Source organism: Electrona antarctica (assembly GCF_951216825.1).
Source record: "Electrona antarctica genome assembly, chromosome: 18".
NCBI classification, from domain to species: Eukaryota; Metazoa; Chordata; class Actinopteri; order Myctophiformes; family Myctophidae; genus Electrona; species Electrona antarctica.
In genome coordinates, this window is record NC_136799.1 from 15,307,179 (window position 1) to 15,413,172 (window position 105,994).

The 105,994-nt window shown below is 43.1% G+C and overlaps 3 protein-coding genes across 4 annotated transcripts; 1 reads left to right on the top strand and 2 right to left on the bottom strand.

Moving 5' to 3' along the window:
* Positions 1–6,968: 6,968 nt before the first annotated feature.
* ehd4 (EH-domain containing 4) lies at positions 6,969–42,215 on the bottom strand. Its single transcript, XM_079527158.1, has 8 exons — positions 41,503–42,215; positions 33,207–33,383; positions 30,646–30,743; positions 20,291–20,457; positions 19,642–19,775; positions 18,577–18,688; positions 12,403–12,567; positions 6,969–11,309 (listed from the first exon to the last, which is right to left on the bottom strand). Exons 1-8 carry the CDS (start codon positions 41,730–41,732, stop codon positions 10,752–10,754), a joined length of 1,641 nt encoding a protein of 546 aa, XP_079383284.1. The 5' UTR covers positions 41,733–42,215; the 3' UTR covers positions 6,969–10,751.
* Positions 42,216–45,359: 3,144 nt separating this feature from the next.
* On the bottom strand, positions 45,360–72,231 carry traf3 (TNF receptor-associated factor 3). Of its 2 annotated transcripts, none has more exons than XM_079528512.1 (14): positions 72,175–72,231; positions 58,462–58,618; positions 57,494–57,671; positions 56,700–56,751; positions 56,099–56,203; positions 55,607–55,771; positions 53,472–53,552; positions 53,280–53,354; positions 52,294–52,386; positions 52,017–52,157; positions 51,110–51,284; positions 50,140–50,483; positions 49,535–49,726; positions 45,360–49,304 (listed from the first exon to the last, which is right to left on the bottom strand). In XM_079528512.1, the coding sequence occupies exons 2-14, from the start codon at positions 58,613–58,615 to the stop codon at positions 49,269–49,271; spliced, it is 1,791 nt and encodes a 596-aa protein (XP_079384638.1). In that variant the 5' UTR covers positions 58,616–58,618; positions 72,175–72,231; the 3' UTR covers positions 45,360–49,268. The 2 variants fall into 2 exon arrangements, with proteins under 2 accessions (XP_079384638.1, XP_079384637.1); XM_079528511.1 differs by lacking the exon at positions 72,175–72,231 and adding an exon at positions 70,046–70,335.
* On the top strand, positions 71,593–82,652 carry LOC306942538 (uncharacterized protein). The gene is made up of 19 exons (XM_079528510.1): positions 71,593–71,761; positions 72,989–73,115; positions 73,484–73,620; positions 73,896–74,071; positions 74,398–74,593; positions 74,822–75,060; positions 75,373–75,458; positions 75,621–75,682; positions 75,963–76,201; positions 76,714–76,903; positions 77,627–77,689; positions 77,825–77,945; positions 78,222–78,363; positions 78,733–78,885; positions 79,102–79,237; positions 79,379–80,322; positions 81,103–81,235; positions 81,350–81,419; positions 81,620–82,652. Exons 2-19 carry the CDS (start codon positions 72,989–72,991, stop codon positions 81,952–81,954), a joined length of 3,549 nt encoding a protein of 1,182 aa, XP_079384636.1. The 5' UTR covers positions 71,593–71,761; the 3' UTR covers positions 81,955–82,652.
* Positions 82,653–105,994: the final 23,342 nt, after the last annotated feature.

Below are 105,994 nucleotides of genomic sequence, written 5' to 3' on the forward strand. Positions count from 1 at the left end.
AAAACCAATAAAAGGCGTAAGCCGCAAAAAAATATCTTAAAAAAAAAAAAAATAGCTCTAATATTCTGATAGTACTCATTGCTCTACAATATTTGTTCAGTAATGAGTCTCCATATGTCTCTCCAGCTCTTTATTAGATATATTTGTTTATCAAGCATTAGTGTGGGACCCAACAGTGGCTCACAAGATGTTGTCACAGGTTCTGAAAGGATGTTCTGTCAGCTTTGAGTCAGTGCGGGGAACACCGATAGTTACCCATGGTTCCTCTTTCACGTGAAATAATCCCCCCATTTGATTTCACAAGAAATGGCCTGGCTAAGTTTGGTTTCTCAGGAAATGTTGAGTCAACTCCATTATTCACAGACAAAGGGAAAATACATTTTAATGGGCGAAACCACATCAAGCCATTATGTCATGTGTTCAACTCTACTATAAACTCTGTCTATAAATCCAGACAATAAACTACTCCTCCCACTCCCCTATTGCTGCTATATCTTTATTATCTCTATCTTTATTTGATTAATACATGTTTTATTATGATTATGATTATTATTCTATGATTAATATTATTATTATTATTATTATTTTGCTGAGAGAGAGTGTGTGTGTGTGTGTGTGTGTGTGTGTGTGTGTGTGTGTGTGTGTGTGTGTGTGTGTGTGTGTGTGTGTGTGTGTGTGTGTGTGTGTGTGTGTGTGTGTGCGTGCGTGCGTGCGTGCGTGCGTGCGTGCGTGCGTGCGGATTGTCAGGTTTCATTGTAATTTTAAGACTTTCTGCCGACTGGGCAGTTTGCTTCACAAGTTACTGAACACAGCTGTAAAAATTCCTGTAATATGCTTTATATTACCCATTGTCAGTGCATATAATCACTGGCGTGTGTGTGACTGTGTGTGTGTGTGTGTGTGTGTGTGTGTGTGTGCGTGTGTGTGTGCGAGAGAGAGATTAGGAGCGGGAAAGTGTGAGATACAGTAGTAGGAGAATGTTTGATAGAGGGATAGAGAGATAAGAAGTTAGAAACATAAAAAATATGTCTGTGTGTGTGATTATGACTATCAGCAGATTCGCTGATCTTCGTGTCCTTGGAGTGATGCCAACACACACGGACCCTCAGTTCTCATCTGGCACTGGCACAGTGTTAGCGTTACAATCAACAGATAACTATTGTACAACTGTTATATCTGAAGATGTGACACTGTACAACATGACTGGCCTTCAACCCATGAAGCCCAGTCATGGCCAAAACGTCGTCACAATATGTCCGTGTTTAAATAAATAAAACACTGTGGAGCAGAGCTGTTGTGCGGACTTCCTTTTCTTTTGAACTGTATCTATGTCCAGCACCAGCGAGGGACTGGATGTGCGCAACCCTCTTGTTTTGTAAACTGTACAACATGAGCTGAGGAGTGGACCATGCAGTACTGTAAGATTGTCAACCCTTGGGTTGGAAACCAAAATGATTGTTTGGTCTGTTTCTGCTGGATCACCACATTTCCTGTTAAGCACACTGAGTTTCCCTAGTAAGTAAGCCTTGCCGAGCCATGAGGCCCATATAGGGCAGGAGCCTATCTCCTGTTTCTGTAGCGTGAGGCAGCTTTATGTACAAGTACACCCCCTGGACATGACGCTATGCTGCAGGGACTTACCCCAATTCAACCCTTGATGTTGAGTGCCAAGCAGGGAGGCACTGGGTCCCATATTTTGTTGGGTTGAGTCTTTGGTATGACCAGGGTATGACCCAACCGAGGATCGAACACCGACCTCCCAGTCTCAGGGCGGATACTCTAACCACAAGGCCACTGAGTTTCCCTACTTGCCGTGAACTCTTGTGAAAACAGCAGTTTCTCATCTGAAGTCAAGGTGTAATGTTTTCATGACCCAACTGTGGGCCATGACCCATGACTCATGACCCTGGCACTGACAGTGAAAGCCAACACTGGATAGTCTTACAGGCTTTCCATCAGTACATGAGAAACAAGCTATAGCTATTTGACACGCAACACTGTTTTATCAATTTGACTGTTTCAGTTGGCGATCCTTCTGTCCTTTCTTTTCTCAACCTACCACCATGCATCAGCCCTCAATAATGCTCACTATAAGACGATACACCTAGACTGGATCTGGAACAGCCTGCCATTGGAGCTCAGGCTTGCAGCTCCATAATTCTTTTTTTATCTAAACGCTTGTTTCATGCGTAACTTAGCGCGGAGAGGATAGTGTGTGTGTGTGTGTGTGTATGTGTGTGTGTGTGTGTGTGTCTGTCATGGAAAATAAACGACACACATCAAACGACGTGCGCCATTATTACGGTATGATGTACACTTCTCTAGTAATTCAAATCCAATCTTTACAAAAAAGCTGTTTTAACCCCTGAATGGCAGCAGTTTGGTGCATCTAACCTTCCTGATGCTTGTTTAATTGTTTTGTTGCTCTCTTGTTAATCATTTTATTACAGCCTTTATCTTACTGTTAGGTCACCATATAAAAAATATTAGTCACGGATGCACAGTAGCGATACAAACAAATAAATCATAATGTTTGAAATCTGTCCACAACAGTCGGAGATATATAGTGAGAATAGACTCACTATATATAGAACTGGCACATAGTGAGGCCTGAATTAATGCAAGGTTGAGAAAAGGTGAAGCTTTCCTTAGACGTCTAAAGTTTGTCGTGCGAAGATACAGATTATCCTTTTTTTTTTGTCTGAATACTTTCATGTAATCATTCTAAAATTAATTTTGACAGGAGGACATATAGCCTACTGTGCTGCTAGCGTAGGCCAACAGGAGGGACAAAGACAATCCCAGGAGACAAGAAATAAATTACAGATGAGGAAAAGTTGTATAAACAGAAGTAGTATTTCTAAGAACAGGAATATACACCTTTGTATATAGATCCAAATCACTGTCAATTACTCACAGACACGGAGTCACGGACACGGACACACGCACACGCGCACACACGCGCACACACACACACACACACACACACACACACAGGAACAAACAATAAGCACTCAAGGAAACACTCACATAAAGACAACAGTCTCCTATACAAACACATGTAGAAGAGAGGGTCTTTAGGGAAGGAATGTTCTGCGTGTGTGCATACGTACGCGTGCACACCCACACCCACCCACTCACACACACACACACACACACACACACACACAGGAAACAGGGTTATTCAACGTACCTTCCTGTTAAAGCCCAGCTAGGGTCCCGTTCTTCTATTCTGATCCACAAACTCAGACAGACTGACAGCACTGACGAGGTTCTCACACACACACACACACACACACACACACGCACACACACACACACACACACACACACACACACACACACACACACACACCACCTCTGTCTGCTGTAAAACAATTTGTGCGTGATTTTACAGTTCTGTTGAGTCCAAATGTCCTAGCTCTTTGTGTGTGTGTGTGTGTGTGTGTGTGTGTGTGTTGCCGTGCGCAAGCGTGTGCGTGTGACAGCCTCTGACTGTGTGTTGGTAATACTTGGTATGTGTGCACACGTGTGAATCTGCATGACTGTGTGTACGTTCATCTCTGTGTGTGTGTGTGTGTGTGTGTGTGCGTGCGTGCGTGCGTGCGTGCGTGCGTGCGTGCGTGTGTGCGTGCGTGCGTGTGTGTGCGTGCGTGTGTGTGTGCGTGTGTGAACTTTGAAGCCATTGGCTTAACTGCATGAGCAGGCCTTACCACCTGACTGACACACAACACAGGGTTTAAAGGTCAACATATGTGCAGTTATTACCGCTATTATAATGGTGGTTGACACTATATGCCAGCAATCAACCTGTGGGCCAGGCCCGCTCCAGACGTCACAACCTGTGATTTCAGTGATTATGCAAAAGATCGCTCTTCGCCAACGTATGAATGAATGAACTGAGCGGTGCAAGCGGTGTGTGTGTGTGTGTGTTACTGTGTGTGTGTGTGTGTGTGTGTGTGTGTGTGTGTGTGTGTGTGGGTGTGGGTGTGTGTGACCCGAATGCAACCCCAATCAGCAGTAGCACGACCATGTATATATTTATATTTATTTATATTTATATGTATGTAAAGTGTCTTGAGACAACTAGTTGTGATTTGACACTTTCAACTGAAATTGAATTCTAGGTTGCTAAGGAAACTGAACCGGAAGTGAAAGGTCAGTCTCTGTCCGCCTCAATGTAAATAGATTTTCAAAAGCATTCACATTTCAAGTGGGCCCTGAAGAGGTTGTGAACTCCTGATATAGAGCTATTTAACACAGTATGCTGTCCATGTACACACATTATATAATAATTTACAACAATTAACAGCAGGCTTTGAGAGCTTATCGCGACACATTGTGAGCTTGATTTAGACGTTATGATTTAAAAGATAAACACGTTGCATGCTTCTCACAGAAATGTCATGGATAAAAACATAGCCAGAATATAAAGTCAGCGAATCTAGCATGCAGGGAGTGGAGATGGAGAGATATTACAGTAGGGAAGGTGAAGGAAGTACCAGACAGGGTGATGGGACAGTAGGAAGAGGGATGGTAGAATGACCCTGGTCAGGGACAGAGGCCAGGAGCTAGGCTGGAGCCTGAAGAGGTGGGATTTGGGACTGCGGTGGATGGAAGATCCAGGGGAGCAACTCTGCAGTGCTTACTGAAGGAGGAAGGTCAGAGGTCATTACCCAGCTTGAGAGCCAGCGCCTGGATGTAGGGAAAGCTGTGACAGACACACACACACACACGCACGCTTGCAGCCACACACGCACGCACGCACGCGTACATGCACACGCACACACACTATAAAAATATATATCATTATTACGTGTTATACACTATTATATAAGAAAGAAGGCATGGTCCAAAAGACACTAACAGCTGAAAGTGAGTTAGTGCTGAGCTTGTACATTCGTTTGAAAATTCACAAACATCATCTCACATTATAACACTCAGAACTTTGCAGGTATGTAGCTGACAAATCTTCCACTTGTCTTGACCTGGTTCCTCACTCATAGAATTCATATTTAAAACGCATTATAAACATTATAATGCCTTGACATGTGGGTTGTTCCGGATGCCTTCTAAACTGCTGATGTGAAACCTTTACTGAAGAAGCCTAATTTAGATTGTGGAGTATAGTTCTAACAATAATAGAATAATAGATAATGTTTTACAAGGGTGAATTGCCTACGCCTATTTTTACCACACCTTTCCAACAATGACAGTAGCCTTCAGTAAAGTCTAGCTGAGATCTACTACTATACAGTATACATTGTATATTCGCAACACCTATTAGACACTTCAAATTTGTTAAGAATGGAAGAGGAACAATTCGGTAATGACGAGAAGTAAGAATTATAAAAATTAAAAGGGTAAAAGGCATACAGTGAAAGGGAAACACTCAAATCTCTTCAAATCACTCCAAAAAATACATACAAACAACCTTCAAAAACACACTTTGGATATCATTTAATTCTAATATATACATTTCCTGCTGATTCAGACACATGAAACTGTATAATATTCGGCTATTATTCACAAAAGTGTAATGTGCAATGTCCCAGATGCTTAACCTTTGTTTACAATGGAACCAAGAAAATGGACAGAATGTGGAGAAAGGCAGAGAGAGAGAGACAGAGACAGACAGTCCGACAGAGAGAGAGGGAGACAGAGAGTAGAGGAACATAGTGGAGGAACTTTTGAACCCACTCCATCCTTAAGACTGATGATGCATCATGACACTCCACCCTGGATGAAATGGGCACGTGCGTGCGCATGCACACACAACACACACACACACACACACACACACACACACACACACACACACACACACACACACACACACACACACACACACACACACACACACACCAGAGGAAGAAAGGAAATTACGCAACAATAACAGTTGTCTGCTGTTTGTCTTAAAGGGAAGGATGTGAATAAAAATAAATTAGAGTTGTCTCCTCGAGGTCTTCTAACTGCTGTGTTTTAAAGGGGAGGTAGAGCCTGATATAAATTACAATGCCCAACTACAGGTCTAACGATGCCTAATATGAGCTCATAAACAACCTTGCTACTGAGCCTGAAACAAATCTTAAAAGGGAGGATAGTAAGTAGTAGTAGTCTTAAATGAAAGGATATGAGATTGAATAAATTAATGTGCAATATACACACAGAAAAATAAAGGTACTAACTGGAACTTAAATTAGTTATTCTGTGATGCCATAGACATAAAGATGTTTGGTTCAGCCAAAGTACCGATCAGACCAAGGTTCTCATACTTTGAATGGTATTCTATATACTTAAATTGACCAGTGTCTAGCTGGGATGTATACATGGTTCGCTGCTTTTTTCCCTCTACACCAAATCTCTTCGAAAATAGTCGATCTACAAGCTCACAACCTGTCGTGTTGCAGCTGTGCCTTTTGGTGAATGTTCACCCATTAAGCCAGAAATTGGGATGCTAGGTTCCCTAGAACCATTTGAGGACATAAATATATATAATTAGGAAATAAAATGGTTCTTCTCAGGTGGAACCCTAGTCTTTTAAAGAACCATTTAAGAACAATTAGTATTCGTCTGTGTGTGTGTGTGTGTGACGAGGGTCTTTTATTCATTAGTATGTTTGCCTCAGTCTTGATATTTCTCTGCTTATCTGCAGGATCCAGGCTGGATAAACATTTGTTAAAAATTTGAACAAATGTTTATTTAAGTTGCATCAGTATAAAACGTTGAATTCTGGCCAACAACCTCAAGTTAATATTGTTCATCAAAACCGTTATTAAACTCACAGCAGAATCACCATAGACTGCACAGCATTAAGCTGTGGACAAAGGACTCCTGGTTATAGTGATCAATATTGAATGTGATGAAGGATGGTGAAAGCATGAGGGAATAATGTCGCATCATCAGCATAAAAGACATTGACAGAGTATCGCTAATACGTTCAAATGACAATACAAAATAGATCAAAATCAAAATATATCCATATAAATTTATTTGTTTACATTAAAATAGTTGATTAAGTCTCATTCAAGCCGGAACCAAAACAAAAAGAACATCCTACTGTACAGCGTCAGTAAGCGACCTTTACATTGAGCACATTGGTGGAAACTGATCTGAATAAAGCTGACTGTTCTGCCCAGGTTTCGTACACAGGACAACATGCTTTGGAAATGTCCCATTCACTAATGCCAAGAACACAGGTGTTTAATCACTGATCATAACCCCAGTTTGCACCATGATGATTGATATTCAAGATCTGCCTTGGAGTGTACAAATTAGGGCAGGTCACCATGGACAGGTACATGTATGTAGCCTGTGTGTGTGGGGTTTAGGTTTCAAGCCTCGAAACAGTCACGATTATGTCAAACAATTTATTTTTACAACCAGAATATGGCCATATCTGAATGTGATCCTGTGGTTTGTGATGCCTAATCATTGCTGAGTGTTCTTGTCAATGACTAATCTGTGAAGATCAGTCATTAAGTGCAATGTCAAGGCTTTTCACAGGATTACAATGATTCTACTGTTTTCAAGGATTAAGGGAGAAAATGAAGGGCATAGTCTATAGACTGCGTCTATAGAAATTCCATTAACTACAAACACAGCAACTTTCATTTAAGGCCACTGGGCACTACAACTATACTCCCACAATCCTGCTATATGGCTTTTACCAAAGTAGATCTGTATAAAGTCGGGCATCTGTCTGTGTGCACCAGGAACCGAGCAGAAGAGTTTTCGCACTCCACCACAAGCACTATAAAATATTTCAAACTTTAGGCTTTTCATTTTCTCGTTAACAGCAATGGAAAGCATGACCATCCATTCCCAAAAGGATACACTAGGAACCATACTTTAGTTAAGTTATGGAGACCACTGTTACATAATAAGGCCCACAAATATAACTTCTGTAAAAATAATAATACAGCCTGAGCTAACTCTATTGATAGCTCGGGATTGATCACATATATCACTCTCTTCCAGACAAAAGGCACTGAATTTAAACTGTCCATGTGACCAACTGCAGGATCCTCAAGGAAAGTAACATTCCCATCATAAGACCACCAGGAAGCCTGTCATTTAAAATGATAACTCTGAATCAAACATACTGAAATGACCACGATTGTGATGTTTCTATTATGATTTGATGATTTTACAGCTCCTATGAATTTGTGCATATATAAGGAAAGATGTTTTGTAGATTTGCACGGTTTCTCCAGTTGTAAAGAAAGAAGGTTATAAAAGTTTGTAGTTAAAGTGCCGTTTCATTTTGGCTTGGGTTTGCAGGAACTTGGGACTATGCTGCGTAACACTGTGCGTATACGTAATGTTGCAACGACGGCCTCTACAGGTTGAAACTTTCAACTAGGTTTCACAGATTGCCTCACTTAGCTTCACCCTGATTGTGATGTAATAGTAGCCTACTGTTTTACCTCAGGTGTCAGTGGTTAAACAGGTACTATTACCTCACGATTGGGGTGTGGGCAGGCCTCTGGCCTGCATTGCAAACGTATAACCCAGTTTACTGCCATGGAGTGTAGTTCCTATTTGAAGGGTACATGTCATGACCAGGATTTGGATTTAATCTAAACAGAAATGAAACTTAGAAATGCTATGATGATACACTGTCTATGTCTGTACCAACAATAATATACTGTTGGTGCAGCCAGAAAGCTGTATTGGTCAGGAGTTAGGACAGCAGAACATACATACATACACATTTCAATCTTTTTTTTCTTTTCTCAGTTTTACTACTCTGGTAGTTTGTTACATAGTTTTGGCTTTATATAGCAGAACACACAGGTAAATCCTGAGTGTTCATTTTTAAATGTTTGTACACTAAGTTATGAGTTACAAATGGATAAATGAGCAAATGAATTTACCGTGTATACAGGGAGGATGCTATGGCATCATGTAAGGTCTGAGGCCAAGTGGAAACTGCAGCACACACACAAAAACAAAACAAAGCAGTGATGACTAGGACATCATTTCAGAAAGTTTCTCCCCAAGGGATCATTAGAACAGCCTGAGACAGGAGGAGCACTATCATTACCATTGTCATCTCCTCCTGTTCATCTGCTATGCTAACAGGACAGGGAATGACCTCTGACCTCACTGTATTAAGTCCATGAACCCTTTTTCCTGGTTCATGACTAAGAAGGTGAGGAGGGTTTCTTTCAGATGACCAGAGAACATTATCATGGCATAAAAACTATTAATTGTTTTAGTTTATATACTGTATTATGGATAGATATTACAATTACAATGTGGAGAGACAGGGAAGGTAAAGTAGGGTGTGTGTGTGTGTGTGTGTGTGACACAGGTCACAAATCAACTATAATGTCAAAACTTGCTCCGTCCATGTGGTATGTGCACCAACCGCATGCCACATGGCATCAACAACATGCCGTCACACTAGACTTCTACACTTTCCTGTCCTTCACAGAAAGACAGAGGAAGGCAATGACAGGATTTGACTGAAGGACATGCGGCAACTTGCAGGCGCGTGTGTGTGTGTGTGTGTATTTTTGGGTGTGTGTGCGCAGGCCATGGGCACACAGACAATATAAAAAAATCAGATTGTCCTCAGCAAAGATGGGCACAGGCAACTGGATTTAGAGATAATCCATGATGGGCTCACTGGTGCCGAATATGATTCAACGTACCCTGTAAGCACAGAGCTCACATGTGCTGTGATGTCAATAAATGGTTGATTATTGTTAAGAAAAGATGACCCTCCTACATCACTACCAATTTTTGCCCTGGCATCCTGACATTGAGACAAATACAAATCTTAAGGCAATATTCAGCTTCAGAAGTCAGAAAATATAGTTTGTCATATTTCAGAGATCTGTCAAAATAAACAAAATGCATCAAAATACCTCACTAAACAAAAAAAGAAATAATTAAAATATACACATTTATTCCACATTGATAAGGAATTGGTTAATAGATTCATTCCCATATTCAATGTATTCATGATTTGAAACTAATATACGTAGAGTGAAATTTCTCCTTTACTAATCTAGGGTTGTGCATAACCGAGCCATTTCAGCAACCTCAGGTTGAGAAATTTGCAGAGTGACATACATACATAGTTCATATACACACATAAAAACAAACAGACAACCTCATTACTATAAGTTTGTGTTGCTTTGTAATAAAGACTTCTGACCGGTAAGTAGTCCAAAATATTGTGAAAATATAGCTAGCTGGTTAAATGTGACTTGGTGAATAGTTCATCGTGGTATTCTGGTAAATGTCCCACAACAACTTTTGTTGATGAGTTATGTTTGCTGGCTAGGTATCTAGCTGGCTAGTTAAGTTTTTTTAAATGATGAGTTTGCTGGCAAATTAAAGCATGTAAGATAGAATTGCTTGCTGGGCAGTAGACTAGAATATTAGTGGTGGGGTTCTTGATACATGATAGATGTATCATGTATCAATAAAATAACTGTAACAAAAACACGTTGTGGCTGCTGTTGTGTTTGTTGGACCTTTGTTTCTTTGGTTTAATTAATTGATTGATTTGCTGGCTAGCTAGGCATGCTAACAGGCAAATTAGTTAGCTGTCTGGTTGTCATGGTTGTCATGGTTGTAGAAAACAATAATCGTGAGATTCTTGTTGTGTAACATCAGAATTTTAAACTTTTCTTTATGGATGAGGCATTTTCTTCGCTGGCTGGCTAGGCATGTTAACAAGCACATTAGCATCAGTTAGCTGGGGCCTCCAACCGGCTAGGTAGGTGTCTTGCCTAGTCCTCGTCATGGTTGTAAAGGATGTCGGCAGTGGGGTTCTTGCGGTGCGAAGGGGGAATCAGGTGCATGGGCAGCTCGCTGGGAATCTCATAGCCCTCCAGTTTTACTTTGATGAGGTGCTGAGCGAGAGCAAACTCCTCGTCGTCGAGCATGCCGTCGTGGTCACAGTCCGCCAGCTTCCAGATCTTGCCCAGCACCGTGTTGGGCAGGCGCGAGTTCATCATCTCCTTCTTGGCGTTGACGCCGGTGATCTTTCCGTTGACGGGCATCAGCGTGTAGAAGATCTCGTCGTAGCGATGCTTGTCCCGGCTCACAATCCAGTCCTCCGCGTCTTTCCCGGCACTGATCCCCTCGCCGTAGCCCTGACCGAATGGACCGTCCTGAGAACCCTCAAACGCCCCGCCGGACACCATGGGTGGAGGAGCATTTGACTCTTCCTCTCTGATCATGGCCATGAGGCCAGCAATCTTATTGGCCAACATCTTGTCCACAGACTCTATCAACTTCATCTTCAGAGATGGAAACTTGCTGAAGTCGTAGTGCTGAAGCTGGTCCTAGAGGAGGGAGGGAGAGATTGTTGAATGTACACATCTATGTCACATAATCAGATCATCATTGTTAGTGCGGACGAACCCCACAGGAAGGAAGAACGCACACACACACACACACACACACACACACACACACACACACACACACACACACACACACACACACACACACACACACACACACACACACACACACACACACACACACACACACACACACACACACACACACACACACACACACACACACACACACACACACACACACACACACACACACACACACACACACACACACACACACACACACACAAAGAGCGCTGAACTTTGAAAACAGTAGCTGGATCCACCAGACCCAGTTCAAGAACAGAATTGTGGTCCAAACGGACACTGTGTCCTGCAAGATAATCCCTCTGTGACTTTTGAAACCTCCACAGAGCAGGAGATACGTCTGTGTGTGTGAGAGCGTGATCAAGCAAGTGAATGAATGAGACAGTTTCTTTAAAGGTCATAGGACTAAATGGCTCACCAGGGACCAAACATTCTGTAACATGCAGTCCAATAAGTACACACACACACCCAAACACATGAAGTCATCCTCCCCTTACAGGCCCGAATCTCTAGACACAGTTCAACTAGCACCTGCATGGTGTGTGTGTAGTATCTACTGATGTATCATCTCACACACACACACACACACACACACACACACACACACACACACACACACACACACACACACACACACACACACACACACACACACACACACACACACACACACACACACACACACACACACACACACACACACACACACACACACACACACACACACACACACACACACACACACACACACACACACACACACACACACACACACACACACACACACACCTTCCCCTTACAGGCCTGAATCTCTAGACACAGTTCAACTAGCACCTGCATGGTGTGCGTGTGTGTGTGTGTGTGTGTGACGTGTGTGTCTAGTATCTACTGATGTATCTTCTTATCACAACATGTTGTGAGCTTGTAGATAAGATATTTTGCTGTGTGACACCCACGTGTAATTAGACTCTTGGCTACTCTGTACCTGCATCTTGGCGACACTGGGGAAGTCTCCAGGTGAGATGTGATGTTCTCTCTGGAGGATGGTGTAGATTTCTGGGAGGCGCATGATCAACTCCTCTTTCTTCTTCTCTCTCCCAAATAAAGATGGCATCTCCTTCTTCAGATAGCTGATGATGTATGCATGCACCTGGAAAAGATCATGACAAACGTGATTGGTTGTACAGCTGGGCAACATATATTGATAGTATCGTGATATGAGGCTAGATATCATCTCGGATTATCGTAATATCATAATAATGGCAAGTGTTCCTGGTTTCCAAGGCAGCATTACAGTAAAGTTATGTAATGTCATACCAGACTGTTCCTAGAGCTCTATTCTATTATTTGCCAATAACTAGTTATTATATAGGTCAGGGGTCTTGAACATGTTTCAGGCCAAAGAAGGACCCTTTATCTGATAAAGATACAGAAAGAAACCTCTTATCTCTTATAACTTTAAGACCATCAGCAAAAGCTCAAAATGCGCTGTGAAGCGACACATTTACTACACATCAACACTGAAATAGGTGTGGTTACTCCAACAAGCATGACAACACGTGAATTTGTGAAAGCCATTGAACCTCAGAATGGTCCATAACATCTAACAATTCAGCATATCTTTTGCAACAAATGATTCCCTGAGTAGCAATGCATAGTCAGTGTGTCCACATCCCGTGTGGAGCCACATCCTTTACAAGTACTTAGTCCACTTTTTAAGCCAGCCAAGATTCTTGCACCATCAGTAGACACTACACAACACATTTTTCCAGAGTTCATATCAGATGCGGTAAGCAATGTCCAACAACACAATCGTTTTCAGTTTTTGACGTACTCATAATTCCTAAACATTGTTTTACACATATCACTTGCCGCAAGCAATATTAACCACATGAACTCCAGTTCCCTGTTCAGGGCATGTCGTATTAGGTGAACATTTAGAGACTTTAAGAGAGGTTTAAGTCAAGCACTTTGATGTTGTCTGTTTAAAGCCACGGTAGTTATGGCTCCAGGTGCCACATTTTGAATGTAGTAATGTTCAGCAACTACAGATTAAAGACAATAAATATTTTCATGGAAAACATGAGAATCGTGATCTCAATTCTTGTGGAGGAAAATCGAGATTCACATTTGAGCAAGAATCGTGCAGCACTAGAGGGAAAAGGGAGGGGATAGAGCCCCAGTCCACACAGTACATGGGGTTTAAGTGGTTAAATCCTATGCAATTCTTTATGGCTTTTCTGAATCCGCTTTCCGCTTTCCCCCAAATCAAAGGTTAATTAATGTGTCACCATACGGGGGTATGGCCCCCACCCAAGTAAAAGGAGGGTTAGGAATAAGTAAAATAAGTGAGAGGAAGAGAGAGGAAGGAAACAGAGGGAGGGAAGGAAGAAAGAGGAGGAGAGAGAGACGAGGTGTTACAATGTGCAGTCAGGTCAAAGTACCGCAGTACACATTCCATAGTACATAATCTACAATATATAACACCGACAAGGAAAGGGAGGTTAGACATGGGATGAAACATGGAAAGAACAGAAGAGAGATGGAGGTGGGGGTAGAACAGAGTAGAGTAGTTCAATGGATTGTGAGGAATGTCTCACATGTGGTCAGTAAAGTTTAGCTCCTACTAAGCTACACAGGCAGAGTGAGTGTGTGTGTGTGTGTGTGTGTGTGTGCGTGTGCGTGAGAGAGAGAGCGAGAGAGCGAGAGAGCGAGAGAGAGTGAGTGAGTGAGTGAGTGAATGTCTGTGTGATGGATATATTGCTGTGAATTGATTGATATGTGCATAGTTACAGTGTGTGTGTGTGTATCATACATTCCATTATGAAGCAGGGAGGGTGAGGACTGAGGAGAGAGAAGCTGAGGAAAGTTCAGTCAGGTCAGTCTGGAGAACGCTGGATAAGCTCACATGGTCTCACCGGTGTGTGTGTGTGTGTGTGTGTGTGTTGCCAGATTCCTGTTTGTCTGCCCAGCGAGGGAAACACTGCGGAAGAGATAAGGTCCACTCTCCACAAAGTGTGTGTGTGTGTGTGTGTGTGTGTGTGTGTGTGTGTGTGTGTGTGTGTGTGTGTGTGTGTGTGTGTGTGTGTGTGTGTGTGTGTGCAGTGCCCAGTACAGCCTGTACTTCTAAGAGTTCCCATTGAAACAGCCTATTTTCTATGTTTCTGAATGTAATATTTCTTTGACATTTAGTTGTCTGCTGAACATCTGCCATGCGATCACAATACGTGTCCAATTTCTTATTGGTTCTAGTCCCAGGGATTTGTTCTCCCCTCTGTTCCGGGAGTTCAATTAAAAAAAACAAAAACAATAACAAGCTCTAGCCTCTAAGACAGCTGCAGTCGTTCAAACTTCTCCAGGGAGCTTCACTTCTTTATCTGCCGAAAGACACAGAATCGAAAACAGGATCCAGGCAAGCCGGTTCAGCGAGACATATGTGACTAAATTTGACTGAGGGACTGCCATTGGATTTTTTTGAATTTTCGTTTTTTTCATGCCATATGAAAGCAGGGAATCATAGCTTCAAATTGACATATTGGTTCAGTTTGACCCACCAGTTTTGGAGATATGGCTTATAGAGTAATGTCTTGCAGAAAACAGCGAGTTGAGAAAACAGACTTGTGCTATTAACTCATTTTAAAAAAAAGTTTTCTCCTCTGGTGAAAAGCTGGAATTTGCGCGATGGCAGTCTCTCAGTCAAATCTGGTCACATATGCTGAACCCGACTCAGTACCGAACCCAAACAATAAGAGCTTTTCTGGACCACTTTAAAATCTGGAAAGCGTTCGCGGTCCACCCACCTGACCTAGATTTATATGCCTGGCTTACTACACTAAACACCTTAAATATTTTTCATATCTTAGAAATTGTTCATCTTTCACTCAATAGGGAAAACTCCTGTCGCAGGTTGATGATGTCATTTGCACATGTGTGGTCCAGCCCTATGGATATTGCTAATAAAAAGGTATTTAAAATATTGCAAACATATGAAGTATTAAGTTGTTTTTTATTAGCACATGCATACCATAAATTCCATAGGCTGGTCCACACATGGACATATGACATCCTCAACTTGCGACCGCAGCGGCTCCTATTCCGTGAAAAACATACTATTTCTAGGATAAATAAAATATTTAAGGTGTTTTTCATTTCGTGATTTTAGCTATAAATAGGGCAAGTATAATGTTTTAAGGCATACAAGTCTTTATTAGCCAGGGATCCTTTTAACAATCAATCAAAAACAGATTTTGATAAACACACACACAGTGATGACACATTTTCAAGAATACGTAAAACCAGCACGTCCCCTTAGAATTAGAAGTGCAATATCAAGGACACATGGGACGGAAGCAGCATTACACAATGGAAGGTGGCCACTGCCGTTTGTTGTTGCATAGGGAACTAATGAGGGAATGGAAGTTTCCTGTAGGAAGTACTTCTCTGAAGGAAAAAAACAGCTTCGGAAACAGCACTGGGTGACAGAAAAGAGGCGAGAGTAAATAAGAGCTACCTTCAAAGACTGAGATTTAAAGGAGCATTCAGTGATTTGGAAAAAAAACCCGGTCCACCCGGTAACAAGATGTGCACATGCACACGCTCTACAGTGGGGGAAGTACAACAGACCAATAGCACGTGCACCAATGCCCGCCCCACTCGATCATGATTGGAGGAAGGCCCCTCTCATCCTGATTGGATGAAGGCTTTGCCACCCAAAGCCCAAACCGAAACTAGGGTTTTTTGACCCCAGGGGCTCACTGGGGACAGGGAGGAACTCCTTATATGGTCAGCACACTTTATAGTAGGGAGGATTATCCAAAAAATAAGAAAAATAAGTGATATTTGAATTAAGTGAAATCACTGAATATACCTTTAACTCATTTAGAATACTGAATACTGTAGATACTGAGATGCATCTACTGTACTACCAAAACATTTCCTGGGATTGAACTTTTAAGTACTGAACTGATCACAGACAGACGAGCAGAAATACATTGAAGCCCACGTGGTGTACAGTGTTGTTTTCGTCGACTAAAACCAAGACGAAAAATGTTCGTCGACTACCTTTTTCCACTGAAGAAAACTAAATGGAAACTAAATGAAAACTGTGCTATGATGACTAAAACTAAGACTAAATATACTGACAATTTCGTCAACAAAAATAAAAACTAGACTAAAATGTTAGGAAGGGACTAGTGGACAAGAGATCCAGTACAAGTCATTTTACACTTGGTTGCATGCTGAAAATAGCAGATCTACAAGCTCACAACGCGTCGCGCTGCGACGCGTTGTGAGCTTGTAGATCGGCTATTTTCAGCAAGTGTAAAAACAGTCCTCACGACGGCATCAATGCCCACCAAAATACATTTTAGTCGACTAAATCAACTGTAGATTTAGTCGACTAAAATCTCATGACATTTAGTCGACTAAAACGAGACTAACACTAACACATTCCAGGTGACTAAAATGTGACTAAAACTAAGTAAAAACTATTCAAAAGACTATGACTAAAACTAAAATCCACTGGTGGTGTAGCCATTCAGCCTTATGCTGCGTGACCGTTCAGCCTTGATGGCACAAGCGTAGCAATGTAATGGTGATTTGTGCTGGCAGGTTGCTGTTTGTCCATGAGTGTCCCGAATTTGGCATTGTGTGGCCATGGTTTGATGGCCGGCTCTTGAAATATTTTAAGAGTTTACTTTTTTTCTTTGATACTTATAATGAAGTAACACTGAAAAAAAACTAGTCAACATAAAATAATTGCTGCCGAAATGGTAGATTTTTTTAAAGTAATTTCCAGAGGTACATGTATCTTGGTTCTGTATATTTCTGTACTGATCTGAGACCAGCATGTGGTCTTCCTGAACAGCCAGGCTCAAAACACAGAAATGGGTTTCTGCCACCCGAACTGTGAAATCTGCAGCAGGCCAAAACAAACACAGGAAGACAAACACATCACTCAACTGTTTAACACCACAGGGAGAAGAAGCTAGCACCACGTCTCAACGCCTCTGCTCTGGTTCTGTCGCTTCCTCCACCCAGCATCTTTCTTTCTTTTTTTATACTTTTGGAGGCATTTTTTGTCAATCAAAGAGATTCAGGAAACTGGGAGAGAAAAGAACAGTGACTTGCGGCAAATGATCCGCCGGCCAAGGATTCATTGGGCACTGGAGCCAATGTGATTGTTGCCCTATTGGCTATCAGGTTACCCTGTGCCATTATCTTTCTAGGCTCCCAGTTACTGCCCACGCAGAGTACAAAATACTGATGTTGTCTTACAAGGCAACCAAAGGTATGACAGATATTTTCAAAGCCTGATCCAACCCTACAACCCCTCCGGCTCTCTCAGTTTTGCTAACACAGGGAAGCTGTCAGAACCTTCCCTAAAACATCCGGGACGTGCCAAACTGTAGAACGACCTCCCCATTGCTGTTAGAACTCACTCCCAATCTTCTGCTGTATTCCGAAGACTCATCTCTTCAGACTCAACCTTAGCCCACAGCACGTGCCGTAGCACTTGCCCTAACCTTGACGACCTTGCAGGCTTATGTACTGTAGAGTCTAAATTACATGTTAACCATTATAGTAGACTAATGGCAGGTTCATTTGTTGACCTGGCATCCTATAGTTTCTATAGTTTCAATGATTTTTTTAAATGTATATTATACTGTTTACTTTAGACTGATTAGGTTATTGGTTTACCTACAGTATGATGAGATTACCATCTCTATGCATGTCATGTATTACCTTGTTTTTACCTTGCGTACTGTAAGTCGCTCTGGACTAAATGCCTGCTACTGTCTGCTTTCACTGATCTGCTCCTTGGACTCGTTACTTTTGAATATAGCCGACAACCCATTCTTGCACCAGTTGCGTCAAACAGGTGATGTGTTGAGGCCAAGTCTGTCCATGCGACAGAGGAGACTCCCCCATGTCATCTCTCCTGTCGTATCGCATGTTGACATGGATTTCTAAGCCTACTGGTCGTATGCAACTCAAACCAGCTGTGTCAGCTGAAGGTGCCTCGTTAAATATAGCAAAAACACCTGATGTACTTGTAGATCTGCTATTTTTACTTACAATTACACAATGTCCCCCTATAATAACACGCATAAAACAGGGATGCCAGGTTGTTAAGTGGCCTTCTCTCTCTCTCTCTCACCTTGGCCAGACGGGCTCTCTTGATGAGGTCGTTGAGTTTTCGGAGCGCTGCATTGCGAGGAAGGCCCTGGATGTCTTTGAACAGGTCCTGGGTTTCTGCTTCAAAAAGACGCCTGAGGAGGAAGAAGATAAGGAAGGGGAGGAGGCTTAGCAGGGTTAACATACAGATTCATTCTTGAAAGAATGAGCAGGCAGTCTGTTTTCAGAGAAGCTGTCATGCTGCGTTCACGCTAGCAGCGACAACAGGCTAAAAGTCATTTTCAATGGAATTCAGCAACATGAAGCTACAAACGATGTTGCTACATGGTGGGCGTGATGTGCTACAAATAAAAAGTTGAGATGGCTTGATCTCTTTTAGCACTCCAATGATGCAGTGAAGTGTCAATCAATCATATGTTTTGTTCCATGTCCACGCCTCTCTTCTCTCCCCAAGATTCCTGCTTTGTCCCGTAAATGGAATAAAAAACACATTATTGCTAGTAATCAGATCCCTGTGCTATTTAGTTACTTCAACAGCGACTGAACTGTGAACGCACATAGCATCAGAGGTATCTCTGGGGGCGTAGCCTCAGAAAGAATGAATAAATGAAGTTAGCTTTGTTTTCTACTACTCTGGTAGACATTGGTGCTTTATCAATGAATGAGGATGGTTATTATACCGTAGGTTTATTATAAGGTAGGTTAGTAGGTAAGAGGTGCGTAGTTTAATAGACATATTAGATTATGAAGTAGGTTAGTAGGAAGGTAGGTTGATGGGTAGGTTAGTAGGTACATCAGTTATAACAGGTAAGTTGTAGGTTAACCCATTTTGACCTGGGAATGATTCTACAAATGTCTTCTAAATCCTAACAGTTTTCTGAAAAAGCTATGTTTCTGTGTCAGTCGTTCTTCGATTTTTCAAAAATAGCAGACCTACAAGCTTGTAGCGCGCCACTCGGTGGAGCGCTATGAGCTTGTAGATCTGCTATTTTTCAATAGCTAAAGCATAACATAATGCTAACACCAAAAGGGGTTCCCGCCCAAAATGGGTTAATGAATAGGTAAATAGATAGGTCGGATAGCCTACCTGTTTTCCTGTACCTGTAGGGGTTTGCCCCAGAAGGAACCCAGGTAAACTCTGCACACCTCAGGTGTGTTAATCACTTTCCCCAAAGACCACATGAGGGCGCCGTACACACGCATCAGCTGCTGGGTATCCACCTGACACAGGTGTGGAAGAGGAGGGGAGTCATATCAGGTTCATAGTACCATAGAGGTTCATACTGGTCCTGGCAGTTATGTGTGACAGGGACACGTCATGTACTGGTCCTCTAACCGTCATGAACTTTGTTTTTGTATGAAGTCACAAACCAATATAATAAATAGCATGATCATAATAATCACAATTAGGGATGTCCCGATCACATTTTTTTAATTCTGATTATTTTATTTTGAGTATCTGGTGAATGGCGATACCGATACAATATACAAAATTACAGACAATATCCAGTCTAATATTAGGGATGTCCCAATCACGTTTTTTTGCTTCCGATCAGATCATTTGAAAATGACGTGATCCGCCCCGATTTCCGATCACGTGATTGGATTGGGACAACCCTAATCATAATCATCATAATATGTTGTTGTGGTCTTTTCTATTACAGTGTGTAGTAGTAGTCCACAACACTTGAACTTTAAACAAAATACATTCTAATTTCTACTGTATGCTATCCTACCTGGTCAGCCTTGTTGAGGACAACACGGATCTTATCGTCTTGTCCTCTGAAGGCCTTGATGGCATCAGAGAACTCATCAGAGATGTCCAGTTTATGAGCATCAAACAGCAGAATGATCCGGTCCACCCGCTCCCCGAACCAACGCAACACCTCGCAGAAATCATAACCTGGAATGGTGAGAGAGAGAGAGAGGGGCTGTTAGCTTTATCGTTTTTTTGTAAAAAATATTTAGTTTATTCACACAAGTCTACAGATAAGTTAGTCTATTAGGCTGTGTCCACCATTTTTTCCCAGTTGAAAAGACAAGGTGCTCCCCTAAAAACACTACTAAACGCCCACGAGTAGAAACTAGTTCAACAGTCAGCATCCAGAAAAAGAAACTGTGTGTGGCAGTTCAAAAACGACTCAGAGTACCACTTCACGCTGCTGGTGTTTCCAGCTCTACCACTGAAAACAATTCAAAACATGCGCTGTGCTCAACAACAAAAAAAAGCCTTGGCGGGCATAACCACTAATTCTAATAATACTTGGCTGTGATTCAGGGCGGAAGAGAGAGGTTTCCTGTGCTTTCCTCAAGAGTTCTGGTGGAAGACACTGACTGAATGGGTGAAATGTAATGCGCTTTGGATAAAGAAAGACACTATCAGATCAGATCATTTCAATATAATATTAGAAATACCCCTTCCAAATTGTTTAGGTTTAGAACTGAATGAAATACATCTGTCCGTAATGTTACCCAATAACAATGTGACAGGAAGCAGAACAACTGTACCTGCTCTCACTTCTCCTTCTAGTTACACAACTCAAAGCAAGCAGAGAGAGATCACACCACACAGTATACACTACAACCTTGAGTTACTTACACCTGTATATGGCTGCTCCTTCCCTCTTTTTTTAAAGATTTGTTTTTGGCTTTTTGCCTTTATTGATAGTTATTAGTGAAGACAGACAGGAAAGTGGGAGGGAGAGAAGGGGGGAGACATGCAGCAAAGGTCCTCATGAACGGGACTCGAACATGTGACGCGCTGTCTGTCATATGTGGCATGCGCCTGGACCACTTGGCCAGTGGGCACCCCCACCCCTCCCCTCATTTTAACACACAAGTAAAGCTAGCTAAACCCCACTGTCAGTGTCTGGCCATAAGAACAGAAATATTTGCAGTGCAGACCGCCTGTATAAACAGGCTCTGTATAGAAAAAAAACACCCAGACAGAGGGTGATTGGTTCCCAAGGGCGTGGTGCTGTTTCTGTCAGACTTTCACTGAAAGTCTGTGCTTAGCCCACATCAATGTGATGACATCACACACACCACCTATATATGGAACACACCATGCAAGCCACAATAAGAACACACAACCACAACAAAATAACACACCCCCATAGGCACAAACTATCATGCTATAATTAAAGACATAAAACATACACTCACGCAAGCAACGATGCACACACGCACAAACAAAAGATTTCTCTGCATACTAGCAGTTCAGAGAACAGAATAAACAGTGAGTGGAAATGAAGCCAACAGGATGGTATGGAGGATACAAGACAGCCACTCAGTTCTATCAAACTGACTGACTGATTTCAGCAGCAGTGTATGACTGTATGTGCATCTACAGTATCACACACATACAGGCCCCTTTTCCACCAGAAGAACTTTGATCTAGAACTGGTTCCGTTCTTTATTTTTTATGATGGTTTATATCACATCTGCATCTTCCAACCTGAATATGGTGAAAGTTAAACTTTGGTTCCCACTTTAGGGCAAGAAAAAAAAAAATTGGTTCCACTTCCGAACCAACTGTTAGGAACCAATTAATTGGTTAAAAATTCAACCCCGGGGGAAAAGGGGCCACAGTACATGCATACATGCAGGCCCAGGTGAGCACCATTTCAACCTGCTATGGAAAGATGACTACTCTATAGTCGTGGCATTGTAGACTCCCTTCGTGAATTATTCATGAAGGACTCAAGGGAGTCTAACGCAAGAAGGACTGATGGGCGGGACCTCGGATCGGGTTACAGCATAGGTGTTGAGTGTCGCCAGTTCACAGCTCTGTTCTCCCTGGGGAAGGCGGGGCGTGGCCTATGAACAGTAAGTACAGTCTGTCACATTGAGCCAAGAAATTTAACCTTGCTAAAGTTCCGACTGAATGACTGGATTACAATCTCTGTTCTAAGGACTCGTCCCCCTAATCATATGTTCTAACATCTTAGGAACATTTTCACACTGTCCTATCTAATATACATTTGAAAACATGTACGCAATCCAGGAAAAGGGAACCAAAGTCAACAGCTACTACGTCACTGACACGCGGGGTGCCGAAGCCGAAGCAGGCGCAACACACACTGCAACAACACACTACGACGTCACAGACTTACCCTCCGCGTCGATCCATGCCTATCTCCTCATGTCGCGCCGCACGCCCACACTCAACACCACCCGCGTAAAAATTGTCATTGCACTGCCACTAAAGCCGCCTCCCGTCCACACTCGCAAACAATATCAATATCAATAATAAACACAAACACGCCACAAGCACCGACACCCCCGCCTAATTTGTTGCCACGTCTATGAAAACAAGCACAGAAAAAATGCCATTGAACACGCTACTTACACACACTACCACTCGCTTACAATACGCGGACCTGGCAACACTACATTCCCTCTCCCATTTGCTCAAAGCCCACCACGTGACCCACACACACACATACCAAAAGTAGAAGAACTACACACCGCACACACTGACTCTAACTTGGACAGTTACAATAATGCTAACACGACCGCGTCGACACCTGGCGTGGTACAAGCGGGACAAACCGAGGCGCATATATGGATACGAACAACAACACCAACACTACACGCACACGCGCGCGCTGCAACAACAAACAGCTACGTACAGTGTGTGTGTGCGTGCGTGCGTGCGTGCGTGCGCGCGCAGGGGGGATTTTGGATCGCCTCGCGATGCAGCGCAAATGGCACTACACTACACAGGGCTCGACAGTGCGACTAGGTACTCGCATTTGCGACTTAAAATATCACCGTGCGAGTTGTAACATTCACTTTGTAGCACCGCTGCGACTACACAATCCGATCTTTAAAGCTAAAAGTTGCGCAGTTTACATCCAAAAGAATGTGTCACTCTCTCGGTTCTGCACCGCTGCTGGAGAAGTATAGCACTGTCGAAGGCAGCGCAACTAATCCCCCCCCCCCACACACACCCCAGAGAGGGAGGAGAGAGAAGAGAGCGAGAGAGAGAGAGAGCACACACGTCTTCACCCCAGCGAGGGAGGGAGACAGAGAGAAAGGGAGAGAGATAGAGAAAGACAGAGCTTTCCAGTCCTTACATTTTTTCTCAAATTGTTTTCTTAGCTTTGTGACTGACCAATGAGAAGCAGATTGTATTGTCTGCAAAGGAACTATGTGTCTGTCACAAATAAAAGTTCTGTCCTGCAAGCCCATGTCATGTCAACACAGACAAGGCAGCTGTGCGCGCGGTGAGTCCTGCAAATTATATTGCGTCCGAAACGGTTGAGAAATGACAGAGTTACCGTGTGGGGGTCCCTCTACTGTACCCTCTACTGTACTGTACTGTCACTGTACTATACTGGCATACCCAAAATCACCATATATACAATTAATATGTGCGTGTGTGTGGTAGGTTGCGCACAGGTGGTGAAAAACAACCATGCTGTTTTCGTGCTCAGACGCACCCAGCCAGCCAGCCACCCAGCCAGCCAGCCAGCCAGCCAGCCACCCACCCACACAGTCACTTAAGGAAGTGGTTGCACCACTTAAAAATATAATATCACGATTATTTTTCAAGCAGTATCAGTAAGCAGTAAGCACGATCCACGATATTATCACAATTCTTTTTCATGTTGGTTTTTATTGTTATTTTTAGTGCTGCACAATAACTAGATTCAGAGTCAGACGATCTCATTTCTAAATTTGAGCAAGAATCGTGCAGCACTGGTTGGCTGGCCAATTCATTTTAGTTACTCATATGTTTTACAAGAGAGAGAATTTAAGAGGTTTAAGTTCAGCACTTTCAATTCCATTTAAAGCCACTCCCGGCTCCAGGTGCCACATTTTGAATGTAGTAATGTTCTTTCTTGTGGAGGAAAATCGTGATTCACATTTTGAGCAAGAATTATGCAGCACTAATTAATTTTCAAGTTACTTAACAGTACAACCACCTACATAACAAAAACGGAGTAACAGACCATTTAGACCAAGATATGGTGATGAATATCGTCAAGACAATCACGATACAATCTCCAGGTTCAAGATATGATTTGCAGTTCTAAGATATATAACTGCAAATCATAGAATGTGCATTCACACAAGCATATCATGGAGACATTGTATCGTCTCAACTATATTTATCGCAATATCGCCCACCCATAGCTGGGTAAAGCAGTGGTTCAAAAATTGACATAAATTAGCCTGTGGACCCCCATTTGAAGAGATATGCCAGGGACCCCCATAAGAGAAGATGTTTATGGCTCTAGCAGTGATTCTCAACCCATTTAATTTCAAGGACCCCCAGTTTGACATGCATTAGTCTACGGACCCCCATTTAATGGCATTTCTATCTCTGGGACCCCCCCCCCCCCCCCCCAATTTATTTTGTAAAATCAATAATGATTAACTCCGAGAGTGTACAAATGGAACCATTTGATGCCATTTGTACACTCTCTGAGTTACAGACCCATAAGGGTCCATTTGGTTCCTAACTATCATTTAGCCGAGGACCCCCTGGAACTCCCTCAAGGATCCCTGGGGGTCCCCAGACCCCACTTTGGGAACCACAGGGTTAAAGAATAGAACAATTCCAGGTAGAAACACACCAAGGAGGGTGTTGTTCTGTAACCACTAACCACAAGGTCACACATTCAACAACAGTCATATCATATATTCTGTCACTGAACCCTACCTGCTCACTCATTGTGTATCTGTCAGAAATGTCAAATGAAATGGTCCCCTTAAGTACAGCAGCTACAATCCTGCAGGCTCATATTAAAGAAATAACTCACGTTTCCATTCTGTGGAGTAAAATCACTATCGGCTATTCCATCTCCAGTCTTCCTGACTCAGGATCAGCTCATTATTCCGAGACCGCTGATTATTTCATAGCCATTTCCTTCTTACAAAAGGAAACGCCACGGTTCAAACAATAATACTTCCTGTTGCCATGACCTCAGCTACTACAGTAGGACTCTGGACTGGAACAAAAACACACAGTACACATAGCCTCTAGTTCCCATACACCCTGCCCATGTCCACTTTTCTCCGAGTTCCATGTATAGGTGCTAAATAAAGACTTAGTTATTGTGAGCTTAAACCATCGCTGTGGATGTAGCATTGTTGATGATGTCCATCTATCTTCAACCTATCCGGAGCCGGTTCGTGGGAGCAACAGTTCCAGCAGAGAGCACCAGACTTCCCTTTCCCGGGCATGCTGGGGGATCCCAGGGCGTTCCAAAGCCAGCGTGGAGATGTAGTCCACCCATCTGGTCCTTGGCCTGCCCCGGGGCCTCCTCCCCAGCGGCACTTGGCCTGCCCCGGGGCCTCCTCCCCAGCGGGACGTGCACAGATGACCTCCCTAGGGAGACACTCAGGGAGCATCCATACTAGATGCCTGAACCACCTTAACTGGCTCCTTTCCATTATAGCTCTACTCCGAGTCTCTGCCAGGTGACTGAACTTCTCAACCAATGCCTAAGGGATACACCAAACACCTTCCCGTGAAATCCCATTTCAGCTGCTTGCATCACGATCTTATTCTTTTGGTTATAACTCATTACCCACATTCATGACCATAGATAAGAGTAAGAATGAAGATTGACCGCTATATTGAGAGCTTTGACTTCTTTCTCAGTTCTCTTTTTGTCACAACAGTGCAGTACATCAACTGCAATATACCGCTCCTGCTGATTGAAGTCAAATATGCAATATTCCGTTGACAATGTGCAGAAGTTTGCAGAACTTCACATTAGAATCCATGAATGTTGTAATCCATGAAAGAGTTATCGACTATGCCTTCTCTGTACCACAATGCAGTGCACATAAGGTTCTCGTTGGCGAGACATACCGTAGATTTACAGTCAATTACAAAGTTGCAGACTGCAGAACAAATACAATGGAAGTGGAACATCCAAATATGTTCCGTCATGATTGGTTGGGTTACTCCACGATTGCGCCGTGGTCCACAGGCACATTGATGAGTTGAAACTCTGCCTGGAGTTCTTTGGCCAGCCAGTGACAGAATACATCACTGGGTGGTGGTAGGGCTGCTACAGCGATACAGAGAACAGTGGCAGCCAAGTATTGCAGACATTGCCAACCCTATGACTAATAAGTGGAAATCAGTTGAAAGGAAACAAATGTACTGTATGTGTACTGGACAGTGGACAGAAAATGGCTTTACATCAGGGATATCACACAAAATGTTGTAATTTCTGCACAGTAAAGTGAGAGAAAGAAAGAAACACAATGACATCGTTTGCAGTGATGTCATACTTTAGAGAGGTCATTGGGTCCATCTGCAGACCAGAGACTGGGAACACACGCGCGCACACACACACACACACACACACACACACACACACACACACACACACACACACACACACACACACACACACACACACACACACACACACACACACACACACACACACACACACACACACACACACACACACACACACACACACACACACACACACACACACACACACACACACACACACACACACACACACACACACACACACACACGTTGCTACATGTATTCACCCTCGAGGACCCCCTCGAAAACGAGATGATGCATCTCAGGGGGATTATCCTCTAAATACAAAGCAGGAAAAACCTCAAGACTTTAGCCAATCTTTCAGTCAGCCAACCAATCAGAAACTACATCAGTCACTCACTCACTCAGCCATCCAACCAGTCAGTCAGCCAATCAGTAAGTCAGTCAGTCATCAAGCCAGTCAGTCAGTAAATTAGATGGCAAGTCAGTCGATGTGACTTGGTTGGACTGCTGAGTGTTTTCAGGAGGAATTCATCCTCAGCTGAACTAAACACTTCCAGATGGAGGAACGCCCTCCACACCTCCCTCTATCCGCCAATCCCTCCATCATCAACCCTCCTCAGCTTCAGGCTTCTAGTGTTCCTTCAGAATCTAGCCTCCATTGTTCCCTATCCATCCTTTTTCTGTGCTTCCATCACTCAAGTATCCTTAAAGATGGAGTGTTTCTTTTCCACCATAAAACATGATCATCAGGTCTTATTGTTATATAAGGAGGAATAATTTTTTCAAAAAAAGTGTACAGTATTTGTTCAAATGTTGTTTTTATGTGGGCACCCCCACCAGTTCATTAAGTATGCCTGGTTTGCCTGGTGGGTGGTGATGGGTGGTGATCCACCTGAACTGAAGCCGCACCCACAGCTGTAGTTGTATGATAAAGGGGGAGGGGTTAGGGGAGGGGCTGATAGTGTGGCGTCACTATATTACTGTTTATTTCATTGGCCCGTTTGACTGTCAAGGGTTCAGCCTCCAGGAAGAAACCCTAAATACAAAGTTAATACACCATTGCACATAAAAACGACTCCAGGGTGTCTAATGAAGTACTGTCACCTCATAGACACATGAAAAACTGTTGTGGCACTCCATCTTTAATCCACCCCAACATCATTTGTTGTAAGCTTCATTCCTCCCTCCAATCCATCCCTGTAATGTCAGCTGCTATAGCCTCTCCATTTAATCTCGTCTTTTATCTGATGTTCTTATCCAGGGATTCACTGAGTGAACAAATGGTTGGTTGTTGAGTGCCTTTTTCAATGGCACTTAGGCAGGATTATTGGCTGTTAATAAGACTGTTAATAAGAGTTGACTCTCATCAGGCTTGAAGCTATTAACCTAAGACCTTCATGCTTAAAGGACCACACAGACGAGCTCGCATTTTGCAAGTCATGGAGTAATCCAGTTCAAAGTGGTACTGAAATAGACTGGACTGGTTTCACTGGTTTAAATGTGCTCAAATCAATCCACATTAAGACAACCTCCCTGGCCTCGGAAACCTAGACGTTTTTATTTCCAGGGAGGAAACAAAAATCACACCTGTGTGAAGTGAGTGGTGCAACTCTGTGTTGGGAGTTCCAGACCTACAGGAACGCACCCAGGGTGCCGGGCCGGTTCCGGCGTGCCGCCCCGCGTCCGAAACGGTTGAGGAATTACAGAGTTACCGTGTGGGGGTCCCTGTACTGTACTGTCACTGTACTGTACTGGCACACCCGAAATCATCATATATACAGTTAATATTATACGACTAAATTGGGGAGAAAAAGGGGGTAAAGAATTGAATGCCACAGACAAAAAAACAGTCTTAAGTCCACACTATTGATCCATAATGTATAAATGATAGATAAGGGTTCAGGACAACGAGGCCTTTTCGTGGAGGGGTCAGAATGAAATTTGGACTTAGACTGTTTTTCGTCTGTGGTACTCAATTATTGTACATGCAATATCTAAAAAATAAAGCCATTAACGGAACAATGGTCTGTTTATGTATGATATACTGTATATAGCCAGAGCTATGAATAGACCATGACATGTATTGAATTGGTATGGTCCTTTAAACTAAGCAAAGGCCACACACACAGTCTCACAGTCTCACAGTCAGTACAGAAGCACTGTGTTCCTCAGAATTACTTTGTCTTACAGGTTTATTTTCAGCTGCTCGTTTCATCTGTCTGACTCTGTTCACACTGGGACATACCCAGGTGTGGGTCACACTACTGTAATGACTGGACCTGCCTGGACACATTTGACACAGATTCATTATTAATTAGCAACCATGTTGTAGTAAACCTGTGTCATGTACACAACACTCTCCAGATGCACTTCCATCAAGTGCAACATTGTAATAATCTTCCATTTCAAGATTGATGTCCTTACAGTGAGTCAACCAATAAGACTTAATAAATTGCACAATGACATCCTAGATCAGCAACGTTACAATTAACCAGCAGTAAGGAGCAAAATCATCAATCATACCTGTAGCAACATTACATTACAATACAAAACATTACAAAACAGAAACAGAAAGGATTACACAGAGATGCTTTCACATCCCCTTTAAACACAGAGGAGAGGACAGAGAGCAGAGGAGGGAGGGCGAGATGAACAAACATGCGCGTGCCGTGTGTACACACGGGACCTCTCAGCTTTTCTGCTGACTGACCGTCTCTCCAACACCGTCTCCCTCTCAGCTTCCCCACTGTCTGTATCTCCTACACCGTCTCCCTCTCAGCTTCCCCACTGTCTGTATCTCCTACACCGTCTCCCTCTCAGCTTCCCCACTGTCTGTATCTCCTACACCGTCTCCCTCTCAGCTTCCCCACTGTCTGTATCTCCTACACCGTCTCCCTCTCAGCTTCCCCACTGTCTGTATCTCCAACACCGTCTCCCTCTTAGCTCTCCTACTGTCTGTATCTCCAACACCGTCTCCCTCTTAGCTCTCCTACTGTCTGTATCTCCTACACCGTCTCCCTCTTAGCTCTCCTACTGTCTGTATCTCCTACACCGTCTCCCTCTCAGCTTCCCCACTGTCTGTATCTCCTACACCGTCTCCCTTTCAGCTTCCCCACTGTCTGTATCTCCAACACCGTCTCCCTTTCAGCTTCCCCACTGTCTGTATCTCCTACACCATCTCCCTCTCAGCTTCCCCACTGTCTGTATCTCCTACACCGTCTCCCTCTCAGCTTCCCCACTGTCTGTATCTCCTACACCGTCTCCCTCTCAGCTTCCCCACTGTCTGTATCTCCTACACCATCTCCCTCTCAGCTTCCCCACTGTCTGTATCTCCTACACCGTCTCCCTCTCAGCTTCCCCACTGTCTGTATCTCCTACACCGTCTCCCTCTCAGCTTCCCCACTGTCTTATCTCCTACACCGTCTCCCTCTCAGCTTCCCCACTGTCTGTATCTCCTACACCGTCTCCCTCTCAGCTTCCCCACTGTCTGTATCTCCTACACCATCTCCCTCTCAGCTTCCCCACTGTCTGTATCTCCTACACCGTCTCCCTCTCAGCTTCCCCACTGTCTGTATCTCCTACACAGTCTCCCTCTCAGCTTCCCCACTGTCTGTATCTCCTACACCGTCTCCCTCTTAGCTCTCCTACTGTCTGTATCTCTAACACCGTCTCCCTCTCAGCTTCCCCACCGTCTGTATCTCCTACACCGTCTCCCTCTCAGCTTCCCCACTGTCTGTATCTCCTACACCGTCTCCCTCTTAGCTCTCCTACTGTCTGTCACTTCTACAACGGACGGGCACAATAATTCATACAAACCTCTACTGATGCGTTGCTTCTCTCCAGACAGGATACCAGGTGTGTCAATGATGCTGATACTCTGAAGAACCTGATTGGGCATCTGGGAACAGATGAACCTACACACATACACATGCACACACGCACGCACAATGAATACACAATGCACAATGCAGTCAATGCAAAGGCATGATGAAATGTATTTGATAGATAACAGATTATCTCTGAGATATAAACAATACTCATAAATCAAATTGTGAAACATCTATCGTCTGACGAAATTCTTCTGTAATCATGCAACATTAACAGCTGTCATCACAGAGAGAGAGCTAACTTGAAGATAGCTTTGGGCGGAGGAGGTGTAATTGTCTTTTTTATCAGCACTTAAACCCCAGCATCCATATTAGGGGGAAATCTTTCACAGAAAATAGCAGATCGACAAGCTCACAACGCGTTGTGAGCTTGTGGTTAAAGATGTGGGGAATGAGGGGTCCATTATGTAATTTAATTCTAGAGAATGTGTCCTCCAATCCAGTGTTAGAAAGCATAATTCAGCAATACACCTCCACAACATACAAACATTTACAATAGTGACAGAGGTGGAGTGAGACAGAAAGGTTCCTTCCATTCAAACGTAGAAGAAACAAACATACATGATGAAATGATCTAGTTACGGTAAAGCACTATTCTCTCCAGCACTGGTCTAAATAAAGAACATATTTCTACTTTGAAGACAAACAGAGCTCCACCTTAAATGTGTACATCACTTAGTGCCACTGTAGCTGCTATAAATGTAACTTGACCTCTGGAGCAAAGCAGGGCCTGGTAAATTGGCAAATGGGAACAAACACACTCCAAACTGACATGTGGTGTGACGCACAAACACTTCCCCCCCGGAAACAATAACTTATTGTAGAAGCAGGTTCCTCCTTTGTACAGGACAAACCTGGATTCCTGGGTAAGGAATGTCTGTGGTCTGCACACGCACACGTGTTTGTGCGTGTCACACACACACACACACACACACACACACACACACACACACACACACACACACACACACACACACACACACACACACACACACACACACACACACACACACACACACACACACACACACACACACACACACACACACACACACACACACACACACACACACACACACACACACACACACTTTGCGTAACAAGTAGCTGAGCTCTATATATTTCAGGACAGAGGAAATACATTTTAGTCTGCGTGTTTTCCTGCTAACTTTAACCCCATAGTTTGTAAACTGCGCCGGTTGACAGGCCAGCATGTGTAGGAGGTTGAGCTTCCACAATGGCAGTCTCAGTGAAGTGCTAAATCCGAAATGAAAAAGATAGCACATCTCAAATTTCAGGTCACAACACGATAGACAAATGATTATAAATTATGTTTCGGCACAGATCCTTCTTTAGTGTGCTTACGTGTGTGTCTTTGTATGTCTGTGTGGTTTTGTAATTCTATTCTTCTACAGACAAAAATGTCAGAGGATGAGATTAGAAAGATTAGAGTTAGGTTTTAGGGTCAAGAAAGATCAGGACGATCAGTAATTGTTAGTGAATGAACAAAGTCAATAGACATCAATGGAATGTTCTCATTAATATAATATTGTACAATTATTGTATGTATTGTATTATAGAGCTGCAACTATCAATTATTGTCTTAGAGATGATTAGATTGATTGCTTTTTTATGTCAAATTGACATCCAAAATATATATTTTTATATTGATCTGTCCCTGGCCGTTTGGTTGAAATTTTAGTCCCTTCATTTTTATTCTCTAGTCACTGGAAATACCTTACCTTACCTTTATTTGCCTATAATGTGCAATTATTGCTGACGAGACTAAATATAATACTTTGTCACTGACTGACAGCTGCAGTTACACATATGGTAATGTATGCATAATTGCATATATGAATTTCAGTTCCCTTTTTTCTTTTTCGGTGCTCAGAAAATTTGTGGTTTATCAGAATGTGTATTTTCAAGTTCCCTTTCTTCAACATTACTGCATAGTTGTTGTTGTTGCTAATGAGAAATACATTTCCCATTCGACAACAAAACGTCTTGTCTCTTTAGCTATGGTTGAAAAGTAGTAGTACAAATAATTCTAAGCCAGTCTCAGGCCCAGAGGCCCATGTACTACATAGGCCATATAGTTGACTGTCATACGGAACAAGAAGTAATCAATCAGTAACCTCAACTCAAAACTGAAGCCTCATGTTATAGTGTACTGTACACACACTGACTGACTGGATGTTTGATTGAGGTGTTTGGTTTGTGTGTTAGGATTTAAATGCAGCGACAACCTCACAATCTGCCTGCCCTTATCAGTTCAACCACATGTTTAGAATATTAACAATGTTGGTTTTTAATAAAAAACGAATTTATCGTCTGATCTCAGAGCTGTGGGCTTCTCTGCTCCACTGTGAGGTCATGGAAAATTCCAGATGCCAGGCCTCACACACACACACACACACACTTGGAAATTGACAATGACGAATGGTCAGTCTTGGTTGTATTGGCGTGTGCGCTTATGTGTGCATGTACCGGTTAAGGAAAGAGTTTCCGAAGGCATTCAGTTTCCTGAAAGGTTTCTTAGGGTCGACGACCAGGGCGTTGCCAGGGATCACACCCTCGTTCTCGCCGTACATCACTGCTATGAATCCATCCGTCGTTGGTTCTGGACCAATCCGCATCCCTGGAAAATCCTGCTCCAACAGATACCTGAGAGAGAGAGAGAGAGTGAATAAGTATCATCAGGATGTCATTATTGTGATGCCTTATTACTGAACCATGTTACTCGTAACATAATGACTGTTCATAGCGTTTGAAGTTTAGGCGGTGGTCGGTGGATATTTTATTCAGCCTCATTCTCGTATCGATTCTTTGTTCCCATTTTGACAGATGCTAGTCATATAATCCAGATTTATTCACATGTGTATGTTATTTGATTTTGCTTGACCACAAATACTAAAGGCTATATCTTGCGCCACCCTTTAAGCCTTATCCCTAAACTAATTTGCCATTTTTTACTATTTTAAAAAACCTTTTTAAAATTGTTCAAATAGCCGATCTACAAGCTCACAATGTCTCGATGTAGATCGGCTAGTTGAACTATTTTAAAATATTTTTCGAAATAGTAAAAAATGGCAAATACATTCAGGAATAAGGGATAAGGGTGGCGCAAGATGGAGCCCTAAGGGTGTTATTTAGAGGGCATTTTGTTTAGACAGATGCTAGGTTTGATGTTAACCCGCTGGTATCCTAGTTACTTTGTAGCACTTTACAGATTTCTTCGCACCTTTATCCCAGTCATTGACTAGGGTTAATGCCATTCACACCGATCTTGCACTTCCTCTGGACAAGAGCGTCTGTTAAATGACTAAATTGTAACATAGATATGCCTGTCTAATGCACCCAGACCCGTCTCTCTGCACAACATACTGTGTGTGCAGATAGACCAACTGTCTATCTGCACTCTGTATAACTTATATACACAGACCGGAGAATTATCTCAATATTGGATCAGACAGACAGACAGACAGACAGACAGACAGCTTCAATCATTGGGCAGAAAGACAGAGACACAGTGGGTCAGACGGACAGACAGATATGCAGAGTTGCAGATCAACAGAAAGCCTGGCAGACTGACAGGGAGAGAATTCAGACAGAACAATGAATTCTCCCTTTCCTTCTGTATTGTTTGGATCCTGGTACTGAGTCAACACTGTGCAAACACACGCACGCACGCACGCACGCACGCACGCACGCACGCACGCACGCACGCACGCACCATAGTTTGTTTAGCTTGCACAGTAGACAAAACTAAAGGTCAGAGACAGAAAGGCGTAGTTAGTTTCCATAGAAACCAGTTGTAAATATGCCATTACTGAAATCCAGAACTGTTGCCAGATCAGGCTGTTGCTGACACCTTGTAGGATGTTTGACTGGACACTGGAGTGGACAGTATACCTTAGATATACTAGAGACCTCCTGTTCCAGGATCAGTTAATGTACTCTAATGTACTTTGTGTGTACATAGTGGGTGGACGGTCCAACAACCAAACACATTCACCTCTCTGCACAGCAAAATGTAACTCTGAAAGTGTAAACAAGGACCCATACAGAGTAAACTCCTGGGTGTTCATTTAAAGCTACCATAATAGCAAATCAAATTACTATTATATATTAATATGTAAATATTCCATTCACTACAAGCCCATACTATTGCCCATACATTGCCCTGAAAGCTTGTCTGTAATCTAAAGTAGCCTGAAGGTAAGGTTGTTACTCCTTTTGTTAGGGATATAAAGGCAAGGGTCTCAAACATCTGTATGAAGAAGCCGGTATGCCCATGTCAGAGGGGGTAGTTCTGTCATGGAGCTTACTGTATTTGAGTGTGTGGTTTGAAAAGGTTAAATACTACTTAAAAGAGGAGTTTGGGCTCCTTTGGGAGGGAGCAGGGAGGTGACAGAGAGGAGAGCAGAGAGAAAGAGGACAGGGAGGCGAAGGCAGAGGCCTTGTTAGGATGCAGGTTAATGATCTGCTAAGAAACGTAAAAACTAAACCTTTCTGCACGGTTAGATTACCTTTTTTTTACCCCTACAACACTACTATATATCAATTTATATCATACACGTTAACCAAACAGAACCAAACTGACATCCATCTTCAACCGCTTATCCTTATTCCGTAGTCGGGTCGCGGGGGCAACAGCTCCACCAGAGAGCTCCAGACTTCCCTCTCCAGAGCAACATTAGTGGCTTCCTCCTGGGGGATCCCGAGACGGTCTGCCCCGGGGTCTCCTCCCAGTGGGACGTGCCTCGAGGACCTCCCTAGGGAGACGCCCGAGAGGCATCCTAACCAGATGCCCGAACCACCTAAGCTGGCTCCTTTCTAGGCGAAGAATCAACAACTCTACTCCGAGTCTCTCTCGCGTGACTGAACTTGTACACTCAGAGTTAAATGAACATTGAGGATTTTACTGCAGCAACAGGGATGTTGAGTTGAGCAGGATATGAGCAGTTACTGAGTATGTAGTGGAAAGAGTGACTGTACGTGATGTTGCTCTGATGCAGTCTGGGGGTCTGTGCCACCAGAGCTATGTTTAGACAGACTAAAATAAAAACAACTAGTTTTCCCCTTCCTTTCATCTCTGTGTCGACCTTCATGGCCTCACAATGACTTTTCCAGGGTTAAGGAAAAGTGAGAAAAGGAAGGAAGTCCTGTAAAGACAAGAGAAAAGGAATGCGGCTCAGAGTCCCTGTCCAAGTACTTCCTGTTGTGCCAGCCGACCAGAAGACAGAAAAAAACAACCTTGTTATAACCATGGCTATTGAGGTTATCCGGGCGTCATTTTTAATCCCCAAATATACCGGGGAAACCATGCACCAAGGGAATGAGAGGCCCTTTGTCTGGCTGACATTGAGCAAGGCTTCAAAAACTTCACCGTCATCTTCTCCACACACACAAACCCCTAATAATGATGCCAGAACACAATGTTTTTCCCTCTATTTCTCTCTCCCTAACCCCGTCTCCTTCTCTGTAAGCCCCCTTTTTATATTTGACATTTGTATGATAGTGTCACTCACATGACAAAAATAACAGATCTAGAGGCTCACAACGTGTTGCGGATGCAATTTATTGTGAGCTTGTAGATCGGCCATTTACGGTATGTGACACCTTTGCACGACTAGCATGAATTGGGCATTACTGTCTCTCTCTTTCTAAATATATCCAGCTCATCCGCACTCATCCTCCAACCTCTCTATTGATCTATTCTGTCCTTCCTCCTCCCACTTCCCATCAATGAATGACTCACGGCCCCCCCACACACTCACACAATCTCTCTCTCTGTCTCTCCTCATCACTATATTTTCCATCATTCATGCCTTTTCTATCTTCCTAAACACAATGATCCTAGAGCAGCCCGTTCATTTGTACAGTAAACTGGTACAAACTGGTATATAGAATACTCCCTCCATCAACCTCCCCCCCCCCCCCCCCATCCAGCTTTAACCCTCGGTCTCCCCCATGCCTCCTTCCACATCCATCTGTTTACTCAATCCCTCCTCCAGTGCCATCCTGTAGGAAAGGGAGACAAGGTCAGGGGGCATCAAACAGATCACAGTAGAGGAACGAACGTGTGCCCGCGCACACGCACACGTGCAGCTTAAGATTTCAACACATCTCCGCCAACATTCACTGATAACCAGAATGAATGAACAAACCAAAACTCACTCTGTGACTCTCTGTAATAAATCACTACTAACAAGCATTAGCCAAAACATTGCTTAATTGTTATTAATGATGTTCTTGGCTGGGATATTTTGTTGCAAAATAAAATGTGTGTGTGTGTGTGTGTGTTGCAGCACAACATCTTGCACATGACTTGAATATGCATTCAAGATGAATTTTAGAACATTTTGAAATTCTTATTTCAACTCATCTGTTTTACTACGTACTGTATAAAGGTTTCATTTCAACCAATGCACATGAAAGATTAAATGTGTCGACTCTGCACTTCATTGGCCTCAGCTCCCATGATTCATAGCATTCTTTTTAAGTTCCCATGATTCATAACATTCCTCAGGGCAGGGCGGAACCCCTGTGTGTGTGTGTGTGTGTGTGTGTGTGTGTGTGTGTGTGTGTGTGTGTGTGTGTGTGTGTGTGTGTGTGTGTGTCCCACATGTGCATGTCCCACATGCACACAAAGTGTTGCAAAGTGCTGCAGAAATCTCTTCCATAAAGAAAAACTTGTGTAAATAATACTGTGATTTTGAATAAACTATGCAAAACTAGCATGGTTACCTCAGTCAGCGGACTTCCCAGAGTGACAGATCCCACCCATACACACCCATCTCCTTCACCTTGCATAGCAACAAGTCAAGTTGTTTGTAGCCAGCAAATACTGTATGACTTAACCACACACACACACACACGCACGCACACACACACACACACAGCAGTTTAGATAAGGCCAGTGTTGATGTGTGTAACTCTAGTGAGAGTTCATTCAGTCTGTACACTCCATACCACTCCATACCGAGTCTGTGTTCAGAGTCAGACACACTGAAACAGCCACATATACAGTATCCACAAGTCTAAACATGATCTTCTATTGAAGGCAGGGCACCAGTTAGCGGCTGTAATGTAACTCAGTAAGACTGCAGTGCTGCATTAGCTAGCCAACCAGCTGGTCTGTGAATGTTAGATGATATACTATGTTGTTAGATGTTGTATCTGGGAACACACATTGATGATAAATGGAGCTGCTTCAGAGATATATTTATCTGAATTGAAGCAAGTCAGAGACGGTTTTCTATTATGATTATCTGCGCGGGAGTGGCAAGTGTTTGGTGACCAGTACAACTGGCGTACTAAACAAAACTAGGTGATCGCCGTGGCTAAATGAAATAGTATTTGAGAAGCGATTCTATAAAAAAGGTTCACAGTCAAGGTTGTACTTTCAAGCCTACCAGTGGAAAATCCAGCTTGTGTAATGCCTGAGGTATAATGTACCGTTGCTAGCAGGTGTCACACACCAACAATAGCAATCTACAAGCTCATAATGCCTCACGTTGTAGTACATTGTGAGCTTGTAGATCTGCAACTAAAGTATAACTCAGGCGTTTGCAAAACAGCCGGAATAGCCAGCTAACCAGCAGGTGAGCCAGACCAAGGAATATGTAGAGCTGTATCTGTGTGTGTGTGTGTGTGTGTGTGTGTCACTGTGCTATGTGTAAAACAAAGCATTACTACATGGACAACAAAAGGCATGGACAACCTGTGTGTGTGTGTGTGTGTGTGTGTGTGTGTGTGTGTGTGTGTGTGTGTGTGTGTCAAAAAGGGGCGTGCTAACCTATTTCTCAGTAGGGTATTCTATCAGGCCAGCCCAGCTGTGTGTGTGTAACGTTATACAGGCTGTTGTCAAACAGATAGGACCACAGCAGGTTTTTGGTATGTATACAATTAATATTCATAATACTATATAATTAATTTGCACGTCATTCACAAGTATGCTGTGAATTCACCACGATAACATTATCTTGGTTTTTAGCATTAGTGCACATGTCTGTGTGTGTGTGTGTGTGTTACAGTTGGTTGACCTTGGTGGCCAGCCTTCCTGGCATCAACCCACGCTAGACAAGCTTTCAGAACAGTCACAGCAGAACTGGTTGTCTGAACCAGTGGTTCCCAAACTTTTTCATGTCAAGGACCCCCAGCCAGTTTGACATGCATTAGGCTACGGACCCCGCATTAAATGGCATTTCTATCTCTGGGACCCCAATTTATATTGTAAAACTAATGTTGATTTAACTCTGAGAGTGTACAAATGGAACCAAATGCATTTGGTTCCATTTCCAGAGTTACAGATCTATGGGTCCATTTGGTTCCTAACTATCCATCATAGCTGGGGACCCCCTGGAACTCCCTCAAGGACCCCACTTTTGGAACCTCTGGTCTGAACAACATTGTTCTCTGTGTTCAGACCACAGTGGCTGGTCATGGTCAGTTTGTTGACCATGCGGTGAATGGATAGATACACCGCAACGTGTTCATTTAACTCCGAGAGTGTAAAAACTGACTAGTAGTAACAACAGCCCAGTTTTACAGTCAGTTCAGAGTAGCCAATAAAACTATACATTACTGTCCCTTCACAAGCAATTCAGACTGTTTCATATTAAAAATATATAGTTGTACAAAAACGGTTCTCAGGTGAACACTGCCATACACACTGTTCCACAACGACTATCTCGTTCTACAAATGTGCATAGAAGCACATGTAGCCTACGCCAGTGGCTCCCAAACTGGGAGTCCCACTAATTATTTTTGGGGGTCGCCACATTGTTTTCTCACACAACAGTAAACAAACCAACATACAGTGTAAGTGTTGTGTATAAAGGGTATCTTCACATTTTAAAAGTTACAATATTAAGACCATTTTAATACTATTTTCTGTGGAACCGGGTCAAACAAAATGTAATGCCTCAACTCCTACAATTCCACTGGGTTCCCCAGTTCAAATATGATTATTTTGGGGGTCTGAAAAGTTTGCGAACCCTTGGCCTAAGGTTAAGCGACAACACACACACACACACACACACACACACACACACACACACACACACACACACACACACACACACACACACACACACACACACACACACACACACACACACACACACACACACACACACACACACACACACACACACACACACACACACACACACACACACACACACACACACACACACACACACACACACACACACATGAGAAAGGAAGGATCATGTCTGGTCCAGCAGTCGTCGTTGACTAAACAATAGAACATAGGGGATCAGATCTCAAACTAATAAACAAACAAAACAAACAGAGAGAGAATCCCCCCCCCTCCCCCCACGCACAGAGCAGTGTATCAAAAATTAATGTTATGTCATTAATGTTATGTATGAATAATATATATAATGTTGGTCATTTTGCTATTAACTTTTATGTCAATGAAGCATGCTGAATTAAATTCAACTGAAATTGAAAGAAGGTCAAGAGGTGATTTGGAGGGAGAGAGAGAGAGAGAGAGAGAGAGAGAGAGAAATGAAATGAAATGAAATCTATATTTACCCAGGGTATCTGGGCTAAGCTCAAGAACTTGTTTCCAGCCAGGCCCTGCTCATAGAACACATTTCATCGTAGTGGTTGATGCCTTGTTCAAGGGCATTTCAGCGGTGGTAATTTTAACGTGTCGGACGGCTGATTCGAACTGTGAACCTTCCGGTATCTAGACCGCGCCGCTATCCGTTCGGCCACCGCTGCCACCGCTGAGAGAGGACAGTCACTCACCCACTCATTTTGTCTCTCTCTCTCTCTCTCTCTCTCTCTCTCTCTCTCTCTCTCTCTCTCTCTCTCTTAATTTTACATTCTTGTCTCCAGCGGTTTCCATACTGTAGCTGACAGTAAAAGAATCGGTTCTGGGTTTGGAATGCAAACACCCCCGCCAGGTAGAAATATAAACGGGGGACTCGGGTAACAGAAATGAGTCCCAGGGGTTCAGTAGAAGAAAACAGAGGAGGGCTGGGTTAAGGTTTCATATTTAATTCCAGGATAACACCTTCATAGCCCCTTTTTGGGACCCTTGGTTACATTTTCTGTATTTGGGACGTCTTCCCAAATACAGAAAAGGTAACCAAGCTGTCCCGAAAGGGGCTAACACCTTCACTAAACTCAAAACAGAACTGCAGTGCTAGAACACTATTAATTCATACATGTTCATACTTCATAAACGGTTAACAAGCTTTTCATGTGTATAATTTCACTTGTCTTAACATGTCTGAATAGTTGGGCCTGTCAAAAACTAATAATGGCCTCATTGGTAGTTGAAGTTCAGTTTGTTTCATAATGATACTCATCATAGCAACTGTGCATGATGCATCACTGCTTTGCCTTTATGGATGCTGACATTATCATATGCTGGGTATTTACACCACAGTTCTCTCTTGTTGGCACAACACACACACACACGCAACTCTCAGAGGGTACAAAAAAAAATCAAACCAAATAGGTCAAATTGGTTATTTAACAACGGTCGGTTAATCATGTAGGCCTACTGTATGTTCATTACATGACACCGGCGTAGTTAATGACGCAGCATATACGTAGGCTACTTTGTTGGACCGTGACCAGGAGTTATAATATATCGTTGGACCAGGTTCGGTTCGGTTTAGTTTAGTCTTAGTGATCTAAGACAAAACACCACCACCACCATAGGTGTAGCAGGGCTATTAGTAAGTAGTGCGTCATGACAACGGTGGTCAGGTGAGGGAGGCCAGGTGGTGTGTACCTGATGAAGGTGGTCTTCCCGGTGGAGTACTGGCCCACCAGCAGCACCATGGGCTTGCTCTGGAAGTCGGCCGCCTCCAGCGCCGGCGAGTGGAAGTCATGGAAGAGGTAGGTCTCCTCCAGAGGCAGTAGCTTCCTGGTGTACAGGCTCTGGAGACCTTCCGTCACCGTCTGGTACATCTCCCCTTCTTTATTCCGACCTCCCTGCTCCTGTTTCACCCAGCTGAACATAATGACACCACGCACCGTTCACCTCCCGTAGTAGAGCGAGAGAGAGAGAAAAAAAAGCAGAAGAAGTGAAGGATTGTGTGTAGTGTAGTTCCTTATCGTGTGTCACTAGTCACTACTGACTCTCCAGCCAGCCAGTCAGCAGCAGCGGCGCCGTCCCGGGGGTTTCTCACAAATAAAAATAATCCTCCGTGTCCGCGTGTATGTGTGTTGCCCTGTCCGGAGGAGGAGGGTGCTCTGCTCTCGCTCTTGGCAACGGAGGGACTGACTGAACGTGGCACCTGGTGGTGGTTCTCTCCTGTTTGACCGCGACCACTGCTGTGCTGAAGCTGAACACACACTCCTCTGTGTTGAGAGCGAGGGGTGGATGTGTGTGTGTGTGTGTGTGTGTGTGTGTGTGTGTGTGTGTTTTGGGGATGGAGGGTGACGGTGTGGAGTGGAGGGTTCGGTTCTTCTGTGGCGCGCGTGCGTCTGTGTGGGTGCGTGTACGCTCACACCACTGGTGCGCCCTACCTGGGGGCACCGCCCTACCCGCTGTGACGCAGCCGTAACGGGGGCAGGGCAACGGAGAGGAAGAGGGTAAAAAATATACTCTCTCAATGTCAAAGAAAACCAGCAAGGGGGGGGGGGGGGGGGGGTATTTTACCATCCATGTCAATATACAGGATTTTGTTGTTGTTTGTTGAGAGAGAGAGAGAGAGAATAAGTGTTCTCATCAGGATGTGATTATTGTTTACAGTGATGCCTAATTACTGAAACATGTTACTCGTAACATAATGACTGTTCATATAACGTTTAGTTTAATTCTCTCTTTTTTAATTGTTTATTTTATTTGGAAAAAGCAGTATGAAGTAGGCCTAGCTTCAATTCTCGTATCGATTCTTGGTTCGCATTTTGACAGGGAGATATTTAGCTAGTCCTCCCGGTGATGTCATCATCGGGAGAAAAGTTATTCCATATAGAGATGTAAAGGGATATTGCTTTCATGACCAAGAGGGGTTTATGTAGTGATTTTATGGTGTTCAAAACAAAACATTCAAATGATTAGGCTATACTGATATAGCCTACAGGCTAATTAACATTTATCATGGAGAATCAGTAACACTGACTGACAGTTTAAACTAAGTGATTATAGGTTAAATAATATAATAACTATAGGTCAGCTACTCACTAACTATGCTATTGTAGCGTCCCCTGGTGGACAGACGGGGTCATCCCTACATGTTCCCCAGGTTCTCCCTAGGTTCTATGTTTCCCACTAACCCGGCCCCCCAAAAAAAGGTTCTGTTCCTCGCTCAACCAAAAAGAGGTTCTATGTTCCTTGCTCAACCAAAAAGAGGTTCTATGTTCCTTTCCTTGCTCAACCAAAAAGAGGTTCTATGTTGCCCAATCAAAAAAGGTTCTTCCCCACTCAAAAAAGGTTCGTTCCCCACAAAATGTTTATAGACAAAATTCAATATCATCACAGGAAAAAATAAAACACTATGGACAGAGGGGGGGGGGGGGGGGGGGGGGGTACCTTTTTGGGGGAGGAGGGGGGGGGGGTACCTTTTTAAGGGAGAAGTTTATTTTCCTCTCCCTTAATTGGGCCTGTTGAAAGGTGGATTTTCAGGCCTGTTTTAAAAGATGTAAGTTATCTGTTTTGAGGGAGGGGGTCAGGGCATTCCACGCTTTGGTGGAGGTGCTGTAGGAGAATTTCACATTTTGTTTTGAAAGTGGGGGGTACCAGATTGTTGTTCTCAGTCCCGTATTGGTTCAGCGGACATATACATTACAACAAATATAATATAAATACTAATAAATCATTATTTTTTTGTTTTTTAGATATTTTGGGGGCCCTTTTGCCTTTATTGATAGATAACAGTAGTTTGACAGGAAACGGGGAGAGAGATGGGGGGGAGACACGCAGCAAAGGTCGTCAGGATCGGGACTCGAACCTACGACACGCTGCTAGGCTGGATTACCAGCCCAATAGTCATATTCTTGTCATTTGGATTTTATCAATCAAGTGTATAGCCTTACTAGCCACTGTAGCCAGCTTGAACAAAATATAAGTCAGAGATGGTCACTTGTCTTTTGTGAGATGGTCACAAAAGACATGGCTTTGATGCTATATCATAGATTAGATATAGATATTAGAATGGAGCCATAGGGAGACGCCTGAAAGAACAATGCTGGACTGCTCTTGCAGGCCTGGCACAGCCTTAAATTAAGGCCCGGCCCTACCTGGGCCCTCATCAAACCCTGTACACTCAAGAGAATGCCCCTGCTACCACCATTAGATTTCCATATACTGTATGGAGCTGACCTGTTCTGACATTCCATATGTTGATCTGACCTCATCAAACCCTGTACACTCTAGACATGCTCCTTATATGGCCAGTACAGAATTCATTCCATGTTGATCTGACCCCCCATGCCAAAGCGCCAGCTTTATGGATATTTCATTCATAAATCTCTGTAAGAATATCAGTGTTGCTTTTTGCCCTCCAGGCTTTGGTTTGTGCCATGTATTTCTCTGTGTCTGCACATATGTGTAATGTGTGTGTGTGTGTGTGTGTGTGTGTGTGTGTGTGTGTGTGTGTGTGTGTGGCAATGCGTGCGTGCATGTGTGTGAGATGACAGCGTGGGAGTAGTTTACCAGTTATTCTGTAGTTGTCCACAAAACAATCATATTTTTTATTTTATTAATAATTGTGTTCATAAGATCCATGCTCGTTTCAAACCGGTGTACATACTAGTTCCCCCAGAGCTGAGCTCCCTCATCCTCTCTGTACTGTATCTTAGTCAATACAAACATGACATTTTGAGGGAAAGAAATCAGTCAGCATAAACATCCTTCCTCTTTGATGTCTCCCTTTTGACTGATACCTGTCCATTTAAACTCTAGACAGGCCTGCCCCAAAGTTATTAGTGCAGCTGCGCCCAGCAGTTCACAACCGGCCCGAAAAATAAGGCCTGGCCCTACCTGGGCCCTCATCAAACCCTGTACACTCAAGACACTGCCCCCGCTGCCACCCATAGATCTCCATATTTGGAGCTGAACTGTTCTGACACATCATATGTTGATCTGACCTCATCAAACCCTGTACACTCAAGACACGCTCCATATATGACCAGTGCTTGCGACTGGCCATATATGGCCAGTAAGCGAGAAGCGACCATATATCCATATGGTCGCTTCTCGCCCTCAGGCGTCTTACTGGTTAGAACACTATAGAAATGCTAACCCTCTGGGTCATACACAATATATTATGGGTCAAATTTTATGGGACAACTATGTAGTCTCGTAAGTTCACTGAACTCAGTTCATGCATTGCTATCTATCACAGGTAATAATTTATGATGTATGTAAACATACATCATAAGTAAACCAATAACCTATTTTCAGTCCAACAGTAGAATATCCAAAAACAAAATCAATAGTCTGTACACTGAAACTATACTGTGACAATAGGATGATGTGATATTTCCAATTTGAACAGTTATTTAGTTTTTTCCCTTCTTCTTCATTGATCTTGGTTGTTTTTAGGTGTAGGTGACTATGTGTTGTCTTCTTTGGTTGTTTAAAATAAAAGTGAATACATATTTAAGTAACAAAAAAAAAGGACAAAAATACATGTATTTGTTTAATAAACTTTAATATCACACATCCATAAACAATCTGTGCAAATAATAATCTCCATGACAACACGCATACATACGTACATACATATGTATGCCCTCGGCCTCAGTTCTGTGTCCTTCCCAATCCTGCTGGAAAAACAACAACACAAACCCTTCTGGCTAGACTGGAATCACTGGATATACTGGGACTGGGTCTCATTCATAAAAATGTTCTCCGAGACTGTATTAAACTGTATTATATGATAGTTTTACAGAATATTAAAGTAAATGACCACGAGTCATGTGGTTTATGGTAGTATAGATTATACATATTGTGGTTTATAATGGTATATATTATATACTTTTCTGTGTAGTGGAAATCCCATGTTTCCTTAAACAGCTTCCTGTTGTCTGTTTTTTCAAGCAGGCAAGGGCAACATTGTAAATAAAATGAAATAAAAATAAAAAGACATGAAAGTTTGATGCACAGCATCAGTAATCAAACATTATAAAAACAATGTATATAAAACATACCAAAGATCAAAGATACAAACATGTTCATAAACTTCATGAGGTTCCTAGTTCTGACTAGAGATGCACAGAAAGACTGCAAAGTCCTGGTAGCTTCTTCCTCCACGTTGGCGCCAGCATCCTCAACAACTGCTACTAGGCACGCCTACAAAGTTTGCCATTTGTATTCGTAATATATGTACATATTACATAATATTCAATTAGAGTTTTATTGAGATATTTTGATATTACTGTGAGTCCTGCAACATGGTTATAGCTGTATCTAGTTTATTATAGTTAATTGAAATGTCAAAAACTAAAGATGGTGGGGGGGGGGGGGGGTTGTTAACCCATTTAGACCCGTTACACATACGTTGTTATACCTTTCAAGCTGGGAATGCCTCTGTGTCATTATATATCGCTGTTGTCGGGCAGAAACCTCTATCTCGGGTGGTGCAGTACCTGCCCACCACCACGGAGGTTGTGGGTTCAAATCCACCGTGGTGCATCTGGCTTTGTCATGTGTCAATGCGAACAAAATTGGCTCGTGTTCGGGGGAGGAAAGCCATGCGGGGAGGGTGAGATTTGTCACTGCGTGTATTACTACGGCTTGGGGCGGCACCTGTCTACAGGGAGTGTTGGGTAAGAGGAGTAGGACGAAGGCCCTACGTCCTCCTGGTGGGGGCTCCTCACTGGTAGGTGAGCCATTAGGATCCGACAGGTAGTGACAACACAGAAATGTCTGTGGGGTGGAATCAATTGGAATACCGACTAAATTGGGGAGAAAATGGGAGTAAAAAAATAATTGGCAACTCTAAATGAAAAGGAAACCTTATCTCCATATTTTAACTTTGCGTTCTTTTCGTAAACTAACGCCCTACTTGATCATACTACAGCGTGACACAAAAGCATCAAATCTACAAGCTCCAAACGTGGTGCGAAGTGTCACGTTTTGAGCTTGTAGATATGCTACTTTTTTATTTCATATATATCATTTTTAAGAAAACAGGTAGGATTTAGAAGGCGTTTTTAGAATCTGCCTCAGGTCTTAATGGGTTAATACAAAGTAAAACGCTTGCGAAACAACTGCAGAGCCCTGCTGCCTGCTTTAACAGTTGACCCCCACAATTGTGTGGGGAGAATTCGCCAGAAATGGTCGATCTACAAGCTCACAACGCATTGTGAGCTTTCTGGCAGACAAGAGCAGACAAAGTGCACAGCTGCAACTTGGGTCCCTTATTGCTAAGGGACATATTTATGGTTAAAACTACTGCTTGCTTGTGAGGTTACCAAGGAAATGCTTTCCTATTTACAGCCAACAGAGGGCAGCAACATGGCAGCATCAGATCAGGGAGTGAAGCATCATTTATTCTCTGTCTTATGATGGTGTCGGTACCAAGGTTATCATAGTTTATTATTAGTTTAGAAAACTAAATGTACGACTAAAACTGAAAATAAATGAAACTTAAAGGACACTAAAGTAAAAATAAACTAGAATTAAGATGAAATACAATTGCATGTAAAGTAATTTTCCTTGTATGCCAATACTAAATGAAAACTCTTAAAAGTTTAAGTCTTTAAAGTTAAAACTAAATACAAAATTAATTAATATTTCAAAACTATAACTCTCCTAACCTCACAATGCAAGCGATACCATCGTATGACAGAGTATAAATGAAGCTCAGACTAGACGATGTCCATAATACAATTCAGGACAAGATGAGATTTTATTGTATTGTGTTGTGTTGTATCGTGCTGTATTGAACTCCTCCGTACCCTGGCTCCTCCCTCACCTGTCAACACTCTGACGAACAGACAGGAAGGTCTGCCTGTTTGTTGATGAAATATCAAAATCTACAATGAATATTAAATCATGAACAGTAAGCTTGGCAAGACACGGGCACCCCACACACACATACACACGATTCAACCAATGAGACAATCCCAACAGGCACATATAAAGACACTGCATGCACACCCATACACATACATGTTTATAGATACCTCATGCACTCCCATACACATACTACATTCTGTATTCATCTCAGTATCTCTCACACACACACACACACACACACACACACACACACACACACACACACACACACACACACACACACACACACACACACACACACACACACACACACACACACACACACACACACACACACACACACACACACACACACACACACACACACACACACACACCATTTTCAATAACAGTCAGTTTGTTGTATCTGGAAGGCAAGCATGTGTCCATGTTACTGAAACAAGACCAAACTGGACGTGCACACCCACACACGCGCACATTTCGGCCACAACAGTCTCAAGTGGCAGCCACGCTAGCACCACAGGCCAGTTCCATGGCTATTGCTGGGTAGCATGGTCCTTCCATATGAGAATATGAGCGACATAGTACAATCTCGGCCAACTTTGTCCTTCCAAAGATTAAATATAGATGTATAAAATAACAAAGCATTAGTCCACTGGTTTCAGCAGACTGGTTTCTGTTCAGAATGTCTCTAGAACTCTGCCTTCCAGTTCTGCGTGTTCCGTTTAAGAACGCTCCATTTGGTTTCAGATTCCAAACCCCTCCAGTGCGGCTGTCTCTCAGACCAGAGATGTTTGTCTGCCATTTATTGATGCCCGTATTCATACTGCAGACATTCACACTCGGAGGGGAGTGTGACGTTAAGAGCAAAATGCCCGCCGTTTGAATAATGTTATTTGGTGGGTTTATGTTTTTGATCAGTGACAGTAGCCTGTGTGTGTGTGTCCATCCACACACACGCACACACTCATGCAAGACCTCCAGCCTGTGCATGTGCGCAACACTTCAGATGAGCTTTATATGTCACAGGGACGAATACCCCCGTTGCCATAGAGATACCAAGCGACTGCCCGTGCCAGCATCAGAGCCGCATGTACCTCCCTGCCCCTCCATTCACGGGTCCTCATCTGATCCTGCATGAAGTCCTCCCTCTGACTTTATTTTCTTTTCCATCGTTCTCATCTTCTACACTTCCCTTGTCTGTCATTCTTACAGTTGCCTTTTCTCTTTTCGTATACCATCTTTCTCCCTTTCTCTCCCTCCTTCCCCCAAGTCATCGTCTTTCTCCCCTTCTTCCAAGCCCATTTTTCATTTTCTCTCCAATCCGTATATTCATCCTCTCTCTCTCTCCCTCTCACGCTCTCTCTCTAGTCGATGTTTATTCTCCTTTTCCATTCCTTCTAGAGATTTCTTTCTTCATTACCTCACCATATCCGTCACTCTCTTTTATCCATCCATTCGTTTTCCCCCTCCCTTTGAGTTGGACATGTGTCCTCCTGTCCTCCATCCATCCTTCCCATCATGCTTTGCTTCGGCGGGTGTGACAGGTCGGCTGATCTCAGACCAGCGAGGTCAGAAGTGAAAGGTCACGGGTCAGGGAGGTCAGAGGTATCCACAGTAACCTGTCAATGATATCAAATACAATACTGGATCACAAATAATAATAATAATACCGTAATAATAATAATTTAATCTAAACGATACACAATATTTTGTAATTATTATACTACGTTACGGTATAATTATGTTGCATAAAATCGAGATTTATAATGAATTAAGATATTTTCTGTACAAACATCTGCACATTTTCTGGGTCTTTCTTTGTACAACACAATAATCATCATGTTAATACCTTGATAAATATGGTGTCATCTTTGATGTAGGTGCCATTCTCCAGCACTGTCTGAGCCACAAACAGAGGACAACCAGACGCTATGTTCATCTCTGCTGCTGGACGTCTGAAGCTGCTGCTGTTAGGATCTGGTTTGAACGCATCACCGAGGTGCTTCCTGGTCGAACCCTGGTCCATCAACATCAATGTTACCTGGACGACAGAGAGACAATGCTGTATGTTACTTGAGAGAGACTGACTGGCTCTACAGAGCCGAACAGAGCCGAACCGACTTTTATTCGGCTCTAAAATAGGAGTATGAATCGGCCCTTAAACCTCACTTGGACAGACCCCAAGGGGCTGTTGGCGAGCCTGCCTTGTTGTCAAGTGATGTAAAAAGTCAATAGGACAAACTACTTTTGTCGTCCCTTGTCCGAAAGAGACCAATAGACTACTGACGGTCCTTGGTTATCATTTACCAACATTGCGCTATACTCAGCCTGTGACATTGAGATCAGCCAATTAAATTACAGAAACATCTGTTGTCGGGGGTGGTTACGCACAGAAGATTTGGAAAAATTCCAATCCCCCCCCCACTTGTCATCCCTCCCTACCCCTCTTCATACCTTTTGCTTAAAAGGCCAGGGCAGCAGGGCGTCGTACTCCCCTCTCATCACCACGAAGAACAGCGAGAGGTGCGTTCCTTTTCCCATGCCGTCTCCGTTCAGATACACCCTGGCACACATCTTGTATCCAAAGTACCCTGTGTAGAATGGCTGGGAGTAGAGGGAGAGCGTTTTCGACGCCACCGCCTCCTGTTTCCTCCTCTTGTAGTCTCGGATCTTCCAGATGAGCGTGCCGTTGTAGCTGGCCGTCTCCAGGACCTGGAAACGAAGGTCCATGTCGGCCAGCCGGATCTCGTGCACGCTCAGCATGTCGTCGTGACGATTCAGCTGCGTCTCCAGGGATCCTGGAGGGTATTGATGATGATAAAATGTGGACTTTTAGATTTAGTTGGTGCTAATTTACGATTACAATTTAGGCATAGATAGACGCTCTAATCCAGAGCGACAATACAATAAGCGAGGTAATAATCACACACATCAAATGCAGAGAGACGTCGTAGTGCCTCAGTAAACTGGGATCACACAGATAAACCAAGAAGCTAGCATCAGTATAAAACAGTGGTTTTCAACCATTTTCAAATCAAGGCCCATTATTTATTCGGAATTTGAGCCACGGACCACCATTTGGTGACATTTAGCCTCTCAGACACAAAACCAAAGAATATTTTGTTCTTGTTGAATAATATTTTGTCCACTATCCATGCTGTATTGATGTTGGTACCATTAGGAGAGATAACAGGAAAACGGTGATCAAAACAACAATTCTTCTACATTCTGTAATTGTGTAGACAATAGACATCTTGTAAATTAAATAATGCAGATGTTTAACAATAATGTAACTCTTGAGAGTGTAAAATGAAACCAAATGGGACCGTTACGGGTCCATTTGGTTTCATTTTACACTCTCAAGGGTCCATTGGTTGAAAACCACTGGTCTAAAACAATATACAGTACAGACTAGAGTACAGACCTAGTGTGTGTGTCGAGGTTCCTGTAGCAGTGCGTCCGCCCTCCAGGGAGGACAGACGCGTTCGGACGTTGTCCAGAGTTCCTCTCAGGCTCTCCACCTCCTCCCTCACCAGACGCAGAGAACGAAGCTCCAACTCCACCTCTAACAACTTCTCAGACTGAGAACTCATGAGTTTCTACACACACACACACACACACACACACACACACACACACACACACACACACACACACACACACACACACACACACACACACACACACACACACACACACACATTATGTAATATTGAATGCATATGGACATAATGTTGTGTAGTACTAGTATTGCATTGTGTGGTGTTTGAATAGCAGTTTGTATAGTATTGTGTAGCAGTGTGTGTGTGTGTGTGTGTGTGTGTGTGTGTGTGTAGTACAGTACATGTTGCATAGCATTGTTTCCCAAACAGTGGGTCTCTGACCAATGCTTATGGGTCAGAGTAAATAAGTAAAATATCCCCTTTTTTCCCTTTCCTACATTTAAAAATATATATATTTATACATATTATTTCAAAAGATTAAAGAAAAGTTTAAACAGGATTCAATTAAAAACGATTCCAACTTTCTTTTCAAAATAATTTCATAAATAAAAAAAATAATAATTTCCATAAATAAGTAGATCTGCTATTTCACTGGTGTGGGTCACGGGCAAACGTCTAATTTCTCTTTCGGTCTTGAGCTACAAAGTTTGGGAACCACTGATGTATAGTGTAGTACATGATCCAAGCCGGAACATCAATCGAATTGATCATTAAAATAAACATTCTCTGAAAACGACTTAACAGGGCAGCAGAATGGCTGGGGGTCAGATGGAACCACTGTTCTAGTGTATCAGGCTGTGTAGTTCTGTGTTCTTAGCAGCTGTGTACCTGCATGGTAGATACTTTCTGCTCCAGCTGCCTGTTCTTCTCCCTCAGTTCTTCGTTGAGCGTCTCCAGATCCGACAGTCGACTGCTGAGACCTGGCAACACTTTATAACGCTCCAACAGCTCACTTTTAACATCCTCCACCTGTACACACACACACACACACGCACGCAGGTTAGTCAGTCTTGTAACAGGGCGAAACAATACATGGACGGAGGTCTGAAGAAAAGCAGGGCGTTCGAAACGTTACTCATAATTGAAAAGAAAAAGAACTGGCTACCTTGGCCTCCAGCGTTGCGTTTCTGGTTGCCATCAGCCTCAGATGCTCTGCTGCTGAGCTGCACTCATGTTCCCTCATGGTCTGGTTCAGACCCTACAAAATACACACACAAATACTGTTGCTTTTCTGCTTTGTCTTGATCGCATAACAGTGTCAGACAAAACAGTGAATGTAGCCGAACTACTGTGGCTCACAACATTCATGCGCTGACTTACAAGACTCCTTGACGCAAAATGACATCAAAGCAAATATTTGCATAATGAATACCTAGAGTCCAGAAGTAGGGATGTATGTTGTTTGTAGTTGAATGAATTACAAACCAATATCTAAATACTGAATCAAGCCACTTAAACACTATCTGGGGTGCAAACGGACATGTAAATGACCCCAGAACCAGAAGTAAATATTTAACCAATTTAAAGTACCAGACCGCTAGAGTAGGTAACGATGGAAGTTGGAGATCCATGCCCCACCCGACTATGCAATACCCATTGTGTTTTATATAGACATATAGTCATATCTAATGACAGTCGTATCTAACTAGTAAAAAAAATATTCCCCTTCCCTTAATTGGGAGAACCACATTGACTTGAAGTTGATAGGGTTAACTCTATTGAACAAATCAACAATGACATGGCAGTCTAGACTGTAATTTTTTACCAATGTTGGGAAAATGGAACCGGGTGATGTCCATTGCCAAAAAACAATACTATAACAGTTGGAGTTTCAGTAAGGTGTGTGTGTGTGTGTGTGTGTGTGTGTGTGTGTGTGTGTGTGTGTGTGTGTGTGTGTACTGCACACGCGTGCGTGCGTGTAGTGCGTACGTGCATGCATCACAATGCACAATGCTACTTTACTTTGCAGTTGGACGAATTGACTGACAGAACGTCGGTCGACGTTCAGTCCCCCCCCCCCCCCCCACACACACACACACACACACACACACACACACACACAGTGTGACCAGGTGTCTGTCTATCCCTCACCTTGAAGGTGCACCCGTAGCGGATGAAGGGACATGCGACCTGGGCTTTGGGACATTCATGTTGGTGATTGGACAGCTAAGAGACAAACACAGAGGATATCCTAAATTAAAAACAACAGGTAAAAGGCTATGATGATTATGATGATGATGATAATGATGACGTGTGTGCTTGTGTGCGTGTGTGTGTTTGTACCTCGCTCCTGGGCAGAGAGTTGAAGGAGCATTGGTTCGGACAGGCTACAGGGAACGCTGGACACACCGTCTCTTTGTGTTTCTGAAATAACAGCAAACATTTATGGTGCATTCCGCCAAATGGGAACTGGGAAGTGGGACGTTTCCGAACTGTAAGTAAGTAAGTAGCCTTGCCGAGCCATGAGGCCCATAGGGCAGGAGCCTATCTCCTGTTTCTGTAGCGTGAGGCAGCTTGATGTACAAGTACACCCCCTGGACATGACGCTAGTATGTCGCAGGGACTTACCCCCAATCCAACCCTTGATGCTGAGTGTCAAGCAAGGAGGCACTGGGTTCCATTTTTTAGAGTCTTTGGTATGACCCGGCCGGGGATTGAACCCCGACCTCCCAGTCACAGGGCGGACACTCTTCCGACCTGTAACTTCCTGTAACTTCCTACAAAATGGACACCTGAGATAAACTTGTCCGGCGTCTTTCACAACACAAAGTGCTTCTTGTGTTTGTAATGTCACAGTACTACAGTTCAAAGAAGTCAGCTCTGAGAAAGCCCCAAGGTACCGACCAGGAGTTATGTGTTGAGGGCCGTTCGTGTGGATGTTTTCTACTAGATAGTAAAAACTTCCCAGGAACCACTTGAACCACGAACGCATTTAGCTCTGTGGAAGCCATCTTATTTGAAGTTTTATTTAAATTTAAAAACTTGTTATTATCATTTATTTTTGCATTTCCTGCATTATTTGACAGTGAGTAGAGAGACAGGAACTGCAGGAGAAAGAGGGGGGATGACATGCAGCAAAGAGCCTGGGGTTGAATTTGATCCAAGACTCAACCTTGATATGGCTCAGGATTTAAGCTGCGGTGGTTGAAAAATGACACTTCACGTCACTGAGCCGCAGTGATAAGCGAGTCAACGCACACCTACCGAAATTCCCCCTGTGGAGGGAACTCCGTCATAAATTCACCACGGCAGGTCGGAGATTGTTTGCCCGGAATAGAAGTCGTCTTCTTCTTTTCGTGTCTTTGAAGCATGTGGTTAGATGACAGTTTCCCATTTCTTTACACAGACTTTTGCATTATTGTTGAACTCTGCGAGATCTTTTAACCCATTTAGACCGTAGGACGTGTGGAAACGCCATAGCTAATCCAACCGATGGATTGTGAGGACGTGTACACACGTCCTAACGCATTTTCATTGATATCAAACGAGAGAAAAATATTCAGATTTTTTCTTTTTTGGGGGGTTGGCCTCTCCTTCTGCACCATACTCCTTGCTGTTCGCGCATGCGCGTTGCCGTTCACTTCCCTGTTTACCGCTCAGAAAGAAAGGCTCGTATCTCCTAATCTAGGGAGCTCTCCGTGGTTTTGACCAGATGGATATATTAAGCTCTTCATTTCTGACTTCAACATGCCTCTCGTTCAAAATATGAACGCGAGGGATTATCCAGTGACTTCATCGTAATCATAGCGAGGTAAGCAAGCAACATTATTTCTCGTTTTTTGTACGGAACGGAAGGGGGGGCTTTCAGAGTAAAAGCTGCCATAACTCTGCGGCACCCGAGCTGCTATTTTGAAAGAAATCCTGGCGCTGCATGCGTTAAGCTGCATGGGTTGGGTAGTAGAGGGCACCACTGCCATGTCCTCCATTCGTTATTTTGCATGTTCTACCAATAAATTATACGTGTCCACCATTGCTGTTGTCTTGGCCCAAAACAACAACACAGCTTTTCAGGAAGTCAAATTACAGAGGGCGGGGTGGCGCATTTGAACCAGAGGGGGGCGGGGTCAATCCTAAACGGACATCACACGACTATGAGGGCCTATAAATCAAAATCACCTTTTAGGTGGAAATGTTTCCACCTAAAAGGTGAAAGAGTTATCACCTGAAATGACAGCACGCAGCCACCTTTACAGGATTACAGGTGAGCTATTGGGGTGCCTCTAGTCCAGTGTTTGTAGTTTTATTTACTTTTAGTCCAGTGTTTGTAGTTTAAATTATTTGTAGTCCAGTGTTTGTAGTTTTACTTGTGGTCCAGTGTTTGTGGTTTTATTTATTTGTAGTCCAGTGTTTGTAGTTTTACTTGTGGTCCAGTGTTTGTAGTTTCATTTATTTGTAGTCCAGTGTTTGTAGTTATTTACCTGTAGCTCAGTGAGAGCCATCTTGTGCATGCAGAACTCGCATGTTGTCTCCCTGTGTTTACATTTCCAGCTGAGATGGTCTGGAATGTCCTTCCTCATCATCCTCTCTTTACATTTACCCAAAGGACAGGGAACCTCGAAGAATGAACACACATTCAGATGGTCCTGGAGAGAGAAAGATACGCATAGTGACTTGAGATGGATGGACAGACAGAATCAGAAAGACAAGAAAATATGACATTGTGGTCATGAAAACAGTAACATCTGAAATAGTGTCAGAAACCTGTGTGTGTGTATGTGTGTGTGTGTGTGTGTGTGTGTGTGTGTGTGTGTGTGTGTGTGTGTGTGTGTGTGTGTGTGTGTGTGTGTGCGTGCGTGCGTGCACACGCATGTGTGTGTGTGTGTGTGTGTGTGTGTGTGTGTGTGTGTGTGTGTGTGTGTGCGACTGTGCGTGCATGCACACGCATGTGTGGGTGTGTGTTGTGACCTTACCATGACCTGATGTAAACTCATCTGTTCCTGGCAGCCGTTGGACTCACTTCGACAGAACACCTTCAGAGCCATGATCTCTCTGTGACAACACACATCACGGAAGATCTACAACCACAAGGATGGAAGTGTCAACTAACGTAGCATGTTATGTTCTGCTCTGCAAAGCATCGTCAAGCCAAAGAAAAATCTAGACATTAAATGATCAAAATGAAGTTAGCTTTGTAGTTAGTTCATAGTGATTACTTGAGGTGGCATCAGACATGGAAATTCAACTCCCCCATGACTCAACTCTGGCACATTTGCACGTAGACTACGGGGATGCTACACTACAGAGAAGGAAGGCTAGAGAGGGGAGTTGACCGAGTTGCCCAAAGTAACTCAGGCAGCACTTCCTCTAAAGATACAAATCCTGACTCCCTTGGCTGATGCAACCCAATCCTGGTTAGGTGGCTGGTCAGTTGCTTAGCTAATTCAGTAGTTAATTAACTTGCCATGGAGGGATGGAAGAAATATGCTACATGGTTAGTAATGGCGTTTATTGGCAACAACCTGCATGCACAGCACTGCTATATAAATGTGACAGTTGACGAACATTTCTCACCTTGTCTTTAAATAAAGGGTCCAGGTCAACTGGACACACTGGGCTAGCTTTACTGAGGAGAGAGAGAGAGAGAGAGAGAGAGAGAGACAGAGAGAGAGAGAGAGAGACAGAGAGAGAGAGGTGGGGGGTAGTTTCATAATTACTTTTTTGACATTCAGTTACTTTTTTATTTCTGCTTCCTGTGACAAAAACACATCTCCTTCAAAACATGACAGATCACATATCTCTTATTTAACCTTTTTACCAGGGTTATTTTGTTTTGTTATGTATCATTCTATGTCCTGTCATATTTTAGTGAGGGGACTGTCTGTCTGTCTATCTCTCTGCCTATAGCTTTCTGTTTGTCTCTCTCTCTCTAAATGCCCAAATATGTTTCAACTTTAAATGCATACAGACACGGCACAGGGACGAACAGTTATCGTTCGTCCCTGTGCCACCACCTTCACCTTCTACTCCCTTCAGTGGTGCTGTCGGGACGTAAAAGTGGGCGGACAATATTCGAGATCGAGAGTTGAGACTAGAGAGCAACTGCACGTAGGGTAGGCTATAATATAGCCAGAATGGTCATTGTGGCAAGAGGTAAGCAATGGCATGTAGCGGCAAGCAACGATGATTGCGCAACAAAATGGGAACGGTGCAACAGAGACCATCAGCTCTGGTCGTGAAAAATAAATAAATAAATAGACCAGTCATTCCCCAATAGTAGTTTGGAGACATTCAGACCCAAATGACCCCCCCTCTGGCACCTATGACTCCCTTCCTCCCCTCCTTCCATCCCCTCTGTCTCTCCTTACTTGAGCAGGTCATTAATGCAGGTCTCACAGAAGCGGTGTCCACATTCAGTCTGTCGGGGCTGGCACAGGACCAGTCTACAGGCCTCACAGCAGTACTTGGCTTCAGGTGTCAACAAGAAATGGTCCCTGAATCCTCCGTGGAGAGGCAGGAAGCCGGGGTCCGGCCCATGGGAGCCACCTATAGGAACAGAACAACAAGGACGGACGGGTCAGTCTGTTAGGCTGAAAGAGGGCAAAGAGGCCGCCTGGGAAACAGAATGTACCAGGTTCGATTCCCAAGTCCGTGAGCAAGACACTTAACCCCTAACTGCTATCCCCTGAGCTCAAGTCTTTTTTTTTTTTTTTTTATCCCACGATTTTGCAACCCAGTTTTTTACACCCAGTGCCAATTATCTAATGTAATCCTGGGCGCTACACTTCCTCTGCCAACCTGGGGGGGGGGGCAGCGGACTGACCTCATGCCTCCTTCTATGCATGAGGAGTCCAAGCTGCTTCTTTTCACCTGACAGGGGGGAATTTCCCTGGCCGGACGTAGCGCGTGGAAGGAACACGTTATTCCGACCATTTCCTTTCCCCTCCAACAGGCGCCCCGGCTGGCCAGGGGGAGGTAGTTTTAGAGACCAGGATTACTGCATGTTTTTGTGAGGGTACCTACCCTAGGGGACACGGGGAGAACATGCAAACTCCACACAGAAAGGCCCTTTCGCCAACCCCACCTCGGGTATGGGCACTGATGACGCGGAGGAGGGAACACGCCCCCAGTGTCCCCAGCGGGAATCGAACCCAGGACCTTCTAGCTGTGAGGCGACAGCACTACCGACTGTGCCACCGTGCCCCCTCCTGAGCTCAAGTCTGACCACTTGGGCAGCAATCAGATGCGTGAAGCTGAAAACGTCTCCCCACGGGGTGTAATTATTATCAATTACAATCAACAGAACAAGGACGGGATTAATTATTAAATTTGTTACCTTGTGGTCCTGTAGGTTCGTTTGACGGCCAGGGATTGGTTGGGCGATGAGGGGGAAGGGGTGGAGCCAAGGAAAGGGGTGTGGCCAGGGATGGTGCCACCTGCTGGAGAGGAATCTGCACCTCCCTTCCATCAGCACTCCTCCCTCCTGACATGACCTGAGAAGAGAGACACATGTGTCAAAGTACAGACATGTCGATGACCCCTGGACATCAGGGTCAAACGTTCTCACTGGAAGAGAAGGGAGAGCACCTCCAACCACTGCAGATGTAGTTTATATTGTACTACTACTAACATACTCTACCATAAGGATTGGTGACAATAACACTTAAGTCATTCAAATAAGTCCCGGACAGTAGCTTTAAGATTTAGCTAAAAAGGTTAGCTAGTTATTTAGTTACCTTGTCAGTCAGCTCAAGTCAATCACCTTCACAACATTAAAGGGGCATTCCACTCATTTTCAACATTTTACTATGTCATTACCGGTAATATACCTTTAGAGCTGTTGTGTGGAAATAATAAAAAGTCCCCCCATCCTGTGTTTCCTAGAACTGGAGGTCTGAAAAAAATCATTAACATGGTGAAACACATCTTGATGATGTCATCAATATGGATGCATACAGACGCGGACGGAGCCTGTTGAGTTTTGAGGAGAGGTTGTGTGTCAAACATGATGTCATTTCAATCTGGCACAGCAGGGACAAACAGTTACTACAGAACAGATGAGGAGATTGGTCAGGAATAAAATGCCAGCAAACGCTTGACTCTGAACTGCCCTCTAGTGGATGTACTGCTTAACATCCATGCCAACTAAAGAAGCCATAGAAGTATTTGAGTGTTCGGAGTAACGCAAGTAAAGTAATGCATAAGATATTTTTTTTAAAGTAAAACATAATGTGTAACTCAACACTGGAGAGCAGTGACAGTGCATGGGTGGCACTGTGTGTGTGTGTGTGTGTGTGTGTGTGTGTGTGTGTGTGTGTGTGTGTGTGTGTGTGTGTGTGTGTGTGTGTGTGTGTGTGTGTGTGTGTGTGTGAGTGTGTCGCAGAATAACATAATCAAATCATTATTGTACACTGTAGTGTAGCAGCTGATCAGTTCAACAGTAGGCGCTAAGTTAATAACTTAAGAGTAATGCAAACTCATTTTCTCTGCCAGGAGATCATGTTTTCACCCCTGTATGTCTGTCTGTCTGTCTGTCTGTGTGTGTGTGACTGACAGTGATTGTGTGTCTTTCCACAGTGAATGTAACATAGTTGGCCGATCAGTGTCATATTTCTCGTAGCAAGGAGACAGTCCTTCTCCCACATTGAGATGCATGTTAAATGACGGGATTTCTCCATATAAATATGGATCATTTCAGTAGCATAACCTTCAAAATGTCTCCTAAATCTAGTCAACCAGGCCTGCAGTAGGCTATGCACTGGACAAATGTGCATTGACATTATTTCAATAAACTAGAAATACGAGGGAATGACAGAGGGAGAAACAGTATCCAACAATCAAGTTTAATGAACGTCCGACGGGAGTTTTCATGTTGGTAAGACTAGTCATTAGTATTATTGCCATCACCTGGGTGGGTCAGTCGTCTAACTTTACCGACGTTAATTAGCTGTGTATGTGTTCAACAACACAGCCATGCAAAATAACATTGACAGCTATGAGGTGACGAAAGCTTGCACTGCATAGCAACGGTTGCTAAACTATTTGGATTGGCATTGGACAATCGCTTTTTGGGGTGGGGTTTAGCGAAGGGCTAATTGCAATGTTTCTGTCCCTCCAACTTATGGGATGTACCAGTCCAGTCCAGTACCAGCCCATTGCAGACATTAAATACGGCACAAGCCGATGGTAATTGGTAACACCAACATACATTTGAACATGAAAACATATCCCAAACCCCCAAATCATGAGTCTATGTCTGTACATATTCAATTCAGTCCGAGCTGTCTAAATTCAGTCTTTAACCCCTTATAGAGTTTAGAGTGCCAACGTTCACAGTGCATGTTATAGTCCAATACTGTGGTTCCCAAACACTGGGTCGGGACCCATTTGTGTGTCGCGGACACATTTTTATTACTATTATATATTTTTCTTAAATTTTGTTTTGAATTATTATTAACATTTTCAAAAGAACAACACAATTCAAAGTTGTTGTTTTCTTTTTAAATTTCATGAAGAAATCAAAGAAAAATCTAAGAAATTCCATAAACTGGAAAACGAATGTTTAAGAAGTAGTGACAATTGACGATCTTCAAGCTCACAATGCGGCGTCAAGCGATGCGTTGCGACCTTGTAGATCGGCTATTTTCACTAGTTTGGGTCACGGGCTAAAACGTTTGGGAGCCATTATACAGTGCTGTCTTGAAATCACAAGCATGTAGAGTTGCCAAACGAGCACGCAGGATTTAAAAGGTGATTTGTTGATGAAATCCCTACTGAATTTAACACTAAATATGTCATGCATGTTTATGGGTTGAGAGACCAAGCTGCCCCCTCTCTCTCTCTCCATCTCATGCAGAGCGTCACACACGCACACAGCTCTGAGGTCTCTGTCTTTCCTGATACTATGACTGCCTTCATGGTCTGACATCAGCCAGCTGTATACTGTACATCTCATCCTACAGTACATGCCACCATTACCTTTCAGTTTCATGTACAATTTGACTGTAAACTAAACTTGTGTAGCCGTGATATCAATGACATTACAGAGCTTAATTCCTCTCTCAAACGATTCTCAGAGTAACTGTAGGGCAGCAGAAATCTGACATTTACTACAACCATAACTGACACAAGGGATAATTGACAACATTATACTTAGATTACAGAAACATTGAAAGACAGAAATCTCCTCAGAATGTCAGGCTCTCCTTGTTCTTACTGTACTGTTCTTACAGTACAGTAACAGTATAAGGATATAACATTGGGACACCATGTTTGTCTTAGTGGTGACAACGTGCCACACAAGACTACATTTCAACGTGTTGTTCACTGTCCAATGATTTGTCTCCGTATAACCTGTCTATTCTGGCTGCATTGTAACGATGTAATGAGAGTCCTTTATTACATCCCTTCCCCCATTACATTGCCCTGTGCCTTTTCATACACACACTCCCAAAACATTGTCATCACATGCCCCTGACAGACAGACAGAAAGATGGAGAGAGGTAATGCATGCGTCCTGGAAGGGATTTCTCTCTCACTCAGGCAGGCAGGCAGGCACGCACGCAATGCACACATAGACCAAATACCAAATGTACAGAGACAGTCAGACAGCATGTGCACACACACACACACACGCACGTCACACACACACACATATGCACGCACACGCGCACACTGGTCAGTGCCCAGTTCCTGTCCAGTGGGTTAGTCTGGGATGTTAGGGGCTTTTCCACAATCAGTCAGCACACTGCAATTACACACACACACACACACACACACACACACACACACACACACACACACACACATGCGCACACGCACATGCGCACACGTACACCACATGCAAAAACACACAATTACACACAAGACAACACATAGAAATAAGCATGGGCACACTGTACACAAGCTACACATATCGCCTCTGTCGGGTGGAAACCTCATATGTCCAAAACTGCTGCTTTTCAGGGTTCAAATAAAAAAGGCACAAAGTACAAGCTCAAAATCATGTGTCACTTTACGTCACGTTTTGAGCTTATGGATCTGATGCTTTTGTGTGACGCTGTAGTGTGATCAAGTAGGGCACTAATTAAAAAAATCACACCCGAGTGAACTGAGTGGTGTAAGGTCTTATATAGCCTGATCAGCTGTGGTCTGACGTAATGTCTAACGTAATGAAATCACACCCGGGTGAACTGGGTGACCGTAGCAACCATGCTCATTTTTTGAGCACAGACAGACAGACAGACAGACAGACACGTAAACTAACAAAGCCAGTCGTAGGAGTGGTTTACACCACTCAATAAATAAAAAACACAAAAAGTAAAAATATGTAAATAATAGGTTTCTGCCCGACAACAACATACAAGGCCAGGGCCGCTAAATATCAACAGCAGCACTATCTATTGCCAATATTCACACAGCATCCATTTTGCTATCGTTTCATACTAGGGGGGGGGGGGGGGGGGGGAAACCCCAACTGGGTGGGGAGGGGCACTATTATATGAAACAAGAGCAAAATGACCGTCGGCATGTGACACACCGTACGATGTGTACACAAGTAAATCATTTCTTCAACGTGTTGAAAGCATTCAGGGTGTGAAATGCTAATCTTTTAATTCAAATAAAATAATTTCCTCTGACGTTGTCAGTAGCAACACACAACGTTGTGTTTTCAGACACACAAGGAAGTTAGTGGACTCATGATGTGAATGCTGCAATAGTGGGATTTCAATATAGGCATGTTTGCTATATCTTTTGCATCCTCAGCCGGGGCACAAAATGGTGTCTCTAGTCTAGAATGTACTGACAGATACCGTGGGAATATGGTTTTAGTTCACACTTCACACTGTGGCTCTTCAGTGTGAAACCATGCAGCTGAGGAACATCTTATAGCACTGACACAGATAACATCCAAACCATAGCATACTATACCAGCTTCTCCCACACAAACACTGCAAAACTCTGTCTTGAGTATTAAATGAACACTATTAGTGTAGCTACCTGGTTAGTAATTCTGATCAACTACAGGTCAGTAGGTTATTCTCCAGTTTAACAACAAGCATGTCCACCGAGTATCCTCATCCTACTTGACCAAAATAACCCAAAAGCAAGTCCAAATGGTAGCACATACCACAAATATGATCGAAATAACTTAATTATGATTTCGCCATTGATGGCATACACATTTTAAAAACACAAAAATGTCCCTCTGGGATTAATAAAATACAGTCTAATCTAATCAAATGTAATCTAATCTACTGATCTAATCTTAGACATAGCCTACATGGATGGCATCCATAAATTATAGTGCAAAGTAGGAAGTCTGTCAAATCAATCATTGACAAATATCAGTGCCTATTGTTGGTGAGTTTCAGTGATCTAACTTTTTGTTCTTGAATGTCTCAGTCACAGTGGCTTGAGTTCTTCATTTTATTTAAAATACGTCAAACCAAATGACAGTTCTGGTAACATAGTAAGTTTGAGTGAAGCGGAAATAATGTGTTTCTGCTGAAGCACTGGAAGCAAGAAAAGGGTATTCCCCAACACAACACGCACTGAAAAATACAAGCATAACAAAGACACACAGATGTGCATACACTAGGGGTGGGAATTATTCATTAATTAATTAATTGATACATTAACAAAGACACATAGAGATGTGCATACACTAGGGATGGGAATTATCCATTCATTCATTAATTGATACGTTTTGACCTTATCAATTGATTAACCGGTTAGTTGATAGCTGATTTTTTTATTAAATCTGAGAATCCTAATTTCCCTCAATGTCTAACATAAAGATCTACATATTACTTATATACAGAAAGAACACAAAAGGCATATTATATTCCTTAATCAAATATTGAGGAATATATTGTCAATATATGGCATCTTTGTTTGTGGAAAATGTAATGAAAAGTGAGTTGTCAGAAATAAAGAGAAACTTTCTCAGTTGTAAGTTGTAACTAAGTGACCTCAGAGTAGTGACTGATATCTCGCATGCAGTTTTCAACTTGGTATGGTTTTCTGATTAATCTATCCTGTGCTCTTATCCAGAGTGTTTGACTCAGCAAGTCAAGTGTTCACTGTCTTATTCAAAGACTTTGACGTCACACACATTCATTAACCACTTAAGTCCTATTTTATGCTTCGTCACAGAATGGTGTCATGTGGCAAAAATAGCTCATCGACAAGCTATAATGACTACAATCACTTATAACACCTACATGCCCAAAATAGGGAGCTACTGGTTGAAAGTGGTTAACACAGCCCCGTTGACCATATGTTATATACGTTATATATGTTATGCCCATATGGTATGTCTCGATTAGCATTAACATTTTCAATTACTGATATTAATTTCCCTAAACATTATGATATCGACCATGATTCAAACCTTTAACACAATTAGCGTGCTTTTTACACTATATTCTTTTACACTTCTGAAAGATAAAATTAAATTACATGTTTGATTGTCATCAAAAAATATATATATTAATAATAATATCTATTAGGCTATAAAGCAGAAAACAAATAAGCACATAAGAATCTATCCGAGAGACAGACAGAGCGAGACAAAAAGAGAGAGCGTGTGTGTGTGTGTGTGTGTGTGTGTGTGTGTGTGTGTGTGTGTGAGTGTGTGTGTGTGTGTGTGTGTGTGTGTGTATGAGAGAGAGAGAGAGAGATAGAGATAGACTGTATTCCTACAGTTTCAGCTCCAGGCGAAGTAATATGAAGACACCATTCTACTCAGCCTAACAGCCCCAACAGTGTGAGTACATGAGTCTATCTGATGTCCCACTCCCAACTAATGGATTATTTGAACATAATTTTTGCAGCATTCGCCATTTACACACATTGCTGATAAGAAAGGTAAAGGTTATTGCCACTGACCTGTGTGACCTTTGAACCACACAGGAAGTGTTTTGTAGTGCTGTTGGTCTTTGAGGAGCAGGGCAGCGACAGTAGCAGTCATGGTATTACCCTGCTAAAAGTACCATGACATCATTGAACAAAAACTAAACTACTCCCCACGGGGAATTCTCTCCGTCATCATTCTGATTGATGGAATGACTGCAAGACCAACTCACTGGATGGATGAATGAATGAATGACTTAATTTGATGAATGACATACTCGCTGATTGATCGACTACTACGACTAGTTTTCTCAGTTAATTGGCTGATTGACCAACAAATGTGTCACAATATCTAACACAATTATTGGGATTATCACCAATACAATTTAAGTTCCAAACTTGCTTCATGGTCAATAAAAGCAGCAGAAATATACCATGGACTGTGTCGTTGTGAGTCCTTCCATGTACCATTCCTTCGAGGTCAGCCTGACTAGTTGACAACACTGGTGTCAACTATGTTTTTGTGTTCATTGAGAAAGGCAGCAGGCCAGGTGAGAGGGAGACGGTATCGCGGAGACACGGGAGAAAATGTTCTGCCGGGATTTGATCCCAGACTAACGGGTTCAAGAGATGAGGCGGTTCTCAACCACAACAAATAAAAAGGGAGATAGGAAATTTCACGAAGAACTGAATAGATGTAGGCCTCAATTACAGTTGTTAATATTTTTCCTCTATTAAGTTATGGTATTAAGACCTGAGGCCGATTCTACGAATGCCTTCTAAATCAGTAGTTCTCAAACTTTTCAAGTTTTTTTTTAAAGAAATACAAAAATAGCCGATGTACAAGCTCGCTGTATTATGCGCTCCTGTATGGATGTAAGCTAAATCACAGTTTCCAAAAGAAAAAGGTCATAAAGCAGAACAGCTCTCTTGTAAACGTGAAAATGAAAGTATTCACCTCGCAATAAAAACACGCTTGCTGTAAATTATCTATCGTGACATGTTGTAATATCATTATCAAGCATGTCTGTCTGTCTGCTGGCTGACAGACAGAAAATCCCCCGTCCTAACATCCTCCCCTGATGGAGGAAGAACGGACCTGTAGGTACAACACATTTATATGAATGGAAACTTAAATGAACAACACAATTAGTAAACACACAAACCCATATGAACCAAAACAATACAATAAAATAAATATATATCTAGCTGATCTACATCAACACGTTGTGAGCCTGTAGATCGGTTATTCAAAAATATTTTTCAAAATAGTAAAAAAAGGCAAAGAAGTTTAGGGATAAGGGGTTTAGCACTGACGAAAATAGGGCCCTTGGGCTACATTAGACACAACAATTCAGACAGAAGATCGCTAGGCTACATTAGACACAACATCCATTCAGACAGCAGACTATACATAAAGTGCCTTGCATAGTCGAACGTAATCGACGCAATAATACATACGCAACGGAGGGTGACAAGACACAACATCCATTCCGACATTAGCTGGTCTACTGTGTGAATGGATGTTGTGTATAATATAGTATATATAGTCCAGTTACTAATGTCTGAATGGATGTTGTTTCTAATGTATATTAAGACAACAATACATTAGAAACAACATCCATTCGGACAGTAGACCAACATCCTGCCAGACAGTGGACTCCATTAGACACAACATCCATTCAGTGAGTCAGTAGACCAAGTCCAGGAGAGCCCCAGAATACGATTATAATATTTATCACTTCAGTTTGACCACTTAGACCATGCAGTACCTAATAAAATGGACCCGAGTTGCACTGCACTTCGTTCTTTTTACATTTGCCAAAAATAGCAGATCTACAAGCTCACAACGCAATTAACACATCGCAACGCAATGCGTTGTGAGCTTGTGGATGCTGGGGTTCAAGTTATTTTCAATCGGTCCCAACGCAAACAGGGATATTCTCTAAAGTTTCTCTGTGACATGCTGTATCTTAGGGAGAAAGATTTACATATTCACAACGTACTGTAAGATGACATGAATGTATGGTGCTATATAGTTACAGTAACAATTTCATTCAGGGGTGCCATCACTGGTAGAGTGGCCGGTAGAGGGGACGCATGGGAACTACAAGGTTCCCAGTTCGATCCTGGGCTCCCCCAGAGTTAGTGTCGAAGTGTCCTTGAGCAAGACTCTGAACCCCTAATTGCTCCCGATGTGCAGGTTGGTGCCTTACTGCCTTGCATGGTTTCCTCCGCCATTGGTGTATAAATGTGCGCGTGAATGTAATGCACAATCTATGTAAATAGATTGCATAAAAGCACTATATAAATGCACCATTAACCATTTACGGGGGTGCCCTGATGCCAAAAGGTTTGAGAAACCCTGCAGTAGACTATACATTAGACAGCAGAAAATATATACACATGCGGTAGGAGGTCAACTGTCTGGTGTTGCAAAACATGTGGTCTTCCTGAGGAACAGAAGCTAAAGATGAAGCTCTTCTTTCTGAATAATGGTAGTGTGTCAAAATAGCTGTGACTCAAACATATGGGTCACGATCAGATTTACTCCTCGAGTTCACAGCACTCCACGTCTGGCCAGGGCTGCGGATGCTGCACTTTTTGTTTCGTCACCTGACTGAGGAGCATTATCTAGAAAGTAGCGACTTTGCTTAAGTTCTTAAAGCACACGTACACGTGCGGATAAGAGAGTCAGTTAAAACATTACCTTAATAAATGCAAACATATACTTTAAAGGACAAAGCCTTGTTATATCAATAGTGCCTCATCAGCAAGTGGCCTCAGTGTTATGCTGATGAAGGAACACTATGTGACTGTATGAGATAGTGTTCCAATCACAACACATTGGTGACAAATACTCTTTTGGAGGCAATTATAGATAGAGCTGGACCAATGTTTGGTTCCGAATCTATGCCGATTTTGGAGAGTATGCCTTACACATGAATTAAAATCAATTTGAAGGTTTTTCTAAAATAGAAATTTGAAAAATAGTGAGCTATTTGATAGCCTAGTTTTTGAAAATTAATTGTTGTTCAAATCATGCCTCAAATCATAGCTACAACAAAAACAACATGTCAAATGTTCCCTACCTACGCATATGATCCTGGTGTGTGCACACGTCATGGAGGTTGATAGTAAACAGCTCTTCTCTGTGGTCTGTCTGCCTGTCTTTAATGCTACTGTAACAACTAAAACCTCCTTCAGGATGAATACTGTTTCATCTGACCTGACCTGAAAAGAACAATTATTACCTGCATGTCATTCCTCCAGTTCAAACTGACCACATCACTCACTCACATCCAACCTCTGCTTTCTAATGCTAGCTTAGATTTTACAATACATCAAATATATTCCTATACCTGCAATGCAGTTTTGTGTATATGTTCTTCTATGTAAGTCTATGTAATGGTATGTAATAGTATGAATAGCACATCTCTTTCATACATAGTCATTCCAGGGACACAGGAAGAATTGTTATCCTTTTCCACTTCCACCTGGTTGGTCTAGCGTTACTCATGGGCTGTTCCAATGTTTATAAAGGGAGTGTGTAATTGTGGGAGCATCTAGGCCGACTGTGTAGTACAGGGGTGGGCAACTTTGACGATGGAGAGAGCCACCATTATTTCCGCACTCACTCCAGAGGGCCACATTGCATATTTCTGTCGTAGCAAAAAATCCGATCTTGAGCTTGTAGATCGGCTATTTTTGCTATATTTGAATTGAAATCCTGAATATCTTTTTGCTATTTTCTCAAAGTGGCATCCGGGGACCCCCAGGGGTCCTTGAGGGGCCTCCAGGGGGTCCCCAGCAAAGTGTGTTAATAAAGCATCGCAATCATTTTGACCAGCTCAGTGGCCTAATTGCGGTTAGAGTATCCGCCCTGGGACTGGGAGGTCGGGGTTCGATCCCCGGCCGGGTAGACTCAGAAAAATGGGACCCAGTGTGCCTCCCTGCTTGGCACTCAGCATCAAGGCTTGGATTGGGGGTAAGTCCCTGCAACATACTGTACTAGCATCATGTCCAGGGGGTGTACTTGTACAACAAGCTGCCTCACGCTACAGAAACAGGAGGTAGACTCCTGCCCAACCGGCCTCATGGCTCGGCAAGGCTTACTTACTACTCATTTTACAACTTTATCCGTATTTTATACGTTGGCGTATACGTTAGAAGCAAACAAATACATACAAATAAACACATACTATAAGCACGTTTTCCACAAAACAGCTGATCTACAAGTTCAAGACGTGCCGGAATATAATGTGTTTGTCATGTTGTGAGCCTGTAGATCGGCTATTTTTTAAATTATTTTGCAAGTTTTCACCTATAATGACTGGGACACTTCACCTGCATAATTGATAGATACTGATGTTGTCATAAAAAGCCAAATAATGGCCGGCCAGACCGAAAGGCCTACATCGGTCGGAATCTATACTACTAGAGAGAGTAATATCAGACAGTAAGATTAAGTAGTACTGTAGGTATATCGTGCAGTGTAGTACTGTACCAATATCATGCAGTGTAGTACTGTATCAAATCATACACTGTGCAGGAAGGACTGTTTACTACAGTGTAAGGATCAGTGTAGTACCGGTACTTTAGTGATAACAGACAGTGTAGTACTGTCTACTACCGTGTAATGATCAGTGTAGTACTGTCTACTAATGCACTGTAATGATCAGTGTAGTATTGCCAGATCGGTGTAGTACTGTGGTGATAGGAGCCGCTCTGACAGCCTTTGTCTGGACTGGCTGGTTGGATGGATGGATTCGTCCAGCTTCAACCACAATGGATGTATGACATTACCTCATCCTAAAAGCCTTGCTTAATTCGAAGCCCCCCTGTCTGTTGTTCTCACACACACACACACACACACACACACACACACACACACACTAGACCCTTCTTCTCCTCAGTGTGTTGCCACTGCATACATTAGGCTACACGAGAACATCTACTACTACTCAGTCACACTGATCTTCCAATCTACACAGTAAAAATCTTCCATAATCCATATCCTAATTGTCAGACATTAATAACGGCAATGCGCATCGGCTACTCACATGAACGGAGACCAATGCAGCGGTGGATCCTTCCACAGTCTGGGGGTGAAATTTCACAACGCAGGAGCTTTGGGCTTTCTATCTGGAAGGTCTGGGACCTTCACCGACGTAGCATTGAACGGCAGACACGTCCCGTCCGCTCAAAAGGCACACATTTACACACCGGTTCAACACACCACGCCATGGTTGCTGCTACAAGGCAAAAATGAAAATACTGGATTTTCTTTATGGGGGGGGTAGAAATAATCCACGGTAGTTAGTTCAAACGGGCTGCGCTCCTGGCTTGTGGAGGACCAGTGTTGTTACGAGGCTGGAAAGCCCCCTTTGGGTACTTCCGCCCAGGAAATCCCCGTCATGAAAAACCAAACGGAGAGCTGAGAGGCTGCAGGGCGCGCCGTCCGCCACGGGGGGGCGACACAGACGCTTCTATTATATACTACTACTACTGATACCATACTTTACTCTGTGCCGTGTGTGTGTGTGTGTGTGTGTGTGTGTGTGTGTGTGTGTGTGTGTGTGTGTGTGTGTGTGTGTGTGTGTGTGTGTGTGTGTGTGTGTGTGTGTGTGTGTGTGTGTGTGTGTGTGTGTCAGACAGACAGACAGACAGACGGACGGTCAAACAGACAGACAGCGATCATGCAAGTTAGGTATCTCCACTATAATAAATGTTGGAAATTACTTCATTACACCGACTTAAACCAGATGAATTGCTTGGGCAGTTGGGCACACGGAAAAGTGAAAGTTAAATTCCTGGCAAATAGTGCGTGCGTGCGTACTGCGTGCGCGCTTACGCGTGCGTGTGTGTGTGTGTGTGTGTGTGTGTGTGTGTGTGTGTGTGTGTGTGTGTGTGTGTGTGTGTGTGTTGTTAAAGGACCACTTCACCACTTTTCAACCTATCTTCATATATTAAATAGGTCCTCACTAATAATCGTGATAAAATGGAACCATTTTTTTCCACTCAGTCTGTGTCTCATCATAGGAGGGCTGTGGGTTCAGTTCAGAAACATGTCCACCAGTGACATCATCAATGAGGAATCCAAGCTAATAGAAACGGCTTTCTAGTCCTGAAAAGTTGCAATGCGAAAATGGAAGCCATCGTTCTCACGATAATAACAATCTAAACGTTTTTTGTAAAAAAAAAAGAAAAAAGAAAGAAATCTTGTTTTAAAAAAAATCTGCCTAACGATGATGTCACTGGTGGACGGGTTTTTGAACTGTCCACAGCCCTCCTATGAGACACAGACTGAGTAGGAAAAAAATGGTGTAATTTTATCATGATTATTAGTGAGGACTGAGGACCTATTATAGATGAAGATAGGTTGAAAAGTGGTGAAGTGGTCCTTTAATGTCTGACTCTGAGCAGCCAACACCTAGCTAATAAAACATGTATCGGGGCTAAGCCCACACCCAACCATGTTTGTCTTTATTATTGACAAACAAGGGGGGATTCATTTATAACAGTAACTCAATCCTCCCAATATATCCCATAAATTAATAGGCTGTTATTACTACCTCCACACCACCTAGCGGGGCTCTGCTGTTTCCCAAAACGCTGAAAGACAGCACCGGAAGTCGTTGGGGTTAGGCTTACAACAGCTTTCACACAACTTTTGTTATAACCGCGACGTTCCTTTTAGGTATCAATTAGTTATCTTATTCATTGATTAGGGTGAATAATATTCAAATTAACATACGGAACAACTGACTATTTGCAAGGTTTGTAGATTCTGAACAAAATCTCCTTTGAATGACGACGTTAGCAACTGAGTGGTTGGTAAACAAATGCTATTGGTGTTGCACCAGTTTTTGTCTCCCGACGGTCTAACGTTATTTAGGTTTAAGGTGGTACTAGCCACTTTATCCGTTCAAGACAGCGTAACAAACGTTTTGTGTTTGCTTTGCTCGTTTATGAAAGAAATCTGTTGCTTAATATTAAAAAGAGTGTGATTTTAATATAGTTTATTTGCTGTCGTATTTGCCAATCCTGATTCCTGCTAAATGTACGATACTATAGGGATTATCTTAAAAATGTGTCATTTGACTCATTTATTTGTTTATTTTTTATCTTAATGCTTTGACATGGTATGTATGTCATACGGTATGTAAATATAATGTTGTATTATGATTACCAGTGGAAATCACGGTCGGTCATGAATCACGATATCTCGTCGCTGGCGAGAGTTCTGTCACGCGCGGAAAGCAGGATATTTATCCTTTTATTTACTAGACTGTATACATACTAGACCAGTGGTTTTCAACCAGTGGTCCGAGGACCACCAGTGGACCTTGAGGGGGTTCCAGGTGGTCTCCAGCTAAATTATGGAGAGTTGATAACCAAATTGAAAGTGTAAAATGAAACCAAATGGACCAAAAGTCAAATTATTGTTAAACATCTGCATTACTACAGCATGGAATGGAATCCAATCCGACCACAACAAATTCAAACTTTTGGGTCTGAGAGGCAAAATCTCAACAAACGGTGGTCTGTGGCTCAAATGACAAATACATAATGGACCCTGATATGAAAAGTGTTGAAAACTACTGTACTAGACTGTAATTTTCATTGTGTATCTGATACCAACATAATCTATCATAATATGATAGATTATGTATCAGATGCATAATGTGATACATATTATGTGTCACTTATTATATTATATTGTCAATGTTTTTTTTATATGTGAATTGTGCTTACGTCACATATTGTCAAAGTGGGGAATGCCAGCCCAGGGACTTGGGTTAGTGGAATGGACAGGGAAATGAAAAATAAAAACATTGTTTCAAAAATAGCAGATTTACAAGCTTGTAGATGTGGGGGGGTTGCAACTTGCAACAGAGGCTATTTGGGGGTCCTTGGCATTGGAAAAGTCTGTGAATTACTATTAGTATTATTTGCACCTTTCTCTATTAATATTAATCTTCCCTTTTGTTTTGCATGTCTAGATGCCAGGTTTTGACTTCCTGGATCGGGTAGAGCAGTATGTCCGCACAGGAACCTTCCCTCCAGAGGTTGATACAAAGGCGTCCAGGCATGTCGTCAAGAGAGCCAGCAAACAGTTCATTTATAAAGGTGTGTTATGAAAATGAAACCACACTGGTTCATCCTTACGTGAACCCCTATATCTTGTTCCTTTTCTGGGCATGTCGTAATAGGCGGACATTCGGCGAAAATAGCACACCTATACAAGCTTGTAGATATTTCAGTGAAAAGATTTCATGTAGAGGTTCAAAATAAGGGGTGAATTATTGCAGTTTTTGTATTGTAGTGGAGGAAGTTATTATGTAGGCTATCTGCATAGCACCAACTTTTGAAAATCCAATAAACAAATTCTTGACATTATAAAGATTTATACGTTAGCTTATTTTAAAGTGTGTAAGCTACATAGTTGGAATGAATTTGCATTGAAATGCCCTGACATATTTCTGTCTGTCTGTCAGATAAGCGTCTGTGGAAGTCATTTAAAGGTCGTCTCCTGAAAGTGGTCCGGAGTGAAGAGGAGATGATTGAGATCCTGACACGTTACCATGAAGACAACGACCACGCCGGCCTACAGAAGATGGTCAAACAGATATTGGTGATGTTCATTAATATTATAATAATAATTACCATTATAATTATCTGTAGACCATGACAAATAATAACATTTCATGTTATTATGATTATTGTTATCATAATTTTGATGACATTTGTGTAAAAGACAATTGGTCTGAGGTGTCTTTCTTGGTTCAGGTACTTTACTAGAGATGGATTAATTGTGTTTAAAAAAAAACCACTTCTCTCATTTTATTGGCAAATAAAAGAGTGCCATTGTAAGTAATATGTTGTAAATGACTGTGGTTTCCTCTCCAGTCTCTGTACTTCTGGAGTAGTGTCACAGAGGCGGTGAAGGGCTGGCTGATGAAGTGTCCCCAGTGTCGAGTGAGGGCTCAGCTACATAAGACAGTCGGACCTCACAGACAGCAGTGTCTGGCATACTGCTGTGACAGCAACAGCTGGAACAACCCTGAATCTGTCACCTTTTACAGGTACACCAAGGAGGGATTCTGAACCTCTTGGGCTGGGGACCCCCCAAAAATACTTTGGCATTGTCTTGCGAGAACTGATTTAAGGTGTAGATTATAGTCTCATTTAGTATGTGGTCTAATCAGAAACCAGCCAACCAGAATCAAGGATTTATTATAAATCATTTTAGAAATTTCTGTGAATAAGCTCTTCTTCCTTACAAGTATATTCTGAATCTGTTCAGTTTTGAGTTTCAGCTTTTCTCGTTCAGAATTCGTTACCCTCCACTTCAGATTCAGTTAATTTGCGTTCTTATTCTGTCTGTCTGCCTGTGTGCCTCTCTTAACAGGTTTCCCAAAGACCCAGAGCTGCGGGACAAATGGCTCTCTGTGGCTCAGAGAGACAAAGGCTCCTTGCGGACTCTGTCCTGTCTCTGCGCCAAACACTTTGACACTTCCTGTTTTCTGGTCGACACCGAGGGTCAAGTGACTCTGAAACCAGACGCAGTTCCAACCATCGTGGCTGCCACTTTACAGGAGGATGAGGTACATACAGTACAGTACCTGTTAGGAGTCGGACAGGTTACCCTGTATTTTGTGTGGTTTGTAGCTAGTATGAATACAGACAATAGTCTCTTTTCAAAACCAGAAACAAATAATTATGCTACCCAAAATAGTCTGCCTCCCCCAGTATGCATGTAGCAGGATTTAATTGATAATGTGTTAGTTACCTGCTGCTATTAGTCCATATTGGTCTGTGTTGTTTGTTTCTAGCTGCCCATCGCTGCAGAGGAGGACTCCCTCCAGATCTCCTCCCTGGAGGAACTCATTGCTGCCTCGGATGCTGCAGAAACCATAGAAACCACAGAACCCCCTCAACCCAGAATGGATCTTCCAGAACACCAGTATGCCTTCCCTCCTCCAGAGAACAACAGAACACTGCAGTTGGGGCAGCAGATTGGCTTGAGGAAGACCTCTGAACCATGCTTTGTTATGTACGACAACATAGAGAGGTACCTGAGTGCAGTTATCAATTCTACTATACTATGATCGGTTATTGACCATGAACCTTTCCAGTTTCCACCCAAATGTTATTCATCTCTTGGCGACAGTAGATCGAGTATTAGCCAACCGCTCTACTGTAATGAACCAGCACTGCACGTCATTGTGACCTTGACCTTTTCAAACCAAAACGTAATCTTGTTGGGGAAGCAAAGTTCATGAAAATACAGCTATCCTCAACATGTTATTTTACCAGAAAGGCCAGAAGGGGCAAAAACAGTAAGTACAAATCAATTTTTGATTCTCATGTTGTCACTTCACAGGTATCTTAAACACGGAATCTTACCTCAGCAAACAAAGGGTCATACATTTATCCTCAGAAGAGCTTCGAGGCGCTTTGGTGTGATCAGTAAGAAAACACACACGCACGCTTGCTCATTGTTGTTGATGTTCAATGACTGACCTGATGTCAGTTAGAACTGAAACGCTTAGAAATCTATCTATCCCTAATGCAAGATTAATTAAAGAGCTAGTTTAAAATGACAGTTAATTGATCTACTGTGTCTTTCAGACGGAGTGTTGATGTACACAAAGGTCACCCCTCCAGTTAAAGTCCTACGCAGCAGAGATGAGGTATAATCCTACAGTTATTAAATTACCGTTTACTACTGAGCATGTGTTCTCTATGCAGCAACACCATGCCTCATGTTTGTAAAGGTTATAATCAAGCATGTATAAAGTGTTGTGTGTTATGTTCCTTGAAAGATTGATTATGGTGATAATGCTAAATGGTGATCTCATCAGTTACAAACCGCTTTCCAAAGAATACAAAAATAACAATAGGTAATAAAAATGCACGTGAAAAAAAACAATCCAACAAACCCACCCATTGTATAATTTTTTTGTCTTCTAGGTAATAGCGGTCATGCGTCATTTCCATGACAACCAGGGTCACCGCGGTCAGGGTATGTGTCAACGGTCCATCGTGAAGCAGTTCTACTGGGCCACACTGAGCCGAGACCTGGCCACCTGGATCTCCACCTGCGACACCTGCATCAACAGACCCAAGAAGAGACGCTTCAGATGTAGCGTCTACAACTGTACCAACTACTCTGGACCCATAGAGAGAGGACTGGGCATGACCTTCCACAAGTATGGGACATCATCATCATCATCCTCATCACAAAAACAATGAATGTGTTGCTGTCAGGCAGAAACATCTTATCTCCATATTTTAAGCTTTTGTGTTTTTAATTAACGCCCTACTTGATTTTACTACAGTGTCACACAAAAGTATCAAAAGTAGCAGATTTGCAAGCTCGAATGAGCTTGTAGATCTAGATTTGAATCCGCAAATTTCCACCCGAATTATTTAATTTTGTGATTCATCTATCGAATAGTATGCAATAGATTTCGACAATATTATTATTGTCATTGTATAATACAATATAATAATAAAGGTAAATGCTTTGTTTGAGTAGGTGTGGTCCTGGTAGGATAGAAAGACAGCAGTTTTAGGATAGAAACCAGTAGTACCAGGAGTCCTGGGCGGATAGGAGAACAGCAGTACTAGAGATCCTGGTAGTATAGGAAAACAACTGTAGTAGGAGCGAAGCTAGCTAGCTTAACATAAAGGGCGTCCCTGACCTGTGCTTTATTTGTAGGTTTCCTGTTGACAACCCACCTCTGTTGACTCGCTGGCTGAGGAACCTAGGTCGACCACACTGGCACCCTAGTCTCTGGTCCTCTGTGTGTTCATCTCATTTCACAGAGGACTGCTTCGACCGCAGCGAGGGAGAGGTTCGCCTCCACCCGGATACTGTTCCCTCACTGTTCATCTACAGTGACCCTGTGGTGAGGAGACAACACCTGATTATGATTCGTATATTTAGGTTTTGTATTAATTTCATGTTGGAGAGAGACTGTAGACTAGTAGGTAAAGGGGAAGATGATGCAGATTCAAACCCACAGAATGTGACTTTGTGAAAGTCACATTCATAAATTATGCATAAGCCACTCAAGTCAGAACTGTTCTTACTTCACTCGCAAGGCACCAAATTCAGAGAAGGCATTACTTCAGAACTGCAGCATATGAACTTCTGCCGGTGCACCAGACAACATACCGTAAGGGAGGGAGGAGGTCTGTCACTGCAAATAGATATTACTATGGCATGAAGCGGGAGAGGACATATCTCCGTTCTTCACCTAGCCTGAAGCTTTTGGCTCCATATTGGAAAACGTTGCTACCATTTAGCATACATAGGTATTAGGTAGTAGGCATGCTTTTGTTGTTACCTAAATGATGTCTGAACACTACAAATCTGATTATATCACTTGTAAATAACACTATTTACTAAAGGTAGAATTTGAGAAAGAAGTCTTTTCTCTCTAGATTTACCCTAGGTCTCAACATAGCCTAAGTGGCTGAGAGTTGAGGACATTCATTCATCCTTGAATGAACATTGACTGGAAGTTGAATCTATCAAGATGTTTGTTTCTTATTAAGTGCTGGTAGTAAATTATTACACCTCAGGAACTTGAGTTCTATCCGAAATGACTGTAACCATGCTCCTGCAGAACCAAGCCAGAATCACCCCAACCCAGCCGGCTCCACTGGAAGCAGTCACGACCCAAGACCAGGTACTGACCCGTTGTTTAGTAGTAAACAGGGTTTAATCCCGTTAATCATCTGCCGTGGAGAAACTATCTATCAGCTAAAGCATATCTACAGAAAATGACATTTTGTTGCCTTAATTTCCTGTGTTATTTGAGCAGATATTCTTTGCTAAGTATGATGCGGTGGAGCGTTACCTTCGTAGAGGGCACTACCCTCCAGGACTGAACGGTGTGGAAAAAAACACCTTGCGAAGATTCGCCAAGAGCTTTATCATCAAAGGTACAAAGAATATGTAATGGAAACAAACTTAATGTAGCCAAGAATTACCAGTGTGGTGCACCCTGGTGGTCCAACCAGATACTGTAAAAATATATATTTAGGCATTTAGAATCAGAATCAATTTGTGTAGCATTTCTGCGTGCGTTTAACTCATCTTGATATAAAACATTTAAACTAGTCATATCTTGTAACTGTTTTCCTTTGTTGGACAGACCAGATGATTGAGTTATTTTTCTGCGGTGTGATAATGACACATTGTGTTGTTCCTGCATCCAGATGATGAGCTGCATATTGTTCGAGGAAATCGAATTCGTCGGGTTCTGAGGAACAGAGAGGAGGTGGATATGGCGTTGGTTAGTTACCATGATGAACTAAACCACCTTGACCTTGATAAATGCATCCGCCTGCTCAACGAGAGGTAACACTGACTGATTAACCCATTAAGACCTGAGGCCGATTCTAAAAACGCCTTTTAAAACCTAACCTAAGGTTTTCTGAAAACGTTCAAATTCGTATTCAAATTTTAAATTAAATAAATGATGTTGCTATATATAATTGTATGACTCTTGGGTCAACCAGCAATATTTGTTGGGCATGATTATTGTCCTTTTTTGTTTTTGCAATGCTTTGGTGCAAGTGCATTCCTGTAAACATTGCTTTGTAAACATATGTTTACTGTCTTTCAGTTAGAATTTTAGAATATTCTGAGCCCAGTTCTGAATATGATTGTTTCACTTACAATCTTCCCACACACAGATCAAATACTATATCATTAATGTTTTTTCAGGTGTTTCTGGAAGACAATGAGACCAGATGTGGTCCGCTGGATCGACCACTGTTCTCAATGTTCTTCTAAAAAGTGCAAGAAGATGGAACCACAACAACAAGACCCCAAACAGAGTTTGGGTTCCCCACAGATCTCTGCCTCCCTTGCCAACAGGTATGGCAGAGAGGGAATGTGTATTTATTCTAGTTATTAACCACTTGAGGGGCAAACATTCTACAAATATAGCAGATCTACAAGCTCTTGTAGATTGTCTATTTTCGGCTAAGATATTTGGTGTAGAGGGAGGACTGGTCAATGAATATAGAGTGCTTAAGAAGCTTAATGAATTGAATCAAGTATGCAAAAATCCATTTCTCTTCATCTGGACAGTGACGATGATGATGATGATGACGACGATGACGACGATGATGATGATGATGATGAAGAAGGTAGTTATGAAGAAGACGATGATGAGGTGGAGGAAGAAGAGGAGGATGTCAGAAAGCACCAATCAAAGAGCAGAATGGTTTGTCAGTTTCTCTGCTCCTTCCACACACACAAGCCCCTAGGGCTTTTTGTGTTATCCGTTTAACAATCATTGTAAACTGTACCTCTGTACAAATTGAAAACTGTCAAACTAAGTTTGATTTATTATTATCTCCAACAGACTGAGAAAACTTCAGGACATATCCTTAAGCCCCCCCCCTCCCAACCTGAAATTTCCATCACATCCGCACAAGAAACTCTTCCTTCCATGCAGCCTCAACCACCAAGCTCTACCCCTTCCCAGTCCAAAGACGCCACCATCACCCCTCACTCCCAGATAGAAACACCCGACATCCAACTCACAACCATGAACTGCTCCGACGAGACCGAAGCACCGCCTTCCCCCTCCCTGATCTGGGTGGTCCGGAGAGTCTCCACGCAGCCTGTCAGCCCCTCACAGCCCCAAATCCAGACAGAGGAGAACGAGTCTGAGATTCAAAGCGGCACCGAGCCCCAGAGCCCGGTCCACTTCGAGATCATTTCCCAGACTCAAATACAGACACAAGCCGACCCGAGTGAAGTCGAAGAGATGACAAGTGAGTCTGAAGTTCACGCTCAGGACCAGAGCGACACCCCTGACCAGCAACCGCTCCAGTTCCACTTCATAGCCCATCCTCAAACCCAGTATGAGATGGACCCCCAGCCACAACCTGAGGTCCAAACAGAGGTGAGCGTGACTGAAACTCAGGATCAAAGCCCTGCCCAGATCCAACCTCAACCCAAACTGGTCTTCAAAACTGAATTGACGCCAAGATCCCTGCCACAGGCAACCCCAAAACGCAGCTCTCAAACACTACCACAGAAGAAGAGAAACGGTGCATCTAAAGCGCAAGCCAGCACCCAAAAAGCCAAGCTCCAGACCACAAAAGCAAAACAAACAAAGACCCAGGTCAGCAGGGGGGCCCAGGCCAAGAAGAGGAAAGGACCAGAGACAAAGTTACCAGCCAAGAGAAATAAGTCTGGTCCTGTGTTGGAATCAGCTGGGTCCCAGAAAACCAAACCGTGGACCGTCTCCAAGTCTGTCTGGACAGAAACCATCAACAGGCTAAAAACCGAGGAGAATAGGTGTGTAAATATATAGAAGTATACAACAGTTGGTGAATTTACTAGGTCGGGTAATTTGATATGGCAAGAGGCATTCAATGTGAGTCCATCACTCTGCTATGTATGGTAATATGTAATGACAACAAATCAGCTAGCTAACTAACATTACTCTATTATTTTGTTACCAGCCACTATATAAGACTATATTTGTTATATTTTAATTATCATCATATAATTAATTTATAAATTCCACTGTGCTTTTCTCTTATACAATATTCTTGTATTTCACACATTCCTTGCTGCTACAGTCTACACTCTACAGAGACCCACAGACTACAGCCACAGCCAACTAAATTCCTTAGCTTTATTGTACTAATGTACGATATCTTTCGTTTGTATAATTGTACACGTTTGAATTCAGGGAGATCACTTGAGCCCTATTCACTCATCCACCGCTAAATGGCAGTAGCAATAGTTCAGCACAGGCCACCATAGATTTGTTCTATTTTTTTAGAACAAGAGTTGTAAGATTCGTCTTAAATCATGATTATAATGTTATCAATTAAAGCCCCTTTTTTAAATAAGTTAAAAACGTCTTTGGCATGGAGGCACTTTGTGAAAAGAAGTCAAATCAGTACTTAGCCTTCAATGAGTTCATAATTGCTAAAAAATAGCTGATATTGTATTGTGCTATTTTGTTAAAAAGACTATTTTCACCTGCCAAAATGGGGAAGCCATGTTGAAAGTTGTTCAATAGATTTCCGTAAATAAAACTCTGTGTCTGTCCATTTGTCTCTGTAGAGACCAACCGGTTGACCTAGAGCCTGTGAGGCCAGTTAAGATCCTGCAGGCCAGGGCGATGGTGCAGCACTGTACTCAGGCAAGAGTGAAGGTGAAACCGGCTGTGGATGGATCAGAGGCTCAGTGGTCAGAGGTACACAATCACTAAAACGTCAATGTTCAACTCAGGGTCAACTTGAGTCATGTCCATCACAACTTCTGTGTCCTCTCCACGGCCTTAATGTTCTTCCATACTTTTTGTCCTCAGATCCAGGAGGGAATGGTGGTCTATGTGTGTTTCTTCCACGGAGCCACAGAGGACATTGTTAAAGAGATGGGTACGATTTTATTTTTCTTCCAAGCTAACTCAAGACTGTATACTTGCTTTCCCAAAAATAACCGCATACGATGCAAGCATAAATTATGATGACCTAGAAATTACCCAGTTGTATTTCATTGATTGGATACAGGTATAGTAAATGAATACCAGTAGCACTAAACAAGTACTTAACAAGTCAAATCATATTCCATCCACCAGCCAACACTCTGATGAGAGCCAAGTTGTTCCGGAACACCTTGAAGCGTCCGTCTTCTGTTCTAGAACTCCCGGGCAGCGTTCTGCTGATTCCACAGGACTCGCTGGTCGGAGAGCAGCACCTCTTCAAGAGGAAGCGTCTCGAGTACAACAGGGCATGTGCGATGTGGTGGGGTGCTCAGCTGTACGCCAAGCTGGTCTCTGCCTGCAAGAACATTGTCGAGAAGCATGCGTCCACATCGGCGTTGGGGATCACCGTAGAACATGGGACCTATGGTCAGAAACAGGAGATCGCCCTGACCTCCTTAGAGCCACTCACACACCTACTGGAATTTTAGATGTCAAACAGAAACTGGTGACCTATGGAATTCTGTGATGCCACAGGGTTGACATTGAGCATTTTCAGCAAATCCTTAGTTTACTGATCCAGTGCAAAACTGAGCTGAGCTGGGTCACAATGTGAAAATACAGAATTCAATAGGTCATTGATTTCTGTGGGACAATATGGGACATTCACCTTTGAACAGTAATGCATTATATTATGTTTGCATGAAATAAAAACATGCCTGATTATAATCGCGCTGTGTAAGCAGATGGTTACATGGTATTCATAATGTATTGTCAAATCTATTCTGTGTATGCTACAGTAACAACATTTTGGCACCGTTTGATCCCACATTCTCCCGTCAATGTGTCAAAACGAAGTGTCCTTGAGCAATACGATACTCTCCAAGTGCTAATCAATAGCTGCCCACTCCTATTCATTAAGATGCACAGTAAAATCCCCAGTGTTCATGTATCCATTTGTAACTTGTACAAATAGTGTACAAATGGACCTGTCAAACTGTACAAACTTACTTGGCCAATGAAGGTTTTGTTCCCTTTCCCACCAGTTTTTCCCTGAAGTAATTTAGTTTCAAGGTAATTTAATAATTTAAGTGGAAACATATTCGATTGTGTTTTTGACTATAGGAATGCACAAGTGTTTGTTAAACATGATGCCTGATAATAAAGAGATGTATGGATACATGAAAAAGTTTCATGTTTTGTGATCAGTGTGGGGTGTGCTCAGCAGCACCACATAGGTCAGCTGGCTGTGAAGAGCTTATACTTCACAGGATGCTGGAATTAGGTAGAAAGATTTCAGAACCTTCTCTGACACCTTGAATTGCATTCAAGTCTGGAACGATGCATGTTGGGAATGCCTGCCCTACCTGGTTATACAAACTCTTATCCATTGTACCTTTGTCCAGATGCCTCATATATGGGGATTTGTGGATTTATCGATATTTTTGGGACAATTGCCAATCCGACCGTGTTCCTACTCTGTGCATCACATTCACAGCTCAGGTCCTCTTGCGTTAAAGGGATATTTCACTTTCAAAAAAACTTTTGGTCATATCATCGTCTACTCAGTCTTATGTGAAGTTGTGAACACCCAGACAGTTTTAAAGAACCCCTCCCTATACAAACCCATTGTAACTTCTAACTCCATTTTTACCATGATAGATTGGTTAAAATGGAGTTATAATGGGTTTGTATAGGAAGGGGGTGGGGCAGCTAAAATTAATATCAAATATCTAAATACTGAATCAAGTAACTTAAGAACTGTCTGGGTGTTCACATAAGACGATGAGTAGACGATGAAATTACCAAAAGGTTTTTTGAAAGTGAAATATCCCTTTAAGGCCTATTCATACTCCAGATGAGGTGACCACCGTTTTAGTGGTCCTCATCACCTCATCACCTAAAAGTGGAGTATGAATGAATAGGCCTTTACACACGGCAATAAGTCAAGCAGTTGAGTGGTCAGTGGTTCTATTAACATCTGCTGATCTGACTGGCTTCCCACTTGCCATGGACCTTGGGTCCATGGTGATACCCAAATGCAAAGTTTGAGTGTCGTCTGTCAGATATGTGCCTGACCAATGGACCGAAGCCAAGGGGCTCCGGTCTGTTAAAAGTCACACTTGAGTGAAGTGAGTGGTGCCTTTTTTGCTTTTGTACGTCACGGGGGGACAATACCCTGTGACCATAGTTCATTGAAGGTCGCAGTAAAAGTGTCAATACTGCAATGTAGAAGTGTCAAGACTGCAATGATGAAATTGATGTTGTTCTTCAGTACTGTAGTACCACCTGGTATGGATGTTTGTCTGCAGCCCTAAAGTCACAACTGCTGCAACAACTGAACATTTGTTCAAAGATTGTTGGACAACCACTTCAGAAACTTTATACATCCACATATGATAACAGCATCCTAAGGTTAGCAAGGAATATCACCTCTAATACTAAGCATGTGAGAATATAGGTTGCTACCTTCAGGAAGGAGATATGGTGTACCAGCATACAATAAGGTCAGACTAAAGAGGTCCTTTGTCAGCCAGTCGACCCTGAGGCCTTGAGGAGTTGTAGTAGCCATGGGGTAATCTAAGCGGTGGATATTGCTCGTGTCTTCATGTCTTTATGTATGTATAGCCTAAATTGTCTTGTTCTTTGTATTATGTCAAATGTGTGTATATGTGTTCTGCATACTTGGCTGCTGGGTCGCAAGACACATTTCAGTGTGAACTGACAATAAAGTACTATATCATATCATATCATGTCAGGTTTTAATGAAAATAAATCTTTGAAATGTTTCATAGTTTTACAGCATTGCAAACAGAGAGCCGCCGCCGTGTTGCTGCACAATAAAAGCCAATGCGTTGAGTGGGAGTGAACTACAGAGGGGCGTTAACTATGGAATCGCGCATTTCCCGTCAGTGTGTTGGTCACACCCATAGACACCCCAGGTGAGAGAGCATGTGACATCATGCGACATCATCAGGGATGGATCACGTTACATCATGAGCGATGGAGATCCCTGATGTCATCAATATTAAGCCCATATATGGAGATGTCATCAATATTGGCCAGCAACTCTGCATCTGACCCTCCTCCTGCCTGCATCTGGTCTCTCTCAAGCAGAAAGGATGAACTCAAAGCAGCGGGACAAAAATCTGATATCTCCATACCATAATAATTTCGAGTTGTAGTCCTGTTGTTAGGTTGTGTTTACATTTGCGCTGTGGCACAGATACAATACGTCACCAGTCTCGCGTTGATCTGCCTCTAGCGGCCACATATCAGACTTTGATCTGAGTGCATCATCTCTGCCCGAGAGAGACCAGATGGGAGCAGGAGGAGGAACTCACTGCTGCCACCAGCGCTCGCCCAGCAGTCTGTTGACATTAAGCTAGAGGCGGGATCAATGCATACACAGTGCTGCCTTGATCCCGCCTCTAGCTGCCGCTGATTGGCCAGGCCGTTTTGTGGCCTGGCATCAAGTCTGCCTGAGAGTTCCCAGATGGGAGTAGGAGGGGGGAACCCAGTGTACCCTCTGCTGCCCCATCTGGCGGAGTCAGGTTACCTTATATGCCCATATATGGAGAGTCTCTTTCATGCCGGTAATGGAGATCTCCATATATGGAGATCACTGATGTCATGAGTATCCACATTTTGTTGATACCAGGTTGCTTAGTTACCCAATAAAGTACAACTTGTGATATCAGGTTGCTATGGTTTCCGACATTTCTAATCAGAACACTTAAGAGGTCTGATGTCATGAACCTCCATATTTGGTCATTAGTGACTCATAGTGACATCATATGTGGTGACACAAGCGTGGAAGCCGGTCAGCTTAAAACCGGAATGCAACGCTGTCTCATTTTAGTTTGAATAAGTGTGACCAGTTGAACAGCAAGATAGAATTAATTGCAAGGGAGCAGCTGCAAGATAGATATAGATCATCAATACCAAAGGGAACATCCCACCTTCACAAACCATTGTCAGCCTCTATTCATCCAGAACAACGTTACCACATCAGTCCTGCTCCAGTTCCACCTGGCCATTTGTGGATTTCTGTACCCATATAAGTGGTAGACAGTGTATACACAATAGCACAACGATAATCCACTTAACCATGAGCCAAATGCACTGGACAGTGCATCTGGATGGTGAATCTGGTACAGATGTATCTGTACCAAAGATATTCCTCCATGCTTCTGTAGCAGTGGGCAACAAGGTGTACGCCTTTGGAGGATTTGGTTACACAAAAGACAGGGATCAGATTTATGTGCACATCTTCGACACAGTCTCTTTGCGTTGGATGAAGTTGGCTTATGTGACAAGAGGAAACATTCTTCAGATTCCTTCCAACCGCATCGGACACACAGCTGTGCTGATAGGAGATATCATCTATCTCTGGGGGGGACTAAAGAAGCCTTGTGAATTCGCCGGCGGGGTCATCAATGCGTTCAACTGCAATATTCTTTATGGATTTCAAGTGGACAGCCACAGATGGTTCAAGCCCAAGACTTCTGGGACTGTTCCAGAGGGGAGGCACGGCCACTCAGCCTGTGTGTTAGGGAATGTGCTGTATATCTATGGTGGAGACGACCAGCTGAGTTGCACTGCCACTAATAACATCTACAGGTTGAACACCGCCACAATGGTCTGGTCTTTAATTAATACCACAGGACTTGCTTCAGCATATCACTCTGCCACCTTAATTGGGACAAAGATATTTGTTTTCGGGGGCTGGGGGGCTCTCGGGCAGCACTACTACAACAACATCAGAGTGTTTGACACAGAGAACAACGACTGGCTGAGCATGCCTTCTGCACAGTGTCCAGAAGAAGAAAACAGGTCTATAAAAGCCTGCACTTCAGCCTTTCATTCAGCTTTTGCCTACAATGGAGAGCTGTACATAATATTTGCTGGGTCACAGTCCATGTGGAATTTCAATCCAAAGACCTTCTCCTGGAGAAAGGTAGAGCCCAAGGGGAAACGCCCACGTGAGTGGTGTGTTATGGAGTATTGTTGCATGGTGGGAGATCATGTCATGTTCTTTAGAGGGAAACCCTGCAGTGCTCTTTACATGTTAGACTTAAATCCTAGTTTGAAGACGTTATGCAAGCTAGCAGTTATTCAGGGTGGTCTGGAGCAGTCAGAACTCCCACACACCATCAGGTGGGAACTGGAAGCCATGACTAGCCAACAGATACCAGCAACTAATGACATCAGCGACCTCCATATATATAACTATGACCTATGAGCCGGGACACAATATAGGCCTACAGAATTCAATAGGTCATTGATTTCAGTGGAACAAAATGGGACATTCACCTTTGAACAGTAATGCATTATATTATGTTTGCATGAAAACATGCATGATTATATTTGTGTAAGCAGATGGTTACATGGTATTCATAAGTCTATTCTGTGCATGTGTATTCTGTTCAGTGGTTTGTTTATGGTTATGTTGTGTTTCCCTTTCTTGGGAACATTAAAATTATAGATCTAAATAAAAAAAACATCTACAAGCTCAAATAAAAACAGATACAACTAGAAAAAGTGCCCTTCTGGGCACAGGTCTCCACCAGGAGAATAGGTGTGTGTGTGTGTGTGTGTGTGTGTGTGTGTGTGTGTGTGTGTGTGTGTGTGTGTGTGTGTGTGTGTGTGTGTGTGTGTGTGAGACACAGCTTGGCCTGTTGTAGCGCCACCATGAGGCTGATTTGAAAACTGTCAGGTGGCATTTCTTCCTCAGCCTAGTGGGAATATGCATGCACAGTTTCACCGAATTCGGACGCTGCGTTGAGTAGTTGTGGCGATTTGTACAAAGCGGGTACAAAGCGGGCTACTCGTGAAAAGTTTTGAAGCCAATCGTAGGCAATGAAGGTGGATTATGAGAAATCAAACAAACCCGTCTTGATCACATGACTATGGAGAGCACATGTACCGATTTGCGTGAAATTTGGATAACATCTGAAGGAGTAATATTAGAAAATGTGTTTTACATATGTCGGCCTCCTGGTGGCGCTATAAAGAGCAGATGTGAAAAATTCCAGGCAAAGGTTTTTCCTTGGCCTCTAGGGAGTTGGCATACAAAGTTATCCACAAATCCATGCAGTTGGAGGTAAAAACACTTTTTGGCCAGTTATAGCGCCACCATGAGGCTGAGTTGAAAATGTTCATGTGGCATTTCTTCCTCGGCCTAGTGGGAATGTGCGTGCGCAATTTCACGGAAATCACACGATGTGTTCATGATTTGCAGCATTTTGTTTGAAACTAAGCACTCCTGCGAACTTTGGGAGCCAATCTTAGCCAATGAGGATGGAGTCTGAGAAATCTGAAAAACTCGTTTCGTTGAATGGCTCTAGAGAGACTGTGTACCAATTTGCGTGATGTTTGGACAAAATCTGTAGGTGTACTGTCCAAAAACTTGTTTTGCACAAAGCGGCCTCCTGGTTGCGCTATAACAGGCCGTTCTGGACATTTTGGGGCAGAGGTTCATCGTTGGCATCCAGGGAGTGTGTGTGCAAAATGTGGCATCGCCCGGGTTAACAGTGCCGGAGATTAGCTGATCACAGACGGACACACGGACGGACGGACGGACGGACACACGGACGGACGGACGGACGGACGGACGGACGGACGGACGGACGGAGTGCAAAACGTACTCTCTCCCCATGCCTTCGGCCTGGTGGAGACAATAAGCTCTTAGCTGGGTACTATAGTCTGTCTCCCCACCAATCTCTCTCCCCCTGAAGAGACAGCTGTCTCTTCCACTTATGCACATTAAAAACCCCAGTGTTCATGTATCCATTTACAGTATAACTTGTAAATGGTGGCGAGGGATGGACTGACTAACTGACTTTTCGGGTCGAGGCCCATACAAATACTTGAAATACAAGCCCTTAACACCACCACATTTACAGTACAACATAAATGATACACAACCAGCAGACAACTAATTTAACATTTGGCCCAGACCCGGCCCACCAGAGGGTCGGCCCACTAGGCATATGCCTGGTACGTCCTGTGGCCAGTCCACCTCTGAAATGGTGCATTTATATAGCGCCTTTATCCAAGGCGCTTTACAGAGATTGTGCATTACATTCACCCATTCACACGCCGATGCCGGAGGAAACAAAGCAAGGCAACAACCTGCACATCGGGAGCAATTAGGGGTTCAGAGTCTTGCTTAAGGACACCTCAGCACTAACTCTAGAGGAGCTCGGGTTCGAACTGGGAACCTTGCAGTTCCCATCCGGTCACTCTACCCCTGATCCACTGCCGCCTTGTAAGAGTGTACAAACGGACCTGTCAAAATGTACACTATAGGGATTCCCAAATCCTGTAAAATGTATGTATTGTTGTTACTTGTTATTGTACATCCCATGACCTCTCTTATTTTTATTTTTCTGTTTCTGCTTTGTTTTCTTATGTTTGACTTGTGTGTTACTTGTATGTATGCATTGCATTTTTTTTAATTAAAAAATAAAGAGTTAAAAAAAGTAGGCTACACTAGGATTTTACTATGTGGGGTTTTTAAGTACTGTATTTATAAACGTTCTTGGCCAATGTGTTCAGTTTCTTAAGATTCAATGCTCCATTATTGAATAGAATATGAATTATTATAGGAGTAAGGAAAGTACCTATAAAACAAGCTGATGTCCATCAACCTGTCTGGGAATGACCTTTGGCTGTACCAAAGGGGCACAGAGGAGAGAGGTGTGCAGCTGGAGGGTTTTGTTTGTTTGTGTTTCTGTGTCCCTGGGTCTGTCCCTGTGTCCCTGGCTGTGTCCGAGAATGAAAATAGCGTTATAGCATTTGTTCACCAATCACCACCAAGTGTTACTGTTGCACAGCCTAACACACAGACACAGGCCAGGGAGGAGGGCTTGTACAGTACAGTACAGTACAGTACAGTACAGTACAGTACAGTACAGTACAGTACAGTACAGTACAGTACAGTACAGTACAGTACAGTACAGTACAGTACAGTACAGTACAGTACAGCACCACTCACTTCAGACGGGTCTGATTTTTGTATCTGCCAGCCTGAGGACATGCTGTTTCCTCTTAGCCTTGTGTAGTCAGCTTTCATCTGCCTTTGCAAGTGATATGAGTATCGCTACGCAAGGCTAGTTGCCTCTGCCATACAGAAAATGTTTGTAAATAGTGTTGGTCCGTCAGTAAATGGCACAACTCTGACCTAGCTGTACAGTTAAAGAGCAGAAGGCATACAGTATATCTTTAGCAGAAGTTTCAAATGTGCAAAGTACAAAAACATGTGTATAATTCTGCTTGTCTGTGTATGCAAGTGACATTTTGAGCAGAACTGTTACTTTACTTGGATGATATTTCTGCTCCATCCTTATTTTTGCGCTTCTTTTACTTTACCTTACTTTACTTTATTTGTTTATTTGGACTGACAGAGTATATTAATGAATACACAAAATTTAGACTATCTGTTCTAGAACTCCCGGGCAGCGTTCTGCTCATTCCACAGGACTCGCTGGTCGGAGAGCAGCACCTCTTCAAGAGGAAGCGTCTCGAGTACAACAGGGCATGTGCGATGTGGTGGGGTGCTCAGCTGTACGCCAAGCTGGTCTCTGCCTGCAAGAACATTGTCGAGAAGCATCAGCGTTGGGGATCACTGTAGTGTAGAACATGGGACCTATGGTCAGAAACAGGAGATCGCCCTGACCTCCTTAGAGCCACTCACAATTCAATTCAATTCAAAGGGATTTAAACGAGAAAACATACGTTTACATTGCCAAAGCACAATACAACAATACAGCCACAGGGCACATGTTCTAGTCACACAGTGAGAGCCACAGGGCACATGTTCTAGTCACACAGTGCAGAGCCACAGGGCACATGTTCTAGTCACACAGTGTAGAGCCACAGGGCACATGTTCTAGTCACACAGTGCAGAGCCACAGGGCACATGTTCTAGTCACACAGTGCAGAGCCACAGGGCACATGTTCTAGTCACACAGTGTAGAGCCACAGGGCACATGTTCTAGTCACACAGTGCAGGGCCACAGGGCACATGTTCTAGTCACACAGTGTAGAGCCACAGGGCACATGTTCTAGTCACACAGTGTAGAGCCACAGGGCACATGTTCTAGTCACACAGTGTAGAGCCACAGGGCACATGTTCTAGTCACACAGTGCAGAGCCACAGGGCACATGTTCTAGTCACACAGTGCAGGGCCACAGGGCACATGTTCTAGTCACACAGTGTAGAGCCACAGGGCACATGTTCTAGTCACACAGTGTAGAGCCACAGGGCACATTTCTAGTCACACAGTGCAGAGCCACAGGGCACATTTCTAGTCACACAGTGCAGAGCCACAGGGCACATTTCGGGCGGCACCGTTTGATCCCACATTCTCCCGTCAATGTGTCAAAAATAAGTGTCCTTGAGCAAGACGCTACTCTCCAAGTGTTAATCAATAGCTGCCCACTCCTTCTATTCATTAAGATGCACAGTAAAATCCCCAGTGTTCATGTATCCATTTGTAACTTGTAATAGTGTACAAATGGACCTGTCGAACTGTACAAACTAATTTGGCCAATGAAGGTTTTGTTCCCTTTCCCACCAGTTTTGCCCTGAAGTAATTTAGTTTCAAGGTAATTTAATAATTTAAGTAGAAACATATTCGATTGTGTTTTTGCCCTATCATGTTTTTGACTATAGGAATGCACAAGTGTTTGTTAAACATGACGCCTGATAATAAAGAGATGTATGGATACATGAAAAAGTTTCATGTTTTGTGATCAGTGTGGGGTGTGCTCAGCAGCACCACATAGGTCAGCTGGCTGTGAAGAGCTTATACTTCACAGGATGCTGGAATTAGGTAGAAAGATTTCAGAACCTTCTCTGACACCTTGAATTGCATTCAAGTCGGGAACGATGCATGTCGGGAATGCCTGCCCTACCTGGTTATATAAACTCTTATCCATTGTACCTTTGTCCAGATGCCTCATATATGGGGATTTGTGGATTTATCGATATTTTTGGGACAATTACCAATCCGACCGTGTTCCTACTCCGTGCATCACAACTCAGGTCCTCTTGAGTTAAAGGGATATTTCACTTTCAAAAAACCTTTTGGTCATTTCATCGTCTACTCAGTCTTATGTGAAGTTGTGAACACCCAGACAGTTTTAAAGAACCCCTCCCTATACAAACCCATTGTAACTTCTAACTCCATTTTAACCAGTTAGTTATAATGGGTTTGTATAGGAAGGGGGCGGGGCAGCTAAAATGAATATCAAATATCTAAATACTGAATCAAGTAACTTAAGAACTGTCTGGGTGTTCACATAAGACTGAGTAGACGATGAAATGACCAAAAGGTTTTTTGAAAGTGAAATATCCCTTTAAGGCCTATTCATACTCCAGATGAGGTGACCACCGTTTTAGTGGTCCTCATCACCTAAAAGTGGAGTATGAATGAATAGGCCTTTACACACGGCAATAAGTCAAGCAGTTGAGTGGTCAGTGGTTCTATTAACATCTGCTGATCTTTTTGTCCAGTTTTTATCCTTTGATGAAATTGATGTTGTTCTTCAGTACTGTAGTACCACCTGGTATGGATGTTTGTCTGCAGCCCTAAAGTCACAACTGCTGCAACAACTGAACATTTGTTCAAAGATTGTTGGACAACCACTTCAGAAACTTTATACATCCACGTATGATAACAGCATCCTAAGGTTAGCAAGGAATATCACCTCTAATACTAAGCATGTGTTGTATAGAGAATATAGGTTGCTACCTTCAGGAAGGAGATATGGTGTACCAGCATACAATACGGTCAGACTAAAGAGGTCCTTTGTCCACCAGTCGACCTTGAGGCTTAATCAGGAGTTGTAGTAGCCATGGGGTAATCTAAGCGGTGGATATTGCTTGTGTCTTCATGTCTTTATGTATATGTATAGCCTAAATTGTCTTGTTCTTTGTATTATGTCAAATGTGTGTATATGTGTTCTGCTGGGTCGCAAGTCAAATTTCAGTGTGAACTGACAATAAAGTACTATATCATATCATATCATGTATCATATATATATATCACATATCATGAAAATAAATCTTTGAAATGTTTCATAGTTTTACAGCATTGCAAACAGAGAGCCGCCGCCGTGTTGCTGCACAATAAAGTGGGAGTGAACTACAGTGCAGAGGGGCGTTAACTATGGAATCGCGCATTTCCCGTCAGTGTGTTGGTCACACCCCAGGTGAGAGAGCATGTGACATCACGTGACATCATCAGGGATGGAACATGTGACATCACGTGACATCATCAGGGATTGAGCACATGACATCACGTGACATCATTAGGGATGGAGATCCCTGATGTCATCAATATTAAGCCCATATATGGAGATGTCATCAATATTGACCAGCAACTCTGCATCTGACCCTCCTCCTGCCTGCATCTGGTCTCTCTCAAGCAGAAACGATTAACCCAAAGCAGCGGGACAAAAATCTGATATCTCCATACCATAATAATTTCGAGTTGTAGTCCTGTTGTTAGGTTGTGTTTACATTTGCGCTGTGGCACAGCTACAATACGTCACCAGTCTCGCGTTGATCCGCCTCTAGCGGCCACATATCAGACTTTGATCGGAGTGCATCGTCTCTGCCCGAGAGAGACCAGATGGGAGCAGGAGTAGGAACTCACTGCTGCCACCAGTGCTCGCCCAGCAGTCTGTTGTCACCCAGGCGGATGCGTGCAAGCTTCTCGCCCTCAGGCGTCTTACTAGTATCCATCCTGGCTTGTTTCTTGCACAAAACAAAATGTATTGAAAGATGTATTTACAATTTACAATTTACAATTTAGGCATTTAGCAGACGCTCTTAATCCAGAGCGACTTACATTAGGCAGGAACAAAAGTATGGGAATACATCACATATATAAAATGCATTTATCAAGAAACATGCGTAAGCTAAGAACGTAACTAGAACATATCTATATAATGACACTATACATATTAACTATACATATATACTATACTATGCTATACATATGTAGGCTACTATGATGTGCTATGACTATATACAATGCAATTATTGTGCTGTCTACATGACATGCTACAAGTCTGTTTCAAATGCTATCTAAGTCTAAAAAGTGCTATCTAAGGGGGTAGGATAAGTGCTATGGGCCATGATGGAGTCTGAAAAGGTGGGTCTTCAGACTACGGCGGAAGATTGGGAGTGATGCCGCAGTTCTGACTGCAACGGGGAGTGCATTCCACAGTTTTGGGGCCAGAAGGGAGAAGAGTTTGGGACGTGTGGAGCGTTGGCCCGGCGTTTTTAGTGAAGGTACTTCCAGCTTTCCTGCGTTGGCTGATCTGAGTGCGCGGGAGGGTTTGTAGGGTTCAATCATGCTTGCAAGATATGGGGGAGCCATACCTTTGGTTGCTTTGAATGCCAGCATCAGAGTTTTGTATTCTGTGCGGGCAGCGACTGGGAGCCAGTGCAGGGAGCGGAGCAGGGGGGAGACATGTGAGAATTTTGGCTGGTTGAAGACCAGACGAGCTGCGGCATTTTGGATCATTTGGAGAGGCTTAAGTGCACATGCCGGTAGGCCAGTAAGGAGCGAATTACAATAGTCAAGTTTTGACAAGACTGTTGTCTGGATTAGGAGCTGGGCTGATTCCTGGGTGAGGAACGGTCTAATTCGTCGTATGTTATAGAGTGTGAACCTACAGGATCGAGTGACAGCTGTGATGTGAGTTTTAAACGAGAGCTGACTGTCCAGGACAACACCAAGGTTCCTGGCTGTTGGGACAGACGTTACCAGGGCGTTGTCTACGGAAATAGTTAGCTCCCGCATAGGGCAGGACTTAGCTGGGAAGAAGAGAAGCTCAGTCTTGTCTGGGTTCAGCTTGAGGTGGTTGGAGGACATCCACTGTGAGATGTCAGCCAGGCATGCAGTGATGCGCTCTTCCACCTGAGTGGCAGAGGGGGGGAAGGATAGAAACAGTTGTGTGTCATCGGCATAGCAGTGATAGGATATATTGTGAGCAGAGATGATAGTGCCAAGGGATTTGGTGTATAGTGAGAAAAGGAGGGGACCAAGTACAGATCCCTGTGGGACCCCAGTTTGGAGGGTTCGGGGGGATGATAGCAGACCTTTCCAGGAAACCTGGTAGGTCCGGTCGGTGAGATAGGAAGAGAACCACTTTAGTGCTGTCCCGCCGATGCCTAGATCCGCTAGGGTGTCTAGGAGCAGCTGGTGGTTCACTGTGTCAAATGCCGCTGATAGGTCTAGGAGAATCAGGACAGCAGAGTGGGAAGCAGCCTGGGCAGCATGTAGTGCTTCTGTGACTGCCAGCAGGGCAGTCTCTGTGGAGTGTGCCTTCTTGAATCCTGATTGGTTGGGATCCAGCAGGTTGTTCTGTGAGAGATGGAGAGAGAGCTGGTTGGAGACAACACGTTCAATGCTTTTAGACAGAAATGAAAGGAGTGATACCGGTCTGTAGTTCTTGACATCTGAGGGGTCAAGGGTTGGTTTCTTGAGGAGTGGAGTTACTCTGGCTGACTTGAGGGCAGATGGGACGCAGCCTGAGGTTACTGAGGTGTTGATGTGTTGATATTTATATCGGCCATAGGATGTCTTACGTCGTCCTTTAGTGCCCTAAATAAACATTAAAGTCCATAGACTTGGCTGGCCAACGATTTACGTCAAGTGCTCTAAACAAATATTAAAAATCCCATAAACTTGGCTGCCATGCATTGGAGGGGTCCTTGTCCCTTATATGCCCATATATGGAGATTCCCTTTCATTCCCATAATGGAGATCTCTATATATGGAGATCACTGATGTCATGAGTATCCACATTTTGTTGATACCAGGTTGCTTAGTTACCCAATAAAGTACAACTTGTGATATCAGGTTGCTATGGTTTCCGACATTTCTAATCAGAACACTTAAGAGGTCTGATGTCATGAACCTCCATATTTGGTCATTAGTGACTCATAGTGACATCATATGTGGTGACACAAGCGTGGAAGCCGGTCAGCTTAAAACCGGAATGCAACGCTGTCTCATTTTAGTTTGAGTAAGTGTGACCAGTTGAACAGCAAGATAGAATTAATTGCAAGGGAGCAGCTGCAAGATAGATATAGATCATCAATACCAAAGGGAACATCCCACCTTCACAAACCATTGTCAGCCTCTATTCATCCAGAACAACGTTACCACATCAGTCCTGCTCCAGTTCCACCTGGCCATTTGTGGATTTCTGTACCCATATAAGTGGTAGACAGTGTATACACAATAGCACAACGATAATCCACTTAACCATGAGCCAAATGCACTGGACAGTGCATCTGGATGGTGAATCTGGTACAGATGTATCTGTACCAAAGATATTCCTCCATGCTTCTGTAGCAGTGGGCCACAAGGTGTATGTCTTTGGAGGATTTGGTTACACAAAAGACAGGGATCAGATTTATGTGCACATCTTCGACACAGTCTCTTTGCGTTGGATGAAGTTGGCTTATGTGACAAGAGGAAACATTCTTCAGATTCCTTCCAACCGCATCGGACACACAGCTGTGCTGATAGGAGATATCATCTATCTCTGGGGGGGACTAAAGAAGCCTCGTGTCATCGACAGCGGGGTCGTCAATGAGTTAAACTGCAATGTTCTTTATGGATTTCATGTGGACAGCCACAGATGGTTCAAGCCCAAGACTTCTGGGACTGTTCCAGAGGGGAGGTACGGCCACTCAGCCTGTGTGTTAGGGAATGTGCTGTATATCTATGGTGGAGACACCCAGCTGGGTTGCAAGAATGACATCTACAGGTTGGACACCGCCACAATGGTCTGGTCTTTAATTAATACCACAGGACTTGCTTCAGCATATCACTCTGCCACCTTAATTGGGACAAAGATATTTGTTTTCGGGGGCTGGGGGGCTCTCGGGCAGCACTACTACAACAACATCAGAGTGTTTGACACAGAGAACAACGACTGGCTGAGCATGCCTTCTGCACAGTGTCCAGAAGAAGAAAACAGGTCTATAAAAGCCTGCATTACAGCCCTTCATTCAGCTTTTGCCTACAATGGAGAGCTGTACATAACATTTGCTGTGTCACAGTCCTTCAAGATGTGGAATTTCAATCCAAAGACCTTCTCCTGGAGAAAGGTAGAGCCCAAGGGGAAACGCCCACGTGAGTGGTGTGTTATGAAGTCTTGTTGCATGGTGGGAGATCATGTCATGTTCTTTAGAGGGAACCCCAGTGCTCTTTACATGTTAGACTTAAATCCTAGTTTGAAGACGTTATGCAAGCTAGCAGTTATTCAGGGTGGTCTGGAGCAGTCAGAACTCCCACACACCATCAGGTGGGAACTGGAAGCCATGACTAGCCAACAGATACCAGCAACTAATGACATCAGCGACCTCCATATATATAACTATGACCTATGAGCCGGGACACAATATAGGCCTACAGAATTCAATAGGTCATTGATTTCAGTGGAACAAAATGGGACATTCACCTTTGAACAGTAATGCATTATATTATGTTTGCATGAAAACATGCATGATTATATTTGTGTAAGCAGATGGTTACATGGTATTCATAAGTCTATTCTGTGCATGTGTATTCTGTTCAGTGGTTTGTTTATGGTTATGTTGTGTTTCCCTTTCTTGGGAACATTAAAATTATAGATCTAAATAAAAAAAACATCTACAAGCTCAAATAAAAACAGATAAAACTAGAGGTCTCCACCAGGACGATAGGAGTGTGTGTGTGATGTTTGGCAAAATGTTTAGGAGCAATATGTGTGTGTGTGTGTGTGTGTGTGTGTGTGTGTGTGTGTGTGTGTGTGTGTGTGTGTGTGTGTGTGTGTGTGTGTGTGTGTGTGTGTGAGTGAGAGAGTGACACGGCTTGGCCTGTTGTAGCGCCACCATGAGGCTGATTTGAAAACTGTCAAGTGGCATTTCTTCCAAAGCCTAGTGGGAATATGCATGCACAGTTTCACCACAATCGGACGCTGCGTTGAGTAGTTGTGACGATTTGTACAAAACTGGTACCGTACAAAGCGGGCTACTCCTGAAAAGTTTAGAAGCCAATTGTAGCCAATGAGGGTGGATTATGAGAAATCAAACAAACCCTTCTTGATCACATGACTATGGAGAGCATGTGTACCGATTTGCGTGAAATTTGAAGGAGTAATATTAGAAAATGTGTTTTACATATGTCGGCCTCCTGGTGGCGCTATAAAGAGCAGATGTGAAAAATTCCAGGCAAAGGTTTTTTCTTGGCCTCTAGGGAGTTGGCATACAAAGTTATCCACAGATCCGTGCAGTTAGAGGTAAAACACTTTTTGGCCAGTTATAGCGCCACCATGAGGCTGAGTTGAAAATGTTCATGTGGCATTTCTTCCTCTGCCTAGTGGGAATGTGCGTGCACAATTTTACGGAAATCACACGATGTGTTCATGATTTGCAGCATTTTGTTTGAAACTGAGCACTCCTGCGAACTTTGGAAGCCAAGCTAATCTGAAAGACCCGTTTCGTTGAATGGCTCTAGAGAGACTGTGTACCAATTTGCGTGAAGTTTGGACAAAATCTTTAGGTGTACTGTCCAAAAACTTGTTTTGCACAAAGCGGCCTCCTGGTGGCGCTATAACAGGCCGTTCTGGAAATTTTGGGGCAGAGGTTCATCGTTGGCATCCAGGGAGTGTGTGCGCAAAATTTGGCATCGACCGGGTTAACGGTGCCGAAGATTAGCTGTTCACAGACGGAAGGACGGACACACACACGGACGGACGGACGGACGGACGGAGTGCAAAACATACTCTCTCCCCATGCCTTCGGCCTGGTGGAGACAATAAGCTCTTAGCTGGGTACTATAGTCTGTCTCCCCACCAATCTCTCTCCCCCTGAAGCGACAGCTGTCTCTTCCATTTATGCACATTAAAAACCCCAGTGTTCATGTATCCATTTATAACTTGTAAATGGTGGCGGGGCTGGACTGACTAACTGACTTTTCGGGTTGAGGCCCATACAAATACTTGAAATACAAGCCCTTAACACCACCACATTTACAGTACAACATAAATGATACACAACCAGCAGACAACTAATTTAACATTTGGCCCAGACCCGGCCCACCAGAGGGTCGGCCCACTAGGCATATGCCTGGTACGTCCTGTGGCCAGTCCACCTCTGAAATGGTGCATTTATATAGCGCCTTTATCCAAGGCGCTTTACAGAGATTGTGCATTACATTCACCCATTCACACGCCGATGCCGGAAGAAACCATGCAAGGCAACAACCTACACATCGGGAGCAATTAGGGGTTCAGAGTCTTGCTTAAGGACACCTCAGCACTAACTCTGGAGGAGCTCGGGTTCGAACTGGGAACCTTGCAGTTCCCATCCGGTCACTCTACCTCTGATCCACTGCTGCCTTGTAAGAGTGTACAAACGGACCTGTCAAAATGTACACTAGGGATTCCCAAATCACACACACAAAAAATGTATGTATTGTTGTTACTTGTTACTGTACATCCCATGACCTCTCGTTTTTATTTTTGTTTTTCTGTTTCTGCTTTGTTTTCTTATGTTTGACTTGTGTGTTACTTGTATGTATGTATTGCATTTGATTTCATTAAATGGTTTTTTTTAAGTACGGTATTTACAAACATACTTGGCCAATGTGTTCAGTTTCTTAAGATTCAATGCTGCATTATTGAATAGAATATGAATTATGATAGGACTAAGGAAAGTACCTATAAAACTAGCTGATGTCCATCAACCTGTCTGGGAATAACCTTTGGCTGTACCAAAGGGCCACAGAGGAGAGACGTGTGTAGCTGGAGGGTTTTAGTTTGTGTTTTTGAGTGGTGCAACCACTCAAAGTGTTACTGTTACACAGCCTAACACACAGACACAGGCCAGGGAGGAGGGCTTGTACAGTACAGTACAGTACAGTACAGTACAGTACAGTACAGTACAGTACAGTACAGTACAGTACAGTACAGTACAGTACCACTCACTTCAGACGGGTCTGATTTTTGTATCTGCCAGCCTGAGGACATGCTGTTTCCTCTTATAGCCTTGTGTAGTCAGCTTTCATCTGCCTTTGCAAGTGATATTAGTATCACTACGCAAGGCTAGTTGCCTCTGCCATACAGAAAATGTTTGTAAATGGTGTTGGTCCGTCAGTAAATGGCACAACTCTGAAACCATTTGGCATGCCATTCTACACCTAGCTGTACAGTTAAAGAGCAGAAGGCATACAGTATGTCTTTAGCAGAAGTTTCAAAGCATAAGTACAAAAACATTTGTCTAATTCTGCTTGTCTGTGTATGCAAGTGACATTTTGAGCAGAACTATGTTACTTTACTTGGATATTTGTGCTCTATCCTTATTTTTGCGCTTCTTTTACTTTACCTTACTTTAGTTTATTTGGACGGGACAGAGTATATTAATGAACATTACATAAAAAATGTAGTGTAAATACACCAAATTTAGCAGAGATGCCAATTTCCTTCCATCCTAGTCCCGCGAACATTGAACACTGAATAAAACTGACATAACAAGAACAGGACAGCATACAAAAACATAATGCATTTCAAACACAGTAAAAAGAGAACATAAGAAAAGATTAAAACTATTGCTGGGTAGGCCAACTCTATTGTGAACTGACAGTCATACGTGATGTTTTTTAGCCACTGTTTCAATTGCCTTAAAAGCTGTGAAAGTGAGGAGCTCCCTCAGTGTTTCAGGGAGCTCATTCCAGTACTGTCAACCTTTGATGGAAAGAACATTTTGACTGAAGGTAGACTTTCTGCCATATACCTCACAGTCACCCCTGGATACAGATCTGGTACCATAACCGCTGTCTCTCTTCCTGTGTATAAACTCCTTGAGGAGGAGGAGGAGACAAATCATTTAGACAAATTTGGCACTTTTTAAATTTCTATTATATTTTTCCAAAATGGTGCAATGATGGTATGAGTTTTTTTGTTTTTAATCAAATACCGCTCTCTTGAAAAGTTGTTCTATGGGTTTGATGACTGTTTACCAGCAAATGACCAGTTTGTGAAGCAGTATTCCATGTGTGTTAAGATCATACAATGATTTATATGTACATGTTATCTCTTTGGTATGTTCCATATGGGTGTGTCACATATACTGTCATATTATTTGATTTACTGTATACCCTGAAATCTTGAATAAACAAAACTGTGAAAAAAAAAAAAGATCATACAATGAAGGTATGTCTTTGCAGCTTCTGTAGTTAAATAGGGTCGAATTTGAGGACGTTTTTCAAGTTGATTGTATATATTACTTGAAGGTCAGGTTTGAGTCCAAAATGACTCCCAAGATACCTGAAGTGGGAAACTAGTTCCGGTTCTTCTCCCTTCGAGAACACATTTGACCGTTCAATCCTCACTGGTCTCTTACTGAAAAACATGCAAACTTATCAAGAAGCAGTTCATCTTTAAATGCATTCATTTCAATTATCCACAGTATTTAAAACAGCTTATGATACCATACACTTCTACACATCAACTTAGACATTGTTCACAGATTTACTTTAACATACCCACATCAGTTGGCAAAAAATCATTCATGTTCAAAGCTCCTTGTGACTGGAACAATCTACCTGTCCATATACGTTCAATAACATCTTTTCATTTGTTTAAAACTATGCTGTCCTCTCATCTTGAGACTACCTGTTCATGTTTTCATTAATCATCACTGTAATAGATCCATGATGCAATGATCCATGTGTTATGTCTATGTTATGTCCATGCTATGTGAAATGTTGTTTTGTTTTTGTTTTTTTGTTTTTCCTGTTTGTTTATTTATGAATTGTATTGTTTTGTCTTGTTTTGTCTGGTTGAATTGTCTGTAAAAAGTGTCTTTATGTATGAAGTGTACTTTGTGAATTGCGGACCCCCTTGAAAACGAGATGATTCATCTCAAGGGATTGTTCCTAATAAAGAAATTTCAAACAAACAAACCTGCTGTTGTACATGAGAGAGAGCTTCCTGTGGTGTGCTCAGCAGCAGCTGACCCCACCAACTTCCACGTAGGTCAGCTGGCTGAAGCGTTCAATGTAATATTATCAAGTGAGTTTCATGTTTATCTGAATGGCTTCATGTGAATAAAATCATTGACAAATCCAAAAGATAACAACTCTGGACATTGAATTACTATGTGCACGCACCAAACTTAAAGCCAACCCAGTTGCCCCTCGATGTATAGGACCTAAAAATGAGGCTATACAGATAAAGATAAACCATTCCTTTAATACTGTACTGCTCATTTTGTACTGTATCCGATTCCAGGAGCTGATCCAGGTGTTTTCCTGAGCAGCACAGACTAGTGTTATCAGCAAACAAAACGCAGCATATTTGCTTTAATACATCGCAAACATAATTTACGTACATAATGAACAGTTTTGGTCCCAGTACAGAGCCTTGTCGGACAGATTGTTTTTGCTGGTCAGAATCAACACTGTTCTAAGATAACTCTTTAGCCATGCGTTTGCAGTTCCTCTTACTCCATTTTTCCTCAGTAGCAGTCCATGATGAATGGTGTCCAATGCTGATTGATTGAATTTGATTGATTGAAAACTTTATTAAAGATGGAGTGCCGTGATTGTTGTACTTTTTCTGTTTTGCATGTGTCTATGGAGTTAACATTACTCTAATAGACTTCCAGGTGTGGTTATAATATTCAAATATGTCTTCCCTATGTATTTTTGGTTTCTTCCTGAAAGCTGAAAGCCTTTGAGTCAAAAGGCCCAATCGAAATAACACCATTTTAGTGACATCATAACGCTCATCTATTTACAATCAGAACATGTAAAGACATACAAATATACACTTCTATGCAACAGTTTAACGTCCTGGGTATGACGTTAAACTGCATCCAACCTGGAGAGGGATGGGCGCCGCCAGGTTTAATTGCCCAAGACACACCATATGATGACAACTACAGCTTTACCCATACCGGCTCGGTCGTCGCCCGGGTCAACAAGGACCGCACCTACCGTCGGCCACCAGGACGGAGGTGGAAAATGTACTACTGGGAAACTCTGCAGATTCCGCACTAGAGACAATATAGTTGTGGGAACCTGGAACGTAAGAACACTAACCGCTGATGGGAAACTCAAAGAGCTAGCCCACGAAATGGATCAATACCGCTGGAATATGTTAGGCATCAGTCAGCTACGTTGGAAAGGATTCGGTGAAACATCAACCGATGTAGGCCACAAGCTCTATTTCAGCGGCAAGGAAGACAAACACCAACATGGTGTTGGTTTCCTTGTTCACAAAGACATTACGGACACTGTCATGGGCTGCCGGCCAGTCTCAAGCAGACTCATTGCCATTCGTATGAGAGCAACCCCATTCAACATCACCATCATTCAGGCCTACGCCCCAACATCCACGTATGAGGACAGTGAGGTGGAAGACTTTTATGAACAACTACAAGAGGTCCTAGATCAAACTCCAAAGAAAGACATCATGATAGTACAAGGAGACTGGAATGCAAAGGTTGGAGAGGATGCCTACACCAACTGGAAAGACGCATGTGGTCCATATGGCAACAGCGAGACCAACGACAGAGGCCTAAGGCTTTTGGAGTTTGCCAGGTATAACAACTTGTTGCTAGCGAACACACTTGGCCCCCACAAGGCCTCCAGACGATGTACCTGACACAGCCCCGGTGGAGAGTATCACAACCAGATCGATTACATCATGGTCAAGAAGCGCTTCCGCTCAAGCATTAATACCGGGAGGACACGCAGCTTTCCAAAAGCAGACATTGGGAGTGACCACGACCTCGTCCTGATGTCTTTCCGCCTACGCTTGAAAAAGATCAAAAGCTCCAAGTGCACCAGAATGAAGTTTGATCTGGACAAACTACGAGACCCTGAGGTGGCAGAAGCCTTCAAGGCAATGATAGGAGGGAGGTTTGCACCACTGCTCATCCTAGGCTCAGAAGAAATTGATGTCAATAGCATGACAACCACGATGAACACAGTCATAACCGAAACTGCCACTGAGATCCTTGGCAAACTCCGCCCAAAGAAGAAACCTTGGGTCACCAATGAACTGCTAGACTTATGTGACAAGCGAAGAGCCCTGAAGAAGAGTAAGAACACACCTGAAGGATCTGATGCTTATAGAGAAATCAACAAGAGCATTAAGAAAGGCATGCAGTCAGCAAAACAGAACTGGATTGAGGGAAAGTGCCAAGAAATTGAGAACAGCCTGAATGCCAACAACAACACCAAGAAGGCTTATCAAATTGTTAAGGAGTTAACAAGACCAAAACCGACCAGAGTCTCTGCAATCCAGAGCAAGACCGGTGAATGCCTAACGGAAGAACAGAACATCTTGGATAGGTGGACAGAATACTGCTCTGACCTCTACAACCACACGGCAAATGGAGATCCAACAGTCCTGACATGTCCTCAATCCACGGAGGAAGAAGACAAGCTCCCCATCCTCCGTGAAGAAGTTGAGGCAGCAGTCCGAGCACTGAAAAAAGGAAAAACAGCTGGAGTGGATAACATCACAGCAGAGCTCGTCCAAGCAGGGGGAGATGCCATGATCGGCACCCTCACCATCCTGTGCAACAAAATCTGGCAGAGTGGCGAATGGCTTACATCATGGACACAGTCACTCATCATCACACTTCCGAAAAAAGGCAACCTTCAACTGTGCCAAAACTACCGCACCATCAGTCTCATCAGCCATCCCAGCAAAGTCCTTCTGAAAATAATACTGAATAGGTTAAAACCTCAAGCTGAACTGATCATAGCGGAAGAACAGGCTGGATTTAGGGCAGGGAGGAGCACCACAGAACAGATATTCAACCTGAGGATTATGTGCGAGAGATATCTGCAGCATCAACAACACCTTTACCACGTGTTCATAGACTTCAAGAAAGCCTTTGACCGGGTATGGCATGCTGCGCTGTGGGCGACCATGAGGAAGTATAACATCAGCCCTAACCTTGTCAATGTCATTCAACATCTGTACAACAAAGCTACCAGCGCAGTTATCTACAACGGAGCTATCGGAGACTGGTTCAGGACAATAATTGGAGTGCGCCAAGTATGCCTTCTCTCACCCATTATCTTTAAAAAAGTTCTGGAGCGTATCATGACGGATGCCCTGACAGACCATGAAGGAACTGTCAGTATAGGAGGCAGACCAATCACCAACCTCCGCTTTGCGGATGACATTGATGGGCTTGCCGGAGAAGAAAACGAACTTGCCAGCCTAGTGGAAAGGCTTGACAGCACTTCCCAAGCCTATGGAATGGAAATCCATGCAGAAAAAACAAAAATGATGACCAACAACGTCAGCGGCATACGCTCAGACATCCAAGTCAACGGACAGTCACTGGACACGGTCTCCAGTTTCAAATATCTTGGAGCAATCGTGTCCGATGAAGGATCCAAACGGGAAGTCCTTGCCAGAATTGCGCAAACAACTGCTGCCCTGGCAAAACTCAAGCCCATATGGAAAGACAAAAACATCAGTCTGGCATCAAAGGTGAGACTACTGCGATCACTTGTTATGTCAATCCTTCTTTATGCTTGTGAAACTTGGACCCTTACAGCTGAGCTACAGAGGAGAATACAGAGCATGGAGATGAGATGCTACAGAAGACTCATGGGTATCTCCTACACCCAACATGTCACAAACGAGGAAGTACGGCAAAATATCAGCCAAGCCATCGGCCCACATGATGACCTTCTGACCACTGTCATAAAGCGCAAACTGAGGTGGTATGGACACATCACCAGATCCTCAGGCCTTGCAAAGACCATCCTGCAAGGCACTGTACGAGGTGGCAGGAGAAGAGGGAGACAAAAGAAAAGATGGGAAGATAACATCGGAGAATGGACACACTTGAAACTCAGTGAGGCAATGAGAGCTGCCGAGGACAGAGAGGGATGGAGAGAGCTGGTCAGCAGATCGTCTGTGGTGCCCCAACGACCCTCCGGGGTTACGGGATAGGTGAAGAAGGTGAGGGTGAAGCAACAAAATAAATCATCATATAGACACAGTTTAAAAAAACATCACACCCGTGTGAAGTGAGGGGCGCTCTTATCATTATACATCATCATACATCATCTCATGAACAACTGAATTTGTGTGATTGATTGGTTAGCCGATTTGCTCGTCTACATATGACGTACATTTTCCCCTCATTGTCAATGGCATTTAATGTTTGTGTTTTACGTCATATTTGACGGACATATGACCTAATTTCTCCTTTCATTGTCAATGGCAAATATGAGACGTGTGGGGACAAAAGCTGTATATAAGAGGGGCTAGCGCCCCTAAAAAATAGTGGGGGGGGCTCTTTGAGAGCGTTTTTGAAGGAGTCTAAAGATTCACATTTCATTCACATTTAACAGCTAGTAGAAGTAGGTGTTCCACATTTTAGTGTACGTGCATGGGTATCTTAGTGGTATTGAGAATCTTGTAGACCAGGCCCATTACAAGTTGCTGTACTCTGTCATCAACCCTAAGCCATTC

What these genes read in the sequence shown, in the direction of transcription:
- ehd4 (XM_079527158.1), bottom strand. Translation starts at nt 41,732, where the DNA reads ATGTTCAGCTGGGTGAAACAGGAGCAGGGAGGTCGGAATAAAGAAGGG. An exon ending in GGGAAGACCACCTTCATCAG is followed by an intron (nt 33,384 to 41,502) that starts GTACACACCACC and finishes TCTCTCTCTCAG; the next exon opens with GTATCTGTTGGAGCAGGATT. An exon ending in AGAGAGCCCGTCTGGCCAAG is followed by an intron (nt 12,568 to 18,576) that starts GTGAGAGAGAGA and finishes GATCTTTTCCAG; the next exon opens with GTGCATGCATACATCATCAG.
- traf3 (XM_079528512.1), bottom strand. Translation starts at nt 58,615, where the DNA reads ATGTCAGGAGGGAGGAGTGCTGATGGAAGGGAGGTGCAGATTCCTCTC. An exon ending in ACTCTCTGCCCAGGAGCGAG is followed by an intron (nt 53,355 to 53,471) that starts GTACAAACACAC and finishes TTTGTCTCTTAG; the next exon opens with CTGTCCAATCACCAACATGA. An exon ending in AACCTCGACACACACACTAG is followed by an intron (nt 50,484 to 51,109) that starts GTCTGTACTCTA and finishes AATACCCTCCAG; the next exon opens with GATCCCTGGAGACGCAGCTG.
- LOC306942538 (XM_079528510.1), top strand. Translation starts at nt 72,989, where the DNA reads ATGCCAGGTTTTGACTTCCTGGATCGGGTAGAGCAGTATGTCCGCACA. An exon ending in CAAACAGTTCATTTATAAAG is followed by an intron (nt 73,116 to 73,483) that starts GTGTGTTATGAA and finishes TCTGTCTGTCAG; the next exon opens with ATAAGCGTCTGTGGAAGTCA. An exon ending in CTGGGCATGACCTTCCACAA is followed by an intron (nt 76,202 to 76,713) that starts GTATGGGACATC and finishes CTTTATTTGTAG; the next exon opens with GTTTCCTGTTGACAACCCAC.